Source organism: Dermacentor andersoni, chromosome 5, assembly GCF_023375885.2.
Source record: "Dermacentor andersoni chromosome 5, qqDerAnde1_hic_scaffold, whole genome shotgun sequence".
In the NCBI taxonomy this organism is placed as follows: Eukaryota; Metazoa; Arthropoda; class Arachnida; order Ixodida; family Ixodidae; genus Dermacentor; species Dermacentor andersoni.
Window position 1 is genome coordinate 159,890,415 of NC_092818.1, and position 144,179 is coordinate 160,034,593.

The 144,179-nt window shown below is 44.6% G+C and overlaps 4 protein-coding genes across 7 annotated transcripts; all 4 read left to right on the forward strand.

The window, feature by feature from the left end:
* Nucleotides 1-29,501: 29,501 nt before the first annotated feature.
* On the forward strand, nt 29,502-32,959 carry LOC126531495 (uncharacterized). Its single transcript, XM_050179035.2, has 2 exons — nt 29,502-30,048; nt 32,412-32,959. The coding sequence occupies exons 1-2, from the start codon at nt 29,830-29,832 to the stop codon at nt 32,559-32,561; spliced, it is 369 nt and encodes a 122-aa protein (XP_050034992.2). The 5' UTR covers nt 29,502-29,829; the 3' UTR covers nt 32,562-32,959.
* Nucleotides 32,960-41,800: 8,841 nt separating this feature from the next.
* On the forward strand, nt 41,801-73,079 carry LOC126532157 (cytochrome P450 3A24-like). Of its 2 annotated transcripts, none has more exons than XM_050179835.3 (14): nt 41,801-41,908; nt 46,349-46,445; nt 48,314-48,366; nt 49,820-49,916; nt 51,800-51,916; nt 54,030-54,118; nt 55,784-55,929; nt 60,529-60,644; nt 62,162-62,306; nt 62,784-62,944; nt 63,548-63,639; nt 65,454-65,597; nt 66,370-66,532; nt 70,369-73,079. In XM_050179835.3, the coding sequence occupies exons 1-14, from the start codon at nt 41,826-41,828 to the stop codon at nt 70,444-70,446; spliced, it is 1,581 nt and encodes a 526-aa protein (XP_050035792.2). In that variant the 5' UTR covers nt 41,801-41,825; the 3' UTR covers nt 70,447-73,079. The 2 variants fall into 2 exon arrangements, with proteins under 2 accessions (XP_050035792.2, XP_054927172.1); XM_055071197.2 differs by lacking the exon at nt 41,801-41,908 and adding an exon at nt 44,825-44,999.
* An 8,116-nt stretch (nt 73,080-81,195) lies between these two features.
* Nucleotides 81,196-104,597, forward strand: LOC126531496 (cytochrome P450 3A8-like). 2 transcript variants are annotated; one of them, XM_055070547.2, is made up of 15 exons: nt 81,196-81,507; nt 86,250-86,305; nt 86,375-86,471; nt 87,261-87,313; nt 90,340-90,436; nt 92,411-92,527; nt 96,290-96,378; nt 96,502-96,647; nt 98,801-98,916; nt 98,990-99,131; nt 101,126-101,286; nt 102,500-102,591; nt 103,007-103,150; nt 103,265-103,427; nt 104,069-104,597. In XM_055070547.2, exons 1-15 carry the CDS (start codon nt 81,466-81,468, stop codon nt 104,144-104,146), a joined length of 1,593 nt encoding a protein of 530 aa, XP_054926522.2. In that variant the 5' UTR covers nt 81,196-81,465; the 3' UTR covers nt 104,147-104,597. The 2 variants fall into 2 exon arrangements, with proteins under 2 accessions (XP_054926522.2, XP_072144545.1); XM_072288444.1 differs by lacking the exon at nt 86,250-86,305 and having other exon boundaries at nt 81,197-81,507.
* Nucleotides 104,598-114,213: 9,616 nt separating this feature from the next.
* Nucleotides 114,214-141,177, forward strand: LOC140218619 (cytochrome P450 3A24-like). 2 transcript variants are annotated; one of them, XM_072288445.1, is made up of 14 exons: nt 114,214-114,709; nt 119,470-119,566; nt 120,360-120,412; nt 123,618-123,714; nt 125,622-125,738; nt 129,481-129,569; nt 129,694-129,839; nt 131,964-132,079; nt 132,153-132,297; nt 137,416-137,576; nt 138,790-138,881; nt 139,297-139,440; nt 139,555-139,717; nt 140,651-141,177. In XM_072288445.1, the coding sequence occupies exons 1-14, from the start codon at nt 114,642-114,644 to the stop codon at nt 140,726-140,728; spliced, it is 1,566 nt and encodes a 521-aa protein (XP_072144546.1). In that variant the 5' UTR covers nt 114,214-114,641; the 3' UTR covers nt 140,729-141,177. The 2 variants fall into 2 exon arrangements, with proteins under 2 accessions (XP_072144546.1, XP_072144547.1); XM_072288446.1 differs by lacking the exons at nt 114,214-114,709; nt 119,470-119,566; nt 120,360-120,412 and adding an exon at nt 124,473-124,567 and having other exon boundaries at nt 121,393-123,714.
* The last annotated feature ends 3,002 nt before the right edge of the window (nt 141,178-144,179 follow it).

Here is a 144,179-nt window from a genome sequence, read left to right on the forward strand (position 1 = left end):
CTGACATCAACAGCTTCGCAATAAAATCAGCCTCTTTCGCTTTAGCTATAGCATATTGCAGCTCCCAGTTGTCATTCCCATTCTTCAAATCACGAGACTATCAATTTGATTCTGCTATAATGGCATGTCCTGGTACCAAGGTGTATGTTCTATTAAATTTAGAGCTCTTCTTTGTTTCAGTTCAAGGCCCTTCACAGACGTCCGCTTCTGCCGGTAAGATTAACTGCTTTTTGCCAACCATTTGGTCTGTCTGCCGACGTCACGCACCACTCCGACCCACATCACTTCAAGGCTGCTCTCGAATCACTGTTTTGTTAAACTAAGCCCATCCCCCATGTAATACTCCATCTCTGGGGCCTTTGAGGTATAATAAATAAATAAATAAATAAATAAATAAATAAATAAATAAATAAATAAATAAATAAATAAATAAATAAATAAAGTTAGCGGGATGTCAAGGCTTAAAACCTGTACAGAAACGCATTATAGACATCACAATCTAACGTACTGCAGCTACAGCATTGTTCCCATATTTCAAACAATGAGCACTGATTGGATTCTTCAACAGGACATATGTTTTAGTATGAAATCGGCTGTTTACTCTAATTGGCAGGCACTCCTTCGTTTCAAGCGCAAGACCCGTCGCAAACGTCTGCTTCTGCCGGTAAGATTTATTGATGTCTGCCAACTTAAAGGGATAGTAAAGGAAAATATTAAGTCGAGCTAGATCGACAAAGTAACTGTCTTGAAGTCTACCATTGCTTTCTGTGTGCCAATGAATCCCTTTCTTGCGTAGAAAATTGTCGCCGGAGGTCCCGCTGCCGCTCTTAAACTTGAACCACGCGCGCCAAAGCGGAACAATTGACCGAATCACCCACGCCACTTCCTTCTATGCAGCTCTCTTTGAATCAGCCAGTGCTGTCGCCACATGGGAGGTACCAGAGTCCACAACAGGTGGCGCCACTCTGGTTTTCACATTTTCAATCTTCGTCATTGTCTTGTTTACAAACGCTCTGTCTTCGTTACAAATCGTTATTTCATATGCCTAATCTTTCAATCTAGCTCGGCCTAATATTTTCCTTTAGTCTCCCTTTTAAACCGCTCTTACAGGGCTCGAACTTTGTAAAGGATATGCACTGTATACATCACAATATAATACAATCACCCTGCTGGCCATTTTGATGGTTATGTAAGGGGGATTGTATGCTCACAGTGAACCGTCTGACTATTTGTTATTGTTGAAGTACGTGACTGGGAGTGGCAGAATTCCTGCGACCGCGTCTGGTCGACTCTCAGCGGTTCGCGTAACCAGAAACTATGTGTATTTTGCCCGCGCCCGGCAGTGGCACACCGCGGCTGCATCATGTTGGCAGACGCCGGTGGCGAAACCTAAACTTACTTCAAACCAAATATTTACCCTATTTGCACGATTCTAACGCGCAATTTCTTTTTTTTATTAAAAGGTGCGTTCAAATTTGCATGTGCGTTACAATCGTAACTAATTCTACTCAAAATAAAAGATCAAGCCGATTCTTATCAAAAAAAAAAAAAAAAAAGAAAGCTCAATGCAAGGTAGCTAGCCGCACTGCCATCGAACAGGCCGTCTGAAGGAAGCGGAGCTCGGAGACATCGCAAGGTGGATCCATGGTCCATATTTGAAATATCAGCAACGAAGACTGTGTCATCGAATGATGTGGCGTGCACTGCCTGCCGAAACCCAGCGGTCGAACGTGACGGAAGCCCCCTGCTCTCGCACGCATTCTAGCCACCATGAGACAGGCATGGAACATCGGTATTTCAACACGAGAAACAAAAGCGGGCGAGTTTCTTTAGAAAAATGAACATTTTTCACAAATTTCATGTACGAGGCGAGAAATAACAGTAGAAGAAAAGCCCACGAACGCGTTGGGTCTTTCAGTAAAAGGTTGTTGAAAACATTGGATGGTTCTATCACATATCAATATAATTCAACTTGTCTACTAAAATGTCCCTGTACAGAAGCTTTCAGTTGTCTGCATACATTTTCTGCCTTTAACCGGGTTCGTTTCATTCCCTGCACTGCCTTGATGCTGTCAACCAAAAATTTTCCATGCCTCAACCATAAGCGCTTAAGATGAGGTTAATAGTTAGTGTGCAAGAAGCGCGTGCCTAAGAAAACCATGCCGACACGCGGTACCAGCTAGGCAGCGTGCGTACATAAGTATAAACGCGCGGCGAGGGAGCTGGGTATGCGGTACGCGCTAGGCGACCGGCGTAACTGCTTTGAAATGGACAACAACCTACATGTCGGCGAACCATTCTGCATTGCACTTAGGATGTTTTCTAATAAAACTTGTAGCAACTGATTCCACTGCCAGCGTTCTTTGGGCATATTAAGCTGTGCCGAAGATTGACACTACAACGACAGCAAATTTAGTTACAGCAGACACGAAACGCGCCAAACGTTCAGTGAAATCAACAGGATGCCGCTACACTCACATAAAAGCGAGCGCCGTCCGCTCCGTTGTCTTTTTAGGAGACATAGACAGATGAAAAGAGCGTTAAATGTGTGAAGCCGCCAACTGAGAAATGAAATCTTTATCACTGTCCAAACACAAAATGCTTCCACCATCACACCAATAACATCACTGGCACCTCTGACAATTATTTCTGTAATTCATTGCTTGTTTTCATTCTTTTTTTCATTTTTGATTGTGCCTCTAAGTGCCTCTTTCTAACATGGCGGAAGCGAGCAGGCATCAGCCACACTGGAGTGCGGCCATCCACGGTGCTATCATCTCTCCTCCTCGGTCCAATCGAGATAGCTCGAGTTGCACGCTGGGAAGATTTTAAGCGGGAGCGGGAGGCTCGGAGCCGGCGGGAGTGGTTAGCGCGCTGTCGTCCTGTCGTTGTTGTAGTTGTCGTTCTGAGACGGCCATTATATTTGACTTGTTTGGATACCATCCGATCACCATTGTGTGCTGCCACCACTTGTAGCCTGCAGTAGTTATTACCACTTCTACTGGGAACTTGCGCCATCCGCTGCACCCTCATGCCTTTGTGCAGCAGAGACCTTTTCGGTGTGTTGCGCGGTCGCTGCAACGAGCCGGGTTGTGAGTGCAAGCGATACACTATTCTGCGCCTGTCGGAAAGTGACAACCTGGTGAGGTGTGACTATTGTGACCACGTCCCAAATGCACACGGAAAATTATGTGATCTCGGTAAGCAGAACTTTTGCTTTTAATTATTTTTAGGTGGATAGTACGTGAATTCTTTATAGTTCGCAATTCAACATTTGACATAGTGCATGCTCTCGCTGCGCGTAAGTGTTTCTGAAGAAAGTTATTGTGATATATTTGCTTCTTTAAGCTCTTCGATTTACATTAAGCTAAATTCGATGTTGTCATGTTGTCATTTTGTGCAAATATTAGATTAGACCTTTCTAAAATATTGAGATAGTCGGCGGGATGAGTTGTGTCAGGGCAACTAAATGACCTCAACAATACGTTTCTTGTACTGGCACCGTGCTTTGGGCTGATGTAGTTGACAGAAATCGTTCAGTATTGTACAACTCGCCTCGCGCACCCTCCGTTAGCCATGCTGTGGTGGTGCGTGACTGCCCGCGCCCTGGCCTGGAGGTAATCTCCGGTGTGTGCAGAAGTCGGGCAAGAGGCGGCTCGTGGTTGCATTTCCGCTTTCTTTCGGTGCGCGTAGTGCTGGAGGTCGCGTAATCTCAAAAGTTCGGAGACACGTTGAAGGGAGCAACAAAACAAACGTTCGCTCCCCTCTGCGTTCTTCAAGCCAACTTGATAGCGATTGTTCGCGGTCGTCAAATGAGATATGTTCATTTATGCCTGTGCTCGCGTGACACCGTGGTTATTAGTAAGCTAATTATTACTGTTACGGCAGGTAAAACTACGTACCTTAGTTTGAGTAGTGGTCTAATGCTTTGCTATCGCTATTAGTGCTTCGCGTTTTGGGTGAAAATACGTGTTTTTTTATTTTCTTTTAGTCAAACGGGCCAATAATTTAACATGGGAATCGGTGGTTAGCATTGACTAACTGCGAAGAATACACAATTCTCTTTTTACCGCAACGTCACCCCTTATCTTACAACTTGCATTGAAATTTCGCACAATGATGTATAATTATATGCAGCGTTGTTCCGGAGAATACATGTTGTATAGCTGTCGCACGAATTTTGCTTACGTACGCGTTATTTTTTTTTTTCGCCTAGAGCTCTGCAATGCGCTCTGCATTACTTTGTGAACACTAATGATGTTCTTTCGTTGCGTCTATAATTTCAGAAATGAAAAGTGCAGCCGAGGCAAAGGCGCAATGCAATGTGCCAGGCACCGTGTCCGAGGCCTCAGTGTCAGATGAAACCGTGGAAGCTTGCACATCTAGTCTCTCCTCAGTACAATATGGTTAGTATAAAGTGGAATGTTAGCCAAAGCTTTTTTTATTGCCTAGTGTATCAAATATTTTAAAGCGAAGCTTTCTTTGCCACTTCCCTCGGCTTTTCCACTGCTGCTGCTGTCGCTGACCTGCACGCGGCGTCGGGGAGTGGTTGAGTACGTAATGTATATAATGTACGCAATGTACGAGAAATTACATTGTACGTGTACATAGTAGGGACGCGGGAGTGGCGTCTGTGAGCCCTTTCCAGCAAGAGCGGCGCGGGCGTCGCCACAATGCCCTCTGAAGCTCTTTAGTCGTCACAATGTCCTCTGGAACTCCTCGGTCATCGACACAATTGCCTCTGGAGCGCTGTAATTACGAGTTAGCCTGCGGTATAAGCATTGTAGAAGCTGCAGCGCTTTTGTACTCACGTGCAAATTTCCAGAGGGGAGATAGTCAATGGAAAGATAATACAGAGAATGCGTAATGCCAACGCCCGGACCAAACGGATGAATAATAGCTGATATTCGCTCGTGGCGCCTTGCATACATAGTATGATCGCGGAAGAAGGGAAAGACGCCACCAGAAAGCATGCTTCATTTGGGGTCGCTTAAATAAAAGAGACGTCGCTACTAGACATGGCAACAGTTGAGGAGAAACTGTAAAAATGTTAGCTTAAGAATGAAACGGCCTGTTTCTGCTATTTCTGAAAAATAAACACCCTGCAAGTTTGTTCATGATGACAACTGATGCAGGCGTGCAGACGCAAAGCTGCACTCAGTACCGCAGCGTCAAGACGACAACACGCAAGCGGCTGTCGAGCAAATAAACATTTCAGCCACGATGCCATGCGCCCGTCTGAAGAATGGCAGAAGAAAAAGAATGTGATTTGACTCAAAGTCTAGTTAACAATTTTCACCTTGCATTAATGTTCACTTGTTGCCAGGAGGTGGTGAACAGATGCATCATTTTGTGCATTACATTTGCATGCCTTTTTATAACTGTTCAAAATTACGGAGGTAATACAACCATTCATGCAAGTGGCACTTAGTATTGTGCACAAGTATTTTATTTAGCTGCTAAAAATTCTTAAATTCCTTGCAGCATACGAACAATGGCGCACAACAATGCCTCTAGCAAACACGCCTCGCTGTTTGGTGTACTACGTAGGCAAACACGAGTGGTGCACGTAAGGTAACATTTAACATCGTATCACGACTGTCGTAGGCCATCAACATCACCGCCAAATATTGCCACTGAACGCAAACAGCACAGAAAGCTTTGCTTACATCCATTCCCACAGTGCGTGGGATCTATATATATTCTTTTTCTTTTTTTGCTTTAGAGAAGACTGTCCCAGTCGGTGCCTCCATAGAAAATGAATCGGCCTGCATGCCTGTGCAAGAATAACAGCCTGGCTGCTCTAAAGGTAAATGCATAGCGCATACAGGAAAGAATTGGTTTCATTGGGTGCTTTGTTATCACTTGTTTGTTTCAGACTCCGCACCGTGGCCCCATGTCGAAGAGCCCCCACTTGACAGCCCAGTGGTTGCCATGGAGAAAGAGATCCGCGATACTGAATGCGGCCAAGGTATGTGATGTGAAAGATAATTTACTAGTTCATAAGGAAAACATCTCAAATGTAACGATGCTAAATATTACATTCACTTGTAAACTTTTCACATATCGTCCAGAAAGCTCTCTGCATTCACCTTGTGATTACTTGTACTCACATCTGTGTTCCTGTTCAGTACTTATATTGTAGCATTATCATTTGTATTGGTCAGTGGTGCGAGTCGAGCGGAGCATCACTACACGATTTAATGTTGTCGGCTTAGATTTTCTTCCCCTGAAATAATACTAAGGATGGAGGCATTGCTCATACTTTATATGCGCTTAAATTGAGGAATGGTAGTATATTGGTGCTATTTTTTATTCACTCCTTCCGTTTAACTAGACTGCACGATAATTAACACATGAAGGCACAGAATGTAGAGAAGGAACAAATTAATGAAATTAGATGAAATTGTCAAAATTACATTTCACAATTTAATTTAAATGTGATCTACTGCATTTGAAAGATAATAAAGGTGAGGTAAGCAAAAACCGTAAGAGACATCCTGCCGGACAGAACGTGCACACAGCCAGCTCATGAAGTGTGCGATGCTGCACCAATTTACATGGTGAAATCTCGTTAATGCGTATCTTGTGGGAACAGGGCATAATTACGCGCTAAACGGTAGTATCCTTTAGTGAGATTTCAGTTGTATATAGTTCAGCAAACAAACGAAAATTAGTATTATACTGATTACTTTCAGTAAAATAACATTTCATTGCTTTTTCCTGCATGCTTACTATAATGAGAGCTAAAGGTGAGCCAGTTCTAATTTTGCTTGATGTAGAATGGTTGGGCTCTTTGGGGTTGTGTTGTGCTCTGCAGTACTGCACGTTATTGGTAAATTTTACTTCATCAGTTCACATTATACTGTGCATATTTAATGTTTGATAGGCGAATGTTTATAGGCTCTAACTGTCTTTGTAGGCTCCACTGCCCAGTGGTGATATCCAGATTGCAGCTCCCCACGTCTACACATGCAGCGAGCACACGTGTGTTTATGCTGGCAGCAGGCAAGAAATCATTTGGGTCTCGAACGGCAGCCTGGCGCTAGCTGTAATTTATTGTATATTAACCTACTACATCAAGAACCTCGATTATCCATATGCATTTGCACCATTCCTGGCGCTGATGCAGAAACTTGTGCTTCCCAGCAATGTTGTGCCTAGAGGGCTCATAAATGACAGATTGAAGTGTTTCTTTGCTCTTCTGAAGAAAAAGAATGTGATTTGACTCAAAGTCTAGTTAACAATTTTCACCTTGCATTAATGTTCACTTGTTGCCAGGAGGTGGTGAACAGATGCATCATTTTGTGCATTACATTTGCATGCCTTTTTATAACTGTTCAAAATTACGGAGGTAATACAACCATTCATGCAAGTGGCACTTAGTATTGTGCACAAGTATTTTATTTAGCTGCTAAAAATTCTTAAATTCGTGCAATGTGAATTATGGCGGCCTTACTTTGTCACTGAGTTATTCTAACTGCTAGCCTCTAGATGATAGAGTAATTGTGCAGTACTATGCATAGTAGTGTCCAAATGACCTTTTTCAATATTGATTTTAAATAGGTAGTGCATTCAAGAAGTTTGAATTCCATCCTTGACATTGTTAGCTAGACAGTAAAATGTGTCTTGTAGTAATTTTAATAAAAAAATGTTCATGTTTGTATTGTCACAAGGATCTAAACTGCGAGTTCACTATGCTGTAAGCATCACCACTTCCAACCTTTTGTCATTTGGCCCTACAAGCCAGCACTTTGCACATCTCCTGGTTAAGCTTTGTCTGATGTTTGTAAGAGCAACAAGTGGTCTTTTGATGCCAGTGGTGGTCAATGCTAACACTAAGGAAACGTTGCTCAGGTATAGATGGGCTGCATGCATGCATGGCCTTGTGGTCTAGTCTTCTTATTAGGTTCACCTATAGCCAATACTTTGTATATTTTTTGCATTGGCTACATTGCATTGGCAACGTCTCTATTGACCTGCTCTAATGCTGCACAGGATGTGTAAAGCTTTTTTTATGTAGTGTCCAATGTGAATCTGAACACCAGTGTCCAGTTTTTGTTCCTGCAATCCCATATACTAATCTTTGCCATGTTTTCTTGCTTTCTGACAGCAGTACAAGTTTTTACATGGACAGTTAACACGAATTTATTGACGACATGCATGGCTGAAACACGGTGATATGCTTTTAAAAATTCCTGTGATATGATGCAAGTGATAGTATTCTCTTGAATTTTCAGATCTAGTCATGTGCCAACAAGGCCGGCTGTACTTGTGGTGTATTCTATGTTGTATTTTCAAATAAAGATGTTGCATTCTGAAGTTAACCTTATACTGCCTGTGGAACTGTCAATTTATATTCAAATTATTTATACAAGCTAACGGTGCCTCCTCCTCAGGCGTTCAAATTGTATTTTGATCTGCATTTTTGGGAACATTACCGTTACATATTTGCTCAAAGGTGCCGCACGGGGAGTTTCATTTCGTCAGAAATCCCAAGGGATACTAGTATACTAGTATCATAGTAGCCCTTTGTTGGCTGAAATACAACGATTTAAGTGATTTAAATGAAAGTAAACTTTTGATACCACATTCAGTTGAGCGTTCCTTTTTTTTTTTTCAGAGAATTTCATGTGGGCCCCATTCTTTACATCATCCGACAAGCCCGGTGCGGCCTAGCAACGGGGAGGCGCCACCTTAGGGTTTTGTTCCAGAAAGGCCAAATCTCCGCATGGTACACCGAGCCGGCTGCCGCCAAACAACAGAGGTGCGTCATTTCCTTCTTTTGCGGTTCTCTCTGCTTGCGCCTCTTCTTTTTGCGCGCTTCTTTTCGCGGTCGGATTAAGCAGCCGACAACCATGCCCGGAGAAACGTGAGCCCTCGCGGAGGACGCCACTCGGCCAGTCTTTTTTGGACACTGTCTTTACACGCGGTTGCGCTTCGAAATAGTTCACCTGTACACCTCGTGTGGTTTCCACAGGAAAGGGTGTCCCTGTGTCTCTCTCAGCCTAAGCGAAAAAAAAAAAAGAAAAAACTGCGTTTTGCTGGCAATTTACGCAAGCCGTAACATCTCTTCGACTGCAATAATATCTAGTCAAAAAATTCTCTAGCTATCACAAAGCACAACAAGGAAGAGCGCGGGAGTAGAGATCTCCACTTACGAATGGCACAGCAAGTGACAGACGCATACTGTTTTTGGGTACAATTGTGTAGCTGTTTAGCAATAAATGAAGCAAATTTTTGCTTTGCTTATGAACAACGGCAAGTGTTCAGGCCCTTTACCCGTGCTGTTGCTGTTTTTCTCCTGCGCATGCATTTACGTTTACTGTGTGGATTGTACCAAGGGTATCATTCAGCATGCAGAAATTAAAAAGGAAAATAAGTCAGCTGAAATTCATTTTTTTTTTAATTTTCGCATGCTAAATGATACCTTAGGAACAATCCACCGAGTAAACACAAACGTATGTGCAGGAGGATAAAAACTGCAACAGCGCGAGCCAAAGGTCTGAACGCTTGTCGTTGGCAAAGCGAAAATTTGCCTCATTCATTGATTAGCAGCTACAGAACTGTAGCCCAAAAGAATATGAGTCTGTCACTTACAATATACTATTCGAAAGTAAAGAAATTTCTCTGGCTCCCGCGCTCACCTTTGATGTACTTTTTGGGGTAGTAGGCTGCATTTTGTCTTCGTATTGTTTAGGTCAAACAAGAGATGTTGCGGTATGCGTAAGGTCTAGGTTGCCTGCAAAACGCAATGTTTCTTTTTTTTTTTTACTTAGGTTGACAGAGACACAGGGACACACTTTGTCCCGAAAACCGCACGAGGTGGACACGTGAACTATTTCGAAGCGCAAGCGCATGTAAAGGCAGCGTCCGGAAAGGACTGGCCGAGGGGCTTCCTCCGCGAAGGCTGACATTTCTCCGCGCACGGTTGTAGTCTGCTTAATCCGGCCGCGGAAAGAAGCGCGCAAGAAAGAAGAGGCGCAAGCAGAAAGAAGCGCGAAAGAAGGAAGAGACGCACCTTTGTTGCTAGGCGACAACTGCCTGGGCGGAGCATGCGCAGAGCAACGGGCTTTTATGAAACATACCGCAGAAAGAAGCCCGAAAGAAGGAAGAGCCGCGTCCCCGTTGCTAGGCGACACCGACTCTATATACGGAGCATGCGCAGCGCGGTGTCCATCTGGGACCTCCTGCAAGCCGCATTGTGTGAACATTTTAATCGTTCAACCGGTATATTGTAAAAGTAACCTTTATATTTAGGCAAAGGGACTCAATATTGTATGCCTATACTAGAGGTTAAAGTGTTGTAACCTCTAGTTGAGGTGCACGCTTTCTTACCTTTAATAGAAGTTAAACTTGTAAAGGTTGCTGTGTAACTTATAAGTTAAAGGTGCACAAATCTGTGAGAATATACCCCTTTAATAAACGTTACCGTGCTAAGAGTGTACAAGAAGCCAGAACAGTCTGCAAGAAGTCTCTGCAGAGAATATACTTAGACGTAGAAAATCCAGACAGGCAATAAACTGTGTAAATTAAATTCTGATAACAGGGAAGGCTCCATAAAATGAATTTTAATTATTAGTATATTAATTGCTGCGTCCTGGTTCGAGAAAGGTAATGTCTGTTTTACACCACAAAATATTTCCCAGTAACGTTTGGATGTATTCATAGGCAAGCAAAAATAAAGGGCCAAATTGATGCCCGAGTATGTAGTGCAACGTGAATGTCTATCTAACTACTGCTTTCTTAGAGGCGGCTGTTATGGGGATCATGTACGTGTCTGCCTATTATTTCATGTAATGTGCAATACCAAGATTTCTGACTCACATATTCAATAGTCGAGTGAATTGGATGTTATAGCAAAAAGTCGTCGTAGTGAAGAGCTCGGAAATGTATAACAAATTGAGGACGTTCTATATTTTTTTCGCACATACTCTTGTTGCATCGATTTTAAATTATATTTACTTTCTTCAGACAGCTGGCGATCTACAAGCACTTCAAGACTTCGTAAGTTATGCATACGAACGTTTTAATGACCTTTCAGCAATGTGCCACGGTGAAGTTTTGTGGAACGTCGAGAATAAAGCTGTTCATTGGTTAGAGGAAGATGCATGCTGTTGCCGCCGCTTCAGCCAGATACGTTAAAGACTTATGCTCGTTCGTTAATTACGCAACTTTCTGCAAACTCAGATGAGTGAGTGGCCTTGCTTCAAGACCTCGCTCCGAAATGGAGAATTTATTGTACATTGCGTTTGTGCACGCCTTTTGTGTTCCGCCAAGCTTCTTTTATGTGCTTACTTCAGGTAGGCGGCGCTCTCGGAGGTCCCGGAGCAAGAGTCGTAAGTATAGTGTTACCTAAATGAACCTCGAAACAATGACCCAACAGCAAACATTACTTAATTTTCGCAAGATGCCGAAGGCAGCGCTCGTCTTATCTAGACGTTTCGTCTTATCTACATGGTTCGTGATTGCCATAGCGTTCAACACGACACATCAATGTGGTCGCGTCGCCTTGTTCGTACCCTGTTTGTAGATATAGGCTGAACGGTACATTATACGATTGCGTCGTCTTTGGCGTGCATCAACACACTTGTTTGCAGTTTGCTTCTCTGGAGAATAGTTAGCTTTCCCGAATGAATCATTGCGTGGTCTCTCATATCCGAACTGGCCCCTTTTTTATATGCTGCATCAGTCGCCTATGGGTTGTGTTGATGCTCACATTTCAGTAATACGCGCGGAATGGTGTTGCAGACAAGCATGAGTTACATACACAACTGCCACATCGCGTTCTGTGTAGTAATAAATGTTCACGCCGACATTAAAAGATCCCTTAAGAAGGTCACAATTGTGTTTTTAGCTGGATGCTCATCGCAGTTATTCAGACTGTGAACAGCGCAATTAGAGAATACGTTGTCATAATGTGGCGCATATTTTTGAAGTCAGAAGCCCCTTCTTTGTTTTTAATGTGGTGTATTTCAAGTTTTTCGAGGGTTTGAGCATCTATATTTTTCTAACGCTAAGTTAATAATTTCTGAAATGAGCCAAAACTGAGGCGTGTAATGCGAGAGCGCTTCCACTGTCTTTTGCGCCGGTTCAGTGTGTGCACTCAGAGCAACCAACGCTGGGATACGTTGGTGTGACGCCATCGATTTCAGAATACTTTTGCGTGTTCGCGATAACTTTCTGCAAATAAAATTCTAAAATTCGCTAGGCTGAGCGTTTGATCCCTTTGTAAAGGAGTGTAAGCATTGTCTATTGATAAACTGTTAACTGGTCCCGATGAGACGCTGTAGAAATCTATGACGTAACGAGTAGCTGCTGATGGGGAAATTTCAAAGTAGAGTCGCCACCTGTCTCTCGTATGTGCGTCTTTTCTGGCTTACCAAATAACCGCGCAAAGAAAACTAGACATTTTATCTAGATTTAACAATGCAGCTTCCCTTATTATTTCCCTTTAGCGTCTCTTTATATGCACCTTCGTTAAAGCGACACTAAATGTTAATATTAAGTCAACGTGGATTGTTGAAATACCATCCCAAAAACCTCGAAACGCTTGTTTCGTGCGAAGAAGAGACTTACTTTAAGAGAAAATGCGTTCTGAAGCGTCCGCGTACCTCTAGCGCAGTTCAAATCGCCCGCCTTCCGATCGAGGAGTGGTGACGTCTTGGTCTCATAGTGACGTTGCGCCGTCGGTGAGTAAAATGGCGCCCGCAGACGACGCTACGGCTTTTCTGCGCAAAAGGCAAAGGCGCGGCCAGAAACAGAGCCAAGACAGAGCCGACAGCAGCGCGAAAGCGGAACTATGGTGGCTAGCGGAAAGGAAAGCACGCGACGATAAGCTGGTTCTTTATTTTATGACGCCAACTTTGACGCTCGTTGCAATGGACGACCCTGACAACGACACACTGGCTCGCGATGCTGGGCTCGACTTCAGCGTTTTGAGCAATGATGAACGTGACCTGCTGCTGAGGGCTCGCGCTGCCGGCGTCGTTGCGTACTACTACGACGGCAACTGCATGTCATGGCTGTACATATTCGCACATTTGTAGCTTTTCCTTCGTGAACACGAAATGCCGCATTCACCGCCCCGCCTTCGACCTGGAGTTGTTCTTGCGCTTCGGAGAATGCAGGCAAGACCGACGGAACAGCGCTACGGGAAAGCATTGCTTTGAAAGGCACTCCACACGACTTAGTCAAGTCGGCGTTGAACTCGTAATCCTCTGGACGAAAGTGCAGCGAGCACACTATGCGATTTTTCGGCTCTTCGCCAACGCGCTGTGGCAGAGGTACGGCACTTAACCACAACCACTTCGAACGGAGAGGTTCACTCGTTGTCACACAACGATAAGTAACGTTGGCTTCGCCGCTGCAACTGCCCTTGGCCAAGTTCTGCGGACCATTCACGCATCCCACGACATCACTTAGACGTGGTATTCTCGCTGCTTGTTCCAAATGCAAGTTTCGTGAACCAGCAGAACCAGCGCAGCACGACCCGATACGAAACAACTGAAACTCCAAAGCGCGCGCGGTGCAGACTCGAGCGCGCAGAGTAGAGCGAAAACGAAACCTTTCGACCACCCATACTACTGAAGGGTAACGTCAAAATGTTATTTTTCTTAGAATCGAACAGAAGTAGACAAGTAGCATTTTCTTCCTTCTTATAACCTAATGAAATGATCTTTTTATGCGATTAGTTTAGTACTAGTGACATAACTTATGATGACGAGCGCCTTCGTCATCGGGCTAGTACAGGAATGTCGCTGGGGGGGTCTCAAATCGTGTCATGCAATTTTCTTCAATTTCTCAGTTACTAAAGCTCTGTTCGCGATTATATTGACGCCTTAGACGTTCTAGAGCATTGCTTTATCACTTCAACTTGACTTCATAGTAACCTTTAGTGTCCCTTTAAAGGACCTGTTCATATCTAATCTATTTCGCGCCTTGCAGCCCTCATGGATCAGACGCCGAGGAACGTGACCTATAGGATTGTAATTTGAACTTATGGATGTGCCATCACGGAATACCAGAGTAGCGAAAAATTCCGAATCGGTCAAGGCACCATTATTTCTTCACTTTAGTCATGTCAGTCAGTGGGGTGCACATTTGCACCGGAATATCCATGTGGGAGTTCCAGGGCGTAGATGTGTATGGGGACTTCCTGTCCTTAACAGAGGGGGGAGGTACACTTAAAAAGCAGCAAATAAAGAATATTAACTTTGACCAGAGACTATCATTGGAAGCGTATTGTATATTGTTACAGTAACGAACAGCAACAAAAACGGCAAACTAATGAAGAAATATGCCTGTGATTAGGCAACGCATGAAAATACACAAAATAAGCGCAACACTCAAAACCACGAATATGGCAAAGACAAGCAGAATATAATGTACCATAGATCGGAAGATCTAATAGAAAAGAATATACAAGGAAAACAATGGTGTGTTTTTACTTCCTCTTTTAGCGCCCAAGTTTGGTTTGCGTTGCTCGAGTATTCAAATACATAGAGGAGGACTGTGCTTAATCGAAAGCGAGATTCTCCCCCGAAGTCGATGCTTGTTTACTTGAATTTCACTGTAGTTACTGCTGCGAGTAGTTGCTTGCGCAAAGCTGTGGTCGTTAGGACTTGCGCGCTCCGGTTGCTGAGAGAGTGCGTAGCACTGACGTCTTTCCTCTCGTTTTCTTCAGGCAGCTGGAAAATGTAAGTTCATCAAAATACAACGTCGCTTATCTCATCCCGCCATCAGATTGTGATCGCAGAGTTGTGTAAAAGTTAGAAGCGCGACTAAAGCGTTTCCTTCCGAGTAGAAGACCTTGCTGACAGCGCCACGATAGCATGTCGCGCAGTTATTTTTTCCACGCATTTACTTTTAGTCGGTCATCTCAGTTTATTAGTTTTTTTTTATCGCTACCTAATGTAGAACGGTGCGCCTGCTCATTCTTGAAGGAATATTTATTACTGTCTTACCTCCATGTTAACTTCGAAATCGCGGACATAATATGGTACTCAAAAAAAGAACGGCGTAAAAAGGCGCTTTCTTTTGCAGCGCCGGGTTCTGCTTTCCGGTTGATTCAGAAGAACTGGGATTTAATTTCAATTCTGCGAATAAAAAAATGCATATGATAGCGATCTGTAAACTGAATTGCTTCGCGGGACTACGTGCCCGGCTTTGTATCTGATAGCATGACAGAGCGTTACTGACATCCTAAAATATAAGCAAGAGAGAAAGAAAAAGACGTTCTAAAAATGAGCGAGTCTGATTCCTGGCGTGTACTGAATAGAACATTTATAACTGAACTTCTTAGTATTAAGTGCGAGATATTGGTCTCTGAGACCGATATCGATAAGCAGGGGGGGGGGGGGGGGGGGCGTCTTCAAATTTCAAATCACGTGGTGCTCCATGTTTATTCCTCTACAGTGCCTCTTAGCTGCATTGCAGAATGTTATGCAATGAAGATGTGGTATTACGAAACATTCGGCACTCAAAAGCCAACTTTCAGTCACTTAACACCGAAAACGCCTCTTTCTCATTTTTGTACAACGCTTTGTCACCCGAGGAACTCGTGGCACAGGTTGACCTCCCTTGATTAAGGGACACATGTCAGGGCACGAACTAAACAGAAAGTAAAGTTTAATTCTTTTCCCAAACAACATTTTGGGATTGTAGTGCATGAGGACTATAATACCAATATGTTAATATTTTTTTCACAAATCGAAAATGACTCAGCTTTAATTGGGTGGCGAAGAAGGCACAATACGGCTCATTGGAATTTGTTGGGATGCGAACGGTCGCTTGTAACGTGCGGATGTGCCTAAATTTCTCATCAGTCGGTCATTTCAGCCGACGGAAAATTGTCCGACAACATTTAAATTTTGTGCCAGCGCCATTTGTGACATCCGGGACCTCGTTATACCGCAGCAACGTCCCGGTCATGCCGACGGCGCTGGTGGGCGCGTTCGCGTCCCTGATCGTGATCGTCTGCGTCGGTGTCTACCTGGCCTTCAGCACAGGTGCGCACTAACCCTCACCGCAGAGCTGGAGCGAATTCAATCGTCGAAACTCGTGCAATAGCGAATACTGTCGTGTCTCAGCGACGGGCAGCGGTAGTCACTTTAGACGGCACCAAACGGGACTCTTTCAGGGCGATTTTGTGCTTGCCAAAACAAGTGCTGGAACTCGTGGTCAGTGATCGTCTGGTTTTAGTATCCAGCTCACAACATGCAGCAATGCCTTCTCGAAGGCCTGTAAGGTACATGTAAATAAATAATAAATAATATGATATCAGCAGAGCAGTCATAATGTTGTACAACTAGCCCGTCAAGGAGTGTGGCACGCACCACGTGCACCTGATAAAGAAAAGCTTCTTTTTCGATAAGAAGCAATAATGGTCGCTAAGAAGCGAAATAAAGTGCGAGCGCGATTGGCCCGGAAGGGAAAGCATGGCAATCGTAAACCTCTCAAAGGGAGAGCAGAAGCTAAACATTACGAGTAAACACATGTATGCATGAGCTTCTCTCGTGTTCCTGCTTATTCGTAGCGTTGCAACAATGAAACAATGACAGGAACGCCCGAGATTAGTTATCAGTAAGCACTGCGTGATATCTTTTTTTTTTGTGACACTAACAGTTCCTTAATATGCATGACAAATTATGGATTCTTAATGATCGAGTCACCACTGTAACTAGAGATATTATTTTGGCAGTATTCGTCTAAGGTGGTGCGATGCTGTTCTACATTATTGGGGCGACATCTCTATATCGCGTGATTGTCTATAGATATGCAGGAGTAAGCACACAAAGACATGAAACGAAGCACATAGCTTCATGTGTCTTAATGTGTCCCTATTTCTGGGTGAGCTTTACCTACAGACCATCATAAACAACCAACAAACCCATGTCGCCCCACAAGCTGTCATTATATCGCATTTATTTCTCATTTTTAGGCGATGCTCGTGGCATCTTTGAAGGTAGGTGTGCTTCCCACACATTTTTACTTATCGATCGAGTACCAATAAGCTCATCATGCAGTCATTTGAGACATATAGGAAGCATCTCGCACAGGTAGTGCCGGTATCTAACAAGCGTATAACGTTCACGGAACATCCATTCAACGCCAGTGGAAGTGCTGGACAAATTCTGTCAGTAGCTTCCATTAGCTGCAGTGTAGGTCTTTGATTTCCTCTGGACTATAAAAAAATGGTGGTGCATCCATCCTCTACATATGAATAACGACATAAATGCTGTTTAGCTATCAATCTAATGGTTAGTGCGTAATTGTTGGTGATATATTTTCTATAATGATTATTATGAAAGGCGGAACATACCCAGTGACCCGTACCCAGTGAACCAAGTTGATCAACGGCTTGGTTTTGAACCCGGTTCCTTTAACACAGCCGCCTGATGCTCTACCCATTTGACTACGGACTACCCAGCGACCCAAGTTGGCAGCAGAGAGTTCACGCGCGGACATGCGTAGATACGTACTACATAGATTTGCCATTTGAATACCGATTCGGTGCTGACCGAATTGGCCTGGGTCGTTTCTCATTGCACATGTAGGCCTTAAGGATCGCAACATCACTCATGGCAGCACGGAACCGGGCAATGAGGTCGAGGGTGTCAATATCAGCACTCCCTCTGGCGACGCAAACTGGACCATGAGCAAAGGCGAGTTGTCAACGTTTCCGGGTCGTGCAATGAGCTGCGACGCTATGCTATTTTTCTTTTCAGCGCATTCACTAGATACATCGTGGTGGTCTAGCGCTCATGTTTTTCTTGTACCAAGCAGGGCGCCAGGTCTCCCCCCCCTCCCCCTCTAACCAAACAAAAGAAATCCTTAATGGGACTTTTCGGGTTAGCCTAAAATTACCACATTTAGTGCAACGCATAAAAATGATTCTATATCGTAATAATTGAGTATTACGTTTCAAACAAGTTTGGGGATCCGACACATTTTGCGCTGCATTTGCATTTGATAACGACACGGGCCTTCTCCACACGAAAATCGTTGCGAAGCTCACCCGTTGCGGGAAATTATCGAAACAGCGAACAAATTTTGGCTACAGTAACTCTCACCTTCTGCTTTACTGCATACGGATATTGAAAGAAGACAAGAGATCATAGGACGATGGGGGCTAGAAGTGTTGAAATATTGCCGAACGAGTTAAGTCTCAACCTGGAGCCAAAGTTACGACAGCGGAACATGTATTTGTCGGGGCCACAACTAATTAGTCGGAGCAGCCAGCCTCGTTCGGCTAGTCTTGTTTAATGTGGATATGAGGGTTGAAAGATGGGCTTGGTACTATTACACTTAAACATTACAGAATAATAAAATGTAGAGTATAACTAAGCGCATGCTATTGTTAAGAAAAATATTTTGCGTTGTTTAAAACTAGCTTACTCCCGAAATTTTATGGCACTACTTAAGCATCTAATACTGATTCCTGCGCTGGTTATATAGTATAGCCAAACGGTATAGAAGCGTATATATTTGTAGATAACGCGCGCAAATGTTTGTGTATAACAAGCCTAAACCCTGCTGCAAAAAAAGCGAAGCCCGGTAACCCTGGCACTCAGCCCGATATGTCCCAGTTTCGCATGCTGTTTGCTGCGGTTGCATCTGAAGCCTCAGCACTTTACTATGTCACCTCTTTCATATATAGGCTAAGTGTAGGTCCTGGATGCAAGAGTGAGTCACTCAATCTCCAACTAGCCGTTTAGAGATGAAACTATGATTAAGGTAATATGGTGACGCTTGATTATGTGTTCCTAACGTGTACGGGTGAGATAAAACGATACTCGTAAATATACATGGAGTGAACTCCAATATGAAGAAACAGAACAAAATAGCTGGACGTCTGTGGCTAAATATGTTCTGTAACGGCATTTTGCAATTATTGACATAGAGCTCCTTGTTAAAAGATCATCGCGGCTGAAAATGGGGGCATTTGTCCCACGTTTTTTTTTTTTTCACATAGAACGATACAATTCAGAGTGAAATTAAAATGTCATCAAAATAGCACTGACATTTGTAATAACGTGACCAACAATAAATAGAGGTGCTTTTTAATACACTGTTCTATTTACAGTTTCTCCCGTTAGTCTATGCTCTTAAGTAACGACGCAAAAGTAGGACAAATGACAAAGTAGTAGTCGAAGTGCTACTTTGTCCAGTGTGCGGCATTCGCGTTATTACGCATGAACCATAGGAATTAATCAACTAGCACAATCCGTCGAAGCGTTATGCAGATATTTTGCGATCGTATTTACGCAATTACTCTGGTGAAGAGAACCTGCTGAGAAGACATCGGTGGGGTGGTTTGCTTTTTTTTACCATTGTTTTTGTAGAAGCAGCTTACCCGTAGATACATGTAAAGACGCTGAACACACGTACGTCATCATTTGTAGGTGTTCGCACAAGTGTCCACAATTGCGCAGCCTTACACTTAGAATTAGAGAAGAGAATTTAGCGTTTCCCTTGGACAGCCCAACTTATCTCCGCGCTCACTTCGCAGCTACGACCGCGGCTGCAACGTACCGCAAAGGCCTGATGTTCTGCGTGCTCGGCCAGAGCTTCGTGGCTGTGGCTCCCATCACGGCAGGCTGGTGCGACTACACAATTTACCCAGACCTCACGATAGTCAACGACAGGTTCGAGCCCCTGTACAGGCGCAGTACATGGGAGGCCTTTCAGAAGGTGAGCGAGCGCGATTGTGTTGAATTTTTTTTCCCAGCAAGTTCGCGGAGACCAGCAAAGAAGCTTGAGGGGACCTGACATGGCCACATAAGGGGGCTCTCACGCTCTCACGAAAGATGAAAGGGTTACGCAATCCCAATATGGAGTAGGTGCACGTCGGATGAAGACAGCGCTATTGGTACATTCAGCTGGTCGGGATGATGGTGACGTCGGTTTTTTTTACATGCCCTTCGAAGCGGAGCGGTAATAAATAGTCACCTAGTCGGCTTGAGCCAATCAAGTGGTCTGAAGATACTTATCAGTAAAACATTTTGTTTATGTCTCATTATATCCACTACATAACCAATCGACCACTCGATGTGTCAGTAAATTTATGACTGGCTCCTTAACAGCTGTGCTTCTGCAGTGCGTGAACTTGTTTAAAGAGAAGTGCAGAAACGGGACTCTGGGACAGAGAGCACTTTACCTTCAGCGCTCCTACTAACCGTCATTCCCGAAGAAAGTGAAATCAAATGCGTAATTTTGTAGCAGGTGATATGACAATTTTATCGTATAGATAAGCTAATCATTGAATGCGTCTGTGTCAGCCTTGAAGCTCAAGAGAAACCGAACCTCATGTTCGCGCTTCGGGCCTAAGGACTGACTCAGCAGATATACATAGAGGCTAACTAACTGTCTGTAACTGTCTGACAGTTTTTCTGTCTTTATGTTGTTTCTAAATCACAATAAGTGCTTTTCATGGCTTCTATAGGAGGCGCTACTCGGCTAATGCAGAGAAGGGTCCAGTACATCGCGACCAGCATCCGTGATAAAAGATATCACTCATTCTCACCCACATTATACCTCTTTGCTCGTAAGCACCCGATCACGCTTCATATTCCAGCGTGCCATAAACTTGTGTAATAAAGTTTTTGTACACTCCACTCCAGTTTTTCAATACAATTCCGTCAACCCTTGTTTTGAATATTCAGTGACGCGCCAGCGAATATCGTGTGCGTCGGAGAGCATGTCACAGTCAATAAGAGCATGTCAGAGTCCGTCCATGTTGGTGTGTGCACGCCTTCAACCTGCCCTGTACCTTTCCCTCACCCTTTGTATTTTAGTGCGAAGATCTTAATAGCCCGTTCCCGCGGCCAGCGTTGGCGGCGTCGGCGTAACCGAGCGAACGAACGCCGCGAAGAATAAAAGCGAACGCGGAGCGCAGCGGTAGATGAAAGAAAGGCCATAGGAAAGAGAGGACGTAGAAAGCACAGGAGGAGGTTGCAGCGGTACTATGAGGCGGAGAGCGGAGGAGGAAATGAGGGGAGACGGCCTGTGCACGCGCTGAGTTGCCGGCGGCCACGGCATCCGCAGCTGCATGGGCGATCTCATGTGCGCTTCCGAGGGGAGGCTAGGGTGCCGTGAGGTGGGAAGGGCTATGCTCGTCCGCGGCATCTGCTGCTGAGGTCACTCCGCTATTCGTTATGTAACTGCTGTAAGACTTTCCGTACAGTATCGCACCTGTCACCAGTCCATCAGCTTTCATTGGCGCAGTTATATTTTCTACAACGTGGTCGTTCTCATAACTTATTTTTTAAACATATTTTATGCTGTACTTCATCGAAAATCAGTCCCATGTGCGTACGTCACGCGAGTAATTATCGTGCCAATTAGAGAAGCGGCGATACTTTGCCGTTTTGTGCTTACCTAATGATTAGGGAAGTAGATATAGCAAGGTTAAAAAAGCCTTCCTTGATTAAAAGAATAGCGCTCTCGATGACGCGTATTTGTTGCAATGAGGACATTTAGGTATCATTTATTTTATCACTGAGCGAGGTGGTCGAAGATATGCCCGACTCTAGCTCACCTAGATTAGTAGTAAAGTGGCAGCGCTTGGATATGTCTTCTAAGCACTGCCATCTGTCAAACACTGCTGTAAAAATTCAGTCGCCGTCTGTAACGCCAAGTCCTGATAGAATATTTGCAGCTAAATATAGCTGGCGTTCTATGTGTAGAAAATGTTTTGTGTACAACGTCCATGACCCGTAAGCAATACCCCCTGTGTATGTGTGACCATCTTCAGTGTGTAAACCAATATACTCTGGTTTCTAGTGTCTATACATATTGTGTGTTTATAGGAACGCAGTGTTATAACAAAGTAGCTTAATGTTTGTTGGTTTTGTTGGTGAAACATACGTTGTGTTTTTTTTTTCTTCGATGTTCTCTACAAGTTATATGTACAATAAACCTTCCCTTTTGCGGCGTCTACGGGCGACGGCGTTCTCGGTAGGTAACAACCGTCACCGCTCGGTGGCGCCACGGTTGCTCAACTTTGAACATGCGCGGGAATGCCGCCAAAATAGTAAGGACGCAGTGTCGCCACATATTCATTCACCGTCGCGTCAGATATACCTATGGCGCCTGGTAGCCTCCAAGGTGCTGTTTAGGCTGCGCAACAGCACAGCCCTTGCGTGCTCGCTATCAGCCATTGCTTCGCCCCTCGAGCGAAACTGTAATTAATAAGAGACCGGTGCACATTTATGAACTTGACTTTATGAATGCGCAAGGAAGCTGTCTCCGCTTCTTGGAATACACGCTTCACTTTCGTTTTATGATCAATTTCTCTGAAAGAAGGATCAACCAATTATTTTTGTGTTATTCCCATGTATGGAACCTCCAAGCAAATAAAGTGAAGGTGAAAATAATTGTATCAGATCCAACACAGACCTGCTGAATGAGGCGACCTGACGCGCATCCGCCTTCCCGCAGGGTTTCGCTACCCAAATGAACGTTGCTCCCGGCGTGAGCTTCTCGTTGAGTCAGTCCGACGCAACAACCAAAATCCCGGCCATGGGCACCCAATTGTCGGACCTTGTGCAGACGGCGCGCGTGAGGGCAATGGGCGTGCTCAACTTCGCCCGCCACAGCAGCCCGAACACCAACACCCTGACACCCATGTTCAAGGTGAGCGTTTGCTGGAAAGGAAAAGGATTTCACAGAGTCCTGAGCGCATCTCGCCTGCACATGCAAAGAAATAGACGGACCCGTACTTTGACTTTTCGGGTCATCCATAGGCAACTCAACATACATTATGGGGAATGGAGTCACGGTTCACGCAGGTTCGCGTCCTGCTTTTACCGATGATGTAGAAGTCCTGCTTTTACACATAATATACTCTGAGAATGCATTCAATACTCAAACCTATAGTTCAGTGACACTGGTAAGACAATGTCAAAGCAACGGAAAGTGCTCTGTAGAACTTCGCTGCCTTATTTTATCCATAATAGTCGAATAATATATCTGTGCTAAGCTAACGTTTCGACAAGCGGACTTGTGATCGTCAGGTTCCTGACGAAAACAATGTGCGAAACATTGTCTTCGGAAACGTATTTTGTTCGTTTATTGTTCATCACTTCAAGTATCTATCTAATTTATGCATAGTTGCATGTACATGCATACTTTACGTATTCATATTGTTTTCTTTACCAGTGGACCATACTGTACAGCCAGTAGAAGTGATGATGTCTCAAGTAGGGGCAACGTCTTCTATGCAGGCTTTTACACAAGCCCTTTCGTGGCAATCCGACTTGGTGCACATGACCTTTCTTGGCGTCTGGCTGTACACTAAGAACGCGGCTATGGAGTTCGCATCCGAAGTGGTGTCAATGCATGAGTAAGTTCACAGACTGTTCCGTCTTTCCGTTTTGAAACTTTTCTTCTCCGTGGAGCTATGCCCTGTCCGAAATTCAAGAGCGATATGCTACCTTTACACTTGGTCGCTGGGCCGCCAAAGGTGAGAAAAATTCTTTGCAGCCATTATTGCTGTGCAGTTCTCGCTTCTCAGCAGCCGATACTGATGCCGGAGGACCAAAGAGCTCTTCAAATGCCGCGAAACACGATAGGGCCCCGAGTTTTTAGAAAGCAAGCAAAATTACGTTCCCGAGCGTCATACGCCGGGTTTCCGGCCGTGTCCAACTTTAGCCGCACGGCGAATTTAGCCGCACGGCGAACTAGTCCTGGAGGTGTACCTCCAGGGCTAGTTCGCCGTGCGGTTAAATACGCGCTCCACACAGAGACGCCAAGTACAGCTGCACGTAATCACGGTTTCACCGGTAGTGGGTTCACAATATGCGGCCGTGTCCAAAGTTGCGGGGCTACTCAAGGGGTCAAAGGGCACCATGGAAGGAGGAGGTGTGAACCCACAGAAGGAAACGCGACAATTGGACAGTCGCAACAGTCTCGACGATCGGGTCTGCGGTTCACCACAGATCTTCTCGCCGGTAACCTGAAACAGTAAGCCTGATCAAGGCACCTTCTCGCCCACGTGGTTTACCACAATGCAACACCTTCCTTCAGGGGCAGCCACGGGCGGAGCTGCATGTGCTGGCAGCCAAACGCTCCGGCTGTGCCGTTTCATTACGTGAGCACTGCCTGAGAGTGGAACGCCAAATGTATTATGAACGTTTCGCGAGTAGTATACATTTAGATTGTGACACAATTTCACGACATTTTCGTTTTAACGAAGATTCAATTTTCCAACACGCTAGCTCTTTATGCATGGAAAAACTCGAAGCAACAAAGCGATGCATGTCAACGTCTAGCCTGATTTATCTATGTATTTTGGAGAAATATGGGCACAATGTGTGTATGCTGGGTTTTAGTTTTAGCTGACGAGCGCCGTTGACCCGTTAGAGAGCTCTGCCTGTCCCATGAAGGAACAAGATCATTGATGACCCATGATGACGAGATCAATGAACTCGCTGTCTATGATGAGTGCGTAGACGTGCAAAATTGAAGCCTTTCTTCTACTCGTCCATAAATAATGGTATTTGCATCAGTCTTTAAAGTGTTTTTGACTTTAAAAAATTTTCACTTTAGCGATATAATCCTCGGGCCCCATGAAGTTCGTTAAATTGAGGTTTAATAATATATATATATATATATCGAGTTTGGAAGATTGGAAGATGGATATAAAGTGGATGTAACAATCTACATCTTCTGGAACTGATGATATTTAACCCTGAAGAATTGAATTCCATTATGTTTAGCAAGAGTTTGTGCACATTTCGCAAATGATTTGTCACCCTAACCAGTCACCTCAAATTAGAGCGAGATAGTATGCGGACGTGTTTGAAAAATATGAGCGGCGTAATTTATAAACAGTGGCTAGAAACGCTGTGCGCTGAACAAGGCTTGCGTGATTTCGGTACGCATGGTGCCGAAAAATACAGCTTTGAATCAAGCTATATTCATATTTATTCATCTCAGACTGTATTTATCATCAGACTGTCGATATAGAGACTGCTAGAGAGGAAGCGGCTGGACTGAAAATGCCTCATAATTGCCTCTCATCCTTAAATATTTGCAAGTGACAATTCCATCCAAAAAACATTGTCGTGTTTCCTTTTTCATAAACAAAACACACAAGATAACGTCATTTTACGTCTTACCCGTGCGTTATCAAGATATAATGTCGCATATTCGATCTAAGCGGAATTAACAGAGTTATATTACACAGTTTACTTTATAAAGTACATGTTGAGTGATGTAAAAGACAATTAATTTATGTAAATATACATTACAAACAAACGTATTTGTTTATACAGACATAGTCACACATCCACATACACTCATATACACATATACATATAGACACATATATTTACAGGCACCAATATTTCAAAAGCAAGGCTACACAACTAAACAGCAATTATTTATGAGTGTACTTTAAATTTTAATGGGATTTTTGAAAGTTCTTGAACTGTTACTGAAGTTTAATTTCTGTTCAATCTTCTTTAGTATATGAGCTATTTGTTATGTCGTTTTCTGTCTATCGTATTCAGCTCATATTTATTTATGTACGTGATTTAGTGAACCTAAGACAATGTCAAGAATTTGCTTATTCACTTCTTCAGTAAAGTCTGTTTTGGTGTATTGATTGCGAAAGCTTCAAGTGATACTACTGGTCTCCCCGTAATATACCATGCTTTGGAAATAGAACATCTACTGTTAAGCCACGCCTTTTACTACAATAATTTTCAAGAGAACACAACGCCTTGTTTTGTATAATGACAAGATTGTTGTAATTTCTTTGTGTAGTGGTAGCCCATATGAATAACCCGTATGCAAATTTAGGTAGAAAAGGGAATAATGTAGGGTTCGTTTTAGCTACGGATATATAAGTTTGATTATCCTAACAAAAAAAATGATAAACAGCCGGAGGTGTTAGCTAGGTCTGAAGTGAGGTATGTTATGTGCGTAGTCCAAATGAGTTTATCATGAAACTATACCCGAACAATTTTTTTCGTGAGCATGTTTACGGACGCTTGCTTCAAATTTTACTATATAGTTGTTTGTTCATAGGTCTAAATATCATGTGTGTGGTTTTGGAGGCATTCAAAGTCAGGTTATATTGTTTTATACATCTAAAAAGATGAGCAAGAAGCGCATTGGTTTTGATTTCAAGTGGCGCTTGATTATGATAGGAAAAATATATTTGTATTTTCTGCATACAGAATGACTTCAGTGGTGCCAGTGATAACAACGGCATCATCTATAGAGGCAATAAATGACACTGGTTCGAATATGATGCCATAAGGAACGCCTTGCCTTGTATTTTTTTTTTCTGTTCAAAGAGTATCATTAGTATTTACAAGTTGATAGCGATCATTCAAGTAGCTTCTGAGAAGCTCAAGAGCGATGCTTCGAACTCTATATATCTGGATAATTCGTTTATTGTTAAATTGAACTGCATATGATCAAATGCTTTCCTGAGGTCTAAAAAACAAACCAAGCGTGCATTCCCTGTACTCCATACTTTTTAGTTATTTTATTTTTGGTGTCTACTAGAGCCTGTTTCATTGCCTCGTGCTTTTGAAAACCACATCGATTGTCAGTTATTATGCGATGTTTTTCAATGTGAAGGCCAGCGCAGATCAGGGCAGAAAATGCACCACTGTCATTACTTAGGAGGCCGTTGCCTTCTCCACAAAGCACGTGTCATGCAATCATGCAATAATTGCTCCTTTCGTCTGGAATAATAAAATCGCTGCGCTAAGCGAGCGGCATGCTCTGCTGCGCCTGAAAAGGCTCGGAATTGCAACGCGGACGCTGTGCCATCTCTCGTTGGGCGAGCTAAGTTCGCGTCGGGAATCGAGAGCCGACATTTCGTGAGGCCAAAAGCGCGTGATTTAAAGGGCTCTTAATGGAGGAAACTGGGCGACGGAAGAAGAGGGGTTGTCTGGTTTTCTTGACTGTAGTTCGTTTCATTTCCGCAGTATTGCCAAATAGAAACCGATTAACCAGTTTGAGTTAATAAGCGACAGATTGCGACGGCTACTCGCCAATCTAGTGATCGCCGCTCCGAAGGGATGAGTAGTGAAGAAAGCTCCCTCGCATGGCTTAAATTATATTTTGAAAAAAATTTTCTTTAGTAAAACTATGTCTTATGTAAACACGTGACATGTGGATATGGGAATACGTAACCTTTCCTTTGAGAATTGCCTTGTGCAACCTTTCTTTCTTATATTTTTCGCATAGGTGTCGCGACATTACGTCTTTTTTTTTTTTTAGGTAAATGTGGTCCTTCCCTTCCGTATTAATCAGGGACTGCGCAAGACTTGACGCGTGCCTGTAGATTTTGGCAATAAACAAGGCCCGGAAGTTTTACCAGAGCGGATATAAGAATTGGACTTTAAGTGCACAGAAAATTCGCTTTAAAAACGGCGGTGCGTAAAAGAAAAGCCGAGTCAATGGTCTTTTTGAGGTGAATTGGCGCAATGCCGCGCCCATCCCGTCTCTGACATTTAACCATTTCATTTCAGCAACCTGAACACGATCATTCTGCAGACCCACATGTCCGAGCTGCATGCCTCACCTGCCACCTGCATCTCTCGACCAATATGCGTGATGGCTTCTGTCGACACCCTTCCCAGCTTTGTGAGTATCGTCGGCACAGCGAACTCTGCAAGCACGTCACGTGACAATTTCGTTCCGCAGAAATATGCCGAGAAGTGACTGTGAACACTGTAGTAAAAAGCCATGTTGCCTTGCAAAAAAAAAAAAAAAAAAAGAAAAGAAAAAACTGAGATGGTCGAGCAACATGTCTGGGACACTTGGCGTGGCATGACTGACCCGCAGATGTTCTGCGCGCACAAATTTGAAGGCGCATAACGTACCGCTGCACTGTGACTCTTCCAACCTACACTTCGAAGATAACAGTGTAAGAGTAAGTTAAGGTCAGTGCAACAAGGCTACGAAAAGTATAACAAGAAGCACAACTTTTAGAGAGTAGTGAGGCAATAAAAAATAGATGAGATTGTGGCATAGATATAAGACGGTCGACTGGTGGGTTAAATGAGTGGAAGTACAGAGTGGGATCAGTGTATTGGGTGAAATAGTGCCCTCAAACGATCAAAAAAACATTTTTTTTTTGCGTACTCTGGGGACTGCTTTGTCTCCGAACAATACATCCTCTATTTTGAGTGCACTTTTTCTCTCTAGCGCTGCGCGCCCGAGGATTTCATGTAAGAAACATTATCTCGCGCAGATACGCTCATACGCGTTTGTGACCTGAACGTACCGAAGGCGCTGTGTTGAATAAATAAAGCACACGTGGACAATATAGGTGACGATTGTTGTTTGGGGACACAAGATAAGCCTCAAGGACGCCAAATCTAATTAGAGTGAAGCAGAGCCCAAGGAACAAGGTCGTGGCGATAGAAACGAGCTGTCGTCGACTAGTATAGTAGCGCTTGCGTCTGGCCGCTTTTATACACTGCGCCGCTAACCTTCTAGACGTGCTCACGATAATAAGATAGATATCAGAACATGCCAGAAACATCTAATATGAGCGTGCCTACAAACTATACGGCTGGCGCCTCTTTTTGGAAACAACAAAGACGTTCAACAGTTACGCGTCATCTGACATCGCAAGCGCGTTCTGGCGCGATAGCAGAAGCTTAACAAAACAGCTCATGGAGAGTAGGTGAGTCGTCAAGACTGGACGAAACTGACATGACAGTGAGATGGCGTCCCCATATCACATCCCCGCAGCGATGGTGGTCTTTAATAACTTACTAGATAATACCAGCTTCTACGAAACAGTTTCGGGTTTCTGTACCCATGGAAGATGGGTGCCTCATGAGGTCATGATACAGTGGCTGGCTCCATTCGTCTGACTGATATACGGTTGCCATGCGCAAGCGCAATTCTAAGAGGCACGCGTAGCACTTTCGTTTGTTCACTTAATGCGTTGAGCATTCTTTGGGAACTAACCGCGATATTGTTTCTCACTGTTTGACCGTTTTCTTGAGCCGATCGCAAAGATGTGCAGTCTCGCACAGCGGTAGAAACCGCGCGGTGCTACGGTGCGACTGTACCACCGTGCGGTGGAATAGGCGGTACCGCTGGTACCATGTGGTATAGCAGAGCGTTCTCGCATTCCTTCCTGTGACAGCTAGCGCTTTTCGATGGTGTCGTTGAGACGGTGCGCAGAGGTCACCGACGCTGAGCGGAGTTTCGAACAGGTCGTTGAGGAAGTGGCTCTCGAATACCTGTTCGCTCCCGCGTACGGGTAAGACGTGATCATGACTTCCCAAAGCATGCCAAACGCATCACTGGATAACCCACCGCGGTTGATTCTTTAATATTTTTATGAACTACGTCATCGTACATAGCCTTATTGCTGCACGACGTGAGCGATCTTTGTGTCAGAATGTCCCGATAATGTTGATGACGCCAGGTCCAGTGTTTCGAGACTAACTTTAGTACCAAATAACATTATTTGTTTCCAAACCTTGCTAAATGCCTTGCTTGTATGTGCCAGGGACGTCTAGTAAATTCGCTGCAAATTCGATAGTGTGGGCCAGTTTTTTTAAGTGGATAGATGACGTTAGAAAAATTTAACGCATGGGATGCAGTCTGTTGACGTGGCGTATGGGTACCGGAATATTGGTTCTAGATGATTTCGTCCTGACGTGGAGTTAAATAGACTGTCGTTGTAATTGTTAGTTATAGTGAGAGTAACTATGACGACTACGATAATCGCTGTCCGCTGATAATGGCTCCCTGCAGAGAATTGCCGAGTCGACCGTGTCCTTGCTGCGGGAAGCGGATCACAAGTTCCGGATCGTGTTCTCCTCGACGCTGGGCGTCATGATATACGCGGGAGCCGCGGGAGGCGAACAGCCGTCGGGCGCCAACAAGCCCTGCGACTGGTCGTACATGGAGGACTACGACTTCACGTGCAACGACAGCGTGCTCAGGGGCAAACGCCGCTACGACTCGGACGGCAAGTACGAGTACGTCACCTACAACGATGACGACCGCCAGTACTACGTAACCTACGAGTCCAACCGGAGCATAGCTGAGAAGGTGAGCGTCTCTCTCTCGAGAACCTTATCAAAGCGAAGTTCTTTTTTTGCCTATACGGCACCATGGCTTTGCGTCCGTTCGTCGCTCGGTCGGTCGGTCAGCATGCGCGCCGGATTCAAGCTCCAGGAAACTGGCCTGCATTACCACTGTACGTTGACCGATGAAGTGGCGCCAGTGAGCGTATAATATATTTTTCTTTCTTCTGCGAAATCAAACACATCACCGCATAAAGCCGGTGCGCATATAACGGTGGCCCATAGGCAAGTCCAGAGGGCCCAAGCCCCTGCAGGGTATAGCGCACGATTTTTTAAAGGGTTCCTAAATCTATTTCTTATATTACAGCGAAGATGTTTATGGCTAGGGTTCCGTGCATTTTTGTTCTGCGTGTACAAAAACCATGGACCGATCGCGGAGATAGCGCTTAAGCAGGTTTCAAGCACTCCGTCAACTCGAAAAAAAAATAATAATAATTTTCCACCTAATTTTCTGCCGCCCCCTCCTATGCTTCCATTCTCTTGGAATCCAGTCCGTAACTCTTAATGACTGCCGGTTATCTTTGCTCCTCATTACATGTCCTGCCCATGCCCATTTCTTTTTCTTGATTTCAACTAAGGTGTAATTAACTCGCGCTTGTTCCCTCACCCAATGTGCTCTCTTCTTATCCCTTAACGTTACACTCGTCATTCTTCTTTCCATGGCTCTTTGCGTCGTCCTCAATTTAAGTAGAACCCTTTTCGTAAGCCTCCAGGTTTCTGCCCCGTAGGTGAGTACTGGTAAGACACAGCTGTTATACACTTTTCTCTTGAGGGATAATGGCAAGCTGCTGTTCATGATCTGAGAATGCCTGCCAAACGCACCCCAGCCCATTCTTATTCTTTTGATTATTTCAGTCTCATGATCCGGATCCGCGGTCACTGCCTGCCCTAAGTAAATGTATTCCCTTACCACTTCCAGTGCCTCGCTACCTATCGTAAACTGCTGTTCTCTTCCGAGACTGTTAAACATTACTTTAGTTTTCTGCAGATTAATTTTCAGACCCACCCTTCTGCTTTGCCTCTCCAGGTCAGTCAGCATGCATTGCAATTGGCCCCCCGAGTTACTAAGCAAGGCAATGTCATCAGCGTATCTCAAGTTACTAAGGTATTCTCCATTAACTTTTATCCCCAATTCTTCCCAATCCAGGTCTCTGAACACCTCCTGTAAACACGCTGTGGAGAGCATTGGGGAGATAGCTTGGGTCCAAATAGAACCCGCATGAGATATTAAGCTGATAAGAACTGATACTACACTTAGACCCGCGTCGGCGATGCCTACGTTCGCACCGCCCTCTCTTTGTCGGCGTTCCAAGCGCTTACGTATCTCCTTTCCTTTCCTTCCGCTCTCCCGCGGTGGCGGTCGCGTCGAAACGTCACGCGTGTATAGTTTCCTCAAGGCGCTGAGTCGTGCTTCCTAAAGGGCTACAGAAAATAGGGCCTCTTCGTCTTTATAATCACACGCTTTCTCTCTCTTTCTAGTTTCCTTCGGCTCGTCGAGGCGGTGGTCCCGTCGTCCACGCGAGTGTATATAAATATTACGCTAAATGAGTTCCTACCTTTGTTGAAAATTCTGTGTCATCTCTGTGTCGTGTGCTAAACAGCTTCGCTGGTCAACCACCTTCACAGAGTGGAATGGCTCACGGCTTTTTTGCTGGCCTACACCACTCTTAACCACAGCAGGATACTTAAGGGTGTGTCCATTCTTGGCGAATCCCCGGAATACTGGGCACGTGTCACTATTATACACAAGCGGTATAATAACTATAAATATATATACATATGTGTAGTACTTTGTGCATACTCTTTGTGCATTCCCAAAGAAGCTTGCGAATGGTGCAGTGTATACACAGTGCATGGCAATAAAGTTGTAACCTGTGCGGTACATGAACGTATACTGGATATGATTGCACTTTGCATGGGACCAAAATAAAGACAATTGCAAGCAGCGCATTTGGTTTTGTATTTAACGACGGCATCGACGCGAACTGGTTGGTAGCCAATTAAGCAACCACTTCACAAGAATTTCGCTTCACATAGATTCTAATAATTGCGCTGGATACCCATATATTATTTATTTCAATCAATCAATCAATCAATCAATCAATCAATCAATCAATCAATCAATCAATCAATCAATCAATCAATCAATCAATCAATCAATCAATCAATCAATCAATCAATCAATCAATCAATCAATCAATCAATCAATAAATAAATAAATAAATAAATAAATAAATAAATAAATAAATAAATCAATCAATCAATCAATCAATCAACCATGTATACAGGTACGTACGCACCGCTTACTTTTGTTTTACGTTGTTTCAGTGCGAGATGTACGTTCCAAACATCTCGGAAGGCTGGGCACTCTTCGAGATCCAGCGTGACGTCGGTGCCAAGTGTTCTCCGTTCGGATTGAGCTACGAGCGCTTGGAAACAGCACAGATCATAGCCCGCAACAGAACTCTCGTTGGGTAACGCTAGGGTTTGACTCAAAGGACGCACCAGTCACCAGGACCGAGCATTCTGATGGCATTTTCCGGAGGCGACGTTTGCTGTACCTCCTGGGCTTTAGATGCTGTGTCCCAAAAAACGATTACTCTAATTCCCGACGACGCGTCGCATTTTGCAGGTTCAAGGTTGGCCTTTCTTTCGTATTATTACCTTTTTATGCTCAGTCATCGGTGGAGTATTGTATTCTTTATTGTATTGAAAAATGTTCATGACTGAGAATCTAATAATTACTATTGTGTAACTTGTGCCTTTTGGCGCAAGACCAGTGGCCCATAAGCTGTAGCTTTTCTACATTGCTCACATGCATTGCAGAGCAGAGGGAATGCAACGTGAACATAATAAACGAAAGGAAACATCTCTCATACATTGTTATTCGTAAGTTAAATTCGATCATTGGCTGGGCGACTCTTTAACCTTCCGAAACTTCTCAAGACACAGCATTCGAGAGGAAGTCATGTCAACGTTGTCAAGCCTCTTCAAACTCTGCAAACTCTGCAAACTGCAGTTAACTTTAGCCAGATTTTAAATGTATGCGAATGCCACGTAGCTGGATAGAACCGAGGTAATGTTGGTTGCCGTCGCTTGGAGACACGCAGATAATTTTTTAAGTATACATAATTACATAATTAATTTTGATTAATTATTCATCTTCTCAAATATTATAATTAGAATAAGATTGTCAATGAGGAAATTGCAGAGCAACATGAAAAACTCCTGATACAGCTTTTTCCCAGTGGGAAAGAAGCCTTCGAATACACGCAAAGTGCTTCGAGGGGCCCAGTTGCGCGGCAATTTTGTGTGTGTGCGTGCGTGCGCGTGCGTGTGCATGCGTGTGTGCGTGTGTTCAGACTGTCGTAGTTTACTCGTGCCCTGTTCAAGGTAAGAAGGTGGACTATAGCAGCAATAATTAGATGGTACCTGACACGAAATACGGCTATGCGTTAATTCCTTGGTTTGAAACACTCCCCGAAAAAGGCAATGACACGATTGTCTCGACGCCATACTCAAAAGCATGCATTAAATGAATTTAAGCTCGTGGACTGAAAACTGTGAATGGCCACAGCAGCCCTAGTTCGAAGCCTGGATTCTGAAATCTTCCTTCAACTGAGCTAACGGTGCTACTGCAATATAGAGCATATTGCTCAGCATGTGGTTCTCTTTGCGCTCCTGACATTTGAGATTTCTGAATTGTGAGTACGAAAGTGTTCGGACTTATGACATACAGCAGGAATTTCCTTAAACAGCCTGTAGTCAGGCTCATGGTCGCAGGCCACGTAGCCCGTATACTTTCGACAAGGACTGTAAATGATAGTCTAGGAGCCTCTAGCATAAGCTTTAGCACATTTGAAGTAGTCGAGCTTTGCACGTATAACGCTCGCAATGTTTTTGAGTATATGTCTGCCGCCTTTTGTTATATCCATTGTTATCCTTTCTGCTCTGCTGCACCTGGATGCCCGGCTTCAGTGTCATGGTCCTCCACACGTAACGTTGGTCTCCGGTACAGGCAGTGGGCGTTAGTTTGGTCAAGTAAAAGCTGCGCCAATTTTTTTCTATGCATCCAGTGATATTTTCAAATACCGATAGGCATTTCAACAAAGTAGCTCACCTTCTAATAATGTTTAGGGTACCTAGTGCTTGTTTTGCAAAAACATTGTCTCAAAGGTGGTCTGAATGGTACCTTTGCAGTTGTCTCAATCTTTAACGACTCATAAGTTAGGATTTTAGGCCACCAATCCTTCATGACCTGCACAGAATTTTTGCACTTTTCTGAAGCTCTTGGTTTTTTCTAATTATTCGCTGATTATTTGTGAATACCTAATTTGCGCTGGGTCCATGAATAAACTAATGTCGAAAGGCGTAATAGTTCACATTTTGTGTGTGTGTGTGTGTGTGTGTGTGTTTGTGTGCGTGTGTGCGTGCGTGCGTGCGTGCGTGCGTGCCACTACGGCAGGCCTCAATATCAGATCCTGGTTTGAGCTCGTTAAACCCTAGCATTTAATTTTTAATTAGCAGGTAAGGAAGACGGAAAGGGCAACTAGGAAGGACAACACGTAGCACAGAGACCGAGTACGAGCACGAAAAATGAGAGTATCGTACTGAGAAGACTTCTAGTACAGCTATGTGGGCTTCCTATCGATATGCAGCTTGACCAATTCGAACTAAGAAATGAGAGATTGCACAGCTAGCGAAAGCTTGAGCTGCTGCAACTAGCTAAACAGTACCAAAAACAAGACTTGAAAGTTGAGCATACCAAAAGAAAGTGCTCAAGTTTTTCACAGTAACTACAAGCGGGGAACCAAAACGTGGGCTGACGCCCTTGCCAGTGCAGGCTAGAGACACAGCCTTCCGGCCAACCTCTGCTCCATAGACTTCTAAACCTCCGCCTTTTTCCGCCCCGTATCAACTAGTCCCACGGGTAATTTTAGAAGGGACCTTGCAAGGTCGATTCAATCACGGCCAGCGACTGGTGCAGGGTACGACGTCTTGGCTGCATTAACGTTGCAGTCAGAATGCATTGAACACAAGTACTTTCTTTTGTAAAACGAGTTATGTGCAATTGCTCTGCAAGCGCAGGCCGTAGAGTTTCTCACAAAAGTTACTACAGATCAAAATGTGATGCTGCGACGTCTACGAAACAGTCAAGTATGGTGGTTTAGGCAGCGTGAGAACAATGGGTAATACACGTTGTTGTTGTTCCTCTGCACAAGTGACACGTACCCACCGTAGGGATTCGGCCGAGAATTGGGCGGTTCGCGCAAAATAGGGGAAATAAGTTTAGAAAATGATTACTGCAGAAAGAAGTATTTTGCTCCATGTTCAAATTGAAAAAGGCATTTTTTATTTACTATACACGCATTTGCCCAAACTTTATCCTTCTGGCTGCAGACAGCTTTGTGAGACTGCAAGCGAATTATTTTCAAAAAGCTTTCTGTTATAAATTCCCCTCTTCGAAACGATTATGCATGTGCGCAGAAACCTAATGCATTCGTGCTTGTAAAAATGTATACGATATCTGAGAATTTAAAAAAATGAAGCGCAAAAAATAATTGCGCGAGAACTGTAGCAGATGGGACCACGGAGGCCATTACTGGCTTTAATGATCATGCCCGCTAGCTAGGTCACCGTGCCTCTATTAATTTGCAACAAGAACGTCCGACCTCACAACAACTGAAATTAGCAAAGCCTTTTTAATAGACCCATGATTCCCATGGTATAAATGAATGACCACAACGAAATAGTTCTCGCTAGTAATGCTTAGTAATGCGAGGAACGTTCGTAGCAATTTGTGATCGGGCGCCTGTGAGCGCCTCCACCTTTTTGCGCAGAGGTACAGATGACACACGTGTAACTGGAATACATGTCTTATCGGTGCGAGCACACGTGGCAATACATACATCGAAAATAAAAAAAGGTCAGTGCCACAGGACGTTCCGGCATTTGTTTTTGGCCTTTGTTGCGGGAGATTATGCTTTGTCTCACGAGGTAGCAGAGATTACCGGTTGCCGTGGGGTGCGACGCAGGGTGTTCTTATGGCGGGGGGGCCCATATGTGATTCAGCTGTTGCACCTCATCGTAATTACCATTGCAATTGTTCTTTAATTGCAGTAATTATAGATGCCGTGGTTAGAACGGCAACATTTATAACATACATGCTGGACAAATAAGTATAACGCTATCGCGCAGCGTCTTCCTGCTGTTTCATTGCATTTTCCTCGTTAAAGGAACCGAGAACCACTTTTCATGGTGTCCATTTATTTAAGCGCATTGGAAAGCTGACCGGTCAAAACCTCTAATCATGAAGTGGTAACGCGGAAAACACCATGGTTGACATATTTATCAGAATTTTTCGATCTGAAGTGAGGATGTAGTCGTTCACTGGAAGCGTGCTCAAAACAGCGATAGGTGAGCGTGATAGCGATTATACGTCGGCATTAGTGGGAGGCAGACAACAAGTATGGCTGTAGCTGTGAGAAAGTATTATTTTGTTTATCAAGCCGATGTTCCTGCGATTCATATTTTCCGAAGTGTTTAATTATTTTCACAATAACAGCTACGTGTTTTTGTGGTTTCCTGTCCAACTGGTTTGGCCATTAAGAAGTGAGGAATGTTTTTTAGCCACGTTAAGTTCTCGAAAGCGAAACAACGTTTTTAAACGTGATGCGCAGTTGAGCGTGTTGCCGTAGCAACGCGTGCGCTAATATTGTAGTCCTGGCACTCTTTCACAGCACAACTAGTCGATGGAATTTTGTATCCCACAGGGAGAGCACACAAATCTGGGTACTTACTCGTATACTCTCGCGCGTACAAGAGCATGCCCGCCGCCATGCATTGTGGCTCGTTAGCGCGAACTTTCTTTACTTCGTAATATGCATAGAATGAAGTGCAAGCGCTTAATTATATACGAACTGCAATTTTAAGCATTAAGTCTGCTGTACGTAATGACAGCCGACTTACGTACAGTAATCTCATATACTACATCCGGAACAGCAAGATTTCTCCGTATGGCCGCGCCACTTACTGGTTTTTGAGAGTTATTACTGACAATTTAAAATATAATTCCTTCTTCCATCGCGAACAGTGGGCTGGATTCTATCAGTGTAAGTCATGGTCATTTTATTTTCATCAATGTTTTACAGAACACTCTGGCGAGTTGACAGTCCCTTTAAAGAATTCGACAAAGCGAAATACCTCAACTCTGCGTATGATATCAGTAGACGAGGAAAACTTAAGTTGACGCTCTCTTGTTCACAAGTAGCCATACGTTGCAGTTATACTTTCAGTTTTGGTAGTCCGAATGAGTGTTAGCCAAATGTGTAAGCTATAATGTGGCTATTTCCTGCATGCTGTCACGCGAGGCCCGAGTATTAAACTTGCAGTCTCGCTGGTACATCAGCCTATACTTGCACGGGTCGAATTGCCCGCAGTAATATAAGATAAGGACATGGAGAACCACTCTCGGCAAATGCCTTTCTTGAAATAGAGGCTGCCTCATTAATTAAAGATTGAATAGAAGAACTTCAACATTTTAAATACAGTTAATAAAACAGAAAGAAATTGAAGACCTGCACGTGACCACTTGCATGATCGTACAATGAATATGTTAATAGTAGAAAGTAAGAGTGAAAGAATTAAATAATTCATTATTAATATTGAGAAACATATATATGTTGCCAATTCCGGATTGCCGTAAGGTGAACTCAAAATGTAAGCGGCATATTGAGGCTGAATGCAGGTACACTCGTGTACTGAGCATTGAGTCCAGGAGGTTGAAATCAATCCAGAGTCCTCCACTACGGCGTCTCCAAATAAATCAATCAGTCCATAAGACAAAGTTCCGCAATGACTGTAAACACAACCCTGACAACATGCGCTGGCGGAAAAATCAGGCCCTCCAGAAAAATTTCCTTGCCACGAGGAGGATGGCTACGGGGATCTTAGAGCTCTTGGATCAGTCCCAGAAAATGTGGCAAAAAGAAGGCGGGTGTCCTCCATGGCATGTCCAGCAATTTACTTCGGATAGTCGTAATTGTGAAGCGTCGTCTTCTACTGGATACGGTGATGTACGCTTAGCAACGTACGTGTAATCCCACCATTTTTCGAGGGTGCCACCACTTTTCGAGGGTGTCTTCAGAGAACGAGAAACCGCTACAGCCCATGTGATGCCATCGGGAGGTCTTTCGATAGCCGGTGGTCATTTCCTGGAATCGTCTGCCGCAGCCCGCTGCGCTGAGAGACAGACGTTGGGTACACAAACAGACGGTAATTTCACCTTAACTATCGTGGCCGTATTTTTCTCACTGACTTCATTTTTCTTAGGCAAAGCTCCTAGAGGCGTCGCAATGCTTGTCGCTGGAGACATTTCACAAAGCAGGGGATAGCCAGCCTGACACGCAGGTAAACAAGGCGTGCTCATCTCGTCCTGCTGTTGCGGGCTGCGTTGCCCATTAGGCATATAGAGAAATACCGTGTACCTGCGTGGCCATGCTCGTCCCTACAATCGCAGTAGGAGAACCCACATCATTTGCGTTGAGAAACCCGCTCAGTGGTTGTCTCTGACATTCTTTCAAGGTCGCCAACGTCTGGTATCAGCCGTCATCAACACCGTTTCACAATAACATGTAGAAATAATAATAAAATAGGACAGTCGAACCGGAGGGTGAAACTTCTGTAATAATCCCCCCTTCAGAAATAATACTGCATAGAAGGGTGATGGTTTGGGCTAGTTGGTCGTCAATTTTAGACGGTGGTACAGTGCGAAGCGGGACAAGGGACACAAGAAGAAAAGGGTAGTACGAGGAAACGGGTAGTAGTAATATTGCAGCCGATTGAAATAAAGAAAAAGACGAATTTACGTAAACTATGGGGTTTTCGCCACGAAGCCCCACTTTTACTATATTAGAGACGAAGAGAGAAAGTTAGGGCAATCACCTACTTAAAAGATTACCCGATAGTGCGAATGTGAAATGTGCAATCTAACGTAGTGCGCATTTTGTTGCATGCTTTCAAGTTCCACATCACTGTAAGACTTACACAGCGAAGCTTTGAAGGGAAAACCTCGCGGACTTTGATGACCGTGGCTGCCTCTGCTGTGCGGCCCAATGGCTCACACACAGGACAGCATTCATGCAGCGGATCAGCGTATATGTACAGGCACAGGCGTATGTATATGGCACACACGGCCATTGCGTCACGTGAGCGCAACGAGTTTTGGAAGAGGGTTTAGTGCGCGCTCTTTGTGTTGTGCTCTTGCAGCACTTCGATGAGCGAAAACAGGAGCTTCAAGTAAAAATAATCTAAAGCACAGCAAAATAATTACTATTTCGATATGTCTTTCACCAAAATAAAAAGTCGGAGTACTAATGGGCGGTGTTTATAATAAATTGCGCCATGTTAACCTCTGAATTCAATCTCGACCGACCTAGTTACGAGATGCGTTTTTGTTAGGCCTGACGGCCTTCAAGTTCGACTACCAATCTAAGAAGTAACGATCTTACGCTTAGCCCTTGTTTTTTATATGAAATCAGCGACAGCGAAAGGCTATAACAACATTCGTTGCTTTTGATGGATACAAGTTAATGAAGACTGGGGTCGAATGAGGTACAAGGCGAGAGCCGTCGCTTCGATGGATGCCACCATGTTCGTTGACGCAAAAAGTTTGCATCGAGTTTGCGTCTGTGCGCTCTTTTTATGAAATGGGGTCGCCGACGCAAACGTTAAGCTGCCTTTCCTTGTCGCGAATGCACAGTGGCGCTGACGCTATTTCTTTGGAGCTGCAAAACCTTTGGGGCCTCTATTCTATAACTATCTATTATTTTCTTAAAGCTGAGCTTCCTATGCCTCTTTTCGCGGCTTTTGGCACGTGTAATGGGCACGTAGCGCACCTGCCGAGCAAGGGCGGCCGAGTAGGCCCTGGAGGTAGTTCAATAGCAAATTGGGGCTGATCTCGCAGATGGCGTGAATCGGGCGATCGCGGAGAGCTGGCGGAGACAGTGTAGTCCGCGGTCACATGGATCACGTGCGTGGGTTGCACGGTGGGAGTTTCCGCGTCCTGCTGGTTTGCAGTACAGGCACGTAATCACTACGCTGGAGAAATCGTTGCTGAAATTTGACAGTTTTATAGCGTTTAATTAATCGCCTCCTGAAACCTTCGTTTCACGTGGATTACAACAAGTGCGTTGGATATTCATAATTTTTCTCAAGAACCAATCAAGCTTAGCTTCCTGAATCGCAAATCTTTATGAACGTGTTCCACTGGGCTACGTTACTTGTGCGAGCAATCACTTTTCTCAGAGGCAGAAATACAAGTTGCACCGCGTCACATGGGTGCCAGGATGCTAGCGTTTGTTGGTGACACAACGGCGTCCACGCTGTAGGTCAACATCGAAGGCACGATGAAGCTGCACAGAGACTGTTAGCAGGTCTTTATAACGCTTTGTGAATATGGTAGAAAGAATGTCGTTCAGAAAGCAACTGTTACTGTGGTTTCATTTATGCCGTCTGCTTTGCACTTGAGTAATCATGGCATGATATTGTCACGTAGAGTGACGGTAAAGAAAGCAGCAAAACTGTGATTGACGAAACCAGCATTTTATTGGGCGAACCTGTGCCCTCAAAAGCAGGCTACACTCAAAGGAGAACGATAGCGACGAACTCAGTCGGCGATCATCGAAACTCTGATCTGCCGGTCAAGCGCGTCGGCTTTTATACATAGTGTAAAAGACTGATAACACAGAACTTAGTTTGAAGGAAGAAGTTAAGGAAAACTTATAACTTATATTATTATATTATAGTTAAGGAAAACTGGTTATGCAGCACAGTTGAACAAAGGAAAACATCGCCGCGTAGGACGCCACGTCCGCCTTCTTTGGTCTCTATAAAGAGCGTCTCCTGTGTCCTTATGTGAAAAGGAGTAGCCGGCGCCAATTAAAGGTGACAACATCTCCTAAATACCATATAATAATAAATAAGAGCGTCTCCTCTTCTCTTTCTCACACACGCGCGGTCCGTATCCTCTTGACGTCGAAGTTCCACCCCATCTCCAATATGTAAACACAACAGGAGCGACGTCCTGCTCTTCGTCAATGGCCGAGGGCAAAGGTTGCCTCCGAGGAGGTGGTCCCTTCTCCACTCTCCATTCTGGCGAGACGAAGGGTCCATTTCGCTTCCTCTAGGAAGTGCATCTGGTGTGCGCTAGAGCGGCTAAAGCAAAGCACAAGAATACACAACAGAACACATGGTTCATCGAAGGTCCTAGAGTAATCGCGGCTGCGCGCGTGTCTTCCAGCAAATACACAATTCGCGTCGCACAGGCAGCCAAATTACACGAGCGTGGGTGACAACAGACAACGGGTAGAAAGATCGATAATGTTCGAAAAATTTCCGTTACACGCGTGCGCGTCCCGCGCTGAGCGATAACATTTGTTAGACGGTGAAAAGCGGTCACCCTAAAAAGATAAAGAAACACAAGCATCCATATATATTGCAAGGCTCCACTTCCAGTTTTTGGCGGACATCTTCTGTACATATTCACATGAAAAGTAACAAGGTCACAATGCCCCGGGCACTCACTGAAGATAATTAGAGCAACGTGTCATTGTCCTGAAAGCGGTTATAGACAAGTGCTCACACAAAGTCCTTCCGCCAGATAGACACAAGGACAGAAAGATAGACATAAGTGGTAATAGGGGAAATCAGAGCATACCTGCCAGTGCTTCCTCAAGTGCCCCAATGGTTATACCTAGGGCTCAGCTGCTTCTCGGCTTTCCGGAATGGATTATCCTCGCTGTAACGGCCTGCCTTCTTCTGTATCTGTGAGTACCAGAAATGCACTTTGTGGCGACTCATTAAATATGGTGTTTGAAATGTTACTTGACCACGTAAAGCTATTGGTAGACAAGTTTGCATACCATGATTACTACGGTAACTGCGACATGGCATATCCACGCACACGTCACGGTGACTCAGTGCCAATGACCTACCGCTCCTAAATATGATATATACTCAAATCAAGTCTAGTCAAGTTTACTTTCAATAATGGAATCAGCTGTCACATAAATGTTGCTACGTACAACAGTTTGACGGGGCGATTTCCTGTAATGAGGTTTTACAACAACGCACATGTCATCACGCCATTGTAACGAGGGCATTCAATTCCACTTAAGCTGTCCCCAAAAAAAGGCCAGAAAAACACCACCATCTCTACGGTTAATTGTTTCATTCTACTCTAGGGCGTCCACATTCCTGTGGCGTTATAAAGAACGCAAGAACGCTCTTGTACTGAGATTTTCTCTCAACGTAAGTAATCAAGCTTGGTCAAAATTATTGAGGCCCCCCGCTACGACGCCTCTCGTATCTCTTACACGTGTAATCGGCACCTAGCGCACCCGCCGAGTAAAGGCGGCCGAGTAGGCGCTGAAGGTCATGCAATAGCAAATTGGGCTCATCCTGCAGATGGCGTGAAGAAAAGAAAATTACAGGGTCTCTTACGATCTCTCTTAAGAGGTGAAGGGCAAAAGCCTACTCTTCCTTCTCTTATCACTCGCGTCTTCCTCTTTGCCTCTTCACTCCGCAGGTCAGGTCTGCCGACACAAACTTCACCATGAGCCTAGAAATGCTTTCGCCTTAAAAGTGGGCGATCGCGGACAGCTGGCGGAGACGGTGTGGGGCGCGGTCACGTGGATCACGTGCATGGGTTGTGTGGTGGGAGTTTCGGCGTCGTGCTGGTCTGCAGTACAGGCACGTAATTGCTACGCTAGTGAACTCGTTGCTGAAATTTAACAGTTTTATGGCATTTAATTAATTACTTCATGAAATCTTCGTTTCACATGGACTACAATATATGCGTGGGATCTTCATAGTTTTTCTAAAGAACCAATTAAACTTAGCTTCCTGTATCGCCAATCTTTATGAACGTGTACCACTGGGCTACGTTACTTGTGTGAGCAATGACTTTTCTCAGATGTAGAAGTACAAGTTGCACCGCGTAACTTGGATGCCAGCATGCTAGCGTTTGTTGGTGACACAACGACGTCCATGCTGTAAGTCGACATCGAAGGCACGCTGAAGCTGCACAGAGATTATTAACAGGTCCTTATAACGCTTTGTGAATATGATAGAGCGAATGCCGTTAACAAAGCAACTGTTACTGTGGTTTCGTTTATGCCGTCTACTTTGCACTTAAGTAATCAATGCATCATATCATCACGTAGTATAGTGACAGTAAAGAAGGTAGCAAAACTGTGATTGAGGAAACTAGCGTTTTATTGGGCGAACCTGTGCCCTCAAAAGCAGGCTGCCCTCAATGGAAAACGATAGCGACGAACACAGTCGGCGATCGTCAAAACTCTTACAAGGTAAGTATACCTGGTAGCGAAGCTTCCATAGAAGCCCATACGTTCAAAACATGGTGGTTCATCAGCGGTTCATAGTGGTTCATGAGGCTTAGCGCCATCTGTACGAGGAGGGAAAACTTCTGGCGGAAGAAAAAACAATGTGGCGCCACATCCATTAAAAACAGAATTGACGTCATTTTGTTCTCAAAGGCGCGAAATTTGTTCTGGTGGTCTGCCATTAGAGCTGTATATCCAAATACTCCGCCATTCGACTTGATGGACGTTTCGAACTTTCAGCGCGGAAAGCGATGCACGATAAGGTCAGCCGTACGGGTGTCGAAATTGCCCTGTTGAACAGTACATACTTTCTTTGGAGGCCAACGAAAGCTTTAGGTGCAGAGTGCTAGTTCTATCCTCGGATGCCAAGCCCGTTGACTCGTGCAGTCGCACGAAAAAGACTAAAGTAAGCAATTATGTGGCGGTTGTAACTCACTACTTTTTGACTGAACAGGTTGAGCAAGGATGAAACTACCCAATTCACCAAATTCAGGCAAACTACGACAAGCAAAAGAGCATAACTTGTTAGGGGGGCGTATTGTAACAGGTGAACTTTGCGACCACGACTTTCTGAACACTTCAAGAGCTACATTGCTTTGTAAGCGATACTGGCGTCCACCGCCTTACCATGGGCGCTGAAAAAGGTATTATTTGATAATGATAAAATAAAATAGACATGTCCTTTATTTAGTGGCCACGCATATATAAAATTGATAAGGAATTTTATTTTCGTGGAATGAATCTAACTGCGTCTCGCTTTAATTAAACAAGTTTTTTTTCTTTCCCAATGTTTGTTATCTCCAAACATAGTCGCGTTTCTATCGCTGCTCCCATAACCACCCTTGCTGATGTCGGTGAAAACTTGTGCTGAACCGCTTTTCGCCCGAAGCTTCGCGACCTTTTCGGATCGACCTTGACTCTGATCAGCCGGACAAGCACGACGGCTTTTATACAAGGGTCATGGACTGTCCTAGAGTAATCGCTGCTGCGCGCTCGTCTTCCAGGAAATACACAATTCGCGTCGCGCATGCGATCAGATCACACAAGCTTGAGTGACAACAGACAACTGATGGAAACATCGATAACATTCGAGAAATTTCCGATAGATGCGTGCGCGTCCCGCGCTGAGTGATAGGATATATAGGACGATGAAAAGCGGTCGAAAACGATAAACAAGTACGCGTGTCAATATTTCTGCCAAGGCTCCACTCCCAGTCTCTGGAGGACATCTTGTGTACCTGTGCTGATGAAAAGTAAACAGGTGACAATGCACCAGGCACTTAGTGAAGATAACTAGAGCAACGTCTCATTGTCCTGAAAACACTATAGTAGAAGGCTCACACAAAGTCCTTGTGTCAGACTCTGGATGAGACCTCAGTGGTAAGAGGGGAAATCAGAGCATACCTGGCAGTGCTTCTTAAAGTGCCCCAATGGTTATACCTAGGGCAGAGCTGCTTCTCGGCTTTCCGGAATGGATTATCCTCGCTGTAACGGTCTGCATTCTTCTCTATCTGTGAGTACCAGAAGTGCACTTTGTGGCGACTCATAAGTTATGGTGTGTGAAATGTTACTTGGCCACGTAAAGCTATTGGTAGGGAAGTTTTCATACCATGATTACTAGGGTAACTGCGACATGACATATCGACGCACACGTCACGGTGGCTCAGCGCCTATGGCCTCCCGCTCCTAAACATGAGATCAAGTCAAATCATGTCTATTTACGTTTACTTTCAATAATGGAAGCCGCTGCCACATAAAAGCTGCTACGTACAACAGTTTGACGGGGCGACTTCCTACCGCGGTTTTACAACAATGCACATGTCATCACGTTATTTTAACGACCGCATTCAATTCCACTTAAACTCTCACACACACACAAAAAAAAACAGAAAAGACACCAGCCTATCTACAGTTAATTGTTTGATTCCACTCTAGGGCGTTCACATTCCTGCGTCGTTATAAAGAATGCAAGAACGCTCATTTACTGAGATTTTCGCTCAACGTAAGTAATCACGCTTGGTCAAAATTATTGAGGCCCTCCATTATGACGCCTCCCACATCGTCATTGTTGTATTGTGACAATAAACAGACAACTGGTTGGGATGCTTGTTTTGTACTTGTTCTTTATTGATGCGAATGCAGTTCTGTAGTATGTGTGATTCCAAGGAATGTATGCCCTTTTCGCTTCACTTTGCTAAGTGTTTGAAGCCTGCTTCACCTCCGCGTGGATCGGCCCGGTACTTCATTACCTCTGGGATCGGCCCATATTTTTGCCCACGGACGATGACACGAAAAGCGCCGACCAATGAGAGGCTAATGGCTTCACCGTAAAATAAAAATGTACAGAGCAAAGAACAAAAAGAAAAAAAAGGCTGTCGATTTCTGACCCTATGACGTGGTTTCTTTCCATTTTCTTGTATCTATTTTTATATTGTTCGTTCCGCTATACGAAAAGGAGTATAGCCATCACCATTGTAAGGTGACTACGTCTCTTTCTTTTAATTTCATTTCAATGAAAAAAAAAAGAGAACACGGATCACGTAGAAAATTATGGCGCTTGTAACTGACAGTTTGGCACGTTATGCATAGCTCGGGCTGAATCAAGGACGCAAAATAACTGCTAAAAAGAAACAATGCTAAGAGCATACCTTACGTGTGAGCATGGGATTTAAGATTGCTGCGTAGCTGGTCTCTAAGCGTGCTGCAGCTCCCAGGATGAGTGTTCCAGAGTTAGCGCGACTTGCCTCCGCTTGCTTGGGAGCGCGGAACCGCAAATACAGGTTCTGGATCGTTTGATTTGTTCGGGTTTACATTCATGTTCCTAACCCGCGGCTAAACTTCTTGCCTTTTGTGTCGTTCCAGGTATGCTTCCCGGAGTCGCAACTGGTGGAAAAACCAAAGAATTCTTTCCGAGCCATTCGCCTTGCTATTTGGTCCGAGTTTGAAGGTTCTTTTCAAAGTATGTTGCAAAACAAAACTCTGTAGCGACTTCAGCGCTTTACATGGAAATTGTTCTAGTGCCTTTCTACGTCATCGTCATTTTACAGCACAGTGAACGTTACTGGCGTGCTTGTATAGCTACAGTTTGACGTGATAGCGTATGTCTACGTGTTTTGTGCGATTCTATAGACTCTTCGTTTCGACCTTGCATGCGAGATTGCGAATAAGACGCGTCATGTGGTTGCCGAGTTGCCGAAACTGTTGGTGACAAAGCGTGGCTGGCCGACCTGCGATAGTTGCAGTATCTATAGCGCTAATTTCTGACACTATCAGTGAAGGTTACAGCACAGATCCTAGCAAGACCTCGTGCTCACTTTTGCACAACTTTGATAAAACTGGCTGTTATGAAAGGGACAGTTATCATCCACTTAACTGTAGCATAATTATGCAAAGGGGACCCTTGGGCTTTGGTGTCGGGTTTTAGCCCCCGTACCAGGACGAAGTTTTCTTCAACTGCGAAGGTTTTTTGCTGAGAGATCCGTAAGGGTCTCGTGTGTAGCAGTATGCTACAGTTTGGTGGACTACAATTTTTCCTTGCATAGACCTTACTTGACCTCGCGGGCGTTAGCAGAACAGATTTGCCACATTGACTGTTATCACTAGAATGCGCTACAAGCGTCGAAGCTCTATGACTAGCATTGCTAGCGAGTTATGCATTCGGCAGCGGCTCATCAGCTACATCGTTTCTAAACTTGCACGGTGGTGCTTCAAATTTAGTCATTAAGCTATTTCAGTACTCCGAATACTACGTAAGGCTATAGAGAGCAAAATTTAATTATATAATGTTTGCGATGTGTTAGGTGTAGAGCTTTGCAGTCAAAGCCGGCTACAACAGACCACAGACATACTACAGATCCTGTCATGGGGTCGCACGCTAAGTTTATAGACTGCGCAGAAACAAAACTTACTGAAGATACGCACGTTCAGTGATAAAGTCTGCAAGTGAGATTTTTTATTTACCTTCACTCGGGAAATAACTTGGTAATAATATATTTACCGATACACTAGCTAAATGTTACGTTCAACTGGTAAAGTGCATTCACTGTGTCTGCCCGTATTTCAACTTTTCATATCTCATCGACTGGCTATGATACCTGTACGTTTTACCATACACAATAGCTTTCTTTTGCCGAGTGCAGGCGTATTGAATATATTCTGCACACACAATTATAAGAAATTGTGAAACCGATCAGAAAATGTAAATTTCCAACTACTTCACTTGGTTAAAATGCGGTCCGACCATTCGAAATCCCTTCAAACTTTAGTTAGGTAGCTTTAGACACATCCACTTGCAATATTTTGGAGTGTACTTAATTAGTCGTTGACAACTGTTAATTCGGTATGAGATGAGCTCGTTGAAATCAATATTTTTGTAATAAAAGCTCACCGAACAACATCAGGAAGTCTGATACAACATTATGAGCAGTAACATCTGTGGACCGCAGTGTCGAAGATGCACAATTGTCCAAGCATTTTAGAAGTAGTTTTGCACGGAAAACTTTTTATTCGTTATCGCCTTGCTGTAGCTAATATGGTTCTGACCTTTTTTTTTCTTTTAGTACTGTACTGTAATACACTTGATAGAATGCCAGCCCATTCTACGAACGATGTCCACCATATGCTACATCATAAAGCATTGTTTTCACTTGTGTGCTGAAAACCTCGTCCAATAAGGTGAATTTGGCTTCAGCGGCAGAAATAAATCCCAGAAAGAAGTTATGGAGGTTGCCGCTGGCTTTGTTATTTACTTCTTTTCACAGTCGTCTGATTTATGCGGCTATCGTTGACGACAAAATAAATTTATGTCCTCCATGTTTCCGATTTCAGCCTTTTCATGAGATCGATGCCGAAAGGTACAAGAAATACGGAAGGTTTTTCGGGTAAGTGCGTTGTTTATGTCGAAAGCATTTTAGTTGCTCATTATTAAATACGAATCAAATCAGTGAAAACTGCGGACAAGGTTTATATCTTTTTAAGAAAATCTAAAAGCAATAATTGATTTCGAAAATACACAAAGTGACGTTAAAAATAAAAATGCCATTAAATTGTGGCGCAATTTACGTGCCCAAACCAAGATTTGATTATGCTGGACGCCATAGTTGGGAAGTGAGTGAGTGAGCAAACTTTATTTCGAATCAGACCGATTCGCGTCCGGCGAGTTAGTGGGTTAGTGAGTTAGTGGGTTAGTAGTTAGTGGGCGAGTTAGTGGGTTACGGCCAAGAGTTCTTGCCTGTCGGCGTCTTCCTTGGCCCGACGGACCGCCCTGAGTTGGTCTTCCAGGTTTGAGCTGAGCAGTGCGGGCTGCCATCGCGCGCGGAGGCTGTCGATGGAGGCTGCGCTCTCATAGTCACGGACTAATTTTAAATACCTCGCGTTCTTTAACGTGCACCACAGTCTAAGCAGACGAGTGTTTTTACACTTTGCGCTCATTCTGAATGCAGCCTCCGCTGCCGGATCGAAGCCGTAACAGTTATTTGCACAATTCATGTAACAATGAGAAATAAATGAAAATGAAAAAAAAAAAAAAAAAAAACTCGGGCTCAGTGGCGCAATGCCACAGCCAGGGAGCTACCGCGGCGTGTTCACAAGTTGTGGGGTTAACCCCACAAAGTATAATTTCTTTTGATACGCTAAATCTGATGCCCAGAATCTCTGATTGAGGCACCGCAAAACCAATGTAGCCCATACCAACGCTTTTGATATCCTGGAAGGAGTTTTCTTTTTCTTTTTTTATTCGGGAGGATTTGCAGCAGGGCAGCAATAATAATTAAGAAAGTTAAATAAAAGCTGTCGTCGGAGAGAGCTTTCAGTTGTGGATAGTTCAGCAAATTAATTAGGAACTAATGAATGACAGTACTGATTAATTTTTATATAATTTTTCTATATTGTGCTCATGAGATGTTGCCGCCTTTAATGTGCGCTGGCTATTACTTTTTGCAGAGAGATTCATAAAGCGGAATTAACTTTTATACATTAAAACTGAAAGTCAGCTCCAAATCATAAAGACACAAAGTTCTGTCACATAGGTGCATTAAAGTAAACGCAAAGTGCTACACTAAAATCAGGGCACATAAGAATGCACGGATTAGATTCAAATAAAGGTACGTGAGATCCAGGCATTGAAGTAATCAAAGTCGGGTCAAACAATACTTCATTGTTTTATTCGTACCAGCATACTTTCCGTGGCCAAAAATAAATGTGAATAAGTTGTTTTCATTTTATTTGATGTGATATGCTGTTCGGCCTTTCCGAGGTTAAAGCTCTCCTTGCATTTAGAAATAAAGTTAATTATCTGGTCTTATCGCACTCTGCAAATTTCCTTTGCATCCACAGTGGCTTTGAGACTGGAAGAGCCGTTCTGTTCGTCGCCGAACCTGAGCTGGTGAAGCAAGTTTTGGTGAAGGATTTCCCACACCTCTCAAACCGAAGAGTATGTATTATCACGCTGTGGTGATGGTGACGGAAACAGTAACACAGCTGTGAATCCCGAAACAAGCTTTCTATTGGGCGAACCTGGGTCCACAAAAGCAAGTGGCACTCGAATTACAATGACAGCGGCGACCACAGTCGGCGATCATCGAAATCTGATCTGCGGGGCAAGGCGCTTCGGCCTTTATGCATGACTAGACGAAAGTTCCAGGCTAATCGCTGCTGTCCGCGCACCTTAAAAAGAAACAAAAAAAAAACATTCCACACAATTTGTGTTCCACATACAGACCGGTTCGGCGAGAATATACACACCAGATAGAAGCAACGATAACGTTCGAGTAAGTTCCAAAGCATGCGTGCGCGCCTTGTACTGAGCGATAACGTTAACTTGTTAGCGGATGAGACTCAGTCTCCGGAAAAAGAACCAATAAGTACACGCGTCAACACGCGTACGTACAGAAAACCTGATAATCTCGCAATGCGCAGTCGGCGGGAAATGATAATGAAACATGGGATTTTCGAAAACGCAGAATTTTCGCGAAGTCTGTGCACATAGTTTATAATTCAGACTTTTAGTATGCAGCAGCGCTCTGGACCTTCACAGTGATGCACAACATTTGATGCGCCATGCCTCGACAGCAGAAATTCAGACTTACTTTACAGAACTCCCGACTCCTAAACTTTTGTGGCCAACTGTACAGCGTACGAGCTTTCTAACTCGGAACGGAAACATTTTTTGCTCCCTGGAAGAACTACGTATCAACTGAACGGGCCATTTCGCAAAAGAGACAGTGGAATGTTCCGCCTCGACCCACCAGATATTAGACCAGTTACGGAGTAGCCGACATAGGGTGTCGTAAGAGCAGACAGATTGGCGATTTAGTTATGAACATAAGCGTAACAAGATACGATCGAGTTGATAACAGTACATTATAAAAACGACAGCGCGAGAAAAGGCGACACATGATGATACTATACTCAAATGGTAGTTCGCAGTTAACACAGTGGAGTATGCCGGGATGTTCTTGCGGATCGATGGCTTCGCGTCCGGACCCCGACTGGCGGAGAAATTGACGCCCCCGAAGTTTCTCAGTTAACGTGCCGGCGGTGTGAATACTCTTGGAAAGTCCTCTAAGAAGGATCGCATTAACATGGTGTGCAAACTGGAGCATAAGTCTCGTCTGCCCTAAGGAAAGACGATATTGCTCTGCTGTTTTATAACGACACTTGGCCCATTTACCCCTATTCTTAGAGTTACACATGCGCATGAATGTGCAGAGCCTGGCTGCTCATTGTCGCAGTTAACAACCTACCACATCCCTTAAAGGACCACAAAAGAGAAAACTATTTGAAGCTGTATTATTAAATGAGCCTTATACAACATTACAAAAGCCGCCATTACCATGAGACAGGCCTTGATAAGTGAGAAGAGTTAAAAAAAAAAAAATACGGGTGGTGCCTCTGCCTTCCGTGACGCCATGGATTTTTATATCAGCTCGGGTATAGCTAATTTTTTATCGGCAAACAGGAACTACGCTTAATTTGGAAACAGCCAAAGAGTGGACTTGGCAAATTTCAAGAACTTTTACTGAGCGATGATGGCCGAAACATGAAACGATACGGAAATCCGCAAGGCCACACTGATGTATTTGGGCGGGGATTTCGGCACAATATTGACAGGGAAAGAAAGAAACGTTTGACTTTCATTTTCTCTTCCAGGATTTAAGCAATTACCGCAGATATAACGAAAACGTATTTTTAAATAATACTTTATCTGGCTCAGAATATTTAGTGCCTTTAACGCCCCTTTGATTGTGCTTCGATCAACGCAGGATGTCAGTGGTATAGTAAATAGCTTACCTAGGGTTCATTCACTTTTCGCAGACGTTCGTATTTTTCGACCCTCTGCTGGACAACATGATGAGCGTTGTGGCTGTGGACCAGTGGCGCAGGATTCGACCAGCTGCGAGTCCGGCATTTTCCACCGGAAAGCTGCGGAAGGCATGTTACTGTGGCCGGACTAAGCGGCAGAGTTACGGCATTGCCAATAAGATTTATTGTCACTACTCCCAAGGAAGCACTTCGATCGTGCCAGCGTGCCACATTAAACAGAAATTTCTCGCCGCATAGGCATAATTTAGATACGTAGAATTCAGATATCATTGATCCAGATCCATTTTCCCAGGACAGTTCGAAGAAATAACCCTACAGTGAAGATGCGGAAGTAACAGTGCTTGTATTTTCAATTTTCAGGTCGTCTTAGTGGCGCTGTTTATTTGCGTTTTGTTAGGCAAATGAGTTAGGAATTTAAGAGGATGGAAGAAGAAGCGCAGCACACACGGTTACACACATGTAAGAATTGTGGTACAATGACTTCTCTGCACGCACATAACATACACGCATGACATGATAGCGGAGATAATTCCCACTTCGCTTAGATATAGGGCAGAAAGGCGAGGGTAGAAAGTTTTTTTTTTTGTGACGGCATACAATAGCAGGATAAATGCGAATTAAGCACTTTTGCAAAGAGGTTTCTTAATGTTATCAAACAACCGGCGGGCACACGCTCATTGCCTCTAAACGTAGCGCTATGAGAACAATGGCCCGTCGATAGAAAGTGCCTAATTAAAGGGAGCTTGTATGCAAAGAGGTGGTTGCACGTTAAAAGTAGACACATACGCTCACGTCTGCACTAATTCGTAGTCAGTCATGTCCACCTATCGAGGAACCGACCTAATTTCTGCAAACCTCACTCCCTTTAACATTTTCTTCTCTACGTGCTAGCAGGGCCATATTCTCACATCGATAATTGACGGAATCTATAATTGCCGGTAACTTGTGTTTGCAGCAAGTAAAAGCCTCTGGTTCGTGGCTGGCCGTTGAAGGCTCGTCGTTGTTGTTTCGACTAGGTTGCTGGAGCGCAGGGGCAGTCTTCCTAGGGGTCGCGTTAACATATTCAAGATAACGATGGCTGGCGTTGGGACATGGCCACCGAAATCAGGTGTCGCGTAATCTTTGGGGCCACCTTTCGTTGCTCAAGCTTGCGAATGGGGCTGAAAGTTGATCAGGAAGCGCAGATTTTACAACTACATCTGCGGCATAAGATTGATTGATTGACTGATTGATTGAGTGATGAATTCGGGGGGTTTTTAAGTCCACAGCCACACTAGGGCTACAACAGACGCCGTAGATGTTGACTCTGGCATAATTCTAACTGCACGGCGTACTTTACAGTGCACCTAAGTCTAAGTGCACGAGAGTTTACTCATTTCGTCGCCATGGCCACCGCGGCCGAGTATCGAACCCGCAACCTCGCACTCAGCAGCAGAACACCATAACCACACCGATGCCAGTGTGCGGCACCTCATGACACAGCTACAGCCGCTGAAACACATAATACTACCATGGTTTTTCTTATCCTACGTGGCGACCAGCGTAATGACGAGTGTTTATATTAACAGCTTAAAATCGCACGCAATTAGATTTTAGAGCGAAAAGCGCCGATTTCGTGGCACGTATTTCCGCGCATCTTCGACGTGGTGTGGCCACCACGTTTTCCGTACCAGGTTTCTCACCTGCAAATTACAACGCAAAACTAAATTCAAGGTGTAGCTAGTTGAGGTGGCATCCACAGTGCAGTAGTTGAGGTAGTATTCACTGTAGCTCTGAGTATACCACACTGCCATTGCATGGCGTGAAACAAGTGGCACGACTTCCCGCTTAAGGTGTGGTGGAAAAAGTTTCCTTGCTGTTTCTGTCTTTTTTTTTAATTCGAGTGGGCCGGGACATGGCATACGAGAGCATTAAAATCAATACAAAGTATAAAGCGCAAAATGTCGAAACATTTGCGCGCGGCCTTTTCGCCACTCATAACCTCTTCTTTTTTACTTTGTGCTATATTGTCTCAGCATGTTAAGTATTTCTTGTGTAATTTATTGAAGTATTTGTTCCTAAAGAGTATATCAGCAGCTGCTTCCCAACAACGCTGTTGCCTCCATTGCGCACTGTCCCCGGATATTGGTTGTAAACTAAGCACTTTAACTTATGAACTGTGATAAAATTGTGAGTACAAACAACTTTAGAGTGTGAAAGTTCTATCTGATAACAATCGCAGATGAATTCCTTGATCGAGGACTGCGCCATTGTGACAGCGGAACACCTGAAAAAGGCGGCAATGAACGAAGAGGATATTGACATCAAACAGTAAGTATAGATGCGAGCTGTGTGAGGAAGATTCTTCATTCCTTAATAAACGTCAATGCGCCATGTGTTTTTTTTTTATAGCTAACAGAAAGAGGATATTACTTGTACAAGAAATCAAAATCCACATTTGATTCATGAACAACCCATAACTGATTTCTTTTGTCTAACTAAGTTATAGCATGCATTGTTAATTGCTTATTGAAGCCAGTGAGGTCTCAAGACACAGTTACTTGAAACAATTTTTGGAACTAGCACCACTTTTGATATAAGCGCCGCTAGAATTGCGTCAGGACGCCTTGTTCAAACTTATGTTTTTGAACAAAGCGTCCTATTACACATTGCAGGGCAAATTTTAACTGAACAGCAATGCATTTTAACACCCCATTTGGGAACGCATATCTCAAAGGTGGTGCCATCCTCAGGATTTGTACTAAGTTGCTATTGATTGCAAGCTCTCCGGCTCAAATTCTTCAAAGAAAAGTACATTAGTAATACTTTGTTATGTAGTCGATTATGCATTCTGATTTCTTATGCAAGTACTGTCCACCTCTTGCAACAATCCAGCTCAAAAATATTAATTGTGTTATTTGCCACAGCCATTCCTAAAACGTCCTTTAACATGCATTGAAATAAAAGCCTCCATTATACATATTCAGAAGTATCGCGCAATGCCAAGTACAAACTTGTTGCAGGCAAATGTTTCCGTTATTATGAAGTGGTGTTTCTTGTATACATGCTACTTAGAGTTATTCCCACTGCCTTATTCTTTCAAATATAATTATTTAATCTTGCTTTTTGCGAATGTTTCCATGCACGTGACTTTTTCATATTTCTTGATTTTTTGCGGTATATACCTATTAATACGCGTCAAATACTAAGCTTTTGTGTTCTTCCAGTGTTTTATTTTTCATCTGTGCGTTAGACGAAGGTTTGCCTAGGAATTACTCAGGACATATATTTTGATCGACGCAACTTTTTCCTTTTCTTTTCAGATATTGCATATAATTTGTAATGGACACTACGTATTGTTTACCGCATTTAAACTTTCAAGTCATTCTCCTGTTCCTTGTGAGCTTTTCTTTATGTAAAACATACAACAGAACAAAAGCACTCTGGAAAGTGCATCAATGTTGTCAATGAATTCCCTCGAGGGAACTGGGTCCATTACCGAAAGATCAATTTAGTGGCAGATGACGCCTTGTGCTTACATACAGTCACACACATATAGTCCGATTGTTTCAGATAATCGAAACTAATGTGTTTGTATTGTATTCATTCTGTGTTTATGATCGCATTATCGTCCTGACTTGCCTAATTGTGTACACAGTCCTATGTTTAGCGGAGCAATCGTACCAGTGTTGTCTGATAATGCATCTGGCATTTCCCGCGTTTATTTTTGTTACTATAATTGATTTTACTTTACGCTGTAATGCTCTGAAGCATACAGTTTCGGCGCTTGATTTCTCACCAGTACCGCACTTGTGTGCGGCTGCATGTGTATTCTCAATTGATCACCGTCGTCCCCCTGGCGTTCGGAAAGGAGTCGCTCTGGACGGAGCTGTGTTTGAAGCTTTCCCGTATTCTCCAGAGTAATGAAATTAAATTATTCGCTACCTGCACGTACCACCTCCCCCCCTCCCCCCTTTCTTCTTTGAAACTGCTCAGGTTCTTTGGGAACTATGCGCTGGACGTGATTGCACGCTGTGCCTTTGGCACACGCCTCGACTCTCACTCCGATCAGACAAACGAGTTCGTCACCAAGGTCAGGGAGTCCTTCTCCGGAGTAGTCACACCACGCCTGTTCGTGTTCTGTGAGTTGTGGCTGCTTCACCCATCCTCCATGTGAGCCAGTGAATTACCTGAATCACCCATTGCACGAGTTGCGTGAGTAGGGCGTTGTTAACGGCGAACATCGACACGGCGGCCTGTTTTAGGGTTATAGGCCAACTTGTTTTCGTGCAAGCTCCTATGAACAAACCGCATGTGTTAAACTAGCGCGAGCGGCTATAGAGTGCGAGAAAGGTGGCGCAATAAGCCACCGCCAGGATTCTTCAGAACGCGGCAGGGCTTGAGAAATTACGTCATTCGTCATTACGTCATTACGTCAATTACGTCATTACGAAAATCGTTGCGAATTGACAAGGGACAAGCAGAGGCGATTCATAGAAAAATTGCTGGTGAAAAGAGTATGGTCATTGGTAATTGTGTGAGCTGCCTATATTGATAGGCTGCATTTTTGAGCGACTAGGTCATCCGTGAACAGCCGCAAACTTTAGGGGCGAAAGAAACGAGAGAGGAGGACAAAGATTAGAGAAAGCGCTGAAGAGGCAACATTTTCCTTGGACTCCCTCTCCGTCATTTCCCATTATCAATGACTATCCCAATTTTATTATGATTTGTGGCTTGGCAGTTTGGCCACTGCCACAGGGCAATTCGCAATGCGTTCCATAGGTTTACAGAAGCATCATTCCGAATGCAATACTAGGTGTTCAGTCACTCCACTGAGATTTTGTTACATATTTTTTCAACACTACTTTTGAGAAGTTTTGCATACCTTCTCATTTACTACGTTTATTATGTTGTTTTTTGAAGTACATTTATTCCATTTTATTTATTTTAATTTTTCATTTACTTACGTAATTTAATTTCTCAAGGGTTGAGGATTGGGCGAGCTGGTATAGCATTCTAAACCTGGTACAGCGCAACACAGAATGGAAGGAACAAGCCAAGCCGGCCAGATAAAGGAACAGAGTGCTGTTCCTTTATGTGGCCGGCTCGGTTTGTTTCTTCCTTTCTATGTTGCACTGTACCAGTTTTAATTTCTCACTTGTATGGCCAATCGCTCCCGCGGGTAAGTGTTCTCGATGTTGATGCTGAGTCCCATTCAACATGGCAAACAAGGTGACCCCTGTGAGTCGTCTGGATCTTGTCGCCGTCTTCTTTTTTTGCAGTGCAATGTTTTTGGATAATATTCTAAGGCGAAAATATTTTGCTGCTTCAGTATGGGATGGCTCAAAAGCTTTGATGATTGACTAAGTTTGGGAATGAACTTGCCAAAGGAACTCGCGAGATGAGAGACATGATCTTGAAGAAAATGAGCGGAAGAGGGGGAGAGTCCACGCAATAATCTCCTCATTTTGAAATCCTTACCATGCACCAAGAGCACGGACCGGAAGTGGTTTTGCCATACTCTGTCGGAATGTGGCCTCTGTAGCAGGGAATCGGTTCTTCGACCTCGTGTTCAGCCGCAGAGCGTCATTGCCACTAAGTCACCACAAATGTACCTGCCGGGGCTGCGTACATAGTGACTATGGCATTGCGATAATAAGCCCGAGAACGCAGGATCGAGGCCACGGTGGCCGTATCTCTAACGGGGTGAAATGCAAAAAAAAAAAAAAAACACCCGTGTGCCGTGCATTGGGTGCACTTTAAAGAAACCCAGGTGGTCAAAGTTAGTCCGGTGTCTCTCTCCATGGCGTGCCTCATCATCAAATGGTCGTTATGGCACGTAAAACTCAAGAATTTGTTTTAATTTAATTTAACCGCAAATGTATTTTACACAATATGCCCACGGCTGATGACGACTAGGATTACAGATTTCCCATTCCGTGTTCTGGCGGATCCCAGTTCATAATTCGTCCGATTTTAAAATTGGAGGCAAACGCGCTAAAGAGTAAAAATTGCACATGCGTGTTCTTTCGAGTCGTCCTGCCGAAAACAGAGCAAATGAATCCGATAATAAGAATAACTCTTGGTGATGGTAACTGATAGCCCAATGGAATAAATGAAAGCTACTAAACAACTGTTTTAGAGTTTTGCACAGAATATTTAAAAAGAATACTGGACTTAATTTCGTCATGGCTAATATAACTGCCTATTGGAACTTGCACTGAGCCAACAAAAAATGACCAACCGATCCGCAGTTGACGAACACAATGAACGTTATTTGACAAATTGAACTATCTCGGCGCATTTATCATACGCCTATACTGTAGACGAACATTGCAAGCTAACTAGAGAACTATGGAGCTGTAGAAGACGTCACTAAGAGCGCGATGTACTACCCACTTTTTATTACATTTATGGGGTCCTGCAAAGCCCCAGGTAAACCTTGTTGAACGCCACAGATGGCATTGCCTCTATGCGAAGATATCCTGTACTTCATAGACGAGACTTGATGTTAAGGAGTGATGCTAAGATTATTGGTTAAAATGTAATGCGCAATTTACACCCGCATGATATTGTCAGTACCACGAAAAAGACCTACGGCGTTGCGTTTTAGGACCACTTTAACTATCACGCAGCCGCGAGCGAGGTTTTCGTAACCATTGGAACGACGTATCATATCATGAGCACTTTGGCGCGACAACGGCCGCCTCGCGGAAGCTGTTGCTGCCATAATTATGATGCCATAGCCACCGAGATCGGGACGCAAGCCATTCCATCGCGGAGGCCGTAAAATGCCCAACATTTATGGAGCCAGAGAATGCCATCAACAGACAAGCTTGTCAACGGTGACGCTATGACTTCCACTAATGCCATACTGCTATTGGTGTTACCGCATGACGTCAAGGGAGAGTAAAATGCGACATAAACAGCCTCGAAAATTCAAGAAGAGGGTAACTCTCATTTTGCTTGCATTTTGAATTTTCTCTCAGTGATAACTTGGGTTTGTGGCGGCCAGTTCTCATAAGGTATTTTGTTCTGTGTTTTATGACATGCTGAAAATAGATCTATAGAGCAAAAGCGGTGACCTGAAAAAAAGAAAAAGACGTTGCAAGCTCATTTAGGCGATTTACAAAGCAACGCTGTCCGTTATATGCGACGCTAAATGCCCGCGACACCACGATGCGTGTTGTAGGATCCGACGCTGTGCTCTAGACGTATCAGACGGCACTGGGATGTCTAATGGCGCGAACTGTACGTGGTGTAGGGTCGTGGGCGTCATTCACACGACCACGCTCAATATCGGCTAATACTAGTCGTAGCTTACATTGCACTGGTACAACTTATTACTTAAATACCATTGCAGCGCATACCAACAAGCTCGCGTTGCAGTGCTAGTTCATACGGAAGTTTAACAAACAAAGATTTGTTCAACGAGTGGTCACGTATTGCGGTAATGGCTAATCACCGCAAGTGGCTTGCGGTGTAGTAAAATTGGATCGCTCAGTGGAAGATGGGCAAACTTGGTAGAGTGGAGGCATCCTACCCTTTCCCCGTCTGGCCAACTTGTTTATCTCTCTTAACAGGGCTAGTGATAAGCGACATGCGATAAGCGATAAGCGACACCCCACGTAACCTCGTGGCAATGTTTGCCCTGCGCAAGTTAAAGTGAGGCACTGGGGGGCAGAAGTGGCTGGCATGCCATTGCAAGGCTAGATCCGGCATAGCTCTTTACTCAAACAGCGCTCCTACTCGTTGAACAAATATGTGCGTGGTTGATGACCTACATGTAATTTTCTGTATTAGTGCAGATACTAAGTGCCTAGACTACTGGTTCAAGTGTCTTGTACGTATTTGTTGAGTAATATGAATAAATACTATTTTATTGACTGATTAATTTGATTGATCCTCCTCCTCTCAATTCTAAAACACAGCTTAACAACATTGTTAGGGAATTCTTCGCGAGCAGCTACACATAGTGAAAGGGAGAACGTTTTAGAGATAAAAGGAATAGTACGGATGCTTGTTATTATCTACACACAAAACTAACTGACAGCGGAGATTATTGGCATTGATTCATTGGGTAAGCAACAGCACCGCGCGTACGAGAACAAAAAGGAAGAAAACGAGAAATTGGGACGTGCTCCAAGTCTCAAGTCTCAAGTCCAAGTCTCGGCAGTTTCGGAACGTTGACTCGCGCCCCCGCTTCCCCCGACAAAAAGAATAAAATAAAATACCATAAAAAACAAACGAGAGTTGGCTTCAGGTTGAGGCTTGATCAGTTCGAGAATTAATTTTACTGAAGCATTTTCATGTTTTTCTTTTTGATAATAGGCGTTAAACTGCCCGTATAGAATACATATTGTGTTACAGAGCACAGCTGAAACTTTGCACCCATCGCGGGTATATTGTTCGCCCTCGTTCGCGCTGCGCTACCGCTTTCGTAGCCATTATCTACGCCACCAAAGCGACCGTAATGCACTTGAGCACGTGCCGGGACCAGTCAGCGATAGCCCGCGCGAGACAATGGCTACTGAAGCGCGATATTATCGGAAATTGTCAGACCTATGATGTGCGCAACCGTGGCGCTAAGTGCGTGAAATTGAACTTGATGAAAACAAGCGTTGCTAATCGGAGTTGTGATCTACCTCCTCTTTTTATCGACCGAAGTCTGTAATTATTTTTTCTTTATGTGCACGGCTTCTCATTTCACATTGCTCATTTCCTTTTTTTGTGCGTTTCAGTTGTGTTGCCAGCAATTGCGAGAATATTCAAAATACGACCTTTCAAGCGTGACACGTTTCTCTACTTCAAAGAACTCGGACAGAACATTATCAGAAAGCGACGAGAGCAAGAAACTGTAAGTTAATGTTTGTGAGGATTTCGTTGCTAGTATGTGTTGATCTAAATAATATTCACTCCCATACGCTCGATCCAGCGCGGGTAATGGGGACAATCTCTCAGTTGGCCCCGTTACTTACGTTATCTTCCATACGTCTGTCGCAATTATTCGCAATTGGTTAACGTGTAGCTAAGCAGGAACCGAACTGCTTATATACGCATAATACATATCATATTTCCGGGTTTTTAATTGCGTTTTCGTGGGCTCATCCTCGCTCGGTCTATGACCGTATAACGTGTTCACTGCATTAGCGTAGGATAATTTAGGTTGTTTGACTTTAATGTCATGCACGAATCATTATATTTTGCGTGTCTATCTGTCTGAGGCCTTATGAACCTTACCCTTCTTTTTGGTTCAGAGTATCGGCTAAATAAATATGGTTTTATATGCTAATTATGAAGTACTGTTTTCATTTCTTTATTATTTCATGTTTTCTTCACTTTGGAAGCTTAGCTGTGTTAGCTCTTGGCTTGTTATTAGAAACTGTAGTTTCTAATGCAATTCCCCATGTCGCAGCTAATAACAACCAGAACTTAAAGGGAAAGTATGAAAGAAAACAAGACAGAAGGTACAAGGGAAAATAAATACATGAACCGATAAATAGTTGCCTATCAACAAAAGCATCAGCCTCGAGCGAACGTTTCAACAATGGGAGATCATTGTTGTCGTCAGGCCTGACGAAGACAAGTTGCATTTTGACGACAACATGCCCTCTCGTCGGAATGTTGGCTCTGCAGAAACACGCAGCGTAGATCAGATAGAAGATGGCCGTAAGTGAAGCGCTGAGGACGAGCTAGTATCTTATTTTGGTTATCCCTGTAGTGGGTATGAGCAATGTATTGGGGGGAAACGAGAACAAGAACTACTTGCTCGGAACAACTAAGTTAACGCGACGTATGGACTTAATATCTTGTTTCCGTTGCCAACCATGGACAATCCCTTCTCGTGAGCACGTGCCATATGTTGAACAACAACAACAACAACAACAACAACAACAACAACAACAACAACAACAACAACAACAACAACAACAACAACAACAACAACAACAACAACAACAACAACAACAACAACAACAACAACAACAACAACAACAACAACAACAACAACAACAACAACAACAACAACAACAACAACAACAACAACAACAACAACAACAACAACAACAACAACAAAAAAAAAAAAACTGAGGGGAAGTGTCTTCTTTGTCCGATGGCCATGCCCGTTTCGTGAGAACAAGCCTGCTCCTATAAAGAGAAAGCCCTCGCCTATATACAGGCTCCATGCAGACGTTTCCTTGGTCGGTCATTGTTGAACCGAATATGAAACAGCGTGAATTTTGGTTGCTCTGCTATTGTCTCTTGTGTGCCTTTCTTTTGTTGTATTTTGTCTTATACTGTTATTTAATGCCGTCTCGAAGATATCGGCTTCAAACCGACCACGACAACGTTGTAGCCTTGTGCTTTATTTTGTAGCGTTGCGAAGACTTCCTGCAGTTGATGGTGGACGCTCAGGAAGGAAAGCTCTCAGCTGCAATCGAAAATGGCTCCGAACGCGACAACAAACTTTTCAACCTCGGGTCGGAGTTGAAAGTAGATGCCTCGTTCTCATCAGAAAAGGGTACGCTCTTCACTGCCCTCCAGACTGCCTTATGTTTTTACAGCTGGTTCATTGAACGGTGCGGCTTCGTTCAACTCGCTTGGCGCTTAAACTGCGATTGTTAGTTTTTGCGAATTAGTTGGCGTAACTTGTGCGAACAAATTGAGGCAAGTCTGCCTTAATGCACTACTGCAGAGATAGTTTTTTTTTTGTTTCAAGTAACCCATCCTTGTAAAGATTTTTTTGACACACAGATGCTGCATCTTGGCTACAAAGAACAACATATACATAGTGCAAGGCCACGACTTTATTTTGACAACCTTAAACTATTTGACTTGCACACAAACTCTATGGACACGCGCTTCTTGCATTGTCACTCCGTTTGGACGCGGCCATCGCGGCTGTTAAATAAGCGTTATGCTCCGATAGAGTGTCATGCTGAGCGGTTGCGACTGTGTCGGGTCATTTGATCAATGTACACCCATATTTTCTCTCCAGCGCTCACTGAAGACGAAGTCATGGCGCAGTGCGTACTTTTCTTCGTGGTCGGTCAAGACACGAATTCAACTACGATCGCGTACACGCTCTACCTGCTGGCTATTCATCCTGAAAAGCAGGAAAAGCTGAGGGATGAAGTGGACGAGTGCTTCAGGATTCATGTAGGTATATAAAATAAAGTTGGCGTTTCATGTTTTTATTACAATGATGTTTTTCTTTGCTTTTTTTACATTTCCTCTTCAAAATGACAATGATGAAGAAATGCAAAGGAGTAGAGAAAAAAAAACACTAAGTCTCCACAAAAGTTAATTAGACACACGTCAGTGAAGGCTATAGAACTCGAAAAGTTTACGGGAAGTGGCACCTGAGAATGTGTTGAGTTTACGAACAGTTTGTGAACGGAGCCCGTAAAATCGCAAAACGGTATGTTGCTCGCGTATAATAGTAAATGCTGGGTATTCGAATATTGGACTCCGAATCCAGGCAGCAGAAATTATCAGCTTTTGCTTAGATCTCGCGTTACGTAAACGCTTGACGTAAACGTGAACTCATTAACGCTTCGAGGTTAAACGAGGCGTCTCGGATGGCGAGAACGTCAAACAATACTTCAGTAGTATGCTGCCTCTTTGTACTCGTAGCGGTACAAAGTAGCCGAGAATCTACTTCAATATTACTCAAGCTGCAAAAAACATTACGAAAATTGCGCATCCCGTTTTGGGTCTACGATGACGCGACATTCATTTTTTTTTTCTTTTTATACACAGGGAGATCACCCCAGCTTGGACGTTGTCATGAAGTTGCAGTATCTGCATTGTGTTGTCTCAGAGGCCCTTCGCATGTACCCTCCCGCGACACGGTAATATGTTTTTTTTTCTAATGCGTAAGCACTCTTTGGCGAGTTCCCTAGCCCTGTCACGCGAAAAGTGTAATGCTTTGTATCTGTACAAATGTGCGTAATTTGCAAATTTCAGACATTTTATTGTTAATATAGTGTAAATGTATATGATTGATATATTTTAATAGATAAGGAACAATTTAAAGCAAGAAAGAAATATAGAATTAGAACGCCTATAGAGATACATGGGGCTTATTAGAAAATGCATGGGGAAGCTTTTAGTAGGGGTGGACGACCTAAAATTTTCGGGTGGGTCAACTTGAAATTTGGGGTTGGGCCAACTTGAAATTTGTTGGTGAGTCAACGGAAATTTTGGGGTGGGCCAACTTGAAATGTGGGGGCAAGCTAAGTTAAATTTCAGGGTGGTCCAACGTGAAATTTGGGGCCAGGCCAACTTAAATTTGAGGATACGCCAAGTTGAAATCTGGGCGTGGGCCAACTTGAATTTTCAGTTAGTGCCAACTTGAGGTTTTGGGGTGGTACAATGTACAATTGAACACGCTGAACGTCCTTCGAGTTATGAACACCTCGCGGACAAGTGAGCGCGTTGAGACGCTTGGAGCGTTTTCATTGGGTCTTGCCAAGGCGCAGTGAAAACACAGGCGAGAGCTTGCGTGGACAAGGAACGCGCGCACAACACAGACTGGCGAGAGCGACAGCGAGGGCGACATGGCATCGCGGCGATGCGCCCCTTCCTTTTCACAATCACACTCTCACTCTCCCCTCACGCAACGCCTCAGGCGCTGCTGCGGCAGCTGGCGTTTCCTTTCGACCGCTCCGCTCCACCGAGGCGCACTTGTGTACGGCGTTCCGGCTCAATTGGTACGATTGCATTGAAGGGGCCTGATGCGGCGAGAAAACCTGACAATTCTACACTAAAGCCTAAGCATTCTTTGCCGCCGAAAAGGCCATGGGCACACGCACATAAGCTAGGAATAGCAAGTAAGCAAAACTAAGCAGCGAAGTCACAGCCGAGTGAAAGAATGCTCAAACATTCGTAGACATTTCTCAGTGTTTCTGTAGCTTTTTTTGTGCGTTTATGCTACTTAAGTTGTGGAGCTTTTAGCACTCGCTAAAAGAGAATGGTTTTACAACTATTCCAGTCAAAAGTTACAGGCCCGAAGCACTTCCCTTCACGTCCGCCATCAACAAATTTGAGTCGCGTCCTTCTGTTGATATGGCCCCATTCTGCGGAACAACATGTCACAGGTTCGATCAAATCTGCAGCATTCCTACTGGGTTGTTATGCAACAGCTGGCATACGTTGATACTTTCGGCGCACATTTAAATGGCGCGGGCTTTGAACTAGGCGGCCGGTTGTGAAATATCTATACGGACGTAGTCAGCGCAAGAAAGGGTCGTGTGGGCAAAAAATACTGAACGATACGCGGATGTGCCTTTGTGCCTCTTGTGTAACGATACCTTTCGCTTGATGTTTACATTTGAAATCTTATGAAAGCTAGTCTGCCAGCTACACTACTACCCCTCCCACGGCCCAGCTGCAAATTTGCAAGGAAAAAACTAACAAACAAACAAACAAACAACAATAAGCGAATCAAAGCACGACAGAATTCCACAGTGCCACTTCATTCGTTCATCCTCGTGTACAGGCACCTCACTGGCATCTTTCGATAAATCCTCCTGGCTTCGCAATTTGAAAAACGGGACAGAAATGACGCTCAGAAATGCTGTGAATAAGTCTGTGCTTGTTGCCTCGACGAGAAAGTGACGCTCATATTGCGAGCACAATGCCTATTTATTTTCAACTTCTCCAGACTCGAGCGAACACCTCCCGAAGACTACGTTCTGGGTGATACTGGTGTGACGGTGAGGAAAGGCGATTTGATTCGAGTTCCCGTCTACTCCATGCACTACGATCCGCAGTACTTCCCTGACCCATTCACTTTCAAGCCTGAAAGGTGAGACAAAATTCTGTCTGGTGGCTGTGTTTAAAAGAGTACTGACTAGCCTTTTCTAAGTTGCAGAAACTCCACCGGAAGCTTTTGGTATGAAAGACGGTGACACTTAGGAAGTATGCAGCTTGGGATATACATACAGCGTGTTTTATTTGATAGTGCCAGGCCTGGCGCCATTGACAGCATGACGTCAAGGCACATAGCAAAAATTTACTAACCTGGCGTAGAAATAAGGCTAGTTACAATGATATTGATCATAACAAATAGACAAGAGTGCTGTGCACGTTTATTGGGCCTGGTGCTCTCGTGCGATTACCACAGTGATCTCAGCAATAGAGCGATGTATCGTGACGTCATGGCGCACTCATCTACTGGGTACCGAAACTATAGGCCCGTATTCACAAAACATCTCTTACACTGTAATGCTTCGTAGGGCAAATTCAATTCAATTCAATTCTGGTGCTGGACATATCATTCGCGAAGGGGGCCAGCCAATAGCAAAGGGCACTAAAGAATGAAAAGCTTTGTGAATTCGGTCCCTTGTTCGTAGAAACAAGTGCTAGTATAAATTATTTATGGCCTTCTGGCGCTTGCTAGTATTTCATTTTTTCTGAGGTTTAGGATAGTTCGTGCCTTCAGTTGACGCAAGAATATTACGAGTCGGAAATATCGTGTCTGTATTCTGTAAAGTTGCATAGACCATTTATGCGTGCCCAGTGTGATACTTAAGACGCATTCGATTATGCTTTTCGTGTTTCTTGCGTGTGCGCCCCAGGTTCAACGAGGAGAACGTCGGCTCCATCCAGCCGTACACGTACCTTCCATTCGGTGCTGGACCACGCAACTGCATCGCCATGCGGTTCTCCCTGCAGACCGTCAAACTGTGCGTGATGCACACCATACGCAGCGTCAGGCTGGTTCGTACTGAAAAGACCAAGGTAAATGGGATCGCTTTTGACTCTTCTGTGCTTTTGTTCTTCCTCGTAGGCATTAACGAATAGTTTCCCGTTCGACAATGAGAACAAGAAAGAACAGGGGAAAATGAAGGACCGCAAGGTTGGCCTGGCTCGCATTGGCTGCTACAAGCCGGCCTCTCCTTCGCTTTCATTAAAACCTGCGCACCCCTCTCTTCAGTTGGCTATCACCTATAGGATGAAGAAAACACGGGTATAAAAAATTCGAAAAGACGGAAAGGAACCTCAGGAGGAAGCGCCATGTGACGATCTCGAAGCCCATAGTAACAAAAAGAAAATTGGAACGCGAGTCAACCTCTAGTTGAAGTCGCTGAAAAAGTGCCTTCCTGAGGAAGTCAGGGGGCGGGGAGGGGGGCGAGAGAACGGGGCGGAGTCACTGCACACTGTACTCTACCGTACCACGCCTCGTGTGAGAGGAGTATGTGCCGGAGTGTTCAGATTTTTTTTGCTGCATTATCTTCGAGATCGGCTTAAATTTTCAGACTTCACTACCATCGGGATCGGCCCGCATTTTAGCTGCACTATCTCCAGGAGTGGCCCACGAAAGAGGCTAGAAACAGACCGGATACGAAGAAGGGGGGGGGGGGGGGGCAACTCACCAACTAAGACATCGGCTTCAAAAAATAATAATAATAATAATTAGCTATAATGGGAGAATAACTCATGCTCGTGATGGCAAGCGGCCGTTTCAAGTGACTCCGAGCGCCAAGGCTGGGTTGGTTCATTGTCTGCTTGCCTGCTGTGCCATTGGTGAGTTGCAATGCGTCACCAATCATGCGGACAACCCGGAGCAAGTGTGGACGTTCAAACGGTGACAAAGTCTTCAGCCATGGAGGTCGAGAACTAAAGCGATGCGGCGACCAGAAAGCGAACGGCACGGGCTGGAGAAAGCGGCTGCAGCCCAGTAGAGACACTAAAACCTACCACGAAGTAAACCTGATTTTTTTCCAACATTCAACAAGCCAAGTAATAATAAATAAATTCTTGCGTTTTACGTGACAAAACCACGATTCAATTACGGGCACGCCGTAGTGAGGGACTCCGGAATAACTTTGATCACCTGGAGTTCTTTAACGTGGACCCAATGCACGGTACACGGGCGTTCTTGCATTTTACATTTCCGTGGGCGAAGAAGGAAAGCGTCGGATCGGGCCCAAGATATCGACAAGATGACTTGTGTTCGTGTTACTTCAAGCCTCCATCTTAATCTTATTTTGCCTCATGTCAGGTACATAGACGTAGAGCTTCAGACAGTGCATGGTTTGTTGGGAAATCTGGTGTCTTTCGTGTAACGCAGCAGTGCCTATAAACGCGCTGGCGCTCATGTTAGTAAAGATTCTTGTTGTCTGACAAGGTACGATTGCTTATCTCGCGTACAGAGAAATACTACTACTCATACTACTACTCATACTACTACTACTACTACTACTACTACTACTACTACTACTACTACTACTACTACTACTACTACTACTACTACTACTACTACTACTACTAATAATAATAATAATAATAATAATAATACGCTACGATATATGGCAAAGCTAGAAGGTTTGTTACGTTCACCAACTTTTCAATGAACCCCGGACGATATACTCACTGCGACCTCAAAGCGCACCCTACAGGATATGTTAAATTACCTTTGACTTGGGTAAGCCTGTCTTTTTATTTTCAGCTGTTACCTCATTTCTCTGTTATACCATCGAGTAGTTTTCTGTTTCCATCTCGTTGACTAGGTAGTGACGAGTGATTTCAATCTTGTTCATTGACTTTTACAATTTTTCTGTTGCCGATGTTTTTGGGGGCTCCTTTCGCGCAAGCCTCTCTGTGGCCTTGACAGACCACATATTTTAATGTGCAAACTCAAGATTGCAACAAAAAAATTTTATTAATATTTGGTTTGCACATATATATATATACAACGCCAGAGAAGAGAAAGACAGATAACTGGCAACTGCTACCAGGAGAGGAGCTACGCCTGCGTGATATAAAAGATAAAATGTGAGTGAAGAGGAGAGACATTAGCAGTGGGGAAAAAAGATCGCAGATCCGCCCGAAAGGCGATACACCGATTGCGATAGCAAATTAGTAGGTAGCTGTACGAAGTAAGGATAGTAGGTTTATCGTCCGTGTAAACTTGTGAACATTCGCTTACTAACTAAATTAACAATGAAAGAATGTGGAAGCGTGACTCAACGACGACGTAGAAAGAAACAGACACACGGAGCCAGCACTGTCTTTTTGTGTCTGCTTCTTTCTACGTCCTTGTTCAGACACGCTTACACTTTCTATCATGTATTCAAATCAACTTGCCGGCCAACGTCTTTTAACTAAATTAACAAGCATGGTGTCACGCGCTCACAGCTAGATAAACATCAACACATCTCGGTCGATGAGCACGGAAACTCGCTGTCAAAATTCTGGAGTGAGGAATCGTGGCAGCAGCAAGCGAATTGACCTTCATGCGTCTCTCGCTTCAACGCAAACGAAATGGCGAAAGCACAGCGCATGCGCAGCTACCGGCACTATACGCGCACTCTGCAAACATCGCAGATCGCTTTGAAGATGAGGCCCGCGGGGGCGCGCACTTCGGACGCGTCGCAAATCGCTTTCAAGAGACACAAGCGCCGGCAACGCGTTCCTACGGCGTCTTCCAAAGGTGTCTACTACGGCCTCCGTGATTTGCGTGGCCAACGCCGCGGTAGACGCCGCGGTAGACGCCGTGGTTGTCTCTGCTCTGTACGGACCGGCGGGCGAGGAGGACATCGAGGCAGCCTAGCAGCCACCGGAGAAGAACACCCATCCACCCTCGCCTGAACTCCCTGCCTCGCGCGCGGCAGGAGAGGGCACGAATCCGGGTCGCGTCCCTCGCTCGCGCACGCGAGATTGAACCGCCTTCGCCGGCTCATCCTCACAGGCTATCGCTCGCACATAACAGCATAAGGAGTGCGGCGACGGTTTTATCGCCTTTGGACTTTACACGAACCTCACGGCGACGCCGACGGTCGAAATCTGCCTCGAGTGTCCATACAATTGCTATTGCATAAAGAAAAGAAGAAAACGTGTCGGCTGAAGAGCAGTACAAGAATAAAACGTGCATGTACGTCGCATACTCATCAGACAGCACTTAACGCCCGCCAAGTGCTCCACAAATTAACAAAAATTAGAGCAAAATGGTAGGCTATAATTGGGAGCCTAGATTTGTTGCTTTCAAAAATGCTAGAAGGGGATTGCTTTAGTGTGCTTTATAACGTTTGGACACACGACCAAAGGGAAATATAATATCACCCCTTACAGCATATGATAAACCAAGTAATGGGTCGTACACTGCTAAAAAGGAAACGAAAAAAAAAACGTTACAAACAAACAGTACAAAGACTTCATGCAAGGTACTTTCAACAAAAAACAAACAAGAAAAGAGGAACGCGCTATAGTGCACTAAGTTACAACCACAGTCGACCGTATGCAAAGCAACAGGGCTCTTTATGGCTGGCTGCTGTGTGGAGTCGTCACAGTAAATCATGACAATTTAGCTTTCGTAGCACATACAAGCTTTTTCTTTGAGAATGTGTATTGTCATAATCACCAGTCATCGCCTGATATAAATCCACAGCAGGTCGAACAGGTCTGGCGACGCTTTCGAAAAAATTCTGTATTGTGCTAGGCAGCGTAATCCTACAGGATTTATGTATGACGTCCTGCAAACTTGATCCTCCCTGTAAATCGCTGCTTCAATTGGCGGCTTACTCAATGTCGCCGTATATGTTATGAAAGTCTGATTTTTTCCTCTCGCTTGATAGGTTCCCCTGGAATTCCAGAACGGGTTTAGGCTGCTCACCGCAAAGGACATCACCCTGGGAATCCGGAAAAGGACGTAACAAGAGGCCATCGAGTCTTAGTTGTCAAAAAGATGTCAGTTAAGCCGCAAGAATATAAAGGAGCAGCTATCCGAGTGGCTACATCGGCAAGAATGCACCTATATGAAAGTAGTCGGCTTTCCTTAAATACAAATAAAACTAAATTTATTATGTTTAAGTCCCCGTTTAAGGAAAAGCCTTTGAGCAACCATTCCCCATTAAGATTGACTGTGATGAAATAAAGAAAAAGTCGAATCAGTGCTCTACATTTAAGGGTAACCCTCGATTCCGCTGTGAACTGGAAGCCTCATATCGACAGGCTGTGTGGTAAGCTCTCTTCCGCATGCTTCGCACTGACAAAGGTGCGGAGTAATTTCAGTTTCGAAACGTTGAGAACCTTGTATTTTTGTCTCCTTAATTCTCTCTTAGCCTATTGTATTGAAGCCTGGAGAAATTGACGCTATATTCATAGATTTTTCCAAAGCTTTCGATACCGTACTTCACTCAAAACTACTGTCCAAACTATATGCCATTCTTAACAGCCCTCAATTAGTGAACTGGATAGAAAGTTTGTTGTCTCACCGCACTCAATTCGTAAGCTTTAACTCCATCAATTCTTCGGTGGTAGATGTGTCATCAGGCGTCCCTCAAGGCTCGGTCCTCGGACCTCTACTTTTCTTACTATATATTAATGATTTGCCACACGAGATATCATCTAAAATTCGAATGTATGCAGATGACTGCGTATTGTATGACATCATTTCATCTCCCTCTGAGCATGTTCGCCTTAGTGAATCATTCGTCAGATTTTCTAAATGGTGTGAAACATGGCAAATGAATATTAACTTCCGTAAGACTGTCGTTATGTCCTTCTCTAATAAAGCTAACCCGTTCCTTTTCAGCTACGGATTGAATGATAATTTATTTCAACGCGTTTCTGAATACAAATATCTTGGTCTCACGTTCACCACTAACCTGTCCTGGTCAAAGCACATTGATTCCATTACGACTAAAGCTCTACAAAAACTCGGTTATTTACGTCGTACTCTGTCTAATTCTCCGCGCGACACTAAATTACTGTTATATAATACTACTGTTCGCCCTATACTTGAGTATGGTAGTATCGTTTAGAATCCCTACAAGCAGTACGAAATAGACAGAGTTGAGGCCATACAAAGGAAAGCCATTAGATTTGTCTACCGACGTTATGACCACCAGTTCTCACCATCGTCAGTCATGTCTTCACTCAACCTGACATCTCTCGCCGAACAGCGACACGTTAATTCTTTAAAATTATTTCATGGCATTATTCACTCATCTTGTCGCCTCTCCAGTAATGAATACATCACCTTTGCAAAAATCTCTTCTAGTAGGAGACATCACGCGCTTAACATTACACCATTTTTTGCACGCACTAATACTTTTAAGTCTAGCTTTTTCCCTAAAACAATTGAAGCATGGAATTCACTACCAGGAACCAACCGTTCTCTCCCATTAAATGAATTCTTGTCTGTACTCCCTCAATACTGCGCCTAAACTTTCTTTGTTGCCTATTGTATTTCTTTCTTGTATTGTATTATCCACTCCTGCTATAGCCCCAGCAGGGGCTGCAGTATGTGTAAATAAATAAATAAATAAATAAATAAATAAATAAATTTACCTACAAATTATACTTGGAGCCTGTAGTACGGCTTCAGAAGAGAGCTTTGCAGATAATCAACTACACTAGCTTTACTGCACCATCACGAAGTCTTTTTTTTTTTTTTTTTTGCGAACAAAGTGATGTCACTATCGCACCTGCGACATTACCGCGTTGCCTTATTAGTGTGCTCGATAGCGAGATGCAACACGCCATTTTCTGCCACTATCTTCAACGAATCGACATTTAACAGTCGCAGCGTTTCTTGAGAAATTTCGGGTCGCGATATGTTACAAGTACGGCCAGCGACGCATACATTATATAGGTGTCAAAATATGTAACTCGCTTCCTGCAAACATTAAGCAGTCAATTAATTTTAATACTATGGTAAAGGAATTCTTTCTTTCTGATCTAAACTGATTAGGCTTTAATGAAGATGATAACGATGTCAACAACTGAATACAGCGTTGCTGTTATGCTTTCTTGTTGTTTTTATGTATGTGTGCATGGATGTATAGTACTGTGAGTGCAAATGCCGGTATACCTTTGTTGTTACTCGACATAGCGTGCATCAAATGCCTCTATAGCATATCAGTGTGCATTCTTGCTGCGTTGATTGATTAATAATTACCTGTTACCGTTCTGCAAACAGCTAAAGCTGTAGAATGTTTAATCAATTCTTTTATGTGTAACAGTTTCATGTAATCTTATCGCTAGCACGCACGTGTGCGGGGGCTGCCGTGGGAGGGAGGCCATGGGTCTTGTCTCAGATACGGGCTGCCTCACTGGCGGTCGGGGGCTACTGTCGTGGGCGACACTTAGCAGTTTGAACAGCAACTAAGCCGTCCCGCTTTTGGGTGCTGATGGCAGTGTCGGCGGCGCGCGCCCCAGCCGGGAGGTGCCATAGCTTTATCGCTCCTGCGGCGGCCTGCACCGTAGTTAATTGGTTTTTGTTTGGTTGCAGTTCCTTCTCTCTTTTTTGTTTGTTTGTATGATAAAAAAAAGTATGATTGTGCCCGTGTCTGAATCGTTTATTTCTCTTTGTACAATTGCATGGACCTATAGCTAGCCTATGGCTAAGGATCCAGAGGTTGTCGCACACCAGTCTTCTTTATTGATCGGGATAAAGGTATTATTATTATTATTATTATTATTATTATTATTATTATTATTATTATTATTACTTGTAGAACAGGGAAATTCCATCGTAAACTCAGTAGTTGCTACTGTACGTTTACATGTTCGCTGACGCCAAAATAGCGAATAAAAATTATTAGAACTCTGTCCACGGCTAGCGCTCATCAGATATCTCCTGCGTTCATGTATAGTCGTAGTTAGGCTGCTAGCACAAGAGCACCTGCTCGTCTCACAGTAGTTCTGGGGATAGCTTATAACGGACGGCATGATGGCGCCGGAGGTTTAAGATAGATAACTAGAAAGAGCGAGGCAAGTTTCCGTCGGCCCCCTTGGTTTCACTCGATGCCGAAAGCTCGGCAAAGGGTAGCAATACATGCTTGCGTTACGCGTCGCATTCTGGCCTGTCTGCCAGTTGACGTAACAGCGAAAAAAAAATAGGAAAAGAGTAATGATATGTTCGAATTAAAAATGTTGCACAAACCACCTAACGTGATTCTAAAAGCAATCGAATAACTTATTTGGACCACAGAAATTAAACTGACACATTAGAAATATATGCTTGCGAAATGTACTGCCGAGTCGATAATGGTATTGATGATGGCGGCACAAATTATATTGTCGACATGTTCTGGTGGACGGCATGACAGCGTGCCAATGATAGCGGCGCAACGACGACGGCGCGACAACGATGGAGATGATGACGTCACAGATACGACGGCTTCAGCATGTCCAAGATGGCTTCACGACAACGGCAACGACGACAACGAACGAAGACGGTGATGACGATGGCGCGATACCGGCTGCGGCACCTGCATGCGCTTTCTTCTCCTCTCGTTTGCACCACGGAGGCCGGATACTCCTCCGACCGACCGCGTAAAAATGAAGCAGACCCCACACATTATGGGGGCTGGTTTTAAAGCGATGCTGGGGTGAGCCAATCTAGACGAAACGCAACATCTTGACAAGAGACGCGAAGGGGACTTCGGTGACGAACGCAACAGTCCGCAATGGCAGCGGAGAAATACGACACAGAGCCACCACGGAACACGGTATCTAAACATTCAGACGCCAGAAAAACTGTCGCGGCCGACCACGTGCGTCTGAAAGGGCTAGATGGCGTTTGGCAGTGAACACGACCTCAAAATCGAGCTGCCCTTGGTACCAGAGGCGTTGGAGAAAGCCTAGTAACAAGCAATCCCGAAAACGCGAGAGATAACCAAAGAGAGCTCTATTCGTCTTTAATATTTCAAACCAACAATGTTAATTCGTAAGCCGTACTGCACAAAAGAAAAAAAAAATGTCCGTGGGGATTCGTCATTGCAGGGGATATAGGCTTTTGTGGAGAACGGATACTCATAAAAACAATAAATAATGTCCTAGCGACAACGCTAGAAAGGAGAGAAAGAACTACTTTATTTAACCCGATATCCCTGCTCAAATAAAAAAGAGACATATTGCGTCCCGCCGTACAGGTTGAAATTTCAGAATATTTTTTTTTTTTTTGCGAGGAAGCCCACCTTCCCCTAAATAAAAATAACATAGGAAGGAAGAAAAAAATTAAAGATCGCCGTTACTAAAATACAACCAGTAAAACGTGAATTGCACTGCCAGGCAACTTCTTCTGCGGAGCCCGAAATCGTGGATTGCATTCGCGACCGCGACGGCTGCATTCAGATAGGAGCGGGTGTATGAACGGCCCTGCACATTGGTTTAGGTGCTCCCCAAGGGACCCCGGGTGGTCGAAAATGATCTGCAGTCCATTGTCTATCCTCTCTGGTGCCAGTTGACTACTTATTTCTTCCATTATATGCCCACTGATATGGACGTTTTCTAAACAAATAACACACTAATATTAGACCGAATGAAAAACCAGTGACCGAGCTTAAGGAACCGCCTGCCGGCATTGAAAACATCGAAAGCCGCTATGTGTTAACATAATCGAAACGACAAATTCTAACGGTGTTTTATCTGGACTTCGTTTGGTCATATACCCACAAAGAGGTACAAGCGCTGCTGTGTGTGAAGTGCTTGTGAAATTCTAACGCATTTTAGCTCCTTTGGAGTTACTTCAAAGAAATCTGATCAGATTTCTCTACGGGGATCCGGATGCAGGTATACCATCTGACCGACGGCTCGGCAAACTTCACTCAGTTTGCGCCCGAGCCTCCACAAAGAGTAAGCTCCTCCTCTTCATTTTCTCCCTCTTTCCTTTTTTTCCTAAATAGAGCGGGACACATCTGGGGAACCAAAAACGCCTCTCCATGCACCGCTTTAATCCAAATCACGCACTCGCAATACGGCGATATCCAGCAGCATTTACAACATTCAGACAATCTGCGTCTTTTTACAGTGCTATCGGCATAAATATTTCGACCGCGAAAAAGCGAAAGAAAAAAATGAAAGAAAGAAAAAGTAGTGCACCAGATCCAATAGACACGACACACGTCAGTTCTTTCTGACGAAAATCCTCCCGCGACACCCCAGACTCTCGCCTATGTAAGGACGTAATCGACTCCGATTACTGGATCGTTGGACTAACATGCAACCCCTCTCAGTTACCCGTGCGGCTGCAGAAGCGCGTGCTTTGCGGGACGCCACCGCGCCCATCTTTCGAGCGTTCGATTGCCTTATGTCGTGACGATGTCCCTGCGCTGACTCGTGCGAGAGGCGGTCCTGTGTCCACTGTGTCTTGTTACCAGGCGCCTCAAGGACACTTGTGTAGGACTCGACTGTCACCCAAAGTTTTGCAACGACAGCGCCTCTCCAGACATCTCTGCGACGACCACACTCTTGCTTGATTCGGGTCACGGCCTTATTCATGACCGGTTGCTCTTGTGCAGTAAGTAACATCAACACGAAAAGATCTACAGAATGCTTAACCGGTTTCGCCATTCAAAGACATCCCGTTGGCAAAAGAAGAATGATGGGTGTAACGTTAAGGGATAAGAAAAGAGCAGATTGGGTGAGGGAACAAACGCGAGTTAATGACATCTTAGTTGAAATCAAGAAAAAGAAATGGGCATGGGCAGGACATGTAATGAGGAGGGAAGATAACCGATGGTCATTAAGGGTTACGGACTGGATTCCAAGGAAAGGGAAGCGTAGCAGGGGGCGGCAGAAAGTTAGGTGGGCGGATGAGATTAAGAAGTTTGCAGGGACGACATGGCCACAATTAGTACATGACCGGGGTTGTTGAGAAGTATGGGAGAGGCCTTTGCCCTGCAGTGGGCGTAACCAGGCTGATTATGATTATTTATGATTATGGCAAAAGCTTTGGTTACAGTGCACAAATGTGGCGCACTCGGCGCACATATTGCAGTATAAAAAAATGTTGGTTTGATGTCAACGCGTGAACTTTAGTAACCTTGTTTGCTGGGCAAGTTGATGCCAATAAGCAATTTGTGTTGGTGCCAATAAGCACCAACACAAAGAAGAAGGACATAACAGTACAGGCACTGAACTGCAGGCTCATCTTAGCGGAAGGGAGGACCACAAGGAAAAGCAATAGCCCCTCCTCCTCTCTCCCGAAGAAAGTGCGCAGTAGGAATAAATCACAAGGCCAACTGCATGGGGCGTCTATTTCTTATTGCTCCTGACATGGACCTCATGAACAACGCTACGAGCCCCCCCCCCCCTTTCTCCTTTCCCTGTCAAGTTCAAGTTCAAATTAAAAATGTAATACAGGCCGGCGACATGCGCGTTCACTTTTGACGCTAGCACATTATGAGTGCTGCGCAAACAGCGAGCTACTATAATGGAGTAGAAGCGCAGTAACAAAGCGCACCAGGTGCGGGCGCACTGGCGATTAGAGAAAAACAAACAGTTTGCGCAAGCTGCGTACGTGGTGGTTGCTTGGGAGTTGCACTATTTGAGAAAGACCCCCAGCGTCACGACCGGGCTGGAGACTTCCGTTCATTGCACGTGCCCTCTGTTTTCCTTCCCCGATGGCGTGTTCTCGTTCGCGACCTTCGCCGCGGCCAAGCAAGCGCTGGTGGTTGATCCGCATACATACGCGACCAACGAGGCGTGCTCGTCCGGTAGTTGAGCCGTCGTTTGGCGCTCGGCGTGGGTGGCAGTTGCAACGACCATTGCCATTGCCATGCCCTGCGCCGCGGCTGCGACGCCGACTATAGTGCGACGCTTTCCTTTGATGCTCAAACCTTTATTTCGTTCTCCTGGGTCTCACAAACTTGCAGTTGTTTTCAGCTCTAAAAGTCACCCAAAATCACTCCAAAAGTAAACAAATTATATTAGGAAAGAGAGGGCTTTCATTCGGAAATTGCATGGCAGAAACGCTTTCCTCTAGGGGGTATGAGAACGTTCAAAAATTCGAATATTCGAGAATTCCCTATTCAATGTTTTCGCTTATTCGTTTGTGCAATATTTGTTCCGTTCGAATACCCTAAGAAGGCATGTTGTGCGTACCGTCGCTGTAGCATACGGAAGAAAGGCTGATGCAAGCGTATACTCTTCCGAATTATTCTGCGGTGGTAGATGCGGGATTGCTGCGCCAACGACGCTTCTTCTAAGGGAACGCATGAGGGTGATCACTATTGCGCAATAGTTTCCAGTCCTCAGTAAGCATTCTTCGCCTTTCACAGCTTACGAATTTGCTATGCCGATATACGAAAACATTTTATTACTTATTCAATCTAATAATGCTTGAGTTCCTCAAAACGATGTGCAGTTCCGTAGTATTTATTGCACCTCGCTCCTTGAACGAGCGTTGTACTCGACGAAGTGCACCTGTTGACATGATGTTTTATTTTTCATTGTGCTCCTTGTAACGCTGTACCAGATACTATCAACATTTCTCTGTTTTTCATTTACAAGCTTCTCGGTTGACCTGACATCCTGTTGTTTACGGCGTATGAAATAACGTAAATAAGTAATTTACTGCCAAACATACTGCACAGAACTTTTGTATTTCACTTTGTTTATGAATTGGACATACTCACTATTCAAAATTTGTTTCTGTTTAGTATTCGTACTTCTTCAATTCGAAAATCTTGCTATTCAAACAGGTCTACTTTCGTCCTTTGCAGCACTCAATTTGTTGGCTAGGGAGAGAGGCTGAAGATACTCCTATCGCCATTCAAGCATTTGCTAAGGGCAACATTGAGCGCTTTCACAACTTTTGATTGATGTGCGTAGCAAGACCGCGTTTGTGGCAAAAACTGCCTTGGCCACCCCGGATTCTGCGACAAAAATACGATCGTGCATGACAGTGCGTTAGAGCTGACTGTCCAAGCTCTCCAGAGCAGCATTTTTTGGCGCGGTACAGTAAGTCACGAATCTTGCAGCCGAACCTGTACCAGAGGGAAATAACCGTGAAGTTTAGAACAGCTTTGACGAGCGCTTGAGGGTGGTTCGGCGAGAAACAGTGAAATTATGTAATGCTCACCATTTCCACAAGCGGTTCACGAAGGTTACGAGTGAAGCGAATCAGTCGCCTGAAGTCAGGGCAACATACAGTTCGGAACGTTTCCCGGGCCATGGGGCTCTTTCATTCTCTATAAAAATTTTCTATCGAAATGCTGGCTTGAGGTTTTCGCTACCGAATGCAGTGGTTGAATTGAACGGAATGCTTTGACATGGATGATTATCGAAACACGCGGCCCAAGCCAAAGGCCTGTATGTCTCCTATTAAAGCGTGGCAGGTCATGAATCCGGGATCAAGATTATGCGGACCACGGCTTCCGCAAAAAAAAAGGAAGAAAGAATAATTTCTTCAATGCGCTGAAGTTACTGAAGATACCTGAAGCTGAAGACTCCAGTTCAGACTTGACATTGAAAAGGCTGACATCATGTCGCCGTAAAAACGCTCGCTTATCACTTCTTCATAAGCTGTACCATCACGCATCACTTCGCGAGGACTTCTTCAGGCCACCACCTGCCATCTTTCTCCGCCGTGATCATCCTTTTAAAATCGAACAGTTCACGTGTCGCGCACTGACTCAGGCCAGGTCGTTCATACCGCGCACAATAACCGAGTGGAACAACTTGTTATCAGACATTGGAACCGTCACCGACATCAATGAATTTCGGAAACTTCTAATCATGAATGAAAGTGCGTAAACTTTTCTTGTGTCATGTCCCCTCCTCCCCCTTTTTTTTAGTATACAAATTTATTTATTTATTTATTTATTAGATACTGCCAACTGCCTCTTGGCAGTCCAGGCAGGAGTGAGTGTATACAAAGTCGGCGCTGCAAGTCAAAATAACAAAAACATGGGTTACAAGGAACCATAAAAAAATGCTTAAATATACAGACTATTGCGTCGGGAAATGCAGCATGTACAAAATTTACATAGATAGGAAAATGGTGATTCTAAAATGAACACGCTTCATTGCAAAGATTGTACGGCAGACACAAATGATTCAACCGAGGGCATGCAAGCGACTTCTTGCGGTAAAGCATTCCACTCTGCTATAGTTCGAGGAAAAAACGAGAAGCGATAAGCAGTAGTTTTAGTCGGTGGCATCACAATCGTTTTGCTGTGCTTGCGTCTGGTTTCTCTTGTTTTATTAAAATTGATGTATATGTCGGGATCCATTTTTGTTTGTTTATTAACGATATTAAACAAAGTTTGTAGGCGATGCAGTCTACGCCGAAATTCTAGCGATGGGAGGCCAGACCGTGTTCTGAGATCAGTGATCGAGACTCGTCTATTATAAATATTATAAATAAATCTAAGGGCTTTCTTTTGCACGCTTTCAATGTTGTTGACACCGGTCTTTGTGTGGGGATCCCAGACAGCATCGGCATATTCAAGCAGTGGTCTAATGAGTGTCGTGTAGGCAGCGAGTTTAGTCCTACTAGTGCAATGTTTGAGCCGGTGTTTAATTAGCCATAGCTTCCTTAGCGACGCCGAAACGACGTATTGGACATGAGCGTTCCAGGTTAACTTCGAGTCAATAACTACACCCAGATACTTAAATTTGTCAACCGTCCTAATTGCTACATTATTGATTTTATATGTACAAATTGATGGTGCTTTCTTTCTTGTAATCATCATTTGAGTACATTTTGAGGCATTTAAGTTCATACGCCAGGATTGACACCAATTATCGATTGCATTAAGGTAATCCTGTATAGCATTCTGATCATGGGGTGATTGAATGTTGTGGTACACAATACAATCATCAGCGAAGAACCGGCATCGTACCGGGGAATCAAAGGACAAGTCATTCAGATAAATCAAAAAGAGAAGAGGTCCAAGTACTGAACCTTGCGGTACAAATGATGTTAAAAAAAATATTCTTAGCTTCTGTGTAACATCCATATTTTTATGGCTATTGTTCCTATTTTTATTGCGGTGATTTGCCTTTTCCTTTTAAGTTCACGTGTTGTTTTGTTTTCTGATTCCTTATACAATAATGGCGCGTGTGCTTTCTATGAACCAGATTACTCTCCATTTTTGTGTGCTTGTGATTCGTATTCTCTTTTTGTACACTTCTGATTAGTATTACTGCTACGACAATCTTATCGGCCTTGTCTTATTGTTCATTCTTGTGATTATAGTTTATCAGTTCCCGTTTTTTTTTCTCGACTTATTACTCATTCGTTACATCTGTGTGCGTTACTGCACCCCCCTCCCCTATGTAATGCCCTCTGCAAGAGGGCCTTTAGGGGTATCCTGAATAAATAAAAAAAAAATACCCCAGTGCGCTCGTCAATTTCAGGCGGACAGTCTGAGTTGCTAAGAAATTTGGCTCTTTCGCAGAACACTTGGTCCATATACTTTCTATTTATTTATCTATTTACTTTCAGGGCCCGGAGGCACTACCGGGCCCTGAAAGTCGATGACTGGTGTACGTCCTCTCCCGTAGCGTAGCGCACGTGACGATGCCTGCGCTACTGGCTGGAGGCGACCTTGACAGCTAGCCGTTGGCCCACTGCGTGCTACTCTCGTTGGTTCGGGGCACCCTCTCTCTCACTCTCTATCTCTCTCTGTCTCAGCTGCCCTATCGGGCGTTATGTGCACACAGCGGGCCGCGAGCATTCTCCAGCTGTGACGTTGACACCGCTATAGCTCCCGGAGACTGTCGCGGCACCCAGCACCCACGCATAAGCGCGACGGAGCGGGCTTTGAGCAAAAGCTGATATTATCTTTGCGCGTTTGTCACAACCGAGTGCTTTTATCAAAGCAAAGCGCCTCTGTCAGCGCAGGAAGCTGGGAACGCCCCGTTTCATTGCTCTCTGTGTCTTCGATACTGGAGTACCAATAGTGCAGCATGGCGTTGTTCCTGGGATTGCCGGAATGGCTTATACTCGCAGCGACCGTCTGCATCCTTTATTACCTGTAAGTACTTGCGTTTATTTCGTGTTTAATAGTGAAGAAAATGCTACACGCCAAGTAGCGGGACATTTAAACTAATCTGACTGACGCAAGAACGGAATGAATTGGATTAGTTCTATAAGCGCGTGAGTCCGGACAAATGTCTCGATCATTAAGGCTTTTCAAGGATTGCCAGGAAATAAAGATTCTTTTTGGAGGTCCGGTTGTTTTGGAGGTCAGCAGTAAGCATTTTGACAGCCTAAAATATTGCCTTTCACAACATTATACCAAAGTAGTCCTGTCACAGTTTAGAATAAAGAGCAACTGATTGAATTCACAGCTGAGTGATTTGTTGCCATTTAAGGTTCTAAGATTCGGCAACGTTTGATTTTTGTTGTTTAGGTTTGATGATTACGCTTTCAGTGTCCGCCTTGCGGAATTGTTGCCAGCGCTCATCTCGCCTGATCAACATTAGAATGACAAAAAACCAACTTTCAACAAGAGAAAGCACTTAGGGCGTTGGGAAGAATTTTTTTTTAATTATGGGGTTTTACATGCCAAAACCACTTTCTGATTATGAGGCGCGCCGTATTTGAGGACTCCGGAAATTTCGACCACCTGGGGTTCTTTAACGTGCACCGAAATCTAAGTACACGGGTGTTTTCGCATTTCGCCCCCATCGAAATGCGGCCGCCGTGGCCGGGACTCGATCCCCCGACCTAGTGCTCAGCAGTCCAACACCATAGCCACTGAGCAACCGCGGCGGGTTTGGGAAGAATTTTATCCCCGCCAAATCGTGTAGTACGATATCTTCAAGAAACAAAATTTGAGACGTGCCAGTTCGCATCAAGCAGATGAATTCTTCCAAGACCCGCAACGTCTATGCTAACGCCAGCTGCCAGTTACCTGTCTGTTACGTCTGATACCAGGCAATTAAAGCCGTTTCTCAAGAGCTGGCAGTCACGAATTTCGTAATATCTCCCATTGCAGCGCTCGCATTACAGCGTGCCCTGGACGTCCGCAGCTGTTGGCCGATGATCATTATAACAGAAGTAACATGATTACGTAAAACTGTGGTGAAATTCAGAGTGGCTTTTTTTTTTTAGAGCGATAGCTGTTCTCCTCAAAGTACAATTAACAAAGTCAATCTCGGTGCGCGTTTGACCTTCAGCAGCCGGAGCGCAAATGTGAAGGTGTGACGTCACGTGACGTGATCCGCTGCGGAGAGGCATCGCAGCTGCGCTCGCTCGAGCCTCGCCGCTGAGTACCCCGCATATAGGGGAGGGCTTAACTGCTGGTTCACCGGTGCTTGGTCGCTCACTCTTGCCATGGATGAAGCACACACTGGTGTGAGCGCGTGGACCATGGAGGAAGGAAAAGATTGAGGGAGGGGCCCTAACGTCACTCTTTGTGAAGCTAAGTGAAGCTGGAAGTTGGCGTTGCTCTGCCATCATTTCGGGTGGTTCTCCTCTCTTGTTTACATGTTTCGCGAAACCACGCCGCCTTGCACGCAACCGGACTGCTCAGATGCGCGTCCCCGCAGCAAGACCAAACAAGAGGATATAATCGCCATGTCTCATCGCATCACCGTTGCCAAAGTCATGTTGAAATAAGTTCATAATGAACTTCGAAAAGTGAGGTGTGAGGTCGAATAAGCTGCTTTTACCTACCGGTTTTTATGAAAATAAGCATGCTTTATGAGCCCAGCAAACTGTTCTCACCAACCGCAGGTACCGGCAGCTGCTCAGTTCATGCGTGTTTTTTTTAATCGCCTTTATCGCTCCCTTATGCTTGCTTGGATTTCCTGGGACTATTGTGAGCCGACTTGTGAGACGGACTTGTGAGCTAGACGTCTGGTTGGGTTGGGTTGGGTTAGGTTAGGTTAGGTTGGGTTAGGTTTATTTCGCAACTTTATAACGAACGTTCTACGTGCCGCTGTTACGTTCGACCTGCGGAGGCTGGCGATCTTCGGGGAAGCGACAGTCCCCAACCGAACGGCACCACCATGCCTACTGCGGCGACTCGCTTTGAAAACAACAATGCGCCGAGCCAACAGGCCGTGGGCGCCATCATGTCTACAGCGGCGACTCGCTTTGTAAGGACCACAATACGCCGCGTTCCCAAGCGAGCGACGACGGGATGTCTAGGCGCAGTCAGCGGACCAGGTATTGTTTGTGGAGTAGCCGTCGCCTTCACGGTATAATTGGAGCGGGGAAACTCCTGGAATAAGAAGTTTTGCGGCGCCGTCTCACGGGCCTTAGAAATCGTCATTCAATGGACAGGCGCGGCGGCCACTGTCTGCGGGGTCCACACTGGGATCAAGAGGCGCCTGCTCAGGACAAGACCCTTGTCCGCGAGAAGCCTCTCACCTTGGTGTGGTCAGTGAAACCTGTGCGGAATTGAGTGTGTAGACCCTCCCCCTCAAAGGCGGGTCGGCGACGATGACTTTGGACGCTCCCATCGGTTGAAGGTTGAACGGCCGTTTTCCCTCACCTAAGGATCTAGGGAGTACAGAGTGTTTATAAGCAGCCGTTGTCGGCTCTTCGCTGTGCTTTCTCTATCAGTCATGCTAGACTGATGAACTGTAACGTTCTCATGTAGATACTGTAAATAAATCCCATATTCCTCGTTCTCGATGAGAACAAGTCTCTCCCTTCAACAGCGTCCTCAGCGTGGATAAGTTGGACGATGGCATGCGCCAGCTACCATCTATTTCATGCCCGACTACAATCATTACACCGCAAATGCACCACGCGCTGTCAACAGCAGGGATCACTAACCTGCAAGGAATTCATTGTACAGATTCTGAAACGCATTGGTTTCGGCCTTCGATGGCACGTTAGTATGATTCCGCCGAAGAGAGCAAAATTTCCCGCGGATATTTCTTCGTCTGTTGCCATTGCCGTAGCGCGGTACATTGCGCACAGCGTTGCATGCGTGTTCATTTCACGAGCTTTAGTTCCTCCTGTTCCGCCTGACCACAGCAACACCCGGGAGAGCACGGTACAGATAACACAGCCTAAGAAAACACGGAAACTATCGCAAACTTGCCCACACAACGCCTTTACTACGGTACGAAACCTATGGAGCAACACGTATGAGCGCACAGAACCATAACAAAGCCACCATTGTGGCCCGAAAGCATGGCCGCTACAGCAAAAGAAAGAAAAAAAAAACAAGAAGGGGAGAACCCTATCACGTCACTTCCTCCACACTTGTTTCCTAGCGCGCGGAGGGGGTAGGGCCTCTCCTCAGTTTTTTCATACTCCATGGCGCCGACTCGTTGCCGCAGGCGCAAGGCTGAGTCTGAATATTACAGCAACCCAAGTTCTAACTGCAAGCAACTACTTTACAGGCAATAAATCAGTCTTTAACTTAGTCAAGCCACAGCAAGACAGTTCCTTTCACGTGCAATAAAACATTCAAAGAAGCAAAACCATGTCTAACCATGCTTAAAAGAGCTTTCGCTCGTAAAACTAGGTTCAAGCCACGTTGAAACCCAGCTACGTTTTCTTTTGCTACTGACGATGAACTTAGCACAATATACTGACGCAAACTTTAATGTCAACTTTCTGCTTTACAAGAACATTTTGCAAGGTCAAGTCCTTAAAAGATTAAAATAAATTGTGCGCTCGAAATCCCGAAACCGCGCAGTGGGTTCTCGGAATCGCAACTACTGGAAAACCAAAACATTGTGTCGGAGCCATTTTCCCTCATATTCGGTCCTACGTTGAAACTTTTCTACAAAGTAAGTCACAATGGATGTGAGAATTTCGTTTCAACACCTGATATTTTGGCGTCGGGTCCTTCCTACGTAAGCTGGAGCCCATTGGCTACATGCGACGTTTGTTATCTCTCAGCATTGTTTTTCTGCGTTCATACGCTATAGCCGGGATCCGTGCAACTATCCACGAATAAACCTCGGCACTTAAAGCTTGAGTTCCGCGTGCCAAGGAAAGCTGCAGACCATCAGAGCAAAACTTTCGTAGCACAACTCAGAAAATTTCATGGGAACTAAACCTCATAACCTAAGACTTACTCCTCGACCTTATCAAATCAGTTTTCTTTTCGCAGGAGTTCTTTTTTCTCAAGCCTTTTCCATTAGAAACACATTTGGTATAGCAGAACACCTGAATAGCCTTTAAAGGGACACTAGGACACTAAAGTGAAAAATGATTTCTTCTGCATCAGTAAATTACCGTTCTACAACACCAAAAACACCACTCTTGCAACGATAAGACGTTTGGTAAGCCAGAAAAAGCGCAAGAACGAAATACTGGTGGCGACGCCTACTTAAGTTCCCGCACCTGCGGGCTGTGACGTCTTAGATTTTGATGGCATCTTCTAGGGCCTACTAACTATATTTAGCGGTACAGATTGACTTCATTGTGTTCTAAAGGAAGCAAACATTACACATGGCAAGTTTCGGGAACCTTTATTCAGCCAACGCGGCCCAAATGCGAAAACATACTTTGGAATCCCTGACGTCACGATGACGTACCGCCGCTTGGGTTTCGGTGCGAAATTCAAATACTGATACTTATACCTTCATTTTCTCATCTAATAATCAAACTATTTTTCTGAAATGACTGCGCGCAGGGTTCCCAAACAATGCTTCATTAGTCTAATCTGATTTATTGTTTCGCTTTAGTGTACCTATAAGTTTAGTGCAATCTGAGCAATGTTACACGCGTGATACAATAGGGGACAAAATTTTTCTAAGTTCTTAATTGTATTTTTATAACTTTTGCATGGCGATGTGCAAGAAAACTTATTGTCGTAAAAAAAGAAGTCATTGTGACACAAAGTTGGTTTCGGAAAGGTAAGCTGTACACGGAGGCATATTTATGGAATATTTTCATGTGGAAATACTTATTCAATTGTTTTACAGATATGCTTCTCGGAATCGCAACTACTGGAAAAACCAAAACGTTGTGTCGGAGCCATTTTCCCTCATATTCGGTCCTACGTTGAAGCTTTTCTACAAAGTAAGTCACAATGGATGTGAGAATTTCGTTTCAACACCTGATATTTCATTAAAAAACGCAAGCAAGGATTTTTACCATCTAGTTTTTCACTCATGTAGCCACACTATTGAAGTTCACTTTGAAATTCAATTAGTCCACACGATGGATTATTAAGTGCACATGATGAGAAAGCCGCCACAATGGTATTTGGGTCTAACTGCAAAGAATGCAGTGCAAGAAAATGTTCAATAAATGGATGAAGGTTGAGCACTGATTTCACCTCGAATCCAAAAGTAATGAATAAACGTGCTGTTAATAGGACCTGTCTCGATTGTCCTGTAGTGCACGGCCCCAACCTAAAATGTGCTATTCATTTTAAGGTTAAAACAAGATCCGCTATACTAAATGCACAAATACTTGCAATATTCATGCGGTCCCTAGTCATGACGTTGCCATCTATGATATTATCAGCTTTTAAACTCTAATATTCACCTCGTGCTCTTGTCTTCGTTCAGGGACAGGCACCGCCAAAGTTCAGTCATAGTTTAGTACTCAGTTTTTCTCGATATACAATCACTGAGAGCTTTATGTTGGAGGGAATTGCAGGGTAGAAATGTCAATCTTATTTCCCATGTTTATGCAAATACACCTCGTTTTTATTGACAAGCGCACGAATTCCGGCTTCGCACAGGAAACGTTGCCGGTTCAGAAGATGTTGGCATGAAGTCCTGCCGTAATATGCAATGAACAAAGAGGTATTAGGATGCCAATTTCAGGTTTTAATATCCTCGAATTTTCTTTAACTTGCAGGCCGTCCACGCGATTGACAATGAGCGGTATCGTAAGTATGGAAAGTTCTTCGGGTAAGACAACTTCATCCTTTCGCCTTTCAGAGTTGTAACTAAAAAAAAAGTAGCTTTGAAAGAACAAAATGCAGCAGGAATCCTTTTGCACATATATTTGATGCAAAACTATTATTTGATAATAACCTAGAGAGTAGAGCGTAAAACGTAGAGTGTAGAATAGTAGAGCGTAGAAAAGTGATTTGTTACTTTTTTTTGCAGCCAAGCAGCAACTGTGATTAAGAATACTTGAAAACGAGAAGGTTAACATTCAAAGTGAAACATCTGATAACTCTGTTCTTAGAAAAATTACTGTAACGTTATTCTTCTAAGTTATGTGTATTTTGTTATGTATAATTTGCTCATGATCTCTTTATGTGTCGTTTATCTTCATTGTGCACCAAAGTAGAAAGCTCATTGCGTACCTGTCCACGGACACATGAATGAACACTTCGATATAATTTGACACTGTTTACATCCATTGAAAAAAAAAAAAACACGAAAATTGTGCGCTTATGAGAATTCCAGGGCATGTGCGAGGACAGTGCAGTGATGAAGTAATGCGTACGTAGTGATGCGTGTGCACGCTTTACACGTGTGGAAATTATCTAGGTGCATTGCGGTAAAATATCAGTTTCGCTAATTGCTTGATCGATACATTTAGAGAAATGAAAGAAACGGCGCGAAAGAATTACTGCGTGTACGGCTTTGAAGGGTTGTATAAATACGATCACATCTCAAACAAAATGCTGACGACATTTTAAAATCGTAATATCGATGAAGAAGCCAGATTGAATAATCAACCTTGCACTACTTAGAGGCGCGCCTCTAGTTACTCTTATTGTAAGATAATTGCCCTCAACTAATTAAGATTACCAAGATTACCATGATTACCAAGTAATTACCCTCATCGTATTCGTACCCTCATCATAAAAGAACTAATCGCTATGCGAGATTTAAAATTGTTTTGCTGGATTTGCGTTAGCGCTTGAAAAAACGTGCTTTATTCTTCAAGATTGGTCAGCTAATGAAGGGTGTCAAAACTAAGTGTTAATAAAGCTCAGCGGGAGGCACAAGAACGCTCGTGAATAGCCAAATAATTTTAAAGTTGTTTCTGTGATACTATATTCAGGTATCTTCAGCGGAAATTTTTTACACTTGTAGTTCGGGTCATGTATACGCACTGAGGCATGCGTTAAGCGTTCGTTTAATTTCGGATTGGCAAACATTAATCTCGGAGGGTCATTTGCAAGAATGCGCGCTTTCATGGTCGATGACCCTGGAAACCTCTGTTCTGAGGGAGAATCACATGCTCCGCTGGTTCCGGTGGACCCGTGGCAGCGCTTTGGTTCGCGTTGGGAAAAGTACGCATTTGACAGCAGAGGCGACGTTATAAGGACGGTTCATTATAGCGTATTGCAGCCAACGTTATACAACACACACTTGCGCATGCCCAGTATACACTGCGATTCTGGGGCTCTTCCCAGAATACACTGTTTACGGACGGGGGTCCGGTTCACAGGAATATGGGGGCTTCCATAAAATTCACTACCATCTGCTTCGGATCTGTCACGTCGCCGTCCTGCACTTTTCAACCGATTCTATCTCAAACGATGCATGTATTTGCTCTAGATTTGTGTCATGCTGCTTCGAGCAAAATATTAGGGACAATTGGGCGATGTTTCAGAAATTAGTTTTCACTTTTTAGGTAATTTAAGCTTAAGAGGAGCTGTATGTGGCGTCCCAGATTTTGCGCCACACGTTATAAACCACGCGTAAGGCCCCTTGCATGACGTCTTCCGCCCAACCCCCCAAGCACGTCGATCATGGGGTTTTGGCCACGCGCACTGGCAAATCCCAGAGGCAACGTATTAGCAGTTTTTGCATATATGACGCCACAACCTAAATTTTTATAAGCTGGTCCACGCTACCGACGTCGGTACTGTGGAAATAATACGGATACAGAGTGTGACGAAGTTGATATCTGGTGCGTTTTTGATTTGCGTGCTCGTAGCGAACCTTTATATCTAGGTAGTGTCGCAGTTGTCTGCATTCGCATTAGCCTTCCACTCGGTGCCACTGTTCTAATGGAACTTATTCGCGCCGTGCTATGCCGCGTACGATAGCGTTACGTCACCCACTAACGCAAGAATTTGACGCTATGTTGAAGCAATCTATACTGTTGCGCCCACGTCACACGAAACCATACGAACTTGTGCCGGCCTAAGCCGCCGTGAGAAATCGGTGTGCACAATTGAAAATTTTTAGGAATTGTAGAGCTTCCAGCAGAAATTACTAGAGGGAAATTCAGAGTTGCAATTGTTAGATGAGTAGTAAATATTTGAATTTGCCTAAACTTCACGCTAGTGGCTTCATACGTTCGCGAGGCGTTATCTTTTACGTTGTTCTTTCTCAATCAATCAATCAATCAATCAATCAATCAATCAATCAATCAATCAATCAATCAATCAATCAATCAATCAATCAATCAATCAATCAATCAATCAATCAATCAATCAATCAATCAGAGTTTGCTAAACCCGGCAAGGAATTTTGTATCCATGACATACGTAATGATTATGAATGATTCTATCTACAACGCAACACTTCTTCTAATGTGATTCACTTGCCAAGATGGAAAGCCGTTTTAAGCCAGAAGTGCGAAGTTTAGGCAAATCCATGCATTACCTATCGTTCGCATGCCGACTGGACTGCCATAGTTGCAGCTCCTACAGACACTAGCGCTAGAGCATCTTCTTCTAAGTTTTGTAGAAAACTCTTTCAAGAAAATAAACTGATCAACATGCCAGCAAAATTTCAAAGATGCAAGTGCTTTGCAGGAGCACAGTGCACTTCAAGGATGAAAATGCGCTATGAAATTGGTTTCGAAAGCAGGCACACGGTTACGGATGGAAACGCGCCGAGATTTCAATTCGTACAGTACACGTCTCGCCCGTGGTAAAAAATTGAGCGCTTCGAAAAGAATTTCGTTGCACTCACGAATATTCGTCCCGTTGTTTAATTTTGATTAACATCTTTACGTGCAGGGCCTTCGAGTCCAACAAGCTCATTCTGTTTGTCGCCGAGCCCGAATTGGTGAAGCAGGTTTTAGTAAAGGATTTTCCATCACTCCCAAACAGAAGGGTAAGTATTTCTTCGGAAAGATGGTAAGCAAGTTTCTCGCTGAGCAGTTTCAATAACACTGCCTGATAAAAAAAAATGTTTACGAGGCAGCTTTAGGTTGGCCCCAGCTCCGAAGCCGTCTATTGAAATACATGTAAAACGCAGACATGATTTTCTGAGACAACTCCTCGACTGACTTTTATAAAATTTGTTGCACTTGAGAGGGAAAGTTAACTTATAATGACCGAAGAATGTGAAATGTTGATTTAGGGCCTGAATTGTTTACAATAATTTGGGAAATTTGATAACTCCGAAAAAAAAATAGAAACACGAAGTTTACAAATCCGTCGGTCTGCAACAAAAACAGATATCGCAGTTCTAAACCGGACAAGCTTGATTCATCAATCTACAGCTTACGTAGAGTTTTCATCATGCTTGCAAGAGCTTTGCAAAAGCCGTATTTACAAATAATAAATATATTGCCCAGGGGTGTATAATATTTCAATTTTGTCCGCATTTGATGCATTAATGAGTGCAGGCTTCAGAATTGTGATACCCTTTTCGATTTTTGAGTTGCCAGAGTTGTAAATTAGATAGTTCCGTTTTACTAAATTTTATATTCATCAATTTCCATATAAAGATTGATTGCGTAAAACAAAATTCCGCTTCCAGTGACGGCTAGAGTTTCACTTTCTCTTTTAAGTGTAACAAGCCTCATGTAATTCGTTGCAGTGGTTGCCGACAAAAACGATTTCTCCTTTCCATGTATTTAGATAGGAGCATGGAACTAAAAGCTTCCCTTTAAGTTCATGGTTTTCGCGCCGCAGAGGAGAACGACGAGAAAAGAAGCATGAAGGTGTAGTTACAGGTAAAAAAAACAACTGACAAGAAAATTAACATATAACCAAGGCAAACTCAATTATCATAAAGAAAGATAAGCCGCTCTCACTACGCCATCGTAAGAACGACAGCTAAGAGCTAAGAGAGAGAGAAAGAGACAGAGAGAGAGAGAGAAAGACAGGGAGGTTAACCAAAGGCGAGTTTCCTGTTTGCTATCCTGCACTGTGGTGCGGGATATAGGCGTTGTGAAGACAACAAAGAGGGATAGGAGAAAAAAAAGGCACAAGCAAAAGAAAAAGAGAAAAAAAAAAGAATAAAAGAAAAGTAAACTGGTAGCAGAAAAGGCGTTCCAATCACGGGCGCTCAGACAGGTCGGACAATCTCAAGAAGCGCAGTAGCGCTTGCACGGCCTCCTGATGCGATGTACAGCTGAGCAGTGCTTTATGATTATGGGCCTTAGCGTTTGGGCATTGCCACACATTTCGAACGCGGTAAGAAAACGTTAGCGATCTGTGTAGAGTGCTGCTATGAGCATGCGAGCATGCTACGCATGCTATGAGCCTGCATTCGGGCGCATGCAGCGGGGAGCCCACAACCTCAAATAGGGAATCGCTCAGTCTCGCCTGATGTTTTCAAGGCCCCCTAATATGCCTTGCCTGAGACGCCACATACCAGAGCGCGACAGCCCATAGACGCAAGCCGTTGGGCAATTGTTCATGATCACGGGTTATTACCGGGCGAAAGCTGGCGCGCGCAATCCTTCAATCCACTAGCAAACAGGAAAGTGTCGTTGTCACGTCCCATCGGCCCCTCGCCGCTCCTGTGTAGCATTGCGACACTTTTGTCAGATGCCGAGATTGAAGGCTCACCATGAGTGCAACACAGAAAGAACACAACGTAAGAATGGCGAAATAGGGAGGACATTGCTATTGGTGCTGCCCGAGCTGAGGGAAACGTTGGGTTGAGGAGGAACGGGAAATTGGTAACAATTGCGCTCTCTATACATTTCCCTTTTCATGAGGTAAAATTCTGCGGGAATATAGGTATTTATCAAAAGGCATCCAATTCACTTCAGTGTGTACTCAATTTTGTAGAGAAGGTGTCGCACCACCGATTTTAACTGTAGACGGCAAGATCAGTTTTTTTCTATTCCAGCCGTTCAAGCTTTACGACCCTTTGCTGGACAACATGATGAGCATCGCTCCTGTTGAACAGTGGCGGAAGATTCGACCAGCTGCGAGTCCAGCATTCTCCACTGGAAAGCTGCGAAAGGTGATTGGTGTTGTCTCTCTCGTGTTGTGACAATGCGCACGCCGAGGTTTTATGACGACGTCGTCTGAACTGACACTGCCAGCGTGTACTCCAATTCTGGCCAGCATTGAAGACTGCTTCCTCTGAATGCTATATAAGATGACAGTTTCTATAGAAAGTAAAGGACCGCACTTGCAAGACGTCTCTGCGACTTGAAGTCCTCTCGCGTGGGTAAAAAGAAAAGCTTATGTTATCCTTATGTATACGCATTGCGAGCTCGAACCTATGGGAAACACGGCGTATGTTACATTCAGCGCATAAGATGGCGTGGCTACGTCTTTTGGGCGCAGGCGACATTCTCAGCGAGTTTCGAAGCAATCAGCTCAGTCGCCATCTTGTCTGGACAACCAAAGAGGTTGCATCGTTTATGACGTCGATCCTGAGTTGTGTTGGCTATAGTGCTCGTGAAGCTGTCTCGTTTGCCCGCTCCGTCAGAACTTGAATTAGAATTAAGACGGTCACTCTCCGCTTAGCTGTCTATTTAGTCGTCTAGTTGAGTATTGGAAAACAGCCCAAGTAACAGAGAAGCAGGCCTTTGTTAACGCTATTAAAACATGGCACAAAATCTTACGTTGAAGAGAGAAATACAAGGAAACCATTGTACGTGACGCACTTGAGTGCATCATGTGGTACTTTTCAGATACCTTAATTCGCTGAATGTGTCAAGCAAACTGAGGCAAAGATGACAGCCTTTGAAATATAAGAAAAGCGGTGGTAAAGTTGACAAAAGCGCTTTTTTTATTTACATTCACGTGCTTTTTTTTTTAATATGGTAATGTAGAGTATTAGCGCAATATGAAGATGCAGTAAGTCGGTGTCACTTGCTAGTGCTGTGAAGAGGTGGAGGGGATTAACAGTATTTGAATAATGTTCCATGAACGGCTTACAAATAAAGGAAATCGGCTTAGCTAGACAAGGAAATAAAAACTCAGTCTATTTCTCTAATGTTATGAACAAACGCAAGATATCAAAAAAAAAAAAAAGAAGTTACAGGCACACTCGTGGCGAATTCGCAGAGGCCATTTACTTTTCATACTTTGACAACGAGCCTAGAAGTGCTCCAATATTGTGGAAGTCAAGCCCCGATCAACAAATTATTGAGAGGTTCAATATATATACTACTAGCCTTGATGAATATTTGTAATAATGAAGAAAACGCTTGACGGCTCCGTTATGAGGGATGTTGAAAAAGAGCAGCGGTAATTTTTCTTTGCTTGAGTTGACCTACTTCTGACATGCTATATTCACGTTGCCGTGATGGTGGAGAAACAGACAGTGACGAAAACTGGTGAGCAACGAAAGCTAACCGTTTTTCGGACGAACCTGCGTCCAGAAGAAACAAGTGACATTTAACGCATAACGATAGCGGCAAGCACACTCAGCTGTCGTCGAACTCTGATCTATGATTCAGATGCATCGACTATTTATACATGACTCGTCGAAGGTTTCAGCATAATCACTGGTGCTCCCGTACCTGTCATAATGTACGACACTATTCGTGTCGCGCATGCAGTCTGATTCATCCAAGTTTGCCGACAACATAGACTGCAGGTAGAATCGGCGACGACAATCGAGAATGTTCTGATAGATGCAAGTGCGTCTTGCGCTGAGCAATAGCCTTTTAACATTTCTTAGACGATGACAGGAAACGAAAAACGGGGGCATGCACCACTATTATTGCAGCAGCTAACGCAAGACACTCGGCAGAGTGCCTGTACAGAAACGATGCAGAAACGATGATTCAAAAGGTTTGAATTTCCTTCCAGTAACGGACAAGAGGAAAAAATATCAGCATTGCTGGATCTTGCATGCACGTTTGCAGCGCGGATTTCAAAAGCACTTACAGAGAAGGAAACAAGTACACCGAACGAGCGCTCGTCCAGTCTACTTGTTTCCTTCTGTGCAAGTATTTTTCAAATCGGCACTGCAACATGAATCCGATATCTAGCAACCAACTAGCCCGCCTCATCGCTTTGATTTGCATTGCCGCACGCGGTCGCTTTCTGATCTGCGATAAATGAGTTAAAGGGACTCTCTGGTGATAAGATTTGTGTAGTACATGCCTTGAAGAAACCACCACTCGTTCTTAACGATGGCAAGGGAGATTAAGGTTTTAAAAACAAGAGCAAGGTCATTTACCACATCTGCTGACTCCCAACGCTGTTTATTAATGATACGCCTATTGAAAAAGTTTCCCATCGGTATATCGTGCTCTTTTCTTCTCTTCTGACATGATGACGTAGCAGCTACGCTAAAGCATCCAACTCACTTGTATTCATCAGACCCCGCTCCCTCCATTTCTCAAGCTGACCGCAACAGCTGAGCGTAACACTAAAAGCACGTAGTTCGCAGCAGCATGATATATTTCTTGGGTGGCAGTGTGTCTAGAGTTCCAGCTTTGAGATAGCATTTTTCTTCATACATGTTTTACTGAAGTATGCACACACAAACAGACTACTACTCGGATTGAAAAGTGCGCCACGGACAGGTTCTGGATGTTGCCGAGTTTTCACTTTACCAAAAGACTCCAGGCGACGGTCCGGTGCGGATGTTGCTACAGGCGGGGTTAGATTGGCTGACGTGGTAATGTAAGATATGCAAAACTATGTAAGTAGTCTTGCTGACGCATCTTACTTTCCCTAACCAAAATGACCGTTCCGCTGCTAGTAGCACTGCACTGATAAAGCTGAGCCGGACTTTTTGAAGGCTCGGACTCTGCGGAGAGAGGAGATTGGCAGAAATAAGATTAGACGCAATGTGTCGGATACAATAAAACGAATGAAACAAGTCCGTATGCTTATAACTTAATTACGATTCAAGAACGAGGTACGTCGTCTCAGTTAGGCAAGACGAGGTGTGTGGAGAAGCGCATTTGCGATTATTGAATGGGGACGGCTGCTTTACGTGAGTGTCTCCTTTCATGTCATGACATGAATATGAGTTCATCGCTCGCCGTGGTTGCTTAGTGGACATAGTGTTGGGCTGCTAAGCACGAGGTCGTGGAATAGAACCTCGTCCCCGGCGGCCACGTCTCGATGGGGGCGAAAGGCGAAAACACCCGTGTACTTAGATTTAGGTGCACGTTAAAGAACTGCAGGGGGTCAAAATTTCCGGAGTCCCCCACTACGGCATGCCTCATAATCAGAACGTGGATTTGGCACGTAAAACCCCATAATTTCTTTTTTATATATGTGTTCTTCATGATTCCGTCTGTTCAGTCCCTACAGAAAGGCAAGCAAAATGCAGGACACATATACATTCGTTACAACTGCTGCAATCAGCGCTAAAGCTTTTGACCCGCTAGAATTATACCTTGAGGCCAGAGCCATGTATAGGCTGCATATAGTCGGGGAGGCTAACTTGTTTTGCAAGTTAACTTATAACGGCGTTTTAGTGATAATGGCAGGATGTTTAAATTGCAGAAGCCTAACAAATTAATCATACAGGAACTTGAAAAGGAACTGCACAGAGAATACGACAGCTTTGGTAAAGGACCTTCTTTCTTGTGCACGTTTACTACTTGGAATTGAATATTCTCTTCGGCTATAAACTTAAGAAGTAACCTAAGAGGACTCGAAAAAACTAAACACATTCGCGAAATTTTTTTTTACTGGATATACGTAGATTCCTAACTGTTTCGAATGTAATTCGTACAAGCGCTTTAATCGCCCCAGGACGACTTCTGGGTAGAGACATTATATTTCGTATCTATCACGAACGCAGATGAACTCGCTAATCGAGGACTGCGCACTTATGACCGCGGAACACTTGAAAAAGGCGGCTTCTAATCGAGAAGACATCGATGCCAAACAGTAAGTGCCTTCACGCTCTCAGCGAAGAGAAACATAAATATTGGAGCCCGTGTCAGCACACGCACCTTTTTCTGCAATTTTGCGTCGGGCGTTAAGAATACGTTTGTTATTTCTGCTGCTTAGATTCTTTGGTCACTACACATTGGACGTCATTGCGAGGTGCGCTTTCGCCACAAGGCTGGACTCCCACTCTGACCAGACCAACGAATTCGTGACCAGATCAAGGCAGGCCTTCTCTGGACGCATCACACCTCGCCTTTTCTTGTTCTGTGAGTTTTTTGCTACGAACACGTCGTGCTGTTGGGCGTGCAGCTTCTTGCGCGCATACTTTTGACTGTCGAGAATTCAACTCACGAATATGTAATAAAGTTTTCAAAGTGCAATAAACAGCTTTAATTCGTCGAAATAGCCGCGTCGTTGCGTATCTTAATGAGCAAGTTTTAGGACAGGGTCCAGCGGCTGTGCTCACGACTCCATAATGTTATTGAATTCAACCACCACGCAAAGCCGCCAGACAATGAATCGTAGATAATAATTGGTGAAATTAACCGTTCTTTTAATTGAAATTTAGAAATAGAACGGAAGCGGGAGATGAAAGCGGTCAAAAAGACGCCTTAATTGCCACCAGTGGAAGACTAGCCTGCATCTTGCGCGTACGCGTGAAGGGTTCTACAAAACGAGCTACGGTGACGGCTGCCTCTCCGTCCACTTTCTTACGTATTTGTGTCTGTCTGCTAAGTCCAGTCCTGGGAGTCTTTGCTGCAGCGCCACACGTGAACGTAGTTGCTGATGTGGAATATTATTTCAGTTCCAGGTGTCATGTAGAACTTAAACTTTAGTAGCGGGCAGCTGGTAAATAAACCAAAGCCAAGCTGACAAAAGCAAAGCAGGAAAGAAAACAGCCTTTCGGGTCTCCTTATTTTTCTATCTCACTTCATAGCGGGGGCCTCGAATCGAAAGGACCTTCCACACCCGTTTCAATTTCCATGAGTGCATGGCGCTCATTGACGCTCCCGGGGCTTGATCTAGAGAACACATACACACATACACAATAAAGTGGACGGAGGGACAGTCTTCGCCGTAGCCTAATTGATAGGGCACCACAGTGGCATTGCGAAATTTGTTGATTTGGCTTTTACTTGTAGCATGTTATCTATTTCTTTATTGTATAACATCACCGCACTTGTCAGAGTCATTACATGGAGCGTAATGCTTAATATATCACATATACATAACACTGTGATACGCATACATTCCCTGATACAAAATGGGCGATCAACAAGAAACAACAAAGAAACTTAATTCCCCTTTAATTTCCTTTAATTTTTCTAGCCTTGCGATTAAAGAAACAATTAATTTCCCCGAATACTTCCTTGGCTTCAACGTCTGTTGGTTTTATGTGGTGGTAACAGAAAAAATGGCGTCTCTTAGTTCTCCTTATTCTTGTCGCTGAATTCCACAATGGCGCACACTTCCTCACATTGTCAATGTCGCCATTGTATCGCGGATATAACCTGATGAGGTAATGAGAAAGACGCCTTAAGCAGTGCACGCGAGTTCGATTTACTACGCTCGTTATCAAAGCGTACGCTTCATGTGGTACAGTTTTGATGCGCTGAGGCAGGATGAGTGGCTATCTCGTACTACTTTGTGGTGGGGACGTACACGTTGGTAGCACTGAAAAAAAGAAAGAAAAGAAGAATCTGAAAGTGTTCTAGCTGATAGAGGTCTTTAGCAGACAGCATGTGCGAGCACCTTTGACTTTGTAGTGCTGTCCGTGCACGTGTCTCTAATGCCCCCCCCCTCCCTCTCTCTCTCTCTCTCTCTCTCCATTCTTTTTATTCCACTTCCCCCAGCGTAGGGCAGCTAACCGGAGTCCTGACTGGTTAAGATCCCTGTCTTCTTTTTATATGTATATACGTATATATATCTCACCACGTTAAAACCACATACCGGAATAAGTCTGAGTTGAGTTCGCGTTTATTACTCACGACGTATAGAATTGAGGGAGATAGCAGAAAAAAATCTGTCACGTTAACTTGATCGGCCCTGCCATCCTGTTGATTGTTCTCTGTGAGTTATTCCCCTTTGGTGGCGAAGATAATCTTTTGGACACTCCCCATAAAACACGTTAAACAGTTGTACTGGGCGAGCAGTAGCGAAAAAGAAAGAAAACGAAGGTGAATGAGCCGCGGGTTTACATAATTTCCTCTTCTAGCTATCCCTCTCTAACACTTTTCTGTCTACTAACATGAACTAGTTTGCTCTAAATCCTTGCTAGCAGCCACCCGGAATAAATAGTGAAAGTGTGTTTAAGCACGAGAACAGCGTAGTTTTTTTTTTCCTTTTGTTCCTTTCTCGAATCAGATATAGTTATCCCTACTTTATATAGTGACCCAGAATGCTTATACCTCCATTTCAGTCGTATTTCCAGCCATTGCAAAAATGCTAAAACTTCGACCATTCAACGCAGAAATCTTTCTGTACTTCAAGCACACATGTCAGAACATCATCAAGGCCCGACAGGACAAACAATCCGTAAGTGACATTTCTTTGGCGTTTACAAAGCAGTTGTGTCATGCTTGTCAGCTACCTCCTTTCTGCCCACTAGCGCCACGAAGACTTTTTGCAGCTGATGATGGATGCTCAGGAAGGAAAACTTGGGTCTACGGCAGAAACCACTGAGCGGGACAACCAGCTCTTCAACCTTGGCTCAGATGTCAAGCCAGATACTTCGTTTTCGTCGAACAAGAGTAAGACGATTTTTATTTGTTTGAACTGTTGAAAACAACGAGCCTTTTCAATATGGGGTCTCGCGCAAATAAAAAGGAGTTCGACCACTATTACAAGACAGGAAGGTCACTACAGGATTGCATGAGAAGCAATTGTGACCACCAGTAAAGATATAGGTTTGCATGATTCGTTTGGAGCGCGTGATTGACACGCCTAGCTTCAAGGTTTTGGCATCTGTGTGTTGTTCAACCCACTGCTACCTCACGTGGAGTACCTGGCAATAAAGGGGCCTAAAGAACAAAATAAGTTGAGATGTATTAGCAAATTACAATTTCTACAATAATAAGTAAGCCACTTTTACCGCGAGGCGTAGCTTGATGATCCAGAAATTAGGCAAAATTTAAAGAAGGATCGTGACACGGACTTGAAGCTCCCGCTCAAGCTCGCCACGACGTCAGAGATTTTGACGGTGTCCACTGGGGCCTAACTTATTATTTATCAGCAGAGACGGACTACACTGTATTCTAAAAGAGCCAAGCACAAAACTTGGGAAGTTTATTTTAACTTTGCAAAAACAAATTTTACCAGTGACGGAGTCTGGTGTGTGAATGAGAATTTTGCATTATGCTTCAGGATTCCCAGGGATCATTAAATGCATTTACTTTAGAGAACTAAATGACATTTATGTATTATTATCTGCATGTTTTAAGAATTCGGAAACAGCACTTGCATTGCACTATGAACAGAACAGAAAGCGGTAAGCTAGCAAGCAGCAGTTTCTTTCAGGCAAAAAAAGGTTCACTTTAGAGTTATGTAGAGTCAATAGAGCATCGTCAACCATCAAAACATCTGTTGTTTTCAGACGCGTTTCAGTACAGACCAGTCGACAACTCCTATGCAATCAACCCTACATGTAATTAGTTTTACAGCGAAGCTGTTTATGGCTAGGGTTCCATCCATTTTTGCTCTGCGTCAACAACTATCTGAACCGATCCTGGTGATAGTGCAGAAAGTGTCCGAGCGCAATGGCACGTAACCCTGTGGACTAACCCTGTGGACCCAAAAATGGCACAAGGGTAAGAACAGAGGTTTTCGAAATGCTCCTTACATTTCCCACGTGATGAAAATAACATTGCGTCTGATTTGTAACTTTCCTTCATTCAAGGCAAGCCTGGGTGTGCGTGTTTCATGCAGATATTTATTGGTTAATTGAAGTCTTATTACGCCGTGGTAGTCGAGAACCACAGGGGAACGTGTTTCCCTCACCTGGATTCCAAGTGCCACGATTTGATCTTAGCACAAAAGGCCCAACCCGCGTCGGCAATGTCTACGTTCGCACCGCCCTCTCTTTGTCGGCGTTCCAAGCGCTTGCCTATCTAACCTTTCTTACCGCTCTCCCGTAGTGGCGGTGCCGTCGAAACGTCACGCATGTCTAGTTTCCTCCGGATTCTTTGGTCGGTGGTCCCGACGTCGGCGCAAATGTATATAAAAAACCAAGAAGACAAGCTGCCGTTCTCCATTTTGAATTTCATTTATCTTCTGTCGTCGTAATGGGGAAGCCGCGTATTGTCTGGGCTCCCGAGGAGCAAGGTGCCTACGAAGAGCGATGTGCCATATGAGCTTGGCGTTTTGTGGACTATCTTCATCGACTATATCTTCATTGTGGACTTATCTTGCCGCCCGCCGGCGACGATCGCATTATCGTTTTTGTTCCTGCCGTCGCTCTTCGTTGCTCCTCGACAATCCGGAATATACGCGAATATGATGGAATTAATATAATAATAATAACAGAGGTGATACGAGAATGTGTTCGCTTACATTTCATCCTGTTGACCACCAATCAAGCGATCGAATGCGTTCGTATCATTGTTCAAAATTATGTGTCACCTCTGTGTCTTGTGCTAAACAGCTTCACTGGTCATCCACCTTTGCAGAGTGGAGTGGCTCATTATTTAATTCTGGTTAACCACGATACAATTTTTCTGACACTGTCGACGTAAATGTTTGCCTGCAGCCCTGACTGAGGACGAGTCCATGGCGCAGTGCGTACTGTTCTTCATCGCTGGCCAGGACACAACCTCAACAGTGATCTCGTTCACGCTGTACTTGCTCGCAATTCACCCTGACGTACAGGAGAAGCTGAGAGAGGAAGTCGACGAGTGTTTCAAGGTTCACGTACGCAGTCCGAGTTGTTTATTTTTTATTGAATTGGGCGTACTAACGCTTTCGCGTACTGACATCGCCAATGGATTATCATACATTAGCTAAAGTATCATAAAGTCGGGAGTTTTACGCTAGCTGTGTCACAATTAAAGGACAACTGATAGCTTCTGCAGGTCGTGGGTTCGGTTACCGACCGATCTGTGCGGAATGCAAGAACACTTGTGTTCTTAGGTTCAGAAACACGTTGGCAATCTCCAGGTTGTGCAAACCACCCTGCCGTCCCTATCGCGGCCTCTCTCGTATTCCATGTGTTACTTCGAGTCGCTAAACTCAGCGAACGAATCGATCAACCACACTGAAACTCACGTTTCTATTTTAAGTAAAACGACTTCGGTCATAACTTCGGGACTGTAGTATAGTTCGTTCTCTATATTTACGTTCAGCTTCAATGAGAGTAATGTACGGACTGAGGGACCGGGTACAAAGTTTTGCGTTTTACGCTACTGAAGTTAAGGAAGCTTTCATGAAGAATTCCCATTAAAGACGATATCGCAGCGTGCCCCGCTTTTTAAAACTCGTTCACAACGGGAAAAGCTGGAAATTGCAGCAGCTTATGCGAATGCTCTATAAGAGCGCTGCGTGTAGTCTATTGTTTCACCTGAGCGGCTTTCAGGATAACCATCCAGGAAAAAAGAAAACGAAAAATATCTGAAGCTGTATGCGCCAGTCTGAAGCGCGTTGTGTAACACTAATACGATGTGCGAACAGAGTAAAGTGCTTAGATAAAACGCTATGTTAGAGGAAGACAAAAGCTATTGACCTATTAGGCGCATTTGGTGTAGCTGAGCTATGGGGAGCTTTTAGAGCCATTCGGTGTATCGCTAATGTTGCTGTCGCACCATTCATCAAGCGAGAAAATAGTTATAAGACAGTAGTTTAATCTTCGAGGTTTTATTACGATGCTAGCTACACGGCTTGTTCAGAGTGGTTACAGTTTAACGAGGAACATGAGTGGCGTTCAACATTAAAGCGAGTGGAAAATGAAGCCATTACACCACGTCCTACTAGCTGTAGCCTAGTATATCTACAATACTGAAGTAAAATTTTTCGACATCCACGTAAGTGCAACGCTAAAGATTGGACAATGAGATTAGGAAAATTTGAAAGTGACAGTGTCTCTGGCTTGGCTTTAAAGACATGCCCTTCTGCTCTATGTTGTATCCAGGGAGAACACCCGAGCTTGGATGTCGTCACAAAACTCAAGTACCTAGACTGCGTTGTCTCCGAGTCTCTTCGAATGTATCCTCCAGCGACGCGGTAAGACCAATCGTTAAACTTTCTCAGTGCAGATCAAATTCTCTGTAGGCAATGTGCCAACGGAAAGAAGAGTGTGAAATGGTTGCCTTTAAAGGGACACTAACGAAAAACAATAAATCAGTGTAGGCTAATCAAGTACTTCTGTAGAACTGTATTTTGTATAATTTCGCGGAAATGCGTCAATTATTAGAGGATGAAATGAAGGTAATACTTCCATGTCTTGAATTTCGCGCCAAAACACCTGCACTGGTATGTCAGTGTGAAGTCGCAGATTTCATAGTGTATTACCGTGTTTGGGCCCTTGTGGCTCAGTAAAAGTTCTGCTAACATGCTTAGAAAAATATTAATAATGAAGCCAGGTTGTTAGCGTCCATCGGACTTACCAATCAAATCTTTTTTGCGCGCTTATTTTCAGTATTGAGCGATCACCGTATGAAGACTACGTTCTCGGAGAAACGGGAGTGAAGGTGAAGAAGGGCGAGTTGGTGGCCATCCCCGTGTACTCCATGCACTACGACCCGCAGTACTTTCCCAATCCTTCGAAGTTTGATCCAGAAAGGTAAACGGAGAAAACTGCAACCTTTGAGCAGCGCAGCTGTGCTAGTTACCAATGGCGTCATATGTTTGCATTTTTGAGTTGACGATGGTAACACGACTGGTAAATTTCGTGCAGGTTCAGCGACGAGAATGTCGAGTCCATACAACCGTACACATACCTGCCATTTGGAGCAGGGCCTCGCAACTGCATCGGCATGCGCTTCGCCTTGCAAGCAGTGAAGCTGTCTATCCTGCACACCATCCGGAACGTGAAGGTGGTTCGCACGGAAAAGACAAAAGTGAGTTCGAGTGTTTGCGCCAACTCTGGAACCTTGTGCGTTGCGGTGTATGTGCGGCTCTGATGACTACATACGCATCACAGCGACATATAACAGAGCGAGGAGGAGCATTGCGTGCTGCAGGCAGACCTATAGCCTCGCAAAAGCTGCCGCCGTTTGCTCCGACCGAGCGCTATTTATCAAGCGCGGCAGACTCCGAAACGCGTCGCCATACGTCTGGGAACACTGGGACATCTAGTAAGAAAAGTGAATGACGAGGAAGGATTCGAGCCGGGCAGCCACCGGCTGCACGCCATCCATACGGTGCCATGAAAGGTATCCCACCCGTGTGGTTCGCCATTCGCAGCCCAACTACGCATCACGGAACTTTACAAAGAATAGACTTGAGACACTGGTGAAACAAGCACATTTACTCATACGCCAAGTTGCATTGCAGGTTGCAATTTGTTCGTTACGTATAAGTAAGTTTCTTTGTAACGTACCACCGTGCTACCGTGAATTTAGAAATTAGCGTATACGAGTGTGAAATGACGTTCTACTGCTGGACGTTTCAATTTTGTCGTTTTTTTGTAGCCGCTCTTGCGCAAGGGAATTTTTCTTTAGAAAAGTAAGGGCTAATGTTACTCTGCCTCTTATTTCAGGTGCCCCTGGAATTCCAGAACGGATTCAGCGTGCTGACAGCCAAGGACCTCACATTAGGAATACGTAAAAGGGGCTAGCGATTTTCCTTTCTTTTTTTCTTCCACAGGTCCTTGAGATCTTGAGAATAGGGTGAAGCTCACTGTGCGAACGGTTCCGTTTATTTGTTTAGTAAAACATGGATATTTACAGCTTTACAGTTGTACAGTGACTTTGAGTTCAAGAACTTGATGCCATCCGGCCAACACGGAGGCATTCTTAGAAGATACGTCGCACGTGTCCTCACTTTTCGGTGAATCTTCATTCTTATTCTTCACTTCTTCCTCTACGTTTCTCAACTTTCAATGATTTTACGTACCCCACCCCTTAATCGAATGCAGTACAGCCAGCCGGAAGAGGCACTGGTTAACCTGCACGTCTGTCCTTCTCATTTTCCTCTTGCTCCCCTCCTGGATGCATACGCTTCGTTAAGGCTAACGGCACTGTACGAAGATGTGTCTATTGCGCAATAAATATGAGAATGGTGTCCTGCGCGAGTTGTGATTCTTTCTGAAGAGTCATTCAGAAAACATGGAAGGAGTGTTCATAACACTAAATGCACATCGAGCCTTGTATTAGAACTTTGCTGGTGTCATAATGTATAGGCCACTGAAAAGGCTGGATACTTTTTTTTAGGAAGTAGGCGGATATGATTGATGGCATTTTCTTTTGAACGGGCTGTGTGACAAGCGATGCTCCCAAGAAGCCCAGGAAACTGATGAATGCGAAGTGTAATGAGAAATTAAGTCGGCCGCCATCTTTGCCTGAACATGGCTTGTTCGAAATGGGAAGTTTGTAAGGAAAGCGAACAATGCATCAGTTCAGTTTGAAGATTGTCATAAGAGGTTTGGAACTGTGTACCAGCACGGAAACAAAACATTATGGCTGTCACAGCAAAATATTGTTAACTTTGCAAAATACACACCTCTTTCTTCTGTAGCTTTATAGAGCTTTGTTTTATAGCGGTAGAATAGCATTTGCCCTATCCTTGAACGAAAAACTATAAACAAAACATGTTTTAAAATTTTCTTCTTATATAGGTTATACACTAGCCTTCCAAGGAACGTAAGCGTCATGTTACGGGGCAGAAAGTGAGAAAACCACGTTGCCTCTGTAGAGTAGTGGCCGTATTCGTACGTTGGTACGTTTCTTTGAACATGCCGTCATTATTATTCTGAGTTCTCACCATTATATAAGTAATTCCATTTCATGAAAATAAACAGCCTTTTTTTGCTTTATAATGAAACTTTGTGAACGAAAATTAATTCTTTAGGCAAAGAACATTTAGCGTCTTAATTTTTGCGCTAATCGTACCATAGATTGTCACGCGAATTATAGCAAAAGCAAGTACAACATGCTTACATTACAGGAATATAAATCTATGTGTTAAAAAGTTGTAATGTCGCCCCTTATCAAATCACCTAAATGCGGAGTTTACTTGTAAAAGAGATGGATCGAAAGGTCCGACTCACCCCTTACTCTGTTTATTCCCAAGCGTTTCCTATGCGCGACGCCTAAACGGCCGTGGTTCCTCATTGGCGATATATTCGTGCCGCTCAAAACGAGGTAACGGGCTCGGTACCCGGCAGCGGCTGGTAAATTCTGCTAAGGGCAACCCCAACAATTTTTACCCACGCACGCTTTGAGAGCCAACTCATCTGCCACTACCTCTGCTGTGCTCGTCCCGTGTTTATTTCACCCCGTCCGTCGTTTTTTTTACGCTGTTACTATTATGAAAGCTTACCAACTTGCCCACCTTTCTACTTTATTACCTCTACTCCTCTGCATCAAAACAGAAGCCTTCGAAAGAGGAAATGAAAAGGTGTCCTTCCATACAATATACGTATTTTGCTCGGCCTTGAGCGATTGGCCCGGTGGCCACAGCTGTGTGTCTTACCAAACCGTGACTGCTTGATGACGTCGTTAACCTGCACCTCTTTCGTCACGCAGACGGCAGCTTCGAGGTCACATGACCTGAAGAAAGAACAATAAGGCGGTTCCCACGAATGAGTAATTTTATCCCTGGTTTCATAAACACTCTGCTTCAAACTCTCAGCTGCGTTTCATTGATGTGCCAATGTGACCGCTGTCTAAGCTCTCAAATTGGTATAACAAGCATCTGGGGCCAAATTCCCAAAGCTTATCGTTCGTAAGTGCTCTTTGTCTGCCTGTCTGCTGCGTCGTTGGTGAGTTGCAATGCGTCGCCAATCGTGCGTACAACCCGGAGCAAATGTGGACGTTCAAACGGTGACAATGTTTTCAGCCATGGGGGTCGAGAACTAAATCGACGTGGCGAGCAGAAAGCGAACGGCGCGGGCTGGAGAAAGCGGCTGCAGCCCAGCAGAGGCACTAAAACCTACCACGAAGTAAACCTGATTTCTTTTCCAACATTCAACGAGCCAAGTAATAATAAAAAAACTCGCGTTCTACGCGCCAAAAGCACAATTTAATTACGGGGCACGCCGTAGTGAGGGACTCCGGAATAATTTTGATCACCTGGAGTACTTTAACGTGCACCCAATGCACGACACACGGGCGTTCTTGCATTTCACATTTCAGTGGGCCAAGACGGAAAGCCTCGTACTGGCCCCAAGGTATCGATCGACAAGATGACTTATGTTCGCGTTTCTTCAAGGCTCCATATTAATGCGAATATTTTGCCTTGCGTCAGGTGCTTAGACGTAGAGCTTCAGACAGTGCATAGTTTGTGGGGAAGTCCGGTCTCTTTTGTGTAACGTAGCAGTGCCTATAAACGTGCTGGCGCTTGTGTTGGTCAAGAATCTTGTTTTCTGACAAGGAACGATTGCTTATCTCGCGTATACGAAAATTATTATTATTATTATTATTATTATTATTATTATTATTGTGCTACAATATATGGCCCCACCAGAAGGTTTCTTTACGTTCTCCGAATTCTCTATGAACTCCTAGACGTTATACTCACTGCGACCTCAAAGCGCACCCTACAGGATATGTTAAACCACCTTTGACTCGGGTAAGTCTTTTTATTTTCAGCTCTTACCTCATTTCTCTGTTATACTATCAAGTATTTTCTGTTTCTATCTCGTTCACTAGGTAGTGACGAGTGATTTCAATCCTGTTCAATGCCTTTTACAATTTTTCTGCTGCCGATGTTTTTGGGGGCCCCTTTTCGCGCAAGCCTCTCTGTGGCTTTGACAGACCACTTATTTCAATCTGCAAACTCAAGATGACAAAAAAAAATCTTATCATTATTACTTGGTTTGCGCATATAAATAAATACAATGCCAGAGAAGAGGACGACAGATAGCTGGCAACTGCTACCGGGAGAAGGGCTACGCCTACCGGATCTAAAAGAGAAAAGGTAGATAGAAAAATAATAGTAAGTGAAGAGGAGAGACATTAACAGTGAGAAAAAATAACAGAAAATTCGGAGTTCCGGACGAAAGGCGAACCACCGATTGCGATAGCATATTAATAGATAGATGTACGAAGTAAGGATAGTAGTTTTATCGGCCGTATAAACTTGTAAACATTCCCTTACTAATTAAATTAGCAATGAATGATTTTGTAAGCGTGACTCAACGAGGATGTAGGAAGAAACAGAAACACAGAGACAGCGCTGTCTTGGTGTGTCTTCTTCTTTCTACGTCCTTGTTCAGTCACGCTTACACATTCTATCATGGAGTCAAATCAACTAGCCGACCAACGTGTTTTAACTAAATAAACAAGCACGGTATCACGCGCACACAGGTAAACATGAACACATCATCTCGCTCGATGAGCGCGGAAACTCGCTGTCAAAATTCTGGAGTGAGGAATCGTGGCAGCAGCAAGCGAATTGACCTTCATGCGTCTCTCGCTTCAACGCAAACGAAATGGCGAAAGCACAGCGCATACGAAGCTACCGGCACTATACGCGCATTCTGCAAACATTGCAGATCGCTTTGAATATGAGGGTCGCGTGGGCGCGCACTTTGGCCGCGTCGCAAATCGCTTTCAAGAGACACAAGCGCGTGCCAAAGCGAGGAGCGCAGGCTTCTCCGCTTGTACACTAGCACGGTACTGTGCCCGGCAATACTCAAACATTTTAATCCTGCATTTCAATGGGGAATGGGGAGTCATCGACTGTGATTCTAAAATCCTTAGCTGCGCTACCGTCCGCACTTCTAATTCCAGCCTTGCAGAGCAGGTTGCTCTGCAACCTGCTCTGCAGGTTGACGGACAGTGTACATGACACGATTAATTCGGATTCCAAGGCCGCTGTCAGGGCCTTTCAGATAGGAATGGTGGCTCCCCAGGCCCTACGTATCATCCAAAGTGCCAAAGACATGAAACATCACTCTTTGGCGTGGTTCCCTGCGCACCTTGGAACCATTGAGGGTGCCTCCATCAACCCCAACGAGGAGGCGCATTTGGCTGCACGAGGTTTGATTGACCTTGCGCTGGGCAACGCGTCCTCTCCTGGGCGACCCGAGCCTCTCTGCTCGTACAACGAAATCTGCAAATATAATTATCTGTCAAGAAGACTCCTACCTTCGCCGCACTCCTCGCTGTGCAGGGCCCAGGCAGTCACTCTAAGGCTTCTGCAAACAAGCACTTACCCGAGCCCCGCGGCGCTGCACACAATGTACCCCGAACGGTTGCCAAGCCCGGACTGCCCTCTGTGTAGTGATTATGCGGACTTCGAACATGTCCTATGGGGCTGCGCCTGTGCCGGTCCCCCTTTCACTCAAGAGGAAATGATGAAGCTAATTAAGGCCCAGGATCAGACCTCTCAAATCCTGGCAGTCCAGAGGGCTCGCGAGAGGGCCGTCAGGTTTCACCTGATGGTCCCCGAGTGGGCCTAGCCAAGTGATGTGGAGTTCGCTTACGTCTATAGTGGACCAAATAAAGTTGTTTCACTCACTCACTCACTCACTCACTCACTCACTCACTCACTCACTCACTCACTCACTCACTCACTCACTCACTCACTCACTCACTCACTCACTCACTCACTCACTCACTCACTCACTCACTCACTCACTCACTCACTCACTCACTCACTCACTCACTCACTCACTCACTCACTCACTCATTCACTCACTCACTCACTCACTCACTCACTCACTCACTCACTCACTCACTCACTCACTCACTCACTCACTCTTTTTCCTAAATAGAGCGGGGCACATCTGGGGAACCGAAAACGCCGCTCCACCTCTTCAATCCAAATCACGCATTCACAATGCGGCGAGATCTACTAGTCTTTATAACATTGGGACAATCTGCGTCTTTTTACCGTGCTATCGGCATCAAGATTTCGACCGCGAAGGTGACGTTCATAAAAAAGAAAGAAAGAAAGAATAAGTAGAGCACCAGATCCAATAGACACGACACACGTCAGTTCTTTCTGACGGAAGTCCTCACGTGACACCACAGACCCTTACCTATATAAGGACGTAATCGACGCCGATGACCGCATCGTTGGAGTAACATCCAACCCCTCTCAGTCACCCATGCAGCTGCACAAGCGTGCGCTTTGCGGTTGGTCTACTTTCCGAGCCACCGGCGCGCGAATCTTTAGAGCGTTCAATTGCCTTATGTCTCGACGACGTCTCGTCGCTGCTTCTTGCGAGATGCGGTCCTGCGTCACTGCGTCTTGTTACTAGGCGCCTCAAGGCCACTTGTGTAGAACTCAGCCGTCACCCAAATTTTAGCAATGACAGCGCCTCTCTATACCACCCATGTATTTATTTATTTGATATTTTGACAGCTTTAAGACCAAAGACGTCCGTCATCTTTTTGTACCCCTGCACGTGTTTTTTTTTCTTTTTTTCACTATCCCACTTTGTGCCCGACTGCATTCCTTATACTGATAAATGTTTTTACAGTGCACACCATTAGTGCCTGAGTTTTTATCATGCCCTACCATTATGCGTATTCTAAACCGTGTCAACTGTTCATGCGCCTAGTTTCCGCATATTTGTCAGTCTATCTTTGGTTGTAGTTTCTTTTCTTGTTACTGTTGTCATTGTAATCGGTATGCTTTATAGTTCTGGTATCCAGTTTTGCCATATGTATAATGCCAGCCAATATGTTTTTTTCTCTCTCTTCGTGTTATCCTTTTTCCCGCCCAACTTTGTACTTGCCGCCATACCACATTATCATCGATTCCTCTCCTTTATTTTAAACTGCAAATTTGAGCCGTACGTTGTACACCGACAAATTACTCTGTGCTTTTTTTATTACCCCCCTTACTCAATGCCCTGTCAAGGGGCCTGTAAGGTATGTTCAATAAATAAATAAATCTGTGTGAAGACAACACTTTCGCTTGATTCGGGTCATGACCTTATTCATGGCCGGTTGCTCCTGTGTCGTAAGTAACATTTACACCAAAAGATCTACAGAATGTTTAACCGGATAAACCATTCAAAGGCATCCCGTTGGCAAAAGCTTTGGTTAGAGTGCATAAATGTGGCGCACTGTGCGCACATGTTACGGGAAAAAAAATGTTGGTTTGATGTCAATGCCAGAACTTTAGTAACGTTGTTTTCTGCCCAGGTTGGTTTAGGTTGGCGGGTGCAAAGTTCCAGCGAATAAGAACGAACACAAAGGAGAAGGACAGGACAGTACAGGCGCTGAACTTCAGGCTCATCTTAGCGGAAGGGAGGAGCACAAGGAAAAGCAATAGCCCCTCCTCCTCTCTTCAGAAGAAACAGCGCAGTAGGAATAAATCATAAGGCAAACTACATGGAACATATATTTTTTATTGCTCCTGACACGGACCTTACAAACAACGCTACAAGCCCTGCCCCCCCTCCCCCCCCCCCGCTATTCTCCTTTCCCTGCCTGGTTTTAGTTCAAATTAAAAATATAAAACAGGCCGGCGACGTCCGCGCTAGCTTTTTACGATAGCACAAGACGAGTGCTGCGCAAACAGCGAGCTAATATAACGGAGTAGAAGCGCAGTAACAAAGCGCACCAGGTGTGGGTGCACTCCCGATAAAAAAAAAAAGAACATTTTACGCAAGCTGCGTACGTGGTGGTTGCTCGCGAGTTGCACCATTTGCGAAAGACCGCCAGCATCACGACCGGGCTGGAGAGTTCCGTTCATTGCACGCGTCCTCCGTTTTCCTTCCCCGTTGGCGTTCTTTCTCTCCTCCTTTCTCATCTCGTGGGACGATGCCCTCCGCGACGGACCTCCCTAGGTCCTTCGAGCTGTGATACAACGGGCTCGAAACATCGCCAAAATCATCTTAGGGACCCTGGACTGAGGGTTCCTCCCACACTGTTCTCGCCATTCAAATATTATTAATAAAGATGTTTTACTCTCTCTCTCTCTCTTTCTCTTCTCGCTCTCTGCTGCGCTTTCAGCGCGTTCTCGTTCGTGACCTTCGCCGCAGCCAAGCGAGCGCTGGAGGTTGATCCGCATACATACGCGACCAAGGAGGCGTGCTCGTCCGGCAGTTGAAGCGTCGTTTTGCGCTCGGCGTGGGGGGAAGTTGCAACGACCGTTGCCATGCCCTGCGCCGCGGGTGCGACGCCGATTATAGTGCGACGCCTTCATTTGATGATCAAACCTTTATTTCGTTCTCCGGGGTCGCACAAACTTGTAGTTGTTTTCAGCTCTAAAAGTCACCCATAATCATCCGAAAGTAAACACATTACGCTAGGAAAGAGAGGACCTTCATTCGGAAACTGCATGGCAGAAAGGCTTTCCTCTAGAGGGTGTGAGAATGTTCAAAAATTCGAATATTCGAGAATTCCCTATTCAAAGTTTTCGCATATACGTTTGTGCAATATTTGTTCCGTTCGAATACCCTAAGAAGGCATGTTGTGCGTACCCTTGCTGTAGCCTACGGAAGAAAGGCTGATGCAAGTGTGTACTCTTCCGAATTATTCTGCGGTCGTAGATGCGCGATTGCTGCTTCGACGAAGCCTTTTCTCAGGGAACACGTGAAGGTGATCACTTCTGCGCGATAGTTTCCAGTTTTCAATGAGCATTCTTCGCCTCTCACAGCTTACAAGTTTGATATCCTGCTATACGAAAAACATTTTATTACTTGTTCAATCTAATAATGCTTGAGTTGCTCAAAATGATGCGCAGTCCAGTAGTAGTTATTGCACTTCGCTGCTTGAACGATCGTTGCACTCGACGAAGCGCATCTGTTCACAGGATGTTATTTCATTTTCCATTGCGGTCCTTGTAATGCTGTACCAGATACGATCAACATTTCTCTGTTTCTCATTTACAAGCTTCTCGGTTGACCTGTCTAGTTGTTTACGCCCTCAGATGTATGAAATAACGTAAATGAGTAATTTACTGCCAAACAGATTGCACAGAACTTTTGTATTTCACGTTGTTCATGAATTAGACATATTCTGTATTCAAAATTTGTTTCTGTTTAGTATTCGTACTTCTTCAATTCGAAAATTTTGCTATTCCAACAGGTCTACTTTTGTCCCTTGCAGCACTCAACTTTTTGGCTAGAGAAAAAGGCTGAAAATACTCCTATCGCCATTTAAGCATTTCCTAAGGCCAACATTGAGCGCTTTCAAAAGCGTTTGATTGATGTGCGTAGCAAGACCGCGTTTGTGGCAAAAACTGCCTTGGCCACCCCGGATTCTGCGACAAAAATATGATCGTGCATGACAGTGTGTTAGAGCTGACTGTCCAAGCTTTCCAGAGCAGAATGTTTTGACACGGTACAGTAAGTTACGAATCTTGCAGCCGAACCTGTACTAGGTTGAAATAACCGTGCAGTTTAGAACAGCTTTGACGGGCGCTTGAGAATGGTTCGGCGAGGAACAGTGAAAGTATGTAATGCTCACCATTTCCACAAGCGGTTCACGAAGGTTACGATTCAAGCGAAGCAGTCGCCTCAAGTCAGGGCAACATACAGTTCGGAACGTTTCCCGGGCTGTGGGGCTATCTCGTGCTCTATGAACATTTTCTGTCGAAACGCTGCTTTGAGGTTTTCGCTACCGAACGCAGCGGTTGAATTGAAGGGAATGCTTTGACGTGCATGATTATCGAAACACGCGGCCCAAGCCAAAGCCCTGTATGTCTCTTGTTAAAGCGTGGCAGGTCATGTATCCGGGATCAAGACTATGCGGACCAGGGATTCCGCAAAAAAAAAAAAAAATACAGGAAGAAAAAAGAATTTCTTTGATGCGATGAAGTTACCGAAGATTCCTGAAGCTGAAGACTCCAGTTCAGACTTGGCAATGAGAATGCTGACATCATGTCGCCGTAAAATCGCTCGCTTATCACTTCTTCATAAGTTCTACCATCACGCATCACTTCGCGAGGACTTCTTCAGGCCAGCCCCTGCCATCTTTCTCCGCCGCAATCATCCTTTTAAAATCGAACGCTACACGTGTCGCACACTGACTCAGGCCAGGTCGTTTATACCACGCATAATAACCGCGTGGAATAACTTGCCATCAGACATCGGAACCGTCACCGACATCAATGAATTTCACAAACTTCTAATCATGATTGAAAGTGCATAAACCTTTCTTGTGTCATGTCCCGCCTGCCCCCACCCCCCCCCCCACCCCCCTTTTTACACTACAAATTGTGTTAAAAAATATTCTTGGCTTCTGTGTAACATCCATATGTTTATGGCTATTCCTATTTCTATTGCGGCGATTTGCCTTTTCCTTTTAAGTTCACGTGTTGTGTTGTTTTCTGATTCCTTATACAATAATGGCGCGTGTGCTTTCCACGCACCAGATTACCCTCCATTTTTGTGTGCTTGTGATTCGTATTCTCTATTTGTACACTTCCCATTAATATTACTACTACGACAATCTTATTGGCCTTGTATTATTATTTACATTTTGTGATTATAGTTTATCAGTTCCCGTTTTTTTTTCTCCACTTATTACTCATTCGTTACATCTGTGTGCGTTACAGCCCCCCCCCCCCCCCCCCCCCGCTATGTTATGCCCTCTGCGAGAGGGCCTGTAGGGGTATCCTGAATAAATAAAAAAAAAAAATACCCCAGTGCGCTCGTCAATTTCAGGCGGACAGTCTGAGTTGCTAAGAAATTTGACTCTTTCACAAAACTCTTGGTCCATGTACTTTCTATTTATTTATTTATTTATTTATTTACTTTCAGGGCCCGGAGGCACTACCGGACCCTGAGAGTCTATGCTGGCGTACGTCCTCTCCCGTAGCGTAGTGCACGTGCCGATGCCTGTGGTACGGGCTGGAGGCGACCTTGACAGCTAGCCGTTGGCCCCCTACGTGCTACTCTCGTTGGTTCGGGACACCCTCTCTCTCTCTCTCTCTCAGCTGCCGTATCGGGCGTTATGTGCACACAGCGGGCCGCGGGCATTCTCCAGCTGTGATGTTGACATCGCTATAGCTCTCGGAGAGTGCCGAGGCACCCAACACTCCCGCATAAGTGCCACGAAGTGGGGTTGGAGCAAAAGCTGATATTATCTTTGCGCGTTTGCCGCGTGCCTTTATCAAAGCAATGAGCCGCGGTCAGCGCAGGAAGCTGGGAACGTCCCCCTTCATTGCTCTCTGTGTCTTCGATACTGGAGTACCTATAGTGCAGCATGGCGTTGTTCCTGGGATTGCCGGAATGGCTTGTACTCGCAGCGACCGTCTGCGTGCTTTACTACCTGTAAGTACTTACGTTTATTTCTTGTTTAATAGTGAAGAAAATGCTACACGCTAAGTAGCGGGATACTTAAACTAATCTGACCGACGCAACAACGGAGTGAATTGGATTAGTTCTATGAGCACGCGAGTCCGGAAAGATGTCTCGATCATTAAGGCTTTTCAAGGATTGTCAGGAAATAAAGATTCTTTTTGGGGGTCCGGTCGTTTTGGAGGTCAGCAGTAAGCATTTTGACAGCCTAAAATGTTGCCATTCACAATATTTTACCAAAGTAGTCCTGTCATAATTTAGAAAAAAAGAGCAAATGATTGAATGTACAGGTGAGTGATTTGTTGGCATTTAAGGTTCTAAGATTCGGCAACGTTTGATTTTTGTCGTTTAGGTTTGATGATAACGCTTCCAGTGTCCGCCTTGCGGAATTGTTGCCAGCGCTCATCTCGCCTGATCAACATTATAATGCCGAAAAACCAACTTTCAACAAGAGAAAGCCGTTAGGCCATGGGAAGAATTTTATCCCCGCCAAATCGTGTAGTACGATATCGCCAAGAAACAAAAATTGTGACGTGCCAGTTCGCATCAAGCAGCTGAATTCTTCCTTGACCCGCAACGTCCATGGTAACGCCGGCTGCCAGTTACCTGTCTCTTATGTCTCATACCAGACAATTACGCTCATTTCTCAAGAGCTGGCAGTCATGAACTTAATGATATCTCCCTTGCAGCGCTCATATTACAGCATGCCCTGGACGTCCGGAGCTGTTGGCCGATGATCATTATAACAGAAGTAACATGATTACGTAAAACTGTGGTGAAATTCAGAGTGGCTTTTTTTAGAGAGATAGCTCTTCTCCTCAAAGTACAATTCCCAAAGTCAATCTCGGCGCGCGTTTGACCTTCAGGAGCCGGAGCGCAACTGTGAAGGTGTGACGTCACGTCACGTGAGCTGCTGCGGAGAGGCAACGCATCTGCGCTCGCTCGAGCCTCGCCGCTGAGTACCACGTGACTAGGCGAGAGCTTAACTGCTGGTTCACCGGTACTTGGTCGCTCACCCTTGCCATCAATGAAGCACACGCTGGTGTGAGCGCGTCGACCATGGAGGAAGGAAAAGATTGAGGAGGGGCCCTGACGTCATTCTTTGTCAAGCTAAGTGAGGCTGGAAGTTGGCGTTGCTCCGCTATCATTTCGGGTGGTTCTCCTCTCTTGTTTACATTTTTCGCGAAACCACGCCGCGTTGCACGCGACCGGACTGCTCAGATGCGCGTCCCCGCAGCAAGACCAAACAAGAGGATATAATCGCCATGTCTCATCGCATCACCGTTGCCAAAGTCATGTTGAAAGAAGTTCATAATGAACTTCGAAAAGTGGGGTGTGAGGTCGAATCAGCTGCTTTTACCGGTTTTTATGAAAATAAGCGTGCTTTATGAGCCCAGCCAACTGTTCTCACCAACTGCAGGTAGCGGCCGCTGCTCAGTTCATGCGTGTTTTTTTTTAATCGCATTTATCGCTCCCTTATGCTTGCTTGGACTTCCTGGGACTCTTGTGAGGCGACTTGTGAGACGGACTTGTGAGCTAGACGTCTGGCGACACGAAAAAAAAAAAAAATGTACGCATTCTCACTGCACTTCAAGAATGCACTGGAGACACGTACGACAGACCGGCCCATTTGCGATCTGTCTGGAGTTTATGGGCCCAAACATGTATTCTCGCTGTGGCTCGAGGAATTGTCGCGCTTCATTGAACAAATTTCAGGTGATCGCGCATCACTATCACAGAGCGCCGGCGAGAAGGCAGAACGACAATTCTGACTGCGCGTTGAGATACACTGACTGCCTTAGGTGCCTGCTTCCCACGGTAAGTGAAGCTTCACGGAACCAAATTTTTGTCATAGCCGACGCATGGTGCAGAACAGTACGCGCGCAGACCTGGCCTACCTGCGACCATGGAACAGCCGTTTGATGTGTTCGCAGGCGTACGTTCTGTGGAGCCTTGCTCACTCTTGCAGCGCATTCGCTAACCTTCACTTCCCTGCGCTTTTTGCGTGCATAGATAAGCTACGCCTGCTGTAGGGGGGATCCCTTCCTGAAGTTAAAACTGCCGTTTCTTTCCAATCATTCCGGATGAAGCGTCGACTGGCCGGCGCAGGGTGCTGAGGGCAGCAATATGCACATATTCTGCGTAAAGCTCTATCACTACATGTATTCTCGTACACCTTTGCAGGTGTGTACGAACCTCGAACGCGCTCTGCTTAAAAGAGTTAGTGCTGTAGCGAGCACTGTGAGAAACAAGCAACTATTTAGCAACAGGTGTTTTGATATGCACAAAGGCAAGTTGTTACTGAACACGAGGTTCTAAAACCAGGATTATACATTCTTCAATCAATCAATCAAAGCAACTTTATTTCGCAACTTTATAACGAACGTTCTACATGCCGCTGTTACGTTCGACCTGCGGAGGCTGGTGATCTTCGGGGAAGCGACAGTCCCCAACCGAACGGCACCACCATGCCTACTGCGGTGACTCGCTTTGAAAACAACAATGCGCCGAGTCAACAGGCCGTGGGCGCCACCATGTCTACAGCGGCGACTCGCTTTGTAAGGACCACAATACGCCGCGTCCCCAAGCGAGCGACGCCGGGATGTCTAGGCGCAGTCAGAGGACCAGGTATTGTTTGTGGAGTCGCCGTCGCCTTCACGGTATAATTGGAGCGGGTGAACTCCTGGAATAAGTAGTTTTGCGGCGCCGTCTCACGGGCCTTAGAAGTCGTCATTCAATGGACAGGCGCGGCGGCCACTGCCTGCGGGGTCAACACTGGGATCAAGAGGCGCCTGCTCAGAGCAAGACCCTTGTTTGCGAGAACTCTCTCACCTCGGTGTGGTCAGTGAAACCTGTGCGGAATTGAGTGTGTAAACCCTCCCCCTCAAAGGCGGGTCGGCGACGATGCCTTTGGACGCTCCCATCGGTCGAAGGTTGAAGGGCCGTTCTCCCACACCTAAGGATCTAGGGAGGGCAGAATGTTTATAAGCAGCCGTTGTCGGCTCTTCGCTGTGCATTCTCTTTCAGTCATGCTAGACTGATGAGCTGTAAGGTTCTCATGTAGATATTGTAAATAAATCTCATATTCCTCGTTCTCATGAGAGCAAGTCTCTCTCTTCAACAACGTCCTCAGCGTGGATAAGTTGGACGACGGCATGCGCCAGCTACCATCTATTTCATGCCCGACTCCAATAATTAAACCGCAAATGCACCATGCGCTGTCAACCACAGGGATCACTAACCTGCAAGGAATTCATTGTACAGATTCTGAAACGCATCGGTTTCGGCCTGCGATGGCACATTAGCATGATTCCGCCGGAGAGAGCAAAATTTTCCGCCGATATTTCTTCGTCTGTTGCCATTGCCGTGGCGCGGTACATTGCGTACAGCGTTGCATGTGTGTTCATTTCACGAGCTTTAGTTCCTCCTGTCCCGCCTGGCCACAGCAACATCCGGGAGAGCACGGTACAGATAACACAGCCTAACAAAACAAGGAAAATATCGCAATCCTGCCCACACGACGCCTTTACTACGGTACGAAACCTACTGAGTAGCACGTGTGAGCGCAGAACCATAACAAAACCAACATTGTGGCCCGAAATCATGGCCGATACAGCAAAAGAGAAAAGAACAAGAAGAGGAGAACCTAACACATCACTTCCTCCACCCTTTTCTCTTAGCGCGTGGAAGGGGTAAAGCCTCTCCTCAGTTTTTTCTTCCTTCCATGGCGTTGACTCTTCGCCGTAGGCGCCAGGCTGAGTCTTAATATTACAGTAACCCAAGTTCTAACTGCAAGCAACTATGTTACAGGCCATAAGTCAGTGTCTGCCTTAGTCAAGCCACAGTAAGACAGTGATGAAGCTTTTGATGTGCAATAAAACATTCAAAGAAGCAAAACCGGGTCTAACCGTGCCTAAGAGAACTTTCACTCGTATAAACTAGGTTCAAGCCACGTTGAACCCCAGCTGCTGTTTCTTTTGCTAGTGAGGATGAACTTAGCAGAGTAAATTGACGCAAACTTTAATGTCGACTTTCTGCTTTACAAGAACATTATGCAAGGTCAAGTCTTTGAAAGATTCAAATTAAATTGTGCGCTTGAAATCCCGAAACCGCGCAGCGGGTTACGAGGTCTCCGCATCGATTTTGGCGGCAGGTCCTTCCTACGCAAGCTAGAAGCCATTGAGCCAAATCCGACGTTTGTTGTGATCTCTCAGCATTCTTTTTCTGCATTCTTACGCTATAGCCATGATCCGTGCAACTATCCACGAATAAATCTCGGCACTGAAAGCTAGAGTTCCGCGCGCCCAAGGAAAGCTGCAGACCATCAGAGCAAAAAGTTCTTAGTACAAACTGGAACATTTGATGGGAAGTAAATCTCATAACCTCGGACTTACTTTTCGACCTTGTCAAATCATTATTCTTTTGCAAGAGTTGTTCTTTTTTCGCAAGCCTTTTCAATTAGAAATACCTTTGGTTTATAGCAGAGCACCGGAATAGCCTTTAAATTTAGTACAATCCGAGCAACATTTCACGCGTGATACAGTAGGCGACAACATTTTTCTAAGCTCTTGATTGTCTTTTTATGGCTTTTGTATGACGATGTGCAAGAAAATTTTTTGTCGTAAAAGAAAAAGTCATCGTGACACAAAGTTGGTTTCGGAAAGGTAGTCTGTACACGGAGGCACACTTACGGAATATTTTCATGTGGATATATTTATTAAATTATTTTACAGATATGCTTCTCGGAATCGCAACTACTGGAAAAACCAAAACATTGCGTCGGAGCCATTTTCCCTCATATTCGGCCCTACGTTGAAGGTTTTCTACAAAGTAAGTCACAATGGCTGTGAGAATTTCGTTTTCGTTTCAACACGTGATATTTCATTGAAAAACGCAAGCAAGGCTTTTTACCATCTAGTTTGTCACTCATGTAGCCACTCTATTGAAGTTGACTTTGAAATTCGCTTAGTCCACACGATGGATTATTAAGTGCATATGATGAGAAAGCCGCAACAATGGTATTTGGGTCTAAATGCAAAGGATGCGGTGCAAGAAAATGTTCAATAAATGGATAAAGGTTGAGCGCTGATTTTACCTCGAATCCAAAAGTAATGAATAAATGCGCTGTTAATAGGAGCTGCCCAGATCGTCCTGTAGTGCATGGTCCCAACCTAATATGTGCTATTCATTTTAAGGTTAAAACAAGATCCGCTACACTAAATGCACAAATACTTGCAATATTCATGCGGTCCTTAGTCATGACGTTGCCATCTATGATATTATCAGCTTTTAAACTCTAATATGCACCTCGTGCTCTTGTCATCGTTCAGGGACAGGCACCGCCAAAGTTCAGTCATAGTTTAGTACTCAGTTTTCTCGATATACGATCACTGAGACCTTTATGTTGCAGGGAATTGCAGGGTAGAAATGACAATCTTATTTCCCATGTTTATGCAGATAACCTCGCTTTTATTGACAAGCGCACGAATTCCGGCTTCGCACAGGAAACGTAGCCGGTTCAGAAGATGTTGGCATGAAGCCTTGCCGTAATATGTAATGAACAAAGAGGTATCAGGATGCCAATTTCAGGTTTTAATATCCTCGAATTTTCTTTAACTTGCAGGCCGTCCACGCAATTGACAGTGAGCGGTATCGTAAGTATGGAAAGTTCTTCGGGTAAGACTTGATCCTTTCGCATTTCAGAGTTGTGACTAAAAAAAAAGTAGTTTTGAAAGAACAAAATGCAGCAGGAATCCTTTTGCACATATATTTGATGCAAAACTATTATTTGATAATAACCTAGAGAGTAGAGCGTAGAACGTGAAGTGTAGAATAGCAGAGCGTAGAAAAGGGATTTGTTATTCTTTTTTTTTTTGCAGCAGTAACTGTGATTAAGGATATTTGAAAACGAGAAGGTTAACAACGAAAGTGAGACACCTGATAGCTCTGTTCTTAAAAAAATACTGTAATGTTATTCTTCTAAGTTATATGTATTTTGTTATGTATAATTTGCTCATGATCTCTTTATTTGTCGTTTATCTTCATTGTGCACCAAAGTAGAAAGCTTATTGCGTACCTGTACATGGATTCATAAATGAACACTCGAATAGAATTTGGAACTGTCTATATCCATTAAAAAAAACGAAATTTATGCGGTTATGAGATTTCTAGGGCATGTGCGAGGACAGTGCAGTGATGAAGTGATGCGTATGTAGTTTGGTAAAATATCAGTTTGGTTAATTGCTTGCTCGATCCATTTAGAGAAATGAAAGAAACGTCGTGAACGAACTACTGCGTGTACAGTTTTGAAGGGTTGTATAAATACGCACACATCTCAAACAAAAATGCTGACGACATTAAAAGATCCTAATAGCGATGAAGGAGACAGATTGAATAATCAACCTTGTACTACTTGGATGCGCCTGGGCGCCTCTAGTTACTCTCATTGTAAGTTGATTATCCTAAAGTAATTAAGATTACCAAGATTATCATGATTACCAAGTGATTACCCTCATCGTAAGAGAACTAATCGCTATATGAGATTTAAAATTGCTTTGCAGGATTTGCGTTAGCACTTGAAAAAACGTGCAATATTCTTCAAGGTTGGTCAGGTAATGAAGGGTGTAACAACAAAGTGTTTATTAAAGCTCAGCGGGAGCCACGAGAACGCCAGTCAAATAATTTTAAAATTGTCTCTGTGATAGCATATTCAGATATTTTCAGCGGAAATTTTTTACACTTGTAGTTCGGGTCATGTATACGCACTGAGGCATCCGTTAAACGTTGGTTTAATTTCGGGTTGAAAAACATTAATATCGGAGGGTCATTTGCAAGAATGCGCGCTGTCACGGTCGATGACCCCGGAAACCGCTGTTCTGAGGGAGAGTCGCATGCTCCGCTGGTGCCGGTGGATCTGTGGCAGCGCTTTGGTTGGCGTTGAGAAAAGTATACGCATTTGACGGCAGAGGCGACGTTACCAGTAAGATTTAGTATAGCGTATTGCAGCCAACGTAGCGATTTAGCGTCAGTGTAACAGCCCTGGTTTCTCAGTGGCTATGGTGTTGGGCTGCGGAGCACGAGGTCGCGGGATGGAATCCCGGCCACGGCGGCCGCATTTCGATGGGGGCGAAATGTGAAAACACCCGAGCACTTAGATTTAGGTGCACGTTAAAAAAACCCCAGGTGGTCGAAATTTACGGTGTCCTCCACTACGGCGTGCCTCGTAATCAGAAAGTGGTTTTGGCACGTAAAACCCCACAATTTTTTTTTTTTTTTGGCGTAAGCGTTGCTCGACACACAACTGAACATGCCCAGAACCTAAGCGACTCTGGGGCTCTTCCCAGCATGCACTGTTTACGGATGGGGGCGTCAAGTTCGGAGGAACATGGAGGCTTCCATAAAATTGACTACCATGCGCTTCGGATCTCTCACGTCGCTGTCCTGCCCTCTTCAGCCCCTTCTATCTCAAATGATGCATGTATTTGCTTTAGATTTGTGTTATGATGCATTGAGCAAAATATTAGGGACAATTAGGCGATGTTTCGAAGATTAGTTTTTGATGTTTAGGTGGTCTAAGCTTAAGAGGAGCTGTGTGTGGCATCCCAGATTTTACGCCACACGTTATAAACGACGCGTAAGGCCCCTTTCCATGACGTTTATCGCCTACCCGCCAGCACGTCGATCAAGGGGCACTAGGCAAGCGCACTGCCAAATCTCAGAGGCAACGGATTACCAGTTTTTCGCATATATGGTGTCACAACCTAAATTTTTATGAGCTGGTCCACGCTAGCGACGTTGGTACTGTGCGGATAATACGGATACAGCGTGTGATGAAGTTGATATTTGGTGCGTATTTGATTTGCGTGCTCGCAGCGAGCCTTTAAATCTAGGTGGCGTCGCAGCTGTTTGCATTCGCAAAAAAAATGGCGTTAGCCTTCCACTCGGTGCCACTGTTCTAACAAAAATTCATTCGTACCGGGCTCTGCGGCATACAATAACGTTACGTCGCTCGCTAACGCAGGGATATTATACGCTATGTTGAAACAGTCTATACTGTTGCGTTCCCACCACACGAGACCGCACGAACTTGTGCCGGCCTAAGCTGCCGTGACAAATCAGTGTGTACAATTGAAAGTTTCTAGCAATTGTAGTGTTTCCGGCAAAAATTACTACAGGGAACTTCAGCCCTGCAATCGATAGATGGCTAGCAAAGACATGAATTTCCCTAAGCTTCGTGCTACTGGCTTCATACGTTCGCGAGGCGTTATCATTTAAGTTGTTCTTTCTCAATCAATCAATCAATCAATCAATCAATCAATCAATCAATCAATCAATCAATCAATCAATCAATCAATCAATCAATCAATCAATCAATCAATCAATCAATCAATCAATCAATCAGAGTTTGCTAAACCCTGCAAGCCCTTCTATGTATAACGCAACACTTTTATGAATGTGATTCACTTGCCAAGTAGGGAAGCCGTTTTAAGCCAGAAGTGCGAAGTTTAGGCAAATCTATCTATTAACCATCATTCGCACGCTGACTGAACTGTCATAGTTGCAGCTCCTGTAGACACCAGCGCTAGAACATCTTCTAAGTTTTGCAGGAAACCACTGCAAGAAAATAATCTCATCAACGTGCCAGTAAAATTTCGAAGATGGATGCGCTTTGCAGGAGCATAGTGCACTTCAAGGATTAAAATGCCCTATAAAATTGGTTTGGAACGGAGGCACACAGTTACCGATGGAAACGCGCTGAGATTTCAATTCGTACAGTACGCGTCTCATCCGTGGTAAAAAAGTGAGCGCTTCGAAAAGAATTTCGTGACACTCACGAATATTCGTACCGTTGTTTATTTTTCATTAACATCTTTACGTGCAGGGCCTTCGAGTCGAACAAGCTCATTCTGTTTGTCGCCGAGCCCGAATTGGTGAAGCAGGTTTTAGTAAAGGATTTCCCATCACTCCCAAACAGAAGGGTAAGTATTTCTTCGGAAAGATGGTAAGCAAGTTTCTCGCTGAGCAGTTTGAATAACACTGCCTGAGAAAAAAAAAATACCTGTTTACGAGACAGCTTTGGCTCGGCCCCTGCTCCGATGCCGTCTATTCAAATACATGTAAAACGCAGAAAGGATTTTCCAAAACAACACCTCGACTGATTTTAATAAAATTTGTTGCACTTGATAAGAAAAGTTAACTTATAGTGGCTTAAGAATGTGAAATGTTGATTTAGGGCCTGAATTGTTTAGAATAATTTCCGAAAATTGATAACTCTGAAAAAAAAAATAGAAACACGAAGTTTAGAAATCCATCGTTCTGCAACAAAAACAGATATCGCAGTTCTAAAGCGGAGAAGCTTGGTTCATCGATTTACAGCTTACGTAGACTTTTCACCATGCTTGCAAGAGCTTTGCAAAAGCCGTATTCACAAATAATAAATATATTGCCGAGGAGTGTATAATATTTCAATTTTGTCCTCATTTGATGTATTAATGAGTGCAGGCTTCAGAATTGTGATACCCTTTTCGATTTTTGAGTTGCCAGAGTTGTAAACTAGATAGTTCCGTTTTCCTAACTTTTATATTCATCAATTTCCATAAAATGATTGATTGCGTAAAACAAAATTCCGCTTCCAGTGACCACTAGAGTTTCACTTTCTCTTTTAAGTGTAACAAGCCTCATGTAATTCGTTGCAGTGGTTGCCGACAAAAATGATTTCTCCTTTCCATGTATTTAGATAGGAGCATGGAACTAAAAGCTTCCCCTTAAGTTCATGGTTTTCGCGCCGCAGAGGAGAACGACGAGAAAAGAAGCATGAAGGCGCAGTTGCAGGTAAAAGAAACAACTGACAAGAAAATTAACGTATAACCAAGGCAAACTTAATTATCATAAAGAAAGATAAGACGCTCTCACTACGCCATCGTAAGAACGACAGCTAAGAGCTAAGAGAGAGAGAGAGAAAGGAGAGTTTCCGGTTTGCTACCCTGCACTGTGGTGGGGGATATAGGGGTTGTAAAGACGACAAAGAATGAGAGGAAAAAAAAGGAACAACCAAAAAAAAAGGAAGAAGAAGCAAAAAAAAAAAAGGAAGGAAACCGGTAACAGAAAAGGCGTTCGAATCACAGACGCTCACACAGTTCGGTCAATCACAAGAAGTGCAGTAGCGCTTGCATGGCCTCCTGATGCGATGTTCAGCTAAGCAGTGCTTTATGATTATGGGCCTTAGCGTTTGGGTATTGCAGCACTTTTCGAACGCAGTAAGAAAACGTTAGCGATCTGTGTACAATGGTGCTATGAGCATGCAAGCCAAATAATATTCTGCCGCTTGCAGCGGGGAGTGCACAATCTCGCACAATGAATCTTTCAATCGCACCTGAGGTTTTCAAGACCCCCTAACATACCTTGGCTGAGACGCCACGGACCAGAGCGCGAGCCCATAGACGCAGGCCATTGGGCAATTGTTCATGATCACCGGTTATTCCGCAATTCTTCAATCCTCTAGCAAACAGGAAAGCGCAGTCGTTGACGCGTCCCATCCGACCCGTCGCCGCTCCTGTGTAGCATTGAGGCACTTTTGTCAGATGGCGAGATTGTAGGTTCACCATGAGTGCAAGGCGTAAAGAAGACGACATAAGAATGGCGAAATAGGCAGGACATTGCTATTGTTGGTGCTCGAGCTAAGGGAAACGTTGGGTTGAGGAAGAACGGGAAATTGGGAAGAACTGTGCCCTGTATACATTTCCATTTTCATAAGGTAAAATTATGCGGGAATATAGGCATTTATCAAGAGCCGTCGAATTCACTTCAGTGTGTACTCAGTTTTGTAGAGAAGGTGTCGCACCACCGATTTTAACTGTAGATGGCAAGGTCGGTTTTTCTATTCCAGATAATGAAGTTTCACGACCCTTTGCTGGACAACATGATGAACATCACTCCTGTCGAACAGTGGAGGAAGATTCGACCAGCTGCGAGTCCAGCATTCTCCACTGGAAAGCTGCGAAAGGTGATTGGTGTTGTCTCTCTCGTGTTGTACATTGCGCACGCCGAGGTTTTATGACGACGTCGTCTGAACTGACACTGCAAGCGCGTACTGCAGTTCTAGCCAGCATTGATGACAGCTTCCTTTGAATGCTATATAAGATGACAGTTTCGATAGAAAGTAATGGAACGCACTTGCAAGACGTCTCTGCGACCTGAAGCCCTCTACTATGGGCAAAGAAAAAAAAAAGAAAGCTTATGTTATTTCTATGTATACGCTTTGCGACCTCGAACCTATGGAAAACGCAGGGTATGTTACATGCAGCGCATAAGGTAGTGTATTTTGTGCGCAGGCGACCTTCTTAGCGAGTTTCGAAGCAATCAGCTCAGTCGCCATCTTGTCTCGACAACAGAATAGATTGCATCGTTTATGACGTCGATACTGAGTTGTGTTCGCTATGGTGTTCGCGAAGCTGTCTCGTTCGCCCACTCCGTCAGAACTGGAACGAGAATTAAGACGGCCACTCTCCGCAAAGCTGTCTATTTAGTCGCCTAGGCGAGTATTGGAAGAGAGCACAAGTAACAGGCCTTTCATAACGCTATAAAACAGCGGGCAAAATCCTACGTTGGAGGGAGAAATACAAAGAAACCGTTGTACGTGACGCACTTGAGTACATCATGTGGTATTTTTCAGAAACCTTAATTTGCTGAATGTGTCAAGCAAACTCTGGCAAAGATTACAGCCTATGAAATTAAAAAAATTGCGGTGGTAAAGTTGACAATAGCGATTTTTTAAAATTTACATTCACTTGCTTTTTTTAATATAACAATGTAGATTGTTAGCGCAACACGAAGGTGCAGTAAGTCGGTGTCACTTGCTATTGCTGTGAAGAGGTGAAGCGGATTAAAATTATTTCAATAATGTTCCATGAACTGCTTACATATAAATGAAATCGACTAAGCTGGGCAAGAAAATAAAAACTAAGTACATTTTTCTAGTGTAATTAACAAACGCAAGATATAAAAATAAATAAATTAAAGGCAGACTCGTGGCGAATTCGCAGACGCCATTTACTTTTTATGCTTTGACAACGAGCCCAGAAGAAAGTGCTCCAGTATTCTGGAAGTCAAACACCGATCGACACATGATTGAGGGATTGAGTACTTATACCACTAGCCTGGATGAATGTTTGTAATAATGAATGAAATGCTTGCCGGCTTCTTTATGGGGGACGTAGGAAAAGGGCAGTGGTATTTCTTTATATTTTTTTTTAGCTTGCGTTGAGCTACTTCTGACATGCTATTTTCACGTTGTCGTGACGGTGAGGAAGCAGACAGTAGCGTAAACTGTGAGCAACGAAAGCTAACTGTTTTTCGGACGAACCTGCGTCCAGTGACATTTAACGCATAACGATAGCGGCAAGCGCACTCAGCTGTCGTCGAACTCTGATCAATGATTCAGACGCATCGACTATTTATACATGACTCGTCGAAGGTTTCAGCATAATCACTGGTGCTCCCGTACCTGCCAGAATGTACGACACTAGTCGTCTCACGCATGCAGTCTGATTCATCCAAGTTCGCCGACAACATAGACTGCAGGTAGAATCGGCTACGACAATCGAGAATGTTCTGATAGATGCAAGTGCGTCTTGCGCTGAGCAATAGCCTTTTAACATTTCTTAGCCGATGACAGGCAACGAAAAACGGGGGCGTGCACCACTATTATTGCAGCAGCTAACGCAAGACACTCGACAGAGTGCCTGTACAGAAACGATGCAGAAACGATGATTCAAAAGGTTTGAATTTCCTTCCAGTAACGGACAGGAGGGAAAAATATCAGCATTGCTGGATCTTGCATTCACGTTTGCAGCGTGCATTTCAAAAGCACTTCCAGAGAAGGAAACAAGTACACCGAACGAGCGCTCGTCCAGTCTACTTGTTTCCTTCTGTGTAAGTATTTTTCAAATCCGCCCTGCAACAGGAATGCGATATCTAGCAACCAACTAGCCCACCTCATCGCTTTGATTAGCATTGCCGCGCGCGGTCGCTTTCTGATAGCACGATAAATTAGTTAAAGTGACTGGTGATAAGATTTGTGTAGTACGTACCTTGAAGAAACCACCACTCGTTCTTAATGATGGCAAGGGAGATTAACGTTTTAAAAACAAGAGCAAGGTCATTTACCACATCTGCTGACTCCCAACGCTGTTTATTAATGATACGCCTATTGAAAAAGTTTCCCATCGATATATCGTGTTCTTTTCTTCTCTTCTGACATGTTGACGTAGCAGCTACGCTAAAACATCCAACTCACTTGTATTCATCAGACCCCCCTCCCTCCATTTCTCAAGCTGACCGCAACAGCTGAGCGTAACACTAAAAGCACGTACTTCGCTGCAGCATGATATATTTCTTGGGTGGCAGTGTGTCTACAGTTCCGGCTTTGAGATAACATTTTTATTCCAAACATGTTTTACTGAAATCTGCACACAGAAACAGACCACTACTCGGAATGAAAAGTGTGCCACTGACAGGTTCTCGAGGTTCCCGGGTTTTCACTTTACCGAAAGACTCCAGGCGACGGTGCGGTGCGGATGTTGATACAGGTGTGGTTAGATTGGCTGACGTGGCAATGTAAGATATGCAAAACTATGTAAGTAGTCTTGCTGACGCATCTTACTTCCCCTACCAAAATGACCGCTCCGCTGCTAGTAGCACTGCACTGATAAAGCTGAGCCGCACTTTTTGAAGGCTTGGACTCTGCGGAGGGAGGAGATTGGCAGAAATAAGATTAGACGTAATGTGTCGGATACAATAAAACGAATGAAACAAGTCAGTATGCTTACAACTTAATTACGATTCGAGACCGAGGTACGCCGTCTCAGTTAGGCAAGACAAGGTGTGTGGAGAAGCGCATTTGCGAGTATTGAATAGGGACGGGTGCTTTACGTGAGCGTCTCCTTTCATGTCATGACATGAATATGTGTTCATCACCTGCCATGGTTGCTTAATGGACATAGTGTTGGGTTGCTAAACACGAGGTCGTCGGATAGAATCCTGGCCATGGTGGCCACGTCTCGATGGGGGCGAAATGCGAAAACACTCGTGTACTTAGATTTAGGTGCACGTTAAAGAACTCCAGGTGATCAAAATTTCCGGAGTCCCCCACAAATGCATGCGTCATAATCAGAACGTTGTTTTGGCACGTAAAACCCCATAATTTATTTTTATTATATGTGTTGTTCATGATTCCGTCTGTTCATTCCCTACAGAAAGGCAAGCAAAATGCAAAACACATATACATTCGTTACAACTGCTGCAATCAGCGCTAAAGCTTTTGACCCGCTAGAATTATACCTTGAGGCCAGCGCCACGTATAGGCTGCATACAGTCGGAGAGGTTGACTTGTTTTGCAAGTTAACTTATAACGGCGTTTTAGTGATAATGGCAAGATGTTTAAACTGCAGATGCCTAACAAACTAATCATACAGGAATTTGACAAGCAACTGCACAGAGAATATTGTAAAGGACCTTCTTTCTTCTGCACGTCTACTACTTGGAATCTAATGTTCTTCTTAGCTATAAGCTTAAGAAGTAACTTATGAAGACTCGAAAGAACTACACACATTTGCGAACATTTTTTTTTACTGGATATACGTACGCTCTTAACTGTTTCGAATGTAATTCATACAAGCGCTTTAATCGCCTTTGGACGACTTTGTTCTGGATGGAGACCTTATATTTCGTATCTATCACGAACGCAGATGAACTCGTTAATCGAGGACTGCGCAGTTGTGAGCGCGGGACACCTGAAAAAGGCGGCTTCTAATCGAGAAGACATCGATGTCAAACAGTAAGTGCCCTCTGGCTCTCAGCGAAGAGAAAAAGAAATTAGTGGAGCCCGTGTCAGTACGCGCACCTCTTTCAGCAATTTTACGTCGGGCGTTAAGAATCCGTTTATTATTTCTGCTGCGTAGGTTCTTTGGAAACTACACATTGGATGTCATTGCGAGGTGCGCTTTCGCCACAAGGCTGGACTCCCACTCTGACCAGACCAACGAATTCGTGACCAGATCAAGGCAGGCCTTCTCTGCACGCATCACACCTCGCCTTCTCTTGTTCAGTGAGTTTTGTGCTACGAACACGTCGTGCGGTTGGGCGTGCAGCTTCTTGCGCGCATACTTTTGACTGGCGAGAATTTGACTCACGAATATGTAATAAAGTTTTCAAAATGCAATAAACAGCTTTAATGCCTCGAAATAGCCGCGTCGTTGCGTATCTTAAAGCAAGCTTTAAGACAGGGTTCAGCGCCTGTGGTCACGACTCGATAAAGTTATTGAATTCGACCACTATGCAAAGCCGCCAGACAATAAATCGCAGGTAATAATTGGTGAAATGAACTGTTCTTTTAATTGAAATGTAGAAATGGAACGGAAGCGGGAGATGAAAGCGGCCAAAAAGACGACTTAATTGCCACCATTTGAAGGCTAGCCTGCATCTTGCGCGTACGCGTGCAGGGCTCTACGAAACGAGGTGTGGTGACGGCTGCCTCTCCGTCCACTTTCTTACGTATTTGCGTCTGTCTACTAAATCCAGTCCTGGGAGTGTTTGGCGCAGTGCGGCTCGTGATCGTAGCGGCGGATGCGGAATATTATTTTCGTCGCAGGTGTCATGTAGAACTTAAACTTTAGTAGTGGGCAGCTGGCAAATAAACCAAAGCCAAGCTGACACAAACAAAACACGAAACAAATCAAGGTCTCTTGACTTTTCTATCTCATTTCATAGCGGGGGCCTCTAAGCGAAAGGATCTTCCCCGCCCGTTTCCATGTCCATGAGTGGCGCTCACTGACACTCCCAGGGCTTGATCTAGAGTACACATGCACAATACAGAAGAAGGTGGACGGAGGAACAGTCGTAGACGATTGGGCACTCCACTGGCATTTCGGAATATGTCTATTTGGCTTTTCCTGGTAGTATTTTATCTATTTCTTTCTTATGTCCCCGGCATTCTCCGAGTCATTACAGGGAGAGTATTTGCTTAAAATATCACATATACATTACACAATCTGATACGCGTACATTCCCTGATACACAATGAGCGATCAACAAGGAACAACAAAGAAACTTCATTCCACTTTCATTTCTATTTTCCTAAATTTTTCTATCCTTAAGATTAAAAGAACGAATTATTTCCCCCAATATTTCCTTGGTTTCAACGTCTGTTGGTTTTATGTGGTGGTAAAAAAAAAAAAATGAGTCAGTTAGTTCTCCTTATTTTTCTTGCTGAATTTCACAATGGCGCCCACATCCTCACATTGTCAATGTCGCCACTGTGTAGCAGATGCAGCCCAATGGGGTAATGAGAAAGACGGCTTAAGCAGTGCACGCGAGTTTGATTTAGCAAGTTCATTATCAAAGCGTACGCTTTATGTGCCACAATTTGAAGGTGCTTACTTCCGAGGCAGGATGAGTGGCTATCTCGTAGTCCTTTGTGGTGGGAATGCACACGTTGGTGTATTGAAGAAAGAAAGAAAGAAAAGAAGAATGTGAAAGTTTTCCTGCTGATAGAGTTCTTTAGCAGACGGCTTGTGCGAGCGCCTTTGACTCTGTAGTGCTGTCCGTGCACCCCCCCCCCCCCTCTTACTCTCTGTCTCTCTCCATTCTTTTTATTCCACGTCACCCAGCGTAGGGCAGAAAACCGGAGTCTTGACTGGTTAAGATCCCTGTCATCCTGGTTGGTTTAATGTGGTTACATATATAACCCCATTAAAACCACATACCGGAATAAGTTTGAGCTGAGTTCGCGTTTATTACGCACGACGTGTACAATTGAGGGAGACGGCATAAAAAAAGCAATGTTACGGTAACTTGATTGGCCGTGCCCTCCTGTTGATTGTTCTCTGTGAGGTATTCCCCTTTGGTGGCGAAGATAATCCTTTGGCCACTCGCCATCAAACGCGTTAAAGAGTTGTGCGGGGCGAGCAGTGGCGAAAAACAAAGAAAACGAAGATGAATGAGCCGCGGCTTTATATAATTTCCTCTCTATAGCTAGCTCTCTTTAACACTCTGCTGTCTACAAATGTGCACTACATTGCTCTAAATCCTTGCTAGCAGCCCCTCGGAATAGTGAAAGTGTTGTTTAAGTACAACATAGTGTAGTTTTTTTCTTCTTTTGTTCCTTTCTCGGATCAGATAGAGTTATCCCTACTGTATATAGTAACCCAGAATGTTTATACCTCCATTTCAGTCGTATTTCCAGCCATTGCAAAGATCCTAAAACTTCGACCATTCAACGCAGACATCTTTCTGTACTTCAAGCAGATATGTCAGAACATCATTAAGGCCCGACAGGACAATCAATCCGTAAGTGACATTTCCACGGCGTTTACAAAGCAGTTGTTTCATGCTTGTCAGCTACTTCCTTTCTGCCCACTAGCGCCACGAAGACTTCTTGCAGCTTATGATGGATGCTCAGGAAGGAAAACTTGGGTCTACGGCAGAAAATACCACTGAGAGGGACAACCAGCTCTTCAACCTTGGCTCAGATGTCAAGCCAGATACTTCGTTTTCGTCGAACAAGAGTAAGACGATTTTAATTTGTTTGAACTGTTAAAAACAACGAGCCTTTTCAATATGGGGTCTTGCGGAAAAAAAAAAAGAAGAAAAGAAAGACTGTGGCCATTACAAGAGAAAAAAGTCACTGCAGGATTGCATGAGAAGCAAAAGTGACCACCAGTGAAGATATAGGTTTGCACGATTCGTTTGGACCGCGTGATTGACACGCCTAGCTTCAAGGTTTTTGCGTCTGGGTTGTTCAACCCAGTGCTACCTCGCATTGAGTACCTGGCTTTAAAGGGGGCTAAAGAATTAAATAAGTTGAGCTGTATAAGCAAATTAACATTTATGCAAATATAGATACGCCACCTTTACCGCGAGGCGTAGCTTGATGATCCAGAAATTACGCAAAATTTAAAGAAGGATCATGACGCAGACTTGAAGCTCCCGTGCAAATTCGCCACGACGTCAGAGATTTTGACCGCGTCCACTGGGGCCTAACTTACTTTTTTATCAGCAGAAACGGAATACACTGCATTGTAAAGAAGCCAAGCACGAAACTTGGCAAGTTTATTTTAACTTGGCGAAAATAAATTTTATCTATAACGGAGTCTGGTGTGTGCGTGGGAATTTCGCATTATGCTTCACGATTCTCGGGGATCATTAAATGCATTTACATTAGAGAAATAAATGACAGTTATATTTTAATATTTGCATGCTTTTAGAATTCGGGTGTTTAAGAATTTGGAAACAGCACTCGCTCTGCACTATGAACAGAAGAGAAAGCGGTAACCTAGCAAGCAGCAGTTTCATTCAGGCAAAAGAAGTGGTCCACTTTAGAGTTACTTAGAGTCGAGGAGCACGGTGAACCATCAAAACATCTATTGTTTTCAGACGCTTTTCAGTACAGATCCGTCGACAACTCCTGCGCAATAAACCGTACGTGTAATTAGTTTTACAGCGAAGCTAGTTATGGCTAGGGTTCCAAGCATTTTTGCTCTGCGTCAACAACAATCTGGGCTGATCGATCCTGGTGATAGTGCAGAAAGTGTCCAAGTGCAATGGCACATAGCCTTGTGGACTCCGGGTAGTAGGCCCCAGAACTTGTAACGTGCCCTTCAACTACCCTTGTCACACCTGGGACTCAAAAATGGCACAAGGATAAGAACAGAGGTATTCGAAAATGCTGTTTACATTTTCCACGCGATCAAAATAACTTTGTGTCTTATTTGTAACTTTCCTTCATTCAAGGCAAGCCTGTGTGTGCGTGTTTCTGTGTAGATTTTTGTTTGTTTATTGAAGTCTTACGCGATGTCAGGTGAGAACAACAGGGGAACGTGTTGCCCTCACCTGGATGCCACTTGCGACGATTGGATCTTAGCCCAAAAGGCCCACCCGCGACGGCCATGTCTACGTTCGCACCGCCCTCTCTTTGTCGGCGTTCCAAGCGATTGCCTATCTAACCTTTCCTACCGCTCTCCCCTAGTGGCGGTGCCGTCGAAACGTCACGCATGTCTACTTTCCTCCGGATTCTCTGGGCGGTGGTCCCGTCGTCGGCGCAAATGTATATGAAAAACCAGAAAGACAAGCTGCCGTTCTCCATTTTGAATTTCACTTATCTTCTGTCGTCGTAATGGGGAAGCCGCGTATTGTCTGGGCTCCCGAGGAGCAACACGCCTACGTAGAGCGACGTCCCGAATGAGCTTGGCGTTTTGTGCACGATCTTCATCGGTGGCGCTTGTCGCCCGCCGGCGAAGATGCATTATCGTTTTTGTTCCTGCCGTCGCTCTTCGTAGGAGCGTTGCTTCTCGACAATCCGGACTATACGCGAATATGATGGAATTCACATAATAATAACAGAGGTGATGCGAGTGAGTAAGTGAATAAACTGTTATTGGGTCCAGCAAAACGCGATAAAACGCGCACACGGCTAATCTCACGACGGGAATGACAGGTCTAGCCTGCCGGCCCGATCGCGGGCGTGCTGGACGGCCAGGATTTGGTCCTCAAACACGGGACTTCGCAGGAGCGCGTCCCGCCCTTCCTTAGTGAACTTCGGGCCCAGTGACCCGCACTCCCAGAGCATATGAGGCAAAGTAGCAACCTCACCACAGGCCACGCAAAACAATTCGGATAAATTTCGGGATATATGCTGTTAAAGGACGCTGGATTTGGGTAGGAGTTCGTTTGCAAGAGTCTGAGCGTGACCGCCTGCGGCCTGCTTAGCTTGGAGTGAGGCGGCAGGAAAACCCTTCTCTCTAAGTAAAAGAATTTAGTAAGTTCATTGTGCGTGACAGGAGCGTCTCTGTGTCCGGGGAGAGAGGCGCCCGATCCGAGAGCAGTGCGGTCGGTAAAGCCACGCGCAGCCTCGTGGGCAGACTCGTTGAGGTTCAGAAGAACCCCCTCACTCGTCCCGAAGTGGGAAGGGAAGCAAAGGATGGAGTGTATGGAGGTGTCGCCATGTTAGGCGCCTTTCAAAATTTGAATTACCTGCCAGGCTACGCGGCCTTTCTGGAATGCCCTGACTGCCACTTTCGAATCGCTATACACCCTTTCTCTCCGACTGTCTTGCATGGCGAGTGCAATGGTACTTGCTCGGCCACCTCGGGGGTCGTCGTCCGGATGGAAGCACAGTCTATGACTTGGCCCAGCATGTCCACGACGGAAAGCGCAAAGGCCTTGCCGTCTCGGTATGCAACGGCGTCCACGAAGCTTGCTTCGATCTTGTGCTTGTTTATTTGCTTCAGTATATTCAATGCTCTTGCCTTCCGACGACCTACGTTGTGAACGGAATGAACGTTGCTGGGCAAAGGGGCGAACACGATCTTCTCCCCTATTTCTCTGGGGATTTGGGGGTTTTCAGCCAAGTTCTTGGTGGGTGCGAGTCCGATCTCCTCGAGGATACGCCTGCCGACCGGCGTGGTCGACAGCCGACTTAGCTGGGCCCGTTCCTGAGCCTCGGCTATCTCCTCCATAGTGTTGTGAATGCCAAGCCGAAGGAGGTCCTCGGTATGCGTTCTGACGGGCAGCCCGAGGGCTCTCTTGACAAATTTTCTAATGAGGGCATTAAGCTTTTCCCGCTCGGCTCTGAGCCAGTTGTGCATGGTGTAATACCCCTGTCAAGCGGGCAAGTTAAGTGCACTTATGGAGAGCGCACTCGGTTTTAAGTGGACTTTCTCAAACCTAAACGTCGCAAGCAAAGTGTACTCGCAAGAGAGTGCACTCCGGTTGGAGTGCGTTCATGGAACGCACTTTGCTGGTCGAGTACGTAGCCTCGCCGCCAGCGGTTTCAACTGTACAAAATGTAATGCATAGAAAAATGACACAGAAGTTAATTATGGCTGTTGAACAGCTTTAAACAAAATAGAGCATAACTCGCTGATATTCTGTTCTAGCACGATCAAATGCCGCCTCGTCGCGCGCCACCAACTTGTTCTGGATTGGCTAGGCATTCCTCTTGGCCGGCCTTGACTTGCAACAATATTATGATAAATATACTTTCGTTTTTTGTTGAGTAAATATAGATTACGATTGTTTTTTTTATAGTACGACTAAAGCAATAGCTTTTTAGAAGCTTTTTTATTTTAATATACATCTTCAAAAAACATGGTTTTAGTCTGTCGCCATTATTTTTCAGTGCGAGTAACCTCTGTTTTCCCGTTTAGCACCGCGTAGCCCGAAGTGTCACTCAAGGTACCGGAGTGCACTCCCCGTTAGTGCACTTAGCTTGCCCGCTTGACGGGGGTATTAGATACGGGACCTTTTCCTGAGCCTCCTTCGAGTTCACCAGACCACATCGAATGGCGCCACACCTGGAACGCAGGAACGCAGAAGCAGATCTACTCCGTTCCCGAGGCGCGGCACGTGCAAACGAGTTGGCGTCCCCCACCTCGTGCGCCGCAGGTGGAGGTATTCACTGCTTGACTCTTACCGGAAGTGTAGCGAGAGCTTGGCACTGTTCCAGGTAACGGGGGTCCTGAGGCAAGACGGCTGTAACGCACCGTGAAGCCCTGGCAGCAATCCCCCCATCCGCCTTTGTGAAGGCAGTTGCAGACCGGGAAGCCAAAAGCGCTGAGAGAAGTAAGCCTCGGACAATTCGGGCCCAAGGTGCCACCCTGTGCGCCGGGTGTGACACAATCGCACGGGCGCCTACCATTGGCCGAAAATGACGACACCTGAGCGGGCTCGCCGATTGGCCAAACGTGACGTGACTTCGAGACACCAAAGGGCTTAAAAGCCAGAGACCGGGAGCAGCAAGGGAGCATTCCTTCATTCACGTCTTTCGAGGTTCTTGCCACGGGCCGCAGCGTCCGAGTTGCTGCCGGCCCGTAATGACTTTATGACTGTTAATTTCTTTGTACTCTCACTGTAAATAATGTAAATAAACCTCCAGTTTTTCATCTCAATGTCCTCCTCAACCTCGGCCAACTCCCGCACCCAACGACAAGGTCCAAAATTTGGGGGACAGAAATTGGGATTGTCCTCCAAATCCTGACAATGGCCACCATGTAGGTGAAGTGACACAGCACAAAGGCGTTGATGAGCCGAAGCAGGTTGTCCTCCTTGAGGCCACGATGTGTGTTCATGACCCTTCGCACGAGGCGAAAAGCACTGTCGGTCTTCGCAATGATCTTGCGCAACGCAGTGCCGTTGCCGCCACTTGATTCGATGAACATGTCCAGAACTCTGATGGTGCCGACCCTGGGTATCGGATCACCGCTCCGAGTGAACAGGTGAATGTCACTTTTCGAGACCGGTTTCCAGCCCTTGTGACTGCCGCCTTTTTCTTTTATATAAAGCAGAAGATCAGATTTGGTCGGGGAGCATCTGAGTCCGGTGGGTTGCAGGTGCCCCGTGCCATCTACCGCCTCTTGCATGGCGCTTTCCACTTGCCCTTCGCCACCGCCGGTGCACCAGATCGTGGTGATACGAAAATGTGTTCGCTTACCTTTCATCCTGATGACCACCGATCAAGACATCGAATGCGTTCGTATCATTGTTCAAAATTATGTGTCACCTCTGTGTCTTGTGCTAAACAGCTTCACTGGTCATCCACCTTTGCAGAGTGGAATGGCTCATTATTTAATTCTGGTTAATAGCGATAGAATTCTTCTGACACTGTCGACGTAAATGTTTGCCTGCAGCCCTGACTGAGGACGAGTCCATGGCGCAGTGCGTACTGTTCTTCCTCGCTGGCCAGGATACAACCTCAACAGTGATCTCGTTCACGCTGTACTTGCTCGCCATTCACCCTGACGTGCAGGAGAAGCTGAGAGAGGAAGTCGACGAGTGTTTCAAGGTTCACGTACGCAGTCCGAGTTGTTTATTTTTTGTTCAATTGGGCGTACTAACGCTTTCGCGTACTGACATCGCCAATGGATTATCATACAATAGCTGAAATATCATAAAGTCGGGAGTTTTTCGCTAGCTGTGTCACAATTAAAGGACAACTGATAGCTTCTGCAGGTCGTGGGTTCGGTTACCGGCCGATGTGTGCGGAATGCAAGAACACTTGTGTTCTTAGGTTCAGAAACACGTTGGCAATCTCCAGGTTGTGCAAACCACCCTGCCGTCCCTATCGCGGCCTCTCTCGTATTCCATGTGTTACTTCGAGTCGCTAAACTCAGCGAACGAATCGATCAACCATACTGAAACTCACGTTTCTATTTTAAGTAAAACGACTTCGGTCATAACTTCGGGACAGTAGTATAGTTCGTTCTGTATATTTACATTCAGCTTCAATGAGAGTAATGTAGGGACTGAGAGACCGGGTACAAAGTTTTGCGTTTTACGCTACTGAAGTTAAGGAAGCTTTCATGAAGAATTCCCATTAAAGACGATATCGCAGCGTCCCCCGCCTTTTTAAACTTGTTCGCAACGGGAAAAGTTCGAAATTGCAGCAGTTTATGCGAATGCTCTATAAGAGCGCTGCGTGTAGTCCATTGTTTCACCTGAGCGGCTTTCACATTAACCATCCAGGAAAAAAGAAAAAGAAAAATATTTGAAGCTGTATGCGCCAGTCTGAAGCGCGTTGTGTAACACTAATACGATGTGCGAACAGAGTAAAGTGCTTAGATAAAATGCTATGTTAGAGGAAGACAAATGCTATTGACCTATTAGGCGCATTTGGTGTAGCTGAGCTATGGGGAGCTTTTAGAGCCATTCGGTGTATCGCTAATGTTGCTGTCGCACCATTCATCAAGCGAGAAAATAGTTAAAAGACAGTAGTTTAATCTTCGAGGTTTTATTACGATGCTAGCTACACGGCTTGTTCAGAGTGTTTACAGTTTAACGAGGAACATGAGTGGCGTTCAACATTAAAGCGAGTGGAAAATGAAGCCATTACACGACGTCCTACTACCTGTAGCCTAGTATATCTACAATACTGAAGTAAAATTTTTCGACATCCACGTAAGTGCAACGCTAAAGATTTGACAATGAGATTAGGAAAATTTGAAAGTGACAGTGTCTCTGGCTTGGCTTCAAAGACATACCCTTCTGCTCTATGTTGTATCCAGGGAGAACACCCGATCTTGGATGTCGTCACAAAACTCAAGTACCTAGACTGCGTTGTCTCCGAGTCTCTTCGAATGTATCCTCCAGCGACGCGGTAAGACCAATCGTTAAACTTTCTCAGTGCAGATCAAATTCTCTGTAGGCAATGTGCCAACGGAAAGAAGAGTGTGAAATGGGTACCCTTAAAGGGACACTAAAGAAAAACAATAAATCAGTTTAGGCTAATCAAGTACTTCTGTATAACTGTATTTTGTATAATTTCGCGGAAATGCGTCAATTATTAGAGGATGAAATGAAGGTAATACTTCCATGTCTTGAATTTCGCGCCAAAACACCTGCACTGGTATGTCAGTGTGAAGTCGCAGATTTCATAGTGTATTACCGTGTTTGGGCCCTTGTGGCTCAGTAAAAGTTCTGCCAACATGCTTAGAAAAATATTAATAATGAAGCCAGGTTGTTAGCGTCCATCGGACTTACCGATCAAATCTTTTTTGCGCGCTTATTTTCAGTATTGAGCGATCACCGTATGAAGACTACGTTCTCGGAGAAACGGGAGTGAAGGTGAAGAAGGGCGAGTTGGTGGCCATCCCCGTCTACTCCATGCACTACGACCCGCAGTACTTTCCCAATCCTTCGAAGTTTGATCCAGAAAGGTAAACGGAGAAAACTGCAACCTTTGAGCAGCGCAGCTGTGCTAGTTACCAATGGCGTCATATGTTTGCATTTTTGAGTTGACGATGGTAACACGACTGGTCAATTTCGTGCAGGTTCAGCGACGAGAATGTCGAGTCCATACAACCGTACACATACCTGCCATTTGGAGCAGGGCCTCGCAACTGCATCGGCATGCGCTTTGCCTTGCAAGCAGTGAAGCTGTCTATCCTGCACACCATCCGGAACGTGAAGGTGGTTCGGACGGAAAAGACAAAAGTGAGTTCGAGTGTTTGCGCCAACTCTGGAACCTTGTGCGTTGCGGTGTATGAGCGGCTCTGATGACTACATACGCATCACAGCGAAATATAACAGAGCGAGGAGGAGCATTGCTTGCTGCAGGCAGACCTATAGCCTCGCAAAAGCTGCCGCCGTTTGCTCCGACCGAGCGCTATTTATCAAGCGCGGCAGACTCCGAAACGCGTCGCCATACGTCTGGTAACACTGGGACATCTAGTAAGAAAAGTGAATGGCGAGCAAGGATTCGAGCCGGGGAGCCACAGGCTGCACGCCATCCATACGGCGCCACGAATGGTGTCCCACCCAGGTGGTTCGCCATTCGCAGCCCAGCTATGCATCATGGAACTTTACAAAGAATAGGCTTTAGACACTGGTGAAACATGCACATATACTCATGCGCCAAGTTGCATTGCAGGTTGCAATTTGTTCATTACGTATGAGTAAGTTTCTGTGCATCGTAGAAAGACTTATTTTAATGACTGGAAAATGTAGGGAGGTCGGCCAGATAATGGAGCATCTGGCCTGCTACTCTACGTAAGGGAAGGGGAAGAGGGGAAGAAAAAAGTTTCTAATGGGGGATGATAATGAGAGGAACGAGGTGATGGACACATTGCACAACTGGTATCACAGGCGTGAGTCCAGGCCCGTGTCACCTAGGAAACGTGAAAGAGCACGCATTGTCTCTGTCGTCTGCCAACTCTGAGGCCATGCGCCTAGCAAGAGGTCCTCCGACAGTGGTGCATCTGTGCATCGTAGTACCCTGTTACCGTCAATATACAAATTAGCATATAGGAGTGTGAAATGATGTTTTACTTGGGGACATTTCAGTTTTGTCATTTCTGTGTAGCCGCTCCTGCGCAAGGGAATTTTTTAGGAAAGTAAGGGCTAATGTTACTCTGCCTCTTATTTCAGGTGCCCCTGGAATTCACGAACGGATTCAGCGTCCTGACAGCCAAAGACATCACATTAGGAATACGGAAAAGGGACTAGCAATTTTCCTTTATTTTTTATTCCAGAAGCCGTTGAGGTTTTGAGGACTGGGTGCAGCTGACTGTGCGAACGGCTTTGTGTATTTGTATAGTAAAAGACGGACATATACAGCTTTACAGTTGCACAGCGACTTCGTGTTCAACAACTTGATGTCATCCGGCCAACACAGAGACATTCTTAGAAGATCTGTCGCACGTGTCTGAGCTTTTGGGTGCATCTTCAGTTTTATTCTTTACCTCTTCGTCTCCATCTCGTAACTTTCAATGCCTTTACATACCCCACCCCTTAATTGAGAGCAGGACAGCCAGCCGGAGAATGCACTGGCTTATCTGCACGTCTCTCCTCCCAATTTTCGTCTTTTCCCCTCCTGGATGTATGCGCTTTGTTAAGACGAACGACACTGTACGAAGATGTGTCCAATGTGCAATAAATATAAGAATGGTGTCCTGCGCCTGTTGTAATTCTTTCTAAAGAGTCATTCACATAACATGGAAGGAGTGTTCATACCATACCTCGTGCTTCCCCAACCAAAGCACACCTCGTGCATTTACCCCAGCCTTGAACGAAAATTTATAAACGAAACATGTTTCAAATATTTGTTCTTATATAGGTTACACACTAGCCTTACAACGTACGTAAGAGTCATCTTTCTGTGCAGAGAGTGAGAAAACCACGTTGCCTCTGTCGAGTAGTGGCCGTATTCGTACGTTGGTACGTTTCTTTGTACAGGCCGTCATTATTACTCTTAGTTCTCACGATTACGTAAGTAATTTTATTTCATGAAAATAAACATAGCTATTTATTGCTTTATAATGAAGCTGTGTGAGCAAAAATTAATTCTCTAGGCAAAGAAAACTTAGCGCCTTAATTTTTGCGCTAACCATACTCTATATTGTCATGCGAATTATGGCGAAAACAAGTACAGCATGCTTATATTACAGGAATTTAAGGCTACTTGCTTGTTAAGTATTGTAGACATGAGTAAAACAAATAAACAGCGAATGTAAGATATATTTAATACAAATCAAGAATTAACAAACGAACAGAACAAACAACCAAAAACGACTTGCAACTTGTGTTTAGCCTAAGAAAACACCGGAGCATGCGATTTTTGGAGGATTTATCCGACATCGAGTTTATCGTCTTGGTAGGATATTTTCTTGTATTAGGCGAAGATGGGTGCTGGTCGCTAGTTTGGTGCTCACCGAGTCGGCCATAGTTCATTCTATGTGACCAGTGAGCGGAACGGTGAAACGAGATTCACTTAGATCTTTGTTGTACTCTACGTCTTTGTTCGTTAAGTTGGTATAGTAACGCAACAACAGTAATCGTAATAAGTTTGACTGTCTTGTTCTGTTTCGTGCTTAATACGCCGTGATGGCTCAACAGCTATGGAGCCCACGCTAAGGAATGTTATTAAACAAGATCTGGCTCTCTAGAGATATCTTTAAACATGATGCCATCATAAGTGTGAGTCAGAGAAAAAGAAAGTTATTTAAAAGCCGTGTACCAACAACGAAGTTTAGTTTAGCGGCTCAAGGCTTTTCGACGGGTTTGTCACCATGACATTTACCGACGGAACCTGAGGAGTACACCACGTGAATAAACAGGACGTTCCCCGACCTGTGACTAAGTCATTCCACTGCATGCACGTACGTCGCACTCTCCATTATAGACCCTCTTCTCGAGACACCATTAGTGAGCACATCGTTATGCGTCCGCTCGCTTGATGTCACGAGGATATCTCGCATTATAGGCTGCAGGCTGCACTAGTGCCACGCTGCCGAAGCCGTCAAGGACACATCCTTCAGATAACGCTGACGGTGAAACGCACGGAGGGTAAACAACCTAGAAAGGACCTTGCAGCCCAGTGCGCTGGTGCCTGCTTCAGCACGTGTTTTCATTCAAGCGTAAGCGGTAGTGAGCGGTAGAGGACGTGAGCAACATTTTAACTGAAAGCTAGACGCACTTCTCAGTCGCGAGGAGAGCCATTGGCTTACAGTATCTTTAGCTTCTGTAGTAGCATCAAACACTGTCAACTGAAAAGTACAGGGCTCAGCGAATGAAACGCGATACTCTGAACGGATGGCGGCAAGCGTTTCGCACCGCCGATGAGCGCTGGCGGATCGCTCGGCGGTTGAATGGAGTGAAAATTCGTCGCAAAGGCTCTCGCTTCCACGCTTTACAGAGCAAACTGGTCGCGCAAGAAGCGCTGGCAGCCATACGCTCCGAGTATCGCGTTGGAATCGCTGAACTCTGTACAGTCAAGATCTTATTTTTTATTTGGATTTTAAACAACGCTGTTTATTCCACCACCACTTTTCCACGTCAACCAATGTAACGGAGCATGCTAAGGGGGTGAGCTCAAGGCTGACTTCTTCCCATATTTCTTCCAGTCTAGCCTATACGTGTCGATTTTGGAAATGTTTACACTACCGTAACTTAGCGGGCCATGGTTTTATTACACGAACACCATATTCGTAATATTGAAAAGATGAATGCCTATTGCCTAGATCACCCTCGGTAAATCCTAACGTTGTCTCGACACAGAAGAGCTCGGACAACGCTCTCTGAACGAGGTGCAAGCAAAGTGCGTCGCCACTAGATAAGGGGCGTTCTGAGTGTTTCGAGGTATTCCTGTAGTGTGCCTTGATGCATGCCCTAGATATTCCACTTCTTCTGCGCCCTCAATATGCCAAGGTCAAACACTAGCGACGATTGGTTTCCATTGATTAGATCAAGTTCTTATCAATTGTTTCACCGAGTCATCACCGAACTCTGCAACAGGGGCGCTATACCAGTGCACGAGAGTTGATGAACAATGGTGAAAGGAATGGAAAGAAAGGAATACCCACAAAATTTGAGCGCTTGCTAATGCGCTTGCTTGTTTCGCGTGAAACACGCTGAAAAATGAGAGGTGATAAAATGACAATATGCCATGTCCCTGTTATTTCTGCAAGAGGAGTGTGGGTACGGTGGTCTGGACGAAAAAAAAAAAAGAATGACAAAGGTGACTCAAGGATGCGTGGTTTTTATTAGTGTCTTGCGCAACTTGCGCCTGCCTACGGTAAGGAGCGCTATTGAGAGAACGATTTAATTTTGCTTGCGTCTCCCACCCCCAACCTGCCCGTTTTCTACAGCTTTTTATTAATTGTACAGTTCTTCCCCCTACCCATCGCACTCTAGTGCGCTTGCACTATATGGAGTGCACGCATCACTTGCATTTTCCATACACATTCGATCGTCAGTGCCTTCCATTTTGTGGCCATGACTACCAGTTTCGAATCTTAACTTGCTGATGGAGCATCAAATAAGGAATATTATTCATTGGTGCCTTTAGTGGGAAAGGCATAAACGATGAAGCGAGAATCTTAGAAGTGAAGCTGCAGGTGCACGTGCTGGACGGAGGAGTCAAATACAGACACTGAATGCAGTTAGTTTTGAGCAACTC

Coding starts and splice junctions, on each gene's coding strand:
- LOC126531495 (XM_050179035.2), top strand. CDS start 29,830: ATGATATACGCGGGAGCCGCGGGAGGCGAACAGCCGTCGGGCGCCAAC. Junction 30,049..32,411: donor ACCGGAGCATAGCTGAGAAG/GTGAGCGTCTCT, acceptor ACGTTGTTTCAG/TGCGAGATGTACGTTCCAAA.
- LOC126532157 (XM_050179835.3), top strand. CDS start 41,826: ATGGTTATACCTAGGGCTCAGCTGCTTCTCGGCTTTCCGGAATGGATT. Junction 46,446..48,313: donor GTTTGAAGGTTCTTTTCAAA/GTATGTTGCAAA, acceptor TTCCGATTTCAG/CCTTTTCATGAGATCGATGC. Junction 54,119..55,783: donor GAGGATATTGACATCAAACA/GTAAGTATAGAT, acceptor GAAACTGCTCAG/GTTCTTTGGGAACTATGCGC.
- LOC126531496 (XM_055070547.2), top strand. CDS start 81,466: ATGGCTTATACTCGCAGCGACCGTCTGCATCCTTTATTACCT. Junction 86,472..87,260: donor CGTTGAAGCTTTTCTACAAA/GTAAGTCACAAT, acceptor TTTAACTTGCAG/GCCGTCCACGCGATTGACAA. Junction 102,592..103,006: donor ATGTATCCTCCAGCGACGCG/GTAAGACCAATC, acceptor GCTTATTTTCAG/TATTGAGCGATCACCGTATG.
- LOC140218619 (XM_072288445.1), top strand. CDS start 114,642: ATGGCGTTGTTCCTGGGATTGCCGGAATGGCTTGTACTCGCAGCGACC. Junction 120,413..123,617: donor AAGTATGGAAAGTTCTTCGG/GTAAGACTTGAT, acceptor CTTTACGTGCAG/GGCCTTCGAGTCGAACAAGC. Junction 123,715..125,621: donor CATCACTCCCAAACAGAAGG/GTAAGTATTTCT, acceptor TTTCTATTCCAG/ATAATGAAGTTTCACGACCC.